The sequence below is a fragment of the Dryobates pubescens genome, chromosome 4 (assembly GCF_014839835.1).
Source record: "Dryobates pubescens isolate bDryPub1 chromosome 4, bDryPub1.pri, whole genome shotgun sequence".
Classification (NCBI taxonomy): Eukaryota; Metazoa; Chordata; class Aves; order Piciformes; family Picidae; genus Dryobates; species Dryobates pubescens.
The window spans coordinates 22,097,134-22,241,312 of NC_071615.1; the positions used below are offsets into that span (position 1 = coordinate 22,097,134).

The 144,179-nt window shown below is 42.0% G+C and overlaps 2 protein-coding genes across 2 annotated transcripts; one reads left to right on the forward strand and one right to left on the reverse strand.

Moving 5' to 3' along the window:
* The first annotated feature begins 18,262 nt into the window (after positions 1 to 18,262).
* Positions 18,263 to 54,628, forward strand: CMC1 (C-X9-C motif containing 1). Its single transcript, XM_009898331.2, has 4 exons — positions 18,263 to 18,387; positions 24,404 to 24,496; positions 52,223 to 52,313; positions 54,425 to 54,628. The coding sequence occupies exons 1-4, from the start codon at positions 18,303 to 18,305 to the stop codon at positions 54,537 to 54,539; spliced, it is 384 nt and encodes a 127-aa protein (XP_009896633.2). The 5' UTR covers positions 18,263 to 18,302; the 3' UTR covers positions 54,540 to 54,628.
* A 6,604-nt stretch (positions 54,629 to 61,232) lies between these two features.
* AZI2 (5-azacytidine induced 2) lies at positions 61,233 to 84,721 on the reverse strand. Its single transcript, XM_054160932.1, has 8 exons — positions 84,535 to 84,721; positions 78,326 to 78,555; positions 75,819 to 75,944; positions 75,396 to 75,495; positions 73,376 to 73,524; positions 69,944 to 70,005; positions 65,900 to 66,015; positions 61,233 to 62,671 (listed from the first exon to the last, which is right to left on the reverse strand). Exons 2-8 carry the CDS (start codon positions 78,548 to 78,550, stop codon positions 62,286 to 62,288), a joined length of 1,164 nt encoding a protein of 387 aa, XP_054016907.1. The 5' UTR covers positions 78,551 to 78,555; positions 84,535 to 84,721; the 3' UTR covers positions 61,233 to 62,285.
* Positions 84,722 to 144,179: the final 59,458 nt, after the last annotated feature.

The window sequence follows — 144,179 nt, forward strand, 5'->3', positions numbered from 1 at the left end:
GGATTCACAGACATGAATAATACTCCTTAATTTTCAAGTATTTCTTTTTCAAATTAATATTTCAAAGAGAAAACCCCTTACCTTGTTAAGAAGAAGAGTTTTTAGGGTTGTAGCTCTTGCATAGGATGATAGTTTGGTGGCCTCTCTTGTTAAAAATGTTCTAGTACCCACCTAATGCCCACTTATTTATGGATTTTAGACTAAAAGCCCTTTTTTGCCAGTTTTCTTCACAAGCACTTATCTCAACATCCTCATTAGATGGTTTTTCTCTTTTCTTTATTCTCAAGGTCTATCCATGCCCTTGGTACTTTCTTTTGTTCCATTCTGCAAAAGGAATGGCTTTAAAGGATCTCTCTCCACCAGTTTCAACTTTTTTTCCTTTGTAATTAGCCTTATTTGAGGCACAGAAAAGTAGAAGACCAGAGAGAAATAATAATAATAAAAAACCCTAGTGAACAAAGGAGATGATGTTCTTTACTTCAATCACATGCTGTATAGCCTGAGTCAAAGAACTTACTTCTTTTTTTTTTTTTTTTTTTTAAATCTGACTCATGTGGTACATGTAAGCCAGCTAAGAGAAAATTTTGAAGCTAAAGAAGAGGAAAGTTTTATTCAGGTAGTTACTGTTATTACCAAGAGCTTACCTAAAGCTTATAATTAGAGAAATCATTTGCAGACAACAATTTGGAAAGGTGTGTTTGCCACCATATGCTGAGAAGGAATATATTGGTGGTATAAATACCCAAGTGTGTTAATAAGAAAGAATAGATGTATGATGGTAGTGGGTATGCATTTGAATATGTGAATAATAAGCAGTGAAATAATACATCTGAATTAAAGTGGAACTCAAATAGGAACTACTGTAGAATAAAGTCTAGAATTACTCTTAGGCCACACCTTGAATACTGTGTCCAGTTCTGGGCCCCTCAGGTTAAGAAGGACATTGAGACTCTTGAATGTGTCCAGAGAAGAGCAACGAGGCTGGGGAGAGGTCTTGAGCACAAGCCCTATGAGGAGAGGCTGAAGGAGCTGGGGTTGCTTAGCCTGGAGAAGAGGAGGCTCGGGGGAGACCTTATCGCTCTCTACAACTACCTGAAGGGATGCTGTAGCCAGGTGGGGATTGGTCTTTTCTCCCAGGCAACCAGAACCAGAGGACACAGTCTCAAGCTGCACCAAGGGAGGTTTGGGCTCGAGGTGAGGAGAAAGTTCTTCACAGAGAGAGTTGTTAGCCAATGGAATGGGCTGCCCAGGGAGGTGATGGAGTCACCATCCCTGGAGATGTTCAAAAAGGGATTAGACGTGGCACTTGGTGCCATGGTTCAGTAGTCATGAGGTGCTGGGTGACAGGTTGGACTTGATGATCTTTGAGGTCTCTTCCTACTTTATTGATCGTATGATTCTATGATACTCGTACCAGATAAGTGTGGCCTCAGTATGTAGTAACTTTCTTAGGCATTTTAAGGGCAAGAGATCTTTTGCCACATACTTCCTCATAGAGACCTTCTACCTGTTACTAAAGGCTGGACATTGATCTGAAGATTTGCTTCCTGATACAAAATGCAAGCAAGATTATGTTTGTCTGCAAATAAGAAGTGCTTTGCCACAACTTCTGTCTGTCCCAGGGAGGTGGTGGAGTTGCCATCCCTGGAGGTCTTTAAGGAAAGATTGGATGTGGCATATGGTGGCATGGTTTAGCTGATGTCATGGTGTTAGGTCATAGGCTGGCCTGCAAGATCTCAGAGGCTTTTTCCAGCTTCAATAATTCTGTGATTCTGTCCTATCGTATATGAAAAAGACCAAACTTTATTCATGGCACCTTTTCAAATCAGTAGCTCCACAGTAAAGCTTTGTCCAGCACCTCTTTTTTTGGACTTAGTATGTAGAATAAGATTGTTGGAAACACAGAATGGCAGTAAAGGAAGAAACCTACTTCTGAGTTTTGGTTGGATCAGCACTTACAGAAGTCATCCTCATGCACACTAGCTCCCATGTCATCAACACTAATGTTACAGTGGCACTCTTAATGCCCATAATATCTCCAGTAGCCTGAAACCATACACAGTAAGCCTTACGCAGTGAAGTCAGAGACAAAGGCAGCCACTGCCAATTTGTTCTCACCATAATTTACAAATCTCGCAGACACCTAAAAGAGTTATCTCAAGTCCTCCCCATAGTAAATAAAATATTTTTTAAAAGGCTTTTGGGGGTCCTCAGGGCATTCCAGTATTGCCAGGAAGATGCTTTACCCTACCTAGTAGAAAAATACATAACAATGTGCTTTAAAAATTAAAAATTTAGAAGAATCTGAATAATTGCTTCCTGTCAATTTTCTAGGCTGGCATCATGTATCTCAAGAGTGCACCATCTCAATAAATTCATTTGGAAATGTCTGCTTAGCCTGTGGAAAAGCTATGTAAAACAGTGTACAGAGCACAACACATAATGAAGGCTACACTTGCTTTGGGTTTGTACTGACGAGCATACAGCAATTCTGACATGGTATCTGTCAGTGTTACCAGTTACAATATGCAGCCTAGTAGCAGAGGAGCCTCTTCCCTGTTCAAAGGTGAAAACAAAAACTTAAATACACGTTTATAAGTCAATTGTCTCAACTATTAGCATTTGGTTCCCTTTAAAAATCATAGAATCATAGTACCATTTTGGTTGGAGGAAACCTTTAAGATCATTAAGTCCAACCATTAACCTAGCACTGCCAAGTCACCACTAAACCATGTCTTTCAAATATCCAACCAAGTCTTTCAAATATCTCTGGGGATGGTGACTCCACCACTTCCATTGCAAGCTTGTTCCAGTGCCTTGCAACCCTTTCAGTGTTTGTTCAACCAGACTGGCCTTCTTCTCTTCTGGCTTATCTTATGACATACTGGGATGGCCAGCTCCTATGCCTTAAAGATCTTCTTCTTTCAGAACGTCCAGCTTTCATGGATTCATTTGCCCTTCAGGACTGACTGCCAAGAGACTTTCTTAATCAGGCTCCTAAACAGGTCAAAGCCTGCCCTCCAAAGTGTCAGTTCTCCTAATACCTCTCCTTACTTCCCCAAGAATTGAAAACTCTATCGTTTCATGATCACTGTGTCAAAGAAAGCCTCCAACTTTCACATCACCCACAATCTGCTTTTTCAGGTGTGCATAGACAACAGTCTCAGATCACTCCTTTTTGACCCGGCAAAACTAATGAAAGTCCTTCCATCCTAGATCCCTGATAATATGTTTATGTATAAAATCTCTTTATTTCAAACCTTTATGATATTCAGTTTCTGCCTGGTAGGAGGAGACATTCCAGAAGTCCCCTCAAGGATGACTATAAGTCAAGATTTCTCCACAGATATTTGTGCACAATCTGGCTGTACAATGTGTGCCTCATTCAGAACCAAATCTTTTTGGAAGGTAGTCTGCCTTTTAATAGGTTTGACCTAAAAATTCAGAAACAAGACTGGTGAATCACTGTGACGATTATGAAGAGTTTAAAAATGGGCTATATAAATTCTTACAACTTTAAGGGTAAAAGCTTTTGAATAAGCCATATTTTTTTTTTAAGCAGTATTCAACTCCTAACTTTGGTGTTTTGGATACCATGAGTTCCATGGTGCAGACTGGTTTTGGGAAAATTGAAAAGAAGAAAACAAAAAGGAAGAGACCAAACCACTTTCTCTTCGTCTGCAGGAAGAGAGTAATGAAAGGTTGAGAGTGCTGCCTGTAGGGGACCAGAGAGGAAAAACATTGATTTAATCTCTTCCCACTGCTCTGGCAGGGCACAGCACTCCTGGCTCCTTCAACAGCAGGAGCATTCAATCACAAGCTTAGCAAGAGTGCCCCTTAGCTAAACTCAAGGCAGTACTATTGAGCCCTGTCTCTAAGTTCTATGCACTACCTCAAAGTTGTAGTTCTGATTATTGATCAAATACTTTCTGCTCCAGCAGGCCTGCCAGAAAGCCCACAGATTTCCTGCACAGAAGCACAATCCTTCTGTATAGGTAGCCCATTCAGTTTTGTATCCTGACAATTATGCCCCTGGGGTGCCTTGAGATATGCCTAAAGTGCTTTACCATCGTTATTGTCTCTTCACTCCAACCCTAGACAACAGCCTTACTGTGATCCTTTTTAGCTTGCCCCAGAGCTTTCTCCAGCTGCAAGGTACCACAAACATATCTTGGAATAATGGTACACTTGTAGAAATTCTTCAGAAAAATCATGAACCCTAAATGTATAATTTCCCCCTGATGTACCTGCATTCCAATTGCAGCCAAATTTAATGACAAAAAGTCTCCAAAGACTTACTAAGCAAGTGTGAAATTTAGACTTTTAGTTCAAAAATGGAAACCCTGAACTCTCACTTACATCCCACACCTGGGTGCTCAGCCAATAAGACCCAAACCTTTATATCTGTAACCTCTACCTTTTATACTTTGCTGATAGTTTTGGGACACAAAACCAAATATCCTAAGTGCTCCAGCACAGTATGGATACTTGATCAGTGAGAACTATGGTCATAATTACATAGTGAAGATCATCTCTTATAGGGAATGCTTTTTAAACACCACCCACAGTACCAGAAAATTATGAACAGAAAGAAATCAACAAGTAAATTGATACAAAATTTGCTTTTATGGAATACAATATAAAATATAGCCTTAAGCATCCTCTTTGTATAACCTGAGATCTGTGCTTTTTAATTTATTAGACATCTGGAATTCCACACAGGAAAAAAAGAACCCTGAGGTGATGCATCTTCCTGAGCCAACACGAAGTAAAGTTGTTGATTTTGAACTCTCTTTGCTTTAGCAGATCTGAAGACAGAGCTTGACAAACCAGAGTATTTATCCAGACAAAAATAGCCACTCAGCTGTGCTTTAGTGCCATTTTCTGTCACACCAGCATGACAGCACTAAGTGTTTAGTTCAAATAAGTGGTTCCATGTCCTCTGATAATACAACATGGTTCCAGCATTCTGTTCACTACCATTTCAGCTCCATCAGGGGTGGCACAAGACAGCTCAGTATTCCCAGAGATTTTCAAACTGTAGTGCATGTGTTCTATTATGCACTCAACCCGTCTGGCCCATTTGGACTGGATTCACCAGGGAATACAATTAGCTGGCCATTTTATTTACACAACCTAGCCTGCCAATTTGTCTGGAGCTTCAGTTATTTTTATTTTACTCTTTCTTAGCAGTTCTGAATTATTTCTGGTGTGGTATCTATTGGCAGCATGCATTCTTCTTCCAGTGAGCATTAGTAGTGTGTAAGGCAACTAACTGTTGGGAACTCGGCTTGAGACAGTTAGGACCTTCAAATTAGAAGTAGCAGTTATTTCCTCAACAAACTCATGTACATTGTTCTTTTAAATGAAACACTAAGTAAGACTTCTCCTTAATGCACCACCAATGAAATCATGGAGAATATGATGGAACAGCAATACAAGAGCAAACACACAGCAACAAATTCTGCTCCTTACTGCATGACCAATTGGTGGTCCCAAAACAGGGTGCTGTTGTTGCACTGTAGACCAGAGTTTGGCAGTTATTTGGCATTTCAGGGAATGAGGCAAATCCTAATAATAAAACCAAGAAGAAATTACCTTATTCTGAGAATACAAAATGTTTCAAACAATTAAAAGGAAACTTAGAAGGAAGAAAAAATGTGCTATCTTTCATTAGACACTATCTTTTCCTGTGCTGCTACTCAACATAAATAGCCTGCCTTACAATATTTCTAATTACTCTAATTAACTTCCCCCCTCCCCCCGAAACATGCTACCTCTGGACAAGCCCATAAAATAAGCTACTCTACTAACAAAATAAGCCCATAAAATAAGCTACTCTCCTACCCATCCTAAGCTACTCTCTTAACAAAAGCTTTTTCTGTATGCTCTGCTAATCATCTTCTTGTAACTTAGTAATTTTTCAAATGATTTGTAATTACACTTTGATAGGAAGCCCAGCTGCTTCAGCCTTTTATCTATAAAATATTCAAATAACTGAAGTTGCAGTATACATTGCAAACACACAGTGGCTGATGAGATTACATAACAACTCTCACAACTTCATCACTGTAAGTCTTTCAATGAGTAATAATGAGTCAAACTGAAACTACCACCAAAATAAGGTTAAACTAGAAAAAAAATCATCTACGCACTTGGGCTGGCAGACACATCAAGATTTGTTAGTTGAAAACAGGAAAGAGGAGAGCATTTCTGGCTCTCTGGCAATTTTAATGACAAAATTACCAAGGTGTGCCCCATACAACTCAAATACCAACACAAGAGGAGACCTAAACCTTGACATTGACACACACAATATCTGGTAGTCCAGAAATCAATAAGAGCAGTGACCTGCTTTCAAATGAAAAGCACGAAGAATCTCTCCCAAAGGCCCAAATGTCTATGTGGCCTTCTGACTAACCACCAAAATACAAGAAATATGTAGAAGCTTCGTACGTGACTATGGAATGGACAGAAGTGAAAAACTCATTTGTTTTAAGCAAGTATCATTCATGGTTTTGTTCACTACAAGTTGGTGGTGGGTGGTGGTCTTTTTTTTCTTCTTCCCCTCCCCACCCCCCCGAAGTAAGAACTGGCCTGAAGTAAATGACAGAGAAAGAAAATTAATTAAAAAGTGCTAAGAAGAGTTTATGGCTAAAAAAAAAAATATCACCTTGCCAGAACAGTGCAGCACTTACAGAATTACAGTAGTCTTCTCACTGAGGGTGTGAAAAGCTAGGAGAGTATTTCTGATGCACATCTCAGTAAAAGCTGAAGTGAGGCTACAAAGCTCTTTCTCTTTTCTGAAACAGGATATGACTTTAAGTCTGCAAAAATGGAACTGGTGAGTGTATGTCATCTTCTTCTTCTGGGGATGATCTTGCAGATGCTTCCTTAAAAAATTAATGTTGTTTTACAGTAGTATAGCTTCTAACTCCAATGCGTTTGTGCTTGCTACTTTCTCTTCACTTCAGACTCCAGCTCCTCCCTGAGTCTGACTGAACACACCCCATTTAACAAACACCTATCCTGACAACATCTTCATCCTGTTTCATGGTTTAAATGCCAATGTAAGACACCTAATTGCTGTTGTGAACTGTGAGGAATTTACTATATCCAAACTTTGCCTGGAATTAAACCCCCCCTTTTTATCCACTCTATTCTCTCCCTATTTCTGCAGGAGGTCTTCCATCTGGTTAATGCAAGTATCTGTTGTGGAGGATTACTCTTTTGCAATAAACCCAAAAGCACCTCTTGCTTTCCAGTGTGATTGATAAAAAGCATTAACATTGCTCTTTAAAGCAATCTTGATAGTTTCTCAGCAGTAGCATCACATTAACACTTACTGACAGATAGGTCAGTAGCCAGTGACTTTTTTTGTTTGTTTTTTTTTAAATGACTGTATCATTTTGTTCTCTTTGCAGTACCCACAAGGACTTGACTGACAGAAACTTCATTTTTCTCTGAATGAACATCTGATTAGAGTAGCCCATACTTTACCCCCCACCCCCTTTTGGGAAACATGCTGTCAGCCAGCAAAGCCATGGTGGTTGTGGTAACTGTCACTACATATCCAACAGCTGCTCTGTTACACATTCCCTAACCTGGCAAGAGCTGTGCTGCTGAGATTCTGCTGCTTTCTCCCACTCTGGCTCAGTGCTGCCATATCCCTGTATCTCCAGTGGGCAGGCTGTCGACCAGCTCTTACTACAGCTGGTTCTCACCCTCCTAGTGTTGGTTCACCACCAGCTGCAGGTCTCCCCAAGCTGCCTCCTATGGCCTCAACCCTGGAGACTGTCACCTCTGTCAAGAAACCAGAGTTCCTCAGCTGGAAGCCTGGAGGGGCCTAGCCTGGTTGTTGCTCAGAATTTTTGAGATGGTAGTACACTGTAGACTTTTTGCTGTACTGATGATGAATGAAATAATAAGGGAAAACAATGCTGAAGTGAGCATTTTAAATTTCTTAGATTCAAAGTAGAGCATAGCTTGATGAATGGAAAGTCAATAAACCGGCCAACATACGTTTCCCTGATATCAACGGAATTACATCAGTGCAGTTGCCATGTTCTAGCTGAGGGTTAGCTCAGGCAGGTAGGTGAAACAGAATTCAATGCAAATTTCTTTGGATAGATGTCCTAATCATCATTCAGACATTTTAGTTGAATGCTAAGTTGTTCAAAACAATCTTTCAATTATACAAAGTTAGGTACCATAATTTCTTTGTAGCAATCTTTTACATTTCTATCTTTGTTTAAGATATGGTAAGAACACTAATGGAGTTTAAACTGCCACCAAAACTTGGTGCAAGAGGTACTTGCACCTGGACTTACACTGGTTAGGAGCATATTGTAGGTACCTGACATATGAGTAGCTCTGTCTGAAATAAAATAGGAGACATTCTTAAACATCATACTATTCTAGAAGCTTAAAGATACAGCAAGGTCTCTCCTCTCCTCTCCTCTCCTCTCCTCTCCTCTCCTCTCCTCTCCTCTCCTCTCCTCTCCTCTCCTCTCCTCTCCTCTCCTCTCCTCTCCTCTCCTCTCCTCTCCTCTCCTCTCCTCTCCTCTCCTCTCCTCTCCTCTCCTCTCCTCTCCTCTCCGAACCTCTCCTCTCCTCTCCTCTCCTCTCCTCTCCTCTCCTCTCCTCTCCTCTCCTCTCCTCTCCTCTCCTCTCCTCTCCTCTCCGAACCTCTCCTCTCCGAACCTCTCCTCTCCTCTCCTCTCCGAACCTCTCCTCTCCTCTCCTCTCCTCTCCTCTCCTCTCCTCTCCTCTCCGAACCTCTCCTCTCCTCTCCGAACCTCTCCTCTCCTCTCCTCTCCTCTCCTCTCCTCTCCTCTCCTCTCCTCTCCTCTCCTCTCCTCTCCTCTCCTCTCCGAACCTCTCCTCTCCGAACCTCTCCTCTCCGAACCTCTCCTCTCCGAACCTCTCCTCTCCTCTCCGAACCTCTCCTCTCCGAACCTCTCCGAACCTCTCCTCTCCGAACCTCTCCGAACCTCTCCTCTCCTCTCCGAACCTCTCCTCTCCGAACCTCTCCTCTCCTCTCCAAACCTCTCTGAACCTCTCCTCTCCGAATCTCTCCTCTCCGAACCTCTCCGAACCTCTCCTCTCCGAACCTCTCCGAACCTCTCCTCTCCGAACCTCTCCTCTCCGAACCTCTCCTCTCCTCTCCGAACCTCTCCTCTCCAAACCTCCCCTCCCCTCCCCTCTCCTCTCCCCTCTCCTCTCCTCCCCTCCCCTCTCCCCTCCCCTACCCTCTCCCCTTCCCTCCCCTCCCCTCCCCTCCCCTCCCCTCAGATCATCAAGTCCAACTTGTCACCCAACACCTCATGACTACTAAACCATGGCTTCAAGTGCCACATCCAATCCCTTTTTGAACACCTCCAGGGATGGTGACTCCTGCTTGTGTAAGCCATACATGAGATTAAAAAGAAAAACATCCTAATTTTTTTTCACTAAGAAGACTTAATTTCAAGTCAATTAAAAAAACCATGAGAGCTGAATTAAAACCACATTCATTTACTTTCAGTTACAGTATCAATGGCTACCACCAGTGCTGTAAAAGTGCAAATGCATTTTAATACTTTGAAGTGGCTGTGTCCAAGCATATGCAGGATTTTTAATGACTTAACATTTCAGGTTATGGATTACTTTTTATGGGGAAAAACAAGTTAGCATGTAAATGGCTAAGAAAGAAGCAAAAGAATATGAAGGAACTGTAAAACTGCATCTGCCAAAACGCCAGCTCAGCCATACACCTGATTTGATTAGTACATCTGTCAATACTGGTACAGACCAGGTGCCACTCACTAACCAACCTTTCATATTGAAAAAAGTAAACTTTCATGGAAATCAAAAGATGGCAAGACGGACAATTAATATGAAAAATTTGGAGATGAACTGTGGTAAAAACTGAATTATAGTAGTGAACTGGAGGATACTGGAAGACTGCATGACAGACATACTGATGAGTTTGAAACAGGAACCATAACAAGAATACCATTTGCAGAGATGGCAGATGAAGTTTTGCAACTAAAATTTGCTGCTAGGATTGACAAGAAGTGATGTCCATGCATTAAAAAGGGCCAAGCTATGACATTTGCAATAGAGAGCAAAGAATAACAAATTGTTTTTCTATGCTTGAAATAGCAGTGGAAGAAAAGACATAACATTAAGATAATATACTTACAATATGTATTTCTGGAATGAAAAATCAAGAAGCATAACAAGGTGTAAGAAGCATTTGTTAAGAAGCCAATAAAAACACACTAAAAACATAAAATTGTGCTTCTCTGCTGATTTCTTCAGCTAACTTGGCTGTCTCCATCTTACTAAGATTTCCTAGCTTCAGAAATATTTACTGAGCTATGCTAATTTCCACATCTTAAAACGTTATTTTCTAAACAGGGAGAAAGGACCATTGAAAGGAATAGAACTTTTATTTCAATAGTATATAGCATAGCCAAGTGACAAAAGGAGTTGTTCTGACATTCAAATACAACATTTTTTAGAACACAGGGTTAAAATCCTGCTGTTACTCATAATCAGGCAATGATGAAATTCAAACTTCATCTTCCCGTTTCTGCAGCTTATCCCAGCATGGGAATTGATTCATCATGCTCTGCAATCAACTTTTTGGTACTTAGTTGAATACAAATTATGATATTAAGGGAGATTTGTGTCATTGAACACAATGGCCAGGGACAAAGTGAAAAGTTTTATCCCATGGAAGAGGATTCAGTTAAATTTCCAAATTTCCATTCCAAGTAAAACACAGAAAGATTGGAAGGGTGAGCATTTAAATTGTTTTCTATCTTTTCTCTCTTTCTACTGCCCTACACTATCTAATTTTAAAATAATTTCAATTTTAAATTACTAATTTAATTAAATGTTAATTTTAAAAATAAGAATTTTCTGATTTTTTTTTTAAAGCTTTTGACTTACAAGAAATATCAGATTTGCTCTCCTGTAATTTTGTTGTAGAAGTTCTGGGAACTCTCAGAAACGTCACAAAACTTACTGAAAACTCAGAACACTGACTAGTCTTTTCTTTAAAATGTGAATTAGTCACAGAATTTAAATAAAAGGTGTTATAACAAGTGGGGTAAAAACACTCTGAGAAACAATGAATTCAAGAGCCTGACCAAAAATCCCTGCTTTTTTTTTGACTTAACACTTATCCTTAGTTATGTAAAAACACAACAGAAAGCTAAAACTTAGTTACACTTTCTTTTACACCTCACTGTTCAATTGCGCCTTCTTCATGCCATGCTCCTTTCTAATGCTATAGGATAAGTAGGAAAGAGAATTAAATACTTATTTATGTAACACATATATTCCACACATATTACATATATATAATGATAACGGATATGCTGTATATGTGTTCATACTATTTGTAAAGTCTTCTGGCTCTCTTTGCCCTCACTAAATTCTGCCTGTTATGTGGTTTCAGTTGTTTATACGAAGAGATTTTTGCAACACATAGGCAAATAATGCCTGAAGAAACAGACCCCAATCCCTGGTACTGATGTCAACAATGCACAGTGATCAGAGTAATGCTGGAGACAGGTAAACGATGTAAATATTTACACAAAATCCAGTTTGTTAGGAAAACTTGAGAAATAGAGGACACACCTTTAACTGGAGAGCAAAAAGATTAACTATGAAATCCTGAACCATAGTATCTGCATTCAACTCCCAGTTTCAGTGTGCCCCAACTTTAAATTGTTACTATTGCCACTGAAATTTCGGAACTGTGTGGCACTTGCAAGATAAGATTTGTGACACCAACTTTGCCAAGAGTTTCCATTGACTACCCATTTTTGTGTCCAGCTTCATTACTTTCTACATCCTCATACGTTTTTCAGTTGTGAATGCAGGTTGAACATTGGTTGTAAAGCAAAGGGGATGGTTAAGTAAATGCTTTGCAGCAAAGAATTTGAATGTAGAAACACCAAACCTTGTTTTATAGATTTGTATGACTGCCAGTGCTACCTCTTGATAACATCCATGTGTCAGTTAAGTAAAACCACAGAATCAGGGATGGTCAGCAAAGGTTCCTTAGCAGAGTAGTGTTACATTTAAAGTCAGACTGAATATTCCAGGCTGATGAGTATGGAAAAAATAAGTGTTTAGCATTGTTATTTTTGCATCAGTAACACTCTTACACATTTAAAAACTAAAGGGAGGGGAAAAGCTCATAAAAAAAACCAACCATGTTTTGAGCATATCTGTCATGGTAGGAAAAACATCTTCCTGTACTCACATCCTGTTTATTAGTCTTTAAGTGTCAAGTTTGAATTTGAAACGAGTGGAAATGTAGAGAATATACTTGATTATTGCAAATGTTAAAGGATACAAAATCCAAATATCTCAGATTGTGTTTTGTATTTTATGGAGAAGGAGATAAAAAACCTACAGGTGTCTCAACCATGTAAACTAAGGAGGAATACAAATATAACATGGTAGGTAATTATGTAACATTATGCTACTATGAATTTGGGTACAGACAGGTATGTAGATTTACTGTAAGCTGAATATTGAGAGCTTGATGCATGCAAAAAGAAGTCATATGCCTAGAGAAAGATTATTATAGACAGTATCAAGATCACATTCTCATTGATTTCTGCATCCTTCTCTACATACCTTAATAAGTAGCTGCTATTTCGTCACCTTTGTCTGCTGCTCCAATAACTCAGTTCTTACCATTTCCAACTGCACCAATCCAGATGCAGAAGTATGGATTGTACTCACACCTGATTCCCTGAACTGAGTAGTGTTACAATCTCATGTCATCTCAATGGACAATAAATTGAGGAGTTTGATCTTCAGATCTTTCTGTTCTACCACTGTCATTCCTTCAGAACGTCAAGTAAACTGCTTAAGTTCTTTGTACTCTTGTTTCCCTACCTATAAGGTTTTCTGAGATTTAGAGATGAAACAAGCAACTTCTGCAGCTGAGCTTCAAGGTATAATGGTGGTCTTACATTATAGAGTGCCATGTCCTATAAAACCCAAACATTTCCAGAACTGAACTCTTCTGGAAGACATGTCTTCAGTCAGTGAAAATCTCAGACAGCAATTGCAAATAAGGCCAACTTCACAGTGCCTTCACTAAAAATATGTTCCCTTAAAGAAGAGAAGGAAATGTTTCTTTGATTCTCATTGCTGATTCTCATTTAAAAGTCCGCACATCTCTCACCTATGAGTGAATGTGTTTCACATGTTTGTTGATCAAAAATGTCAACAGTGAACATGATGAAGAGGTGCCACTTCAAAATATTCCTTGGAGCTCATTTGACCAAGGCTATTGTTTGGAGTTAAAAAAAAAATAACAAAAATCCCACCTGTGCACAAGACAGATAGGCAATCTTTATCTGATAAGAACAAGGTGTGGAGACTTGTGGGATACATAACTAATCTCTATTGCTATCTATAGTTTCATTGTTAACACTGTCTTGGTTGAAGTGTGAAAGTATGTTCACACGTTTGCAAACGGGCGATTAACTAATCAAAGAACAAGATGAATCTTAAAAACACCAAAATGACTGCACTGCAACACTACTTATGACTGTATTTTTTATTTCAATTTTATAAGAAACACATCTCAAGCATCCTTCAAGACTATAAGGGAAGTTACCAGAACTTCCCTGACATAATAATCATTGTAGAAATCGTGACCACCGTCACCAGTCTGTTTTCAGTCCTGTACCCAGTATCTTATGCTCAGGGAATTAGTTGCAGAGAAATTTTTCCTTAAATAGGTCAGTTCCAAGAGCCTGTAACAGACAGATGACATAAGCAGCACTGAATATCCAGGGGCAGAAACTAGTAAGTAGTAGCCACTGTCCCATTAAGGCCCTCCTAAGTAACAGTTGTGTGTATTAAGTACGACCAGTTTTACATCAGTGCCCCAGGAGGTGTCCCCAGTTAAGCAAGTTTTCCAGGTAAGTATGTTGGTCAAATGAAATATATGGTAATAATTTGTATCGAAGTGCTACACAGCAAAACCCCCACATATTTCAGCACAGCTTCACAGGGCTGCAGAACTTGTAAATGATTTGTATTAAAAAAAACCAAAACAACAAAACAAAACAAGCAAAGAAAGAAAGAGATTTGACTAAACATAAACTGTGTTCTGCAGAGAGCATTTCAAAACTTTCTCCTGGGATAAGATACAAGTTAGACCTCCTGTTTAAGGAAGACTCACTTTGCACTTGGGTTTTCGGTTGGTTTTGGGGGGGGGCTGGGGTTGGAATGGCTGGAGAGCTCCCAAACAGAAAGGGACCTGGGAGTACTGATTGACAGCCAGCTGAACATGAGCCAGCAGTGTGCCCAGGTGGCCAAGAAGGCCAATGGCATCCTGGCCTGCATCAAGAATAGTGTAGCCAGCAGGAGCAGGGAAGTCTTTGTGCCCCTCAGCACTGGTTAGGCCACACCTTGAGTACTGTGTCCAGTTCTGGGCCCCCCAATTTAAGAAGGACATTGTGACTCTTGAACATGCCCAGGGAAGGGCAATGAGGCTGGGGAGAGGAAAGGCCTTGAACACAAGCCCTATGAGGAGAGGCTGAGGGAGCTGGGATTGTTTAGCCTGGAGAAGAGGAGGATCAGGGGAGACCTTATTGCTGTCTACAACTACCTGAAGGGAGGTTGTAGCCAGGTGGGGGTTGATCTCTTCTCCCAGGCAACCAGCACCAGAACAAGAGGACACAGCATCAAGCTGTGCCAGCAGAAGTTTAGGCTCAAGGTGAGGAAAAAATTCTTCACAGAGAGAGTTAGCCATTGGAATGGGCTGCCCAGGGAGGTGGTGGAGTCACCATCCCTGGAGGTGTTCAAGAGAGGATTGGACGTGGCACTTGGTGCCATGGTTTAGTAGTCATGAGGTGTTGGGTGACAGGTTGGACTTGATGATCTTTGAGGTCTTTTTCAACCTTATTGATTCTATGATTTGTTTGTTTGTTTGTTTAATGAAACCATTCCTTTCTACTCTTGGATACTCCTACGGGTTGGAGTTCAGATAATAATAAATGAATAGGTCAGTGGCTCTATCTACACAGCAAATCAAAGCATGCAGAACACGTATTTACAAAGTGTTTAGCTTTGTGTCTTTGCTACTGAAATTCTTGAGGCAGCTTTTAACGCTTTAACACGGTAATCTCTTTTGTTCGGCTTACATTCTTCAAACTGCTATGAGAAAATGTATTTTCTTGTGTCACTGTGCCACCTCCTAGGATCACTCCACTGACTCCTAAGTCAGACACAAGCTAATCAATTTAATTTAAAGTCTTTTTAATTGGATAGTATTTGTGTTACTGTCCTACTTATGCCATTCCTGCTCCATGTAAAGTCAGACAGGAGAATAAGACTTGCAGAAAAATCATGTTTCAGCTTTCCAGGCCTGTTACTGGAAGAAGCAGCAGGAGATGACAACTTCCCTGAGTAACAAAGTTGTTGGGTATTTCTTTTTGTATTTATTGTTTTCATCAAAGATCAGAAACACTACTTCAAAGCAAAAGTCTGTCTAGTCCAGTACTGTTTCCCTGAAATTAATCAAACCGACACAACAATACACAGAACTGACAGGGAAGTTCAAAGACCTCAGTCTTAAATACATCTTCATATTTCTGATTCTGCAAGGCATACCAGTAGCCAAGAGTTTAAAGATACAAAAATTACTAATTGTAATTATGACCTTTTTTTTTGATTCCACTTACTTTTGGAAGTGTACATTCTCCTTTTTTGTTCTTGTGCTGAAAACTCCTTCTATGGTGTGTTTTCTTGTATTTTCTCAATGCTTACATATATTAACTCTTTGCAGATTGGCCGGTGCTTGTGTGTTTGTTTGTTTGAGTTTAATTTCTTACATTCAGTGCAGAACTGGCATAATTTGAAACTCCTTAATAAAACAAATGCAAATGTGTTGCATTTTAAGAGCCCTTGTCAGTTTCAGTTCTCAACTCGGGGCATAAACCTTAACTGAAGTGGTATAATTTAAAGTTACAGAAACAATGGTAATAGCCCCATTTTACTCTGAGGTATGAGATCATGGATTGAAAAACCAACATAAAAATACTTAATGCTCTGTAACAGAAATGCTCTGGATCAGGAAGGCCAAAAGCGTTCGTGTGGAAGATTTTGCCTACATCACGCTCTACTAATTTCTGTGAATGTATCAGGAAGAAGAACTTGGCTCTTAGCATGGCCTCAAGTTGAAACAACACATTTTCAAATAAAGGGACTGTATTTCCATGTGGGGAAAACAATATAAATCTGGGGGAAAGCTATGGACTTGAAACTCATACCTTCACTTGAATGAACATCCATTTTAAGAATAAATGACATGCTAATTGTGATCAGAATTCCTTCTACTGATTTTTTTTCTAGACTGCTTAGTGTTATCTTCAAGCGTCGTACAAGGTCTGTATGGTGTTTGGAGGAGGCTCCTGGATTTCCCACTCCCCTGAGAATGTAATGTTTAAAGTTCACCTTTCTAGTGAGCAGGAAGCAACAAGAGGAAGTTCTATATTTAGAAGAATTTTTGCAGCTACTGCACAAAATGACATTTTTTTCCATACCACCTGTCAGTCTAGAATGTGGAATATAGGAAAATAGGGTAGGCTTCTTGAAAACTCTGGATTGTGTTTGTTAAAATAAGTCCTGGGTTTCAACTTGGTTTTAATTTCTCTTAATTTCTGGATAGTTAAGTTCTTAGGTTTTTAAATGCATGGTGATTTTTCACAGGTTTTCTTTTTCTGTGTTTTGTTTCTGAAAGTGATCAGCCTTGCCTCATGTCACTAGTAACTAAAGAAATATACTTAGTTAAACATAATGCAGATCCATAAATATAAGACATCATCAGAATTACCTAAACTTTTAGTGACACTATCCAAAAAAGTATTGTGTATTCTTTTTATAGACCTCTTAATTGGTATTAAAGTTTTTTCCTGAGCAAGCACATTGTTGTTAAAATTTTGCCTTAAAACCCACATATTTTTGATAACCATGCAGCTAGTAGTCTGTTTTCATTCCTGTATATTAAAGGCATGTGTTTGGCCTTTGATTGCTAGCACATACTATCCAATGTTTTACATGGTGAGTGCCTTAGCTATACAATGCTTAAAAAAAAAAAAGATGAGATGTTGATACAGTATCAGCTGGAGATACTTGAAAACCTTGATGCTGAACTGCACAAAGAGAGGTTAAAATAGTAAGCTGCGAGTGGAGTAACCCAGCTGCTGCATTTTGCTAGACTGACTATGCCAATCAAGGTCTCTGTACTAATATTGTACTCAAGTTTCTGGTGGAACATTAGAATTTATGATTCCTCCACCACCTGAATACTTGTCACAGGAGCACAGTCTCAGAGACCATCTTTCACCTGGACACCGGGAAGCCTTATTTAAAGCGCACAAACAATTCATTGATAAAAATGACAACCGTTGTAATTCTCATCTTCTACTTCAAGCCCTTGCTGTGGAAGCCTCAGGCACTTCGGGAGCTCCCTAGGCTTGTGGGTTCGGTATCCAAACTTGCAGTCCTACCAGGGGCTGCACCCAGACAGAATCACTGAATGGTAGGGGTTGGAAGGGATCTCCGGGGATCATTTACTTCACATTCCCTCCCACCGCCCCCTAAAGCAGGGTCACCTAGATCAGTTTCAAATTGCACAAGAATGCATGCGGCAGGTTTTGAAAGTCTCCAGAATAGGAGACACCACAGCCTCGCCGCTGCATCACTCTGTAATCACTAAGGAAGTGATGGAATCACCATCCCTGGAGGTGTTTGTAAGACGCGTAGATAAGGTGCTTAGAGACATGGTTTAGCGATAATGGTAGGATTGCGAGCTCAAGGCGAGCAGTTGGACGTGATGATCTCAAAGGTCTCCTCCAACCTCAACAGTTCTGTTGTTCCGATTCAAAGTAACGAAGTTTTTCCTTATGTTCAGGTGGAACCTCCAGAGTTCTGTAAGTTTGCCTTGCGGCCCCCGCGGAAGCTGCTATTCTCCGCACCCGGACCTGTGGAAAGCCCTCACTGACTTCCCGAGTCTGAGCCTTCTCATTACTTCAGCCCATCGCCCCATGAGCGGGGCTAGGAAGCGCAACAGCTGAAACGCAGCGGCTACCACCTGTACCGCGGCGCCCAAAGCACCACCGCGCTGCGCATACACCCAGTCCCCGCGCCCCTCCGCCGGCGCAGCAGACGCACACGCCCTGCCCCCGCCTACTTCAAACGCCCTTCGCTTCTCAGGCGCTCGTCTTGTTTCCTTGCGCTGGGCGGGCAGAGGGTTTGGGGCTCGGGCGCGCATGCGCGGCAGGAGCTGGCCGCGCGCTGTGCGCAGCTGCCGGCCCAGTGTGAAGCCGCAGATGGAGCCTCCCCCTGGCGCCGCAGGTAGGGGTGAGCGCCGCGCGGGCGGGCGGCGCGTGGCGTTTCGCACGCGCAGCAAGGGGAGGGGGCCGGTGGCGGAGCGCCCCGTCTTCTCCCCACCCCTCTCCTGCCAGGGCTTCCCCGTAGCTTCCCACCGCTCCGTCACGCACGGCGGTGAGGAGAGTAGGCTGGACTCCATTCCCGGCGGGTGCTAGGAAGGGCCATCCTGAGTGGCTCGGCCGGCCCGCCCTCTGCGAGCACTTTCTTGGTGGGCCGGGACTGCCCCGACGCCTGCAGCGAGTCCTCGGCTCCCTCCGGGCAGCGCTTGTTCCGCCGCGTCCTTCCGCCCTGCCTTTAGCCGTGCCCGTGACTTCTAACGGGAAGATGCGGGTCGGTGGGGCGTCGAGTTGCCTGCGGAACTTATTCACCGCCAGCTGTAGCCTCCAAGGCTGTGTAACAGATCTAAAGGCAAAGTACCAAGGCTAGGTGAATCTTGCCTTTACGTTTCCAAGCTCTTGGCCCAGCATTTGCAGCCACGTATCCCTAGAAGTGAATTTAAGTCTTGTGTCCTTACACCCACGTAATAATCACCCACACTGTTCTTGAGGCAGGTGCCTTTGGCTGGGTGCGTTGGTTCTGAAAGGCCACTCTCCCGGCAGAATGAAATCAGTGAGACATCAGTATACCTGAACTAATACAGGGTGTTTAGACACCTGCAGATGGTGGTGAACTACAGGGGTTCTGACTACGCACTTCAGTCCATGTGGGATGTGGCTGCTGCTTCCAAAGTGAAAGGATGCTGGCCAAGATCAGGAGCTTAACTTCTGCTGCAAATCTACCCTAGGCCTGGAACTCCAGGCCCTGGAAACGAGGCACTTGCAGAGTAAGCAGGTTCTGGCTTTGTTGGTTCTATCATCTAAGCATTGACATCGTATTAATTTAAGAAAATATTATGAAACTTACTGCAGAGTTTAAAGGAGTGATTGTTCATCCATGGTGTAGTTTTGCATCACAGTTGTTCTTTGGAAAAGATCTGTTTATTGCACTAGCTTAATTCAGGCTACTGGGTGTGCAGTGTAGAGCAAAAGGAATGGCTTCTAATGGGAGGTCATCAGTGTTGTGCTTCCCTGTTTATATCTATAATGACATGTCCCTCCTAATCCATCTTGTAGCTGTATGTTCGTAGTGGTAGGACTACTGAAGATGTATTTGGGTACTTGCTATGTGACAGCAATACTGAGATTGATCTGCTGAGCAATGGCATTGCTCACTGACACATCTCTAAATTTGCTACCATGTTACCCAGTGTCTTTTGCTTACATCTCCTCAACCATCAGTCTCTGGCTGTTACAGCTGTGTTGAAAACCTCAGGTTGTGAACTGAAAGGAAAGATGTCTAAGTATGGTTGCAGAGAAACTGAAAGAATAGCTGAAAGGGGTGCGAGCTGCCTTGCTCCTATCAGAATGTGTTAACTCGGATACCCTGGTGCGGTAGTTTTTATGTCATCATTGTGAACTGTTTCTTGGCTCACATATAAGAAGAAAAGGGGAAGAATCAGAGTTTAGTGAACTACTGCCGTGACTGCTTCAGCCACAAATGTTTTGTTATGATTTTGTCAAGCAGTAGGGAGTGAGTATCAAGGAGTCTTCTGAAGCTCAAAATACAGAACCTGTGAATTATGTCATGATTTGCATGGGAGGAGTTTTGTGACAATCATTTTGGAAAGGAATTGTTGACTATGTCACTAAGTGATTATGCCCAGTAAATAAATTGTTAGATAAAGCTGTTGGCAGATGTTTATGTTGCACTGTTTTGGTTTACCTTTCTTCAGAGTGTGTGCTGCAGTCTGGCATTGAAATGATTTGTACCCAGTGCTTCCAAAACTGTGTAGAGTGCTGTTTCCAGTAGTAGATGTCATGGGTTATTAATTATCTCTTTCCTTTTTTTTGTTTTTACTGTGCAATTGGTTATAGCTGTCATGCTTAGGTGGTAATGCCTGTGCCCCTTGCCAGGGATTGACAAATAGGGTTACTGACAGTAGCTTAGATATACAGTACAGGTTTTGGTACCTATCTTAAACATTTTTTGGAGAGCTTAAAAACAGGCATGTTGAAAACTGGTTAAATAATTTTCATAAGCTACTTCAAAAGTCTGTTTCTTACTGTAATGAGGAAATACAGGTTGTTAAGTACAGCAGCAGTGTATCAGTGGAAGGAGAGAACTGGACTTGCAGAATGGTTGTGACTTGGTTCTAAGTGGCGTGGACAGTAGGACAGAGCTAGAAGAATATACTTCTTAATTTGTGTGTGATATTTGGAAAAGAAAGGTGTATGTTTTATTTGGAATGGAGTGGTTAAAAAGTGAGATATTCAAGCTCTTGAGGAGTTTGGGCAGAATTTTTTAAATTAACTTTTTATTTGTGATATACATTGTGTTTCTTTATCCTTTACCATGGAATTCTGAAAATTAGTAAACAGGTGTATGTAGTGCTGTAGCCATTGATTAGTGCTATTTGGCATGAGGGGAAATCTTTTGTGGTTAGCATCACCTCTCTTAATTACTGGGGGGCTTAATTAGTTGTTACGTTTTTTTCCTGTATCCCTTCTTCATCCACATGCTGTTTACTTTGTTCTTTCTATGTAGGTTTAGCACGTTACTCATCTCCTGTTTCTGATGCAAATTATTACATAGTTCTTGAGTTCCGTACTTATCTCTGTTTTATGGGGGTTTTGGGTTATATACTTCAAATAGTTTGTGATTTTTGCAGAATCTGTCTCTGTTTCTTAGTCTAGGTGGAAGGAAGGAGTAAATTCTTGGACAGAATCCACTGTTAATTAGAGATTGTACACTTGGGACTGGTTTCAGACAAGAGATGCTCAAGAGTTTAGATGTTGCACGAGAAGTATGGAACTCTCTATGTAGAAATCCAGTTGTATATATGGTGTTATTACAATTTTGTTGTGGCAGGAAAAAAGCAAACCAACAAAAGCCTAAATGTGTGTTTGGTTGCTGAAATACTGCTGCATGGTACCTTTAAGTAACAGAAAGTTATTTTGAGGATTTTTACCTCAGTGACCAAGTGAAGTGTTCAGAAGCTTTACAATGGCAAAACTAAGGTTCTCTGTCCTTGACCAGTCCACAGCCCTAGTTGTTACTGACTTCATTTTGTGTACTTTGCTGAAGTGTTCATCTGCAGTTGCCAGAAGGGGTTTGAAGTAGGATGGGGTGTTCCCCTTATAGGTAGTTTACACCCTAAGTTTTCCTAACTGTTAAGTCTGTTATACCTGAACAATAGCTCAGGCTAGACGTTAATGATCCTGTGTTACTTTCAGTAGCCAATATTAAGCCCTGGTCTGTAGTTAATTTTCAGGCCTTATAACTGGCTTTGCTGTGTGATCAAGAGTCTAAAACCATGCCATGTCAAAAATTTTCACTGGCAGCTTCAGGCTTGGCTTTCCTTACTACTCACTAGATGTATGAGCATTTGCAATTTGCATGTAACTAACAAAGAGGTGTTCCTTGTCAGGGCTGCTTTCCCTTTTCTTTCTCGATATTACAGACTGGACTTGCTGTAACACAGCCATTGTTCATTTCTAGCAAACAGGCTTGTCAGTTTTCTCATAATCCAGTACTGCCATATTGCAAGATCATGAGCCCCAAAGCAAAATGTAAGATAACAAATTCAGCCAGTGAAGAAGGTGAAAATTGACTTTGAGGTGATGATAGAATGGTGCGAAGTTAAAGCTTTGGAAATTTTCCCTGGTGTTGTCATCCTTGTACTCCATCTTAATTTAAAATTATGTCAGTATCAGATAGAAAGATCTCAAAATCTGTGACTTCTTAAATGCAAAGAAATGTATTTGTGTACATTTAAAGAAGAGAAAATGTTTGCAGTGTAGGGAAGCTGCACTGATCAGCCTCTCTTGCTTTTAAATGAGGGTTTCACTATATCATGAATATTGTTTCACTTGGATTATAGTAATTCTGTCACTTCGTGTTGCCCCTCTATACTTTAAAGCCTTAGTAGAGAGCAGAGTACTTAAGACTAGTTTGTATGCAAACACCTATGTGCAAATGAAATTACCAATCTCAGTAGCATTTCACATATGCATAAAGGTGTTTGCTTCTTATTCATCATCAGTCAGTTCACACTGGATGGTTTTGAGTGATAAAATACATAACCTTAAAAGGATTCTGAATGTTGGTTTTTGGTTGGTTGGTTTTTTTTTTTGTGGGACCAAGTTACAAAGCAGTATGCTGAAACTATTTGCCACTTTGGCTCCTTGAACCTCTTGGCAGTAAAGGCACAGGAGCCCCCTAACAGGACTGGGTACTCACAGTATTAATTACATTGATGCATAAAACTACAATTGTAAGGAAAAACCCCCTTAGATTTTAGAAACTGGAGTTCCTTTCTTCCCATGACTTTAGTGGATCTATCTCTAAATTAATTTGGTGTTAGAATAAGAAACATCTTTCATAGTGCAAATTAACAAACATTCAAAAGGAGGGGGGAAGTCTTTAATCTAGAGATTTTAATGTAGTTGAAAAAAAGGCAAAGGGAATTCATGGTTTCACATCATGGCTGTCTTGTGTTTTGGTGAAGACTTCCTTCTGAGGTATTGTTTCTTTGAAAGTTTTTGCCATGTATGAAATAGTGGACCTGATTAGGTTGGATTGATGTTCTCCTTGGAAGAACCTCTTGCTCTCCTGCTCTGTCCACGAACATCTTTTTCTAGCTGGTATCTGATATTGTTTGTATTTGTGCCTTGATTTTCTTTACTATTTTGTGTAAATGCTAGGGCTGTCAAATTCAGTGAAGTGTTTTGAGATCCTTAAAGCTAAGTCACTGTAATTGCAATGCAACCCACCACACTTGCTTGGAATCAAGGAACAACATTAAAATACTGAAGATGTCACAGTTGGCACTCATGAGTAGATACAGTACTGCCCAAACAGAATATCTGCATTTGAGTTATTGGGACAGATGGTTGCACCCAGCTCCCTAAAACTATGTCCTAGACCTTATACAATGATTTGAATTGCTTGTGCTTTTTCTTGTTTAAAAGCAGTGCATACCAACAAACACTTTGAAAAACTGTAGATGGGATTATCAGTGGTCTTTATTCCTGTTTCCTGTATGGCAGGAACCACTGTTGTAGTTCTCTTGTGATTCTTCATACTGGATAGTGCTGTATGTCCTTATGTGCTGCCTTCAGCATTTTCAGCCTCTGCAGATTTGACAACGTAGGACTGAAAAAGAGGGAGCTTGTATGGAGCACAGCTCTGTTGTGGTTCTGGTTGAGCTGATGTTAACACCAGTAGAGCTGCTTCTTGCTGTCAGCCTTAGGCCTCTTTCCTTTTGAATAATGACACCAAATTGGTTGCTTAAGCTAGGGTAAAACAAAACTGTTCAGTGCTAACAGGAGGGGGTACCTTTTTTGTTTGTTTATTTGTGCTGGTTTTGTTTGTTTTGTTAGAGGATGCCCTGGTCCTGTTTCCTGTCTAGCCTTGAGTCACATTCCTATCCACTTCTTCGTTTGTCAGTAGTGAGTGGCAGATCCTTGTGTAGGAGCCCTGTGCTTTGGTTATTGTAGGAACTATGGTTGTTTCTAGCCTTCTTGCCTGGTGGAAGAGCCCAGCTGACTTACTCAGCCCCTGAAGGCTTCTGTAATATTTGCTGTATTTCTATGTATTCTGGGGTAGGTATTGGTGTGTAGAAGTTTAGTAATTACCAGAACATTTGATAATTAGATCTAGTTACTCTGAAGTGTAAACCACCTGAAAAACACTTCTTTCACGTGTGAGTCAGGGGTTTTTTGTATGGTCATTAGGGGACTGTCAAAACTTCCCTTTTGGTTGCAGCTAGCAGCCCACCTACGTACCTGTATTCACACGTGTAGACCAGCTTAGTTTCTGCCTGATACTTAGTAATGGTTTTAGTATCTGGAACAATGCTGTGTTATTTCTGTTGCTTGACTTTCTCCAATGTATAGATTAAAATTGCTTTCCTGTTTTCTGTTTTTTTTAACTCTTGCAGAAAATTCTAAGCTGAGGCATGTAGAAAAAGATGTTTTGATTCCACAAATAATGAGGGACCGAGCCAAGGAGCGGTGTTCAGATAAAGTGCAAGGTAAGAATCAAATAGTCATTGGGAGATAGGTGCATTTGCTTTTGTGCCCTGAAAACAATAATTCTTTTTGAAGTCAAGTAATCTGCATTTTGTTCTTATTTCAGCTGGGATAGAGTTAATATTCTCCCTAGTACCTGGTATAGTGCTGTGTTTTGGATTGAGGACAAGAAAAATGTTGATGACACGCCGATGCTTTAGTCACTGCTGAGCAGTGTTTACATCAAGTCAAAGATTTTTCAGCTTCTTGTGTCCTGCTAGTGAGAAGGCTGGAGAGGCACAAGAAGCTGGGAGGGAGGGGACACAGCCAGGACAGCTGACCCCAACTGTCCAAAGGAATATTCCATACCATATGACATTATGCCCAGTATATAAAGTAGACAAAGTTGGCTGAGGACTGGGTAAGCATTGGTCATTGGGTGGTGAGCACAGTGCATCACGCATCACTTGTTTCTTCTTGGGTTTTATTTCTCTTTCTTTTTGCTATCTTCCTTTTCATTACAATGACAGTAATAATTATTAATTACTAAACTATTATTAAACTATTCTTATCCCATCCTGTGAGTTTTTGATTCTTCTACCCTTCTCACTGGGTTGGAAGCAAGGGGGAAAGAAGTGAGTGACTGCATGGTGCTTAGTTGCTGGCTGGGGTTAAATCATGGTGCTGTTCACTGTGAAACCAGTAGTAACACATATGTATCTGCCATGCTGGCTGCTTGGTGGTACAATAGAATAGAATTAACCAGGTTGGAAAAGACCTTTGAGATCGAGTCCAGCATATCATCCAACACTATCTAAACCATGGCTGTGGTCTGTTTTCCAGAATGACTTACTCGTGAGTACTGTGGCATTTAGTACAATAAATACAAAACTTTCTATATATCATTATAGGTTATGTGATGACAGAACAAGACAGTAGTTACTATATTCCTGTGTTATTTGATACTTAAATAAATGCAATTGTCTTATGTGAGCCCTCAGAGCCTCCTCATGTGATAAATTTAAGTACTCCGAACTAATTGCATCCTTTCTGTGCCCTAATGTTTTAATGATCCTTGCACACAAGCACACTTGTTATTAGGCAGGTGTTGAAACAGGATGATGCATTTCATTTTTAGCATGTTTTCATTATCTTTTGAAGTGTACTGGACAGTATCTCTTTAAAGTTGGGTATTGTCACATGTGACACCCAGCGGTTCATCTATTCCTGAAAGAAACCTGGAACTTTTTGAAGTACTAGAAAGATAGAGCTGCTTAAGCACAGGTTGGCCAAGAATGTTCCTGTAAGAGGGATGTAAGAATGCAGGGGAAAAAAAAAAAAGGGCCACAGAACTATTGCATACCAGTGGCATGCTTTTAGTAGATGCCACTTACTTCTTGTTGTCTAGATTGGTGGTCTCTAAACATTTTTGATCATGTATCCCATCAGTAAAAAATGCTGAGTGTGCAATCCAAGTACATTTATATTTATTTATAAATTATCTGCCTGTATGACTGTACTTGTATATTATGTATGTTCTAATACATAAAAAGAAAAATTTTAAAAGGGTGAAATATACATGAAAGAAACACTGCTTTGAAATAATAGTTGTTATTTTTGAAAGGTACAAAGATTTTCATGGTCCCTCTCCATATTATCATGAGTAAATACAATAGAACAGAATAGAATTAACCAGCTTGAAAAAGACCTTCGAGATCATCAAGTCCAACCCATCACCCAACACCATCTAATCAACTAAATCATGGCACCAAGCGCCTCATCCAGTCTCTTCCTAAACACCTCCAGGGTTGGTGACTCCACCACCTCCCTGGGCAGCCCATTCCAATGGCCAATCAGCCTTTCTGTGAAGAACTTCTTCCTAACATCCAGCCTAAACCTCCCCTGGCACAGCTTGAGACTGTGTCCTCTTGTTCTGGTGTTGGTTGCCTGGGAGAAGAGACCAATCCCCACCTGGCTACAACCTCCCTTTAGGTAGTTGTAGATGGCAATAAGGTCTGCCCTGAGCCTCCTCTTCTCCAGGCTAAGCAACCTCAAATCCCTCAGGCTCTCCTCATAGGGCTTGTGCTCCAAACCCCTCCCCAGCTTTGTTGCCCTTCTCTGGACACGTTCCAGCAACTCAACATCTTTCCTAAACTGAGGGGCCCCAAAGCAGGTGTGTGTTTTTCTGCTCTGGACTTTCTGTGTAATAGGAGGACTTGGGTTTCTTCATCAACATTTTCTGTGGCAGCAACCAGCACTGAAGAGTCTTGAGCTGTGAGTAGTGGACCATTTGCCATCAGCTTCGCCATGGTTTTTTCCTTCATAAATTTTAATGCAAAATGTTATCTTTCTTTTCTTTCTGTGATGTTAGACAAAACTAGACTTAGTTTTTTATTTTCTCCTGAGCAGATTTCTGTTGTCTATCTTTAGGAAAATGAGGCTTGTGGATGTATCCATCTCTCTCTCTTAGTTCTCTCACCTGTATGCCAGCTCTGATCAAATTGTGTGGAAGTAAGAGATTTAAAGTGAATAAATGCAATGCAGTTTTTTATGTCAAATAGTCAAGCAAAATGCACATGGATATTCTTAGTTAAAAAAAGGTGGGAGCATAATTTCAGCTATTTTGTTGTGCATTTTGTAATGTGGATGACGGGGAATGTGGAAGAGAGGCGAAACCATGAGAAATGAAGCTTAAGCAGCTTCCTGAACAGAGGAATTTATCATCTCTTAAATCCATTGTGAAATTACTCCTGGAATAAATTTGTCTTGTTAGTTAGTACACAGGGAAAGGTGTTAATCAGAGTAAATAAATTGTGGTTTGTTTTAGTACTTTAAACAAGCAATGAAAATGTCTGTGATTGGTTTTGCATGCTGCAGAGTGTACATGTGCATGAAATTGTGCTGTTTACACTGTGACATAGCTACTCAATTTGACTTGTACCTAAGGTAAGATTTTTATGTTCTTTGCATAGCTCTTTTGAATACACCTTTGTTTGATTTTTTTTTCCTTTTCTTTAGGAAGTTGTGGTGAAGGCATTGGTAATACAGGAAATAAAGCTGTTCTCAAAGTATGGGCCTTTACAATTTACTTGACGGTGCTAGGTTCATATGTGTCCCTATGGGGAGCCCCTATGCATTCAGCAGTGCTCTGCATGAGCATGGAGGTCCATCTGTATACAGTCCGTTACCTTAGCCTGCAGCTATACCACTTAGAGCTATGTGCTTATCAGAGCTAATAAGGCAAGTAGTGACAGCCTGTCCAGCATGTTTTGAAGAGCCATACAAGGAAACAAAAACCCCAGGGGTTAAAAACTAAAAAAACATAAGGGTTTTGTTAACTCAGGAGGTGACCCTGCTACCCCTAGCATGGTTAAGTGGTAGCCCAATGCTGCGCTTAGGTTGTTAGCCTACTCCAACAGCTTGGAGATGAAATAACCATGAAAATGTGGCCATCTGATAATTTTTAAGAACAAAGGACTCTTGTGTCTTGTAATATTTAATTTTGCATAAGATTATTTCAATTTACTTTTCCAGGTTGTTCCAGTATAGTTCTTGTGTGTTGCATGTTTCTCAAGAATTTAGTATATTTCATTTGCAGAATAATTTCTTTGTATTTAAGATTTTTTTGAAGCACCTTTCCAGTGAAAATGTATCTATTAGTAATTTTCTTAAGATAATAAACATGCTTTTTGTAAAACACTAGTTCATTTTCTATGACTGTTGTGTGTGTGTGCATATATATATATGCTTAATTTTGTTAATATTCATGCACCCTAGGTATGTGAAATTGTGAGCTTTCACAGGAGTGCCAAGTGTTACAGAAACCATGCAAACAAAAAACCCAACAGTGTTGTCAGGCAGCAACTTTTCACTGTATTTGCACAAACTATAACATGAGTTAATCTGAAATAATACCAAATCCATGTTTTTCTGTATCACTGTGTCCTTGACATATTAAAAGACATGCTTTCATACCAAAGTAGCTAAAAGCAACATCTATTTGCCATTCTTCATTCATTACTTTTCTGAAGTAATTTAAGCAAGCTGTTTTCCTTCAAAAATGTCAAGTTTTTTGCTTTCCTTTCCAGTTATAAAATTTAAATTTGAGTAAACCTCTTTAAAGCAAAATCATTGCAACTTTCAGGATCCTGGAGTTTAGTCTTTTTCTTCATAAAGTTTAGTTTATCAAAACTAGCTGTGCTGAGTTTTCTCACTGCTATGAAACTAGGGACACTCAGTTAAAAAACCAAACAAGTGCAAGAGCTTTTGCTTATCTTGATTGTATCTACAGAAATGTTTGTTGATTCTTAAAGATCACTTATTTTGCTGTTGAGAGTTACTGATTCTGAAACCTGGTGAGTTTAGAGGAAAAACTATGGAGCACAGAAATTCACAAACTTTACAGATTGTACCTGCAGCTCAGTGTGCTTTTTGAGTTACTTGACTTGGAAAATTAAAGCAAGAAGAGCTGACTTCGACCAGTTGTAGATCCTGAGAACTCAAAAAGGAATACTAGATCACTGAGTCAATCATGAAATCATAATTTTGTAGTAGTAGTAGTATCTATTTTTTGTATTTGTTGTGGTATAAAGCATTTCTGCCCACTTTCTGAAACCTTACAGCATTTTTTTCTGGGAGAAAAAGAGTCTTGCTCCAGAGACAAGTTTTAGTTCTAAACATTTTTCTTCTAAATTATGTTGTCTACTACTGTCTGATATGTGATCTAGGTTTGGGCCTTTTAAGGTTACATTTCAATAAGTGACTTGCACATGTCTTAGAATAGAATTAACTAGATTGGAAAAGACCTTCAAGATCAAGTTCAACCTATCACCCACCACCATCTAATCGACTAAACTATGGCACCAAGTGGCTCATCCAGTCTCCTCCTAAACACCTCCAATGACAGTGACTCCACCATGTCCCTGGGCAGCCCACTCCAATGGCAAATCACTCTTTCACCTCTTCCTAACATCCAGCCTAAACCTCCCCTGGTGCATCTTGAGACTGTCCTCTTGTTCTGTAGTGATGACTCCCTAGTAAGGGTCAAGGAAGGATTCAAGCAGGAAACTAAGCTAGGAACTATCCAGGGTGAATAGGTTAGTTCAGATCAGCTTGATTCTGCCATTAGGAGGACAATGAAGTAAGAGACACAATTTGGATGATTGAAGACTTGATCCTGCCTCTGATTCTGGATCTAAGAATGTGGCCATTGGTACTCACTTGCCCAGATGACAAGTTGTTTTTTGTGTTTTCTTTTTTTTAATGAGAGGGAGACAAAAGGGAGATGTTTCCACCTGTGCTGAGTTGAAGACCTTTGGAGAAAACTGTTACCTTGTTTCTCTTGGCAGTAGGAACTGTGTAATTAGTGCAGCTGGATTCACACTGCTGAAAAAACCCCTCCTGATACTTGTCAAGGCTTTAAAAAAATCCTTGGGAAAATGTGGCTGGAAAAGGACATTTCCAAGCAGCCACCATTCTTCCATTATCCTGTTTCCCCATTAGCCCTTTCCTCCTCAGGGCTCGTGTTGATACTTAGTGAAAATGATGGGATGCAACACTACTGCAGGCTTCTCTACAGTTGAGCATGACCAGTGTCAACCAGAGTTTTGATAATGTGCAGTTACTCAACAGTCCTGTCATTGACATTATCTCTGTCCCCCTAGGTGCCACCTGCTCTAGACCATGACCCTTACACCTGACATACCAAGGCCCGTGAAGCCAAAGAAATTTCTGATTGAGCTACCCGTGATGCTGTACATTTTAATGCTCAAGTGCACCTTTAGATATTCCTTCTACAAAAAAAAAAAAAAAAGGCTTGCTATATATACACTTGCTTGTCAGAAATGCAGATAATGAAATGCATGAAATACGTAGCAGCTTTCAGCTTGATGTTAGTCAGTGGTGTTGCTCGCTCAACTTTGTATTGCAAGCCACACTCTGTTAATTGATGCAAACCCTTGCTGAATGCTGGGGAGGATTCACCTGCTGTTACCTGCAGTCATGATTCTGAGGCTGACACTGGAAGATGCTAAGCCTGATAGCAGGAAATGGCAGCTCATAATTAAAATTGAGTTAGTTTTCTTGAAGGAAATAAAAGTTCATATTGCCATTTATAGCTTTGTTCATCTGTTTGGCCTCATTGTGAAAGTGTAGTTGTAACAAACTGGAGTTTAAAAATGCACATATTTTTAGGAGTGTCTGGTAATACAGTGATCTACTAATTGACCAGAGCAAAAAGGTCAAGTAGATGGCAAAAATCAATGAGTTCATATGACAGCTGGTCATTCTTTTCTTTTCAGTTGAACTGCTGGGACCATAAATTGCTTACGTGTGCTTCTGTGCATATTGTTCAGAGTTTGATGTAAAGATTGAGAGGATATATGGGACAAGTGATGGATTTTATGATTGGAATAACCTTCTCTTATGAGAATGAAGAAAGAAAACTTCCTTATTGCCTCAGTTTAGGAAGGATGTTGACTTTCTGGAATGTGTCCCCAGAAGGGCAACAAAGTTGGTGACGGGTTTGGAGCACAGTCCCTCAGTTTAGGAAAGATGTTGAGTTGCTGGAACGTGTCCAGAGAAGGGCAACAAAGCTGGGGAGGGCAAGCCCTATGAGGAGAGGCTGAGGGAGCTGGGGTTGCTTAGCCTGGAGAAGAGGAGGCTCAGGGCAGACCTTATTGCTCTCTACAATTACCTGAAGGGAGGTTGTAGCCAGGTGGGGGTTGGTCTCTTCTACCAGGCAACCAGTGCCAGAACAAGAGGACACACTCTCAAGCTGCACCAGGTGAGGTTTAGGCTGGGTGTTAGGAAGAAGTTCTTCATGGAAAGAGTGATTGGCCATTGGAATGTGCTGCCTGGGGAGGTGGTGGAGTCACCATCATTGGAGGTGTGTAGGAGGAGACTTGATAAGGTGGTTGGTTGCATGGTTTAGTTGATTAGGTGGCATTGGATGATGGGTTGGATGTGATGATCTTGAAGGTCTCTTCCAGCCTTGTCTATTCTATTCTATTCATGTTTGTGAGAGGAAGGTTAGTATAATACCTATCGTCCAACACTCTTAATCAACTAAACCATGGCACCAAGTGCCTCATCCAATCTCTTCCTAAACACCTCCAGGGATGGTGACTCCACCACCTCCCTGGGAAGCCCATTCCAATGTCAAATCACTCTTTCTGTGAAGAACTTCTTCCTAATATCCAGCCTAAACCTCCCCTGGCACAGCGTGAGACTGTGTCCTCTTGTTCTGGTGCTGGTTGCCTGGGAGAAGAGGCCAATCCCCACCTGGCTACAACCTCCCTTCAGGTAGTTGTAGATGGCAGTAAGGTCTGCCCTGAGCCTCCTGTACTCGAGGTTAAGCAACCCCAGCTCCCTCAGGCTCTCCTCCTAGGGCTTGCCCTCCCCAGCTTTGTTGCCCTTCTCTGGACACGTTCCAGCAACTCAGCATCTTTCCTAAACTGAGGGGCTCAGAAGTGTTACTGTCATGCAGTTGCCAGTCATTTAAATTATTTTAGATGTTTTGATAGTGTACAACTATACTTAGTAGCAGTAATAAATCACTGCATGCTTGCCCTGGCTTGCATTTCTCAAGTAAGATGTGAAATTTTTATATGATGTTCTAGCTTCTGCACAATACCTTTTATTTTGGAAAAAAAAAATTGATTCAGCTCCATATATTTCCAATGAACATTTACTCTCATCACATTTAACTATGTGAATTAACACAGTCTCCAGAGGGATTATGGTATATTGAGCTTTCCTCCAGCAAACTCGGCAGAGAGAGCAGCTATATGTAAATTACAGTTTGAAGAAATGAGATCCTAGATCTCATGGAGTTGTTTGGTTGGGTTTGTTTGTTTGTTTTTTTCAGTGATACTTACAGCATTAAGTACCCTAAGCTAATTTAGGGGATTTTATGGATTATAAATATGAGAGCATATAGTGTTGCTTGGTCATTGAAATTTAAATACTCTTACCAGTGTTAGGACTTTGAAGAAAGTGTTCAGAGAGGGAACTTACCTTGTTTGAGTGTATGTGTGTATATATACACATTATACACACATATATGTGCACACACATGTGCATATAAAAAATTTCTCCTTCTCTCCATGTAATTGCAACCCAGCTGATGGCAAGAAATGGGTCAGACTGCTAGCTTTACCACTGCAACATAGTTGTGTGAGTAGTGGTGTTTTGTTTTTTTTATGAGGGACTGGAACAGCTTTTACAGGGACAAAGAGAAATGAAATCACTTTCAATGAAAGAAAGAGGCCTCATTATAGCCACCAACAGCAGTTATTGACAGCTACACTTCCTATTAACAAGGAGCATTTAAGAGTTTGGCTGTTGGATCTTTGGACTTGATCTAATTTGCTAGCATTAATTAGTTTCTTTTGAGCACAAACACTTGGTGCTTACAGCTATAGATTTGGAGGACTAATTAGGACAGAAAATTGAACAGAATGGGGTAAGGCATTAACCTTCAACCATTACCAGCTGGGGCTCTGATAAAGACCACAGAGTCCAAATGCTCCTATTCATGCAAAGACTACTCTAATGAATATCAATTTCAGCTAGGTTGCCATATACTACAAGCACTGTCTTAATTTTGGTTCTCTTACCTGGTAGAAATTTTTATGTATAGACAAACGTTCAGAGCTCGTGGATGACATCCTCAGGAGGTTACCTGTGTTTTGTACAGTCTTTCAATCTGTTTTGTCCAAGTTAATTTTACTGGTTTCTGTTGAAGATCCTGAATTTCAAATTGTTTTCCCTGTCCAGGATAAATATATTATCATAGCATAGATTAATTACATTTTCATAGAGTTATAGAATGATCTGGGTTGGAAGGGACCTCCAAAGGTCATCTAGTCCAACCCCTTCTGCAGTAAGCAGAGGCATCCTCAACTAGATCAGGTTGCCCAGAGCCCTGTCCAGCCTCACTTGGAGTATCTCCACGGATGTCGCCCCAACCACCTCCCCACGCAACCTGTTAGTGTTCCACTACCCTGATGGTAAAGAACCTGTTCTTAACATGCAATCTAAATCTACTCTTCTCTAGTTTGAAGCCACTGCCTCTTATCCTATCACTGCAGGCCTTTGTAAACAGTCTCTCTTCATCCTTCATATAGGCCCCCTTCAGGTACTGGAAGGTTGCTATTAGGTCTCCCTGGAGCTTCCTCATTTCCAGGCTGAACAACCCCGGCTCCCACAGCCTGTCTTTGTAGCAGAAGGGGTCCAACCCCCTGATCATTTTTGTGGCACTTCTCTGGACCAGCTCCCTGGTCTCCATCTTCTGGGCTATCAACATGAGAGCCATGAGGAGAGGGGTTGCCGCTGAAGACTGAGGCAAAAATGTTGTTGAGAATCTTGGCCTTCTCCTCATCCGTTGTTACTAGTTCCCTGCTGTTGCTCATCAGGGGGGCAAGCTTTCTTTAACATTCCTTTTCTGGTTCACATACCTGTAGAAGCCTTTCTTGGTTTTCTTTTTATCTCTTGCCAAGTTCAGTTCCAGCTGCACCTCAGCCTTTCTCACCCTCTTCCTACATAATTGGGTAACATCCCTGTACTCTTCCCAGAATGTCTTGTGTTCTCTTCCATTTTCTGTGTAGTCCCAACTTGCCCTTTAGTTTGACCACCACATCATGGCTCAGCCATGGTGGTCTCTTGCCTTCCTTGCCCAGTTTCTTACACCTGGGGATAGAGATCTCTTGTGCTCTATTGAAAACATTCTTAAAGATCTGGCAGCTCTGTTCCACTCCCTTGTCCTGAGGGCCGTTTCCCACAGGGTCCTATTTACTAACTCCTTGAAGAGCTGGAAGTTTGCTTTCCTAAAATTTAGTCCTGACTATGATTCTCATTGGCTTCCTACCCCTTAGTGAACTGCACTAGTGCAGGATCACTGCACCCCAGGCTGCTTTTGACTTTCCTGATGACTTCACTTGCATTTGTGACCAACTGGTCCAATAATGTATCACCTCAAGTAGGACTGTTAATTTCTTGTCATCTAGACACTCCAGGAACCTCCTGGATTGTTTACAGCTATGTCCCCCAGAAGGATGAGAGCCTTTGATTGTGATGTCTCCTCGAGCTGGAGTAAGAAGGCTTCATTAATAGGCTCTGCTTCATCGGGTGGCCTGGAGTAGGCTCCTGCCACAAGGCTCCCTTTGTTGTCCTGATCCTTAATTCCTACCCATTAGCTTTCAATCTGCTCATGGTTGTTCTTCAGTGGCAGCTCTTCATACTCTATGCACCTCTTTACATAGAGGGCAACATCTCCATCCCTTTTTCCTCTCCTGTCGCTTCTGAGCAGCTTGTCATCTCCAATAGCCACACTGCAATCGAAGGATTCATCCCACCAAGTTTCTGTAATTGCCACTATGTCATAGTTTTCCTGTAGCAGGGTAGCTTCCAGCTCCTCCTGTTTGTTGCCCATGCTGCGTGCATTGGTGTGGAGGCACTGCAGCTGGGCTGCTGCCCATGTCACCTTCTTAGAGGGGCACCTCCTTGTTCCTCCAAGGTGTTTCATGGGAGCTACCCTATTACCTCAGAGGCCCCTGGCTTGCCTGTGTAAGACCTTGCCTTTGCTGTAGTGTTCACAGCATGCTTCAGGGCAACAGGTGGAAGATGCTTACTATCACCCTATCCTTCCAACCCTGGTGTGTCTTCCTGCCACTTGTCACAGACAATTTTGATATTATTGTCACTGTTTTCCACCTCAAGTGAAATGGCAGACTGTAGTCTGTCCTTAGGCTCATCTCTAGTGTGCCTGGTTTTAACTCTCTCCCCATTCGTTAGCAAATGCTGGTTTAAATATGCTGTATATTTTTGGGTTATTGTGATACATGGGTGGTATCCATGACAGTAGCTCTGACCAAGCTGACTGCTGAACAATAAGATGATTGCTGTTGAAGCTTTTTTGATGAGCTACAATTACTGTGGTGTTAAGTTGCTGATTCAGTTTTAGGAGGAGAACTGTCCTTTCAGACTGCAGAAAGGAAGTACTTCAACTGTATAGAAAGAAGGGAGGAAAAAAATTACCTTTTCCTTTTGTACCATTTCTTAGATTATTGGTAATGTTGGACTTGAACTGAAGATCCAAGATCAGCAGTTGATTCTATACCTTAGTCATTTCACTATGCCCTGACAAACTCCTCATTAAATTTGGATCACTCTTGTCTCTTCATGTAACTTCTCTACCTGAAAATTGCTTGCCCAGTGATGAGAAAAGTGTAAGAATTTCTTTTTTGATACCTTTTCTGCAAACTTGTTTTCTCCAGGAAGGACAATACTGTTAGTGACTTCTGTTAAAAAAAAAAGTCCCATTAATGACTTTTGCAAATTTTAGTGTTTGGATTATGTCCAGTGATGAGCTTTTTTGAGGCTAAGGTTGCCTTTTATGTGCTCTAATTATTTCCAGTTCGCCACTGGTAAACTCTGTACTGCTAGATTCCATGTACTGCTGGTTCCATGTGAGGTGAGATGAGGTCAGTTTGGCACAAGCTGTGAAAACAAATCAAACTTGCCTGTAGCTACTGATCTTGATGCATTTTATTGTATTTCAATTAGTCTTCAGAGAAGCACTTTTGCTGACTGTGAGGTGAGTGTCTGTAGGACAGCAGCTAGTGGATAAGGGTGATGTGGTCAGGTTGTTCTCCCAGTGAAAGGGAGAGGCTGCAGTGGTGGTTGTTGCAGACTTTTACTAATATCAGGTTTGTATCTTTTCCTGGGGTTTACAGTATTTGCCAATTCTCATAGTTTTCTCTCCCAATTGATAGGTTTTGATTCTTCTGTGTTACTTTTTACTGTCAGCAAGTGAGGGCATACTTGGCATTCTATAGGATGTTTTGTATCCATTTGTTGATGGTAGTGATAACCTACAGATCCCATAGCTTCTATCTTAGAATATTCCAGTATTGTATTGCTGTGGCATAGATGTACTTAATAATGCATTGCTAATGGCAGTACTTGTAACTTACTTAAACTGCATGTCCTTAGTGATGTATTTGAGTAGTTGCTTTGCAGTTTTGGATTGTAAACCCCTCTTAGGTACTGCATTCAGCAGGCTGGATGTTAGGAAGAAATTCTCCACAGAAAGAGGGATTGGAATGTGCTGCCCAGGGAGGTGGTGGAGTCACAGTCACTGGAGGTGTTTAAGAAGATACTGGATGGGGCACTTGTTGCCATGGTTTAGTTGATTAGATGGTGTTGGGTAATAGGTTGGACTTGATGATCTCAAAGGTCTTTTCCAACCTGGTCTGGTCTAGTCTAGTCTAGTCTGTCAGTCATCACTGTGTAAATAAATGGAAAACAATTCCAGAATTGTTTTCAGCAGCATGCTTTGAGATTGAAGAAAATGATATCTAATAAACCAGAGTGATCACATCCTGCAGCTTCAAATACTATACTTTTGTTGCTCATTTTTTTTTTCTCTCCTGCCTTTGGGGTTGTAATTTTCTACAGTGAGTCTGACAGCCCAGCCAGAATAATTCATAAGGACAATGATAGAAAGTACTTTATTTTTTCTGATGTAAATAAATCTTGCCTGTCATAATTTCCTCCTCTTGTTTATTTGCTTTTTGTTGGCTTTTGTTTTGAGTTTTTTGTTTGTTTGGGGTTTTTCTGTTTGGTTGGTGTGGGGGTTTTGTATGCTCCTTCTTACTGTAAATAAACTTTTTAACTTAGTGTGCCTTCTGTTCATTATTTAATAAACAAGTATAGTGTAAACATAGCTGGAGGGATCGAGCTGCTAAATATGGATGGTTTTGCACAAGCCATTGCTTTGTCCATGGTGCCTATCTTGGGCATGACTATAGTATGGCTATCTGGAGGGGAGGAGATGGTGCCTGTCTAGTGTGCTATTCCATTTCCTACCCCAACAATGCAGCTTGTACAAAGTTTGAGTGTACAGGGAGCATCCCTTCTATTTCTTCCCAGATTGTGAAATACCTCAATGAGGGAGATGTGTGAAAGCAAAAGTCAACATGATTGAAGAAATATGGCATGCTGAGTAAGACCTACTGTAGCAAGGCCAGCACATAGACTGTCAAGGATTCAGGTGGGCATATTCCTTCTGCTGTCAGGATGAAAATCTGCCAGGCTGTAATGGTTACATTCTTACAGTATTTTAAGACACTGCATTATTACCTTAATGTAGGCTTTGGCATGTATCTAGTTAAGGAACATAGACTTCTACTTGCTGCTTTCTGAAGAATATGGAAAAGAACATTATAAAAGAGTATGTATTGTTTGGAGTATTACAATCAGGTATTTATTCCATTCATTACTAAATAGTAATTAATATTTAATAGCATACTGATGGAGCTCAGAGCTTCTGTGTGCCTTCAATAACTTATATCCAATGTTCTGTATTTAAAATATTTTTTTATCTACATGTAATGGTGCTTCACTGCTGTTGAGTAATATTTCAGCTTTCTCTTTGTAATAAAAGTGCCCTCATGCTTTTGAAAACTATTTCTGATGTAACTGCTTGGGAAATAGAAAGCATATACATATATATGTGATGGATTGTATTATATGGATATATTTAAAACAGCTTGACAGTTTTAAGTCCTTTGTGGAGAGTGAGAATGGTGTGGAAAAGTCCTCTTGCTTCAGCTAGGCTGTTGTGTAAGTTGATTTTGATGTGCTTCACCTCTGGAGTAGCAATGAGTCTTCAGTTTTAAAACATCATATTGTTTGGGGAATCTGGCCTCTTCACTCTGCCATCAAATTCATCTAAGTATTATTTAGTGACTGGGCATAAACTTTTGAGAAACAATTGATGTTTGGCAGAAAATGCTTATTTTGGGGGGTTATAATTTACTAATGTTTGCAATTCTGTAGAAGGAAGATATTTAATAAGGAGATACTAACTTGTGCTTTAGCTGTATTCTTCCAACAGACTGGTAATCTAGATTAATAGTTCTGGTTTCATCTTTTTGTCTTCTTCTCTTGCTATTTAGATATCAATTCAGGAAAATATGATATGTGATTTTTTTTCCCCTTTCTTTTTTTTTGCCCAAGTTAAATACCGTAGTTCCATTCTCCTCTGGATAACCACTTATGTATTCAAATGTGCATTTATCTACCTGAATTTAATTAGAGTCTTAAAAATACTGCTGTCTCTGGAAAACAGCTGGATTGGCAAAGCTACAGAACAAAGTTCTTCTCTAAGGAAGTACTTGAGCTTAGAAAACCAGTGCAACATTTCACAAGCAGTTCTGTTAGTACATCCTAGCTCTGATCTCATGGTCTTACCCAGGGCTTGTAGTTCACAAAAGTAGAATAGCATAGAAAGGAGTAGAATTAACCAGGTTGGAGAAGACCTTCAAGATCATCAAGTCCAACCTGTCACTCAACACCATCTAAGCAACTAAACCATGGCACCAAGCGCCCCATCCAGTCTCTTCCTAAACATCTCCAGTGATGGTGACTCCACCTCCTCCCTGGGCAACATATTCCAATGTGAAGAACTTCTTCCTAACATCCAGCCTAAACCTCCCCTGGTGCAGCTTGAGAATGTGTCCTCTTGTTCTGGTGCTGGTTGCCTGGGAGAAGAGACCAACCCCCACCTGGCTACAACCTCCCTTCAGGTTCAGGAATAAGGTCTCCTCTGAGCCTCCTCTTCTCCAGGCTAAGCAATCCCAGCTCCCTCAGCCTCTCCTCATAGGGCTTGTGCTCCAAATCCCTCCCCAGCTTTGTTGCCCTTCTCGGGACGTGTTCCAGCAACTCAATATCTTTCCTAAACTGAGGGGCCTAGAACTGGACACAGGACTCAAGGTGTGGCCTAAACAGTGCTGAGTCCGGGGGCAGAATGACTTCCCTGCTCCTGCTGGCCACACTCTTCCTGATACAGGCCAGGATGCCATTGGCTTTCTTGGCTACCTGGGCACACTTCTGGCTCATGTTCAGCTTGCTATCAACCAGTACCCCCAGGTCCCCTTCTGCCTGGCTGCTCTCCAGCCACCTTGACCCCAGCCTGTAGCAGTGCATGGGGTTGTTGTGGCCAATGTGTAGAACCTGGCACCTGGATGTGTTAAATCTCATGTGGTTGGACTCTGCCCATCTGTCCAGCCTGTCAGGGTTCCACTGCAGAGCTCTCCTACCTTCTAACAGATCAACACCTGTCCCCAACTTGGTGATGTCAGCAAACTTACTGATGATGGACTCAATCCCTTTGTCCAGATCATCAATAAAGATATTGAACAGGATGGGGCCCAGTGCTGATCCCTGGGGGGACATCACTAGTGACTGGCTGCCAGCTGCATGTGGCACCATTCACCACCACTCTCTGGGCTTGGTTCTCCAGCTAGTTCCTAACCCAGTGTAGAGTTCTTGGAGGTGCTGTTTGTTCCACAGCTGATGTTACTTACCTCCTTTGTCCTACTGGTTGAGCTGCATGCATTTCACGTAAGATGCAAATTTTAACAGTGACTGCAACCACTTCATGTGAAGTGAGTAGAATTCCCTGGCTTCTAACATAATATAGTCAATGCCTTTGATTACAAGGTTTGTATACTAAAGTTGAGGTTGTGCCACGGGCTGTGGGCATCCATGTAAAGAGGTAGTATGATAGTAACCAGTGTTTTGTGTGACCAAACCCCAACTGATTGTGCAATAACCTTTTATTTGTGTGTGTTATGTACTAATGGTTCTCCAGTGCTCAAGTCTCTAAGCTGTGTCTGAGCTTGCAGCAAAAATTCAGAATGATCACTTGAACCAATGAGAGGGGATGAATCTGAATAAGAAACAGTATCTAGCCTTCCTTTTCTCCCTCCTGCAGTCTTTCAAAGCTCCAGTGACGCAGCAGTTACGTCCTACTCTTCTGCAGTGTTCAGAGAGGCCATTGTGAGCTGGGCACTGGCTTTGGAGACTTTTTTGTCAGCTCCTTGAATTTCTCCTTAATGATTTTTTTGTTGAGTCATGTTGGATGGGAGATACTTAATCCCAGTTCTAATCATTTGAAAATTGTTTAGTCTAAACCAGTCATTAAGTCTCTCAGGTGGGACCTAACTGTGTTCTGGAAGGGCAGTCTGTTTTGTGACAAGGCAATAAGAAGGACATCAAAGTACTTCCAGCTTTAGGCCAGACATACAAATTTTAGGTGGCTAAAATGAGGTAAAGTGAATAGAATTGAATTAACCAGGTTGGAAAAGACCTTTGAGATCATAGAGTCCAACCTATCACCCAACACCATCTAATCAACTAAACCATGGCACCAAGCACCCCATCCAATCTCTTCCTAAATACCTCCAGTGGTGGTGACTCCACCATCTCCCTGGGCAGCACATTCCAATGGCCAATCACTCTTTCTACGAAGAGCTTCTTCCTAACATCCAGCCTAAACCTCCCCTGGCACAGCTTGAGACTGTGTCATCTAAATTCCACTGGAAGTCATTTTTAGTCTCTCTTCACACAGGTAAATGAGGGTAAGACCATATATGAAGGAGAACCATGATCAATGCATATGTGGTGTAGCATTGGCATGCATAAAGCAAGGATGGTAATGCTATGAATTTCTGTTAGGTTATTTGATCTCTTACAAAAGCCATGTAGAAATCCTTGGGCTTTGTGAGATTTGATAAAGAGCTGTTTGTTTCTTTCCTATCTCAGGTTGCTTCCACACTGCCTGGGAGTCCCATTGATTAATACTAGAGGAGACACTACCCAAACACCAGTGTGCTTGTGGTTCTGTGCAGCTGTGGACTGGCAGGATAGCAAGTGCCTTTCAGCTCCCACCAGGATTCAGTGAGAAGGAGGGGAAGGGCAGTTAATGCCTGCCTACTTTCTTACCAACAAGGTTCAACTGCACGCTGGAGTTAGCAGTTGCACAATTTGGGGTGAACAACTGGAGTCAAATGAAGGTTTTTTACTTTTATAGCTGCTTTATTTCTCTCTTTTATTTACCTTTTCTTTTTTTTTTCTTCTTTAATCACTGGACATTAGTTGAGTGAGGAAGAAATGAAGCTATTCTATTCTATTTTCCTTAACCAATTTGTCATATTACTTCCTGTTTCATAACTTCATTTTTTTTTGTCCCCAAATATACAGTACATAAGGCTGAAGTCAAAATATGTAGGGGGAAAACAGGCAAAAAATCCTAACAGTATAAACCTAAATTCATAAATCTGAGACTTTTAACCAGCCTGCTGTGCAAGAAAACAGATGCCATGCAATAAATTAATACTAAGCTGAATAATAAACAAGATGTATTGTTAAAGTTCTTGAATGCAAAGAAAGTGATTTGAGACTTTCATATGCTTGTTTTCTTTGTTCAAATGAGGCCCTTGCATGTGTTTTCTTTATTGTTCTCTCTTGCACACATTTGAGCTTTGAGTTGAGAACTCAGTCTCTGGTTGGGCAGTGGTGATTAACTTACACTAAATAGGCAGCAGTAGTGTGATTTGAGAATGAAAAGGATTCATTTCTTTTAAATGAGGGGAAAACCCCCAAGATTGAAGGAAGTAGTTTACATAATCTGTAAACTAGTTAAGGAGCTGAATATTTATGCAGGCTGAAATTGAAGCTTAGTTGCCCTCTAGGGGTTTTACATTAATACAGCATATGCTAGCTTTTGGGTGTTTGTTGGGTTTTGTTGTTGGGTGGGTTTTTTTGGTGGGTTTTTCTTTCTTTTTTTCCCCTCCCCCCCCCCTTCAGAATAGTGGTGGAAAATCTTTGGAAAAACTTACATCCTGACAAATCTGTGGTGGTGGAAGCATGTGTACATCTGCATTCAGTGAGTAAAGCTCATTTGGTGAGGACCCAGAATACAGAGGAAAGATTTTTATCTGGATTCTATTCTTGTAGTTTCTGTGTGCCAATGAAGAAGGTACTTGCTGCAATCCAGGAATAGCACTGAGAGGTCCCAACCAGGAAAAATTGTGACATAGAAATTGGAATACACCCCAAAGAGCTTTCAGTCCTACATAGACAGGGAAGATAAAAAGTTATGAGAGGATGTAGTGGTGCTGCTTGAGAAGCCATGGGAATGGCGGCAGCAAGACCCTCAGTCAGCTTGTGCTCGTGTTCTGGGCACTGCATGCTGGTTTTAATTCTTGGTATCCTCAGCAGCCACTGGTTAATGCACAGGGGTCCTCTGTCACGTTTTGCCTTACAGCAGGTTGAACTTTGTGGATCCTGTGATTGAACTTGTTAGAAGTGAACTTTGTCTCCTTTAGAGAGCTGTTGACAAAACCAGAGTAGTTCTGTTTGGGTAGCATATGATATTTCATAGTAAGTATCCTCATGCCATGGGAAGAGAGGTTTAGGCTGGATATTAGGAAGAAATTCTTCCCAGAAAGAGTGATTGGCCATTGGAATGGGCTGCCCAGGGAGGTAGTGGAGTCACCATCACTGGAGGTGTTTAAGAAGAGCCTGGATGAGGCACTTGGTGCCATGGTTTAGCTGATTAGATGGTGTTGGGTGATAGGTTGGACTTGATGATCTCCAAGGTCTTTTCCAACCTGGTAATTCTCTTCTATTCTAAAGTAGCTTGCCATGGGAAGAAGTGTGACTAAAGTAGCTTCTCAACTCAAGCCCCAGTGCCCTTGACTAAATTTTTAGTGTCTCCTTTGCCAGTGGTTCTGTGGCAGTTCTATTGCTAGTATTTGTTTGAAGAACTGCTACATAAATTCTTAAAGTGCAGTTCTTATAAATGTGGAAACCACACTTGTGATTATCGTTGCTGTTTCTTTCATAATAGTGTTGAGACTGTAGTTCTCTAAAATCCTTCTGCATCAGAAACAAGATACTTGGAGCAGGCAGAACAGATGCATTTAAACAAGCAGTTCCTGCCACTCTTGACTACATGTGTGCATACAGTTCAAAGAGCACAGTGCAGTCAACTGTCAGAAGTCAGAGCACTGTCTGTTACACCAAACTAGATTTGTGCCAGTAAAGTCTATGTTGTTACACAGATTTTAGTGCTGTTTGTCCATTAAACTTTACACTGAAGATCTTTTTCTTGAGGGACTTCCATATCTGAGAAATGGCATTCTGTTTTACTTTGTTGACTTGTCAAAGGCTTGTTTTCATGCGGTTAGGGATGGTCTCCAGAATGAGCTGCTCCATCACCTTACCAGAGATGGAGGTGAGGCTGATTGGTCTGTAGTTGCCTGGGTCTTCCTTCTTGCCTTTTTTGAAGGCTGGAGTGACATCTGCTTTCTTGCAAGTCTTCAAGCACCTCTCCTGTTCTCCGTGATTGTTCAAAAATGATGGAGAGAGGCTCAGCAACAACATGAGCCAGCTCCCTCAGCACACACGGATGCACCCCATCTGGATCCATGGATTTGTGCAGTTTCAGTTTGTCCAAGTGATCTCTAACCCAGTCTTCGCTGACCAGTGGAGTATCTTCCACCCTCCAGTTCTGCTCTCTTATTTACAGTGACTGAGATTCCTGCAGGCTGGTCTTAGGAGTGAAGACTGGTGCATAGAAGGCACTCAGCAATTCTGCCACCATGGCATCTTCTGTTATCATCTCTCCTACCTCATTTGTTAATGGGCCCACTTCTTCCCTGTTCTTCCTTTTCTCATTGATACATTTGAAGAACCCCTTCTTGTTGTCTTTTACCTCCCTAGCCAGACTAAGTGCCGAGAGAGCCTCATCCTTTCCTGTGTCTCTACATACTCTGGCAGCATTTCTATAATCCTCCCACCCTTTTTCCACATGTTGTAAATTTCCCTCTTCCATTTGAGTTGGTTTTTTTTAGGAGCTCCTTGCTTAGCCATGCAGATTTCCTGCCTCCTCTACTTGAATTTTACTTTATTTTTTGGTTTGATTTAAGGGAATACACCTGTCCTGAGTTTGAAGGAGGCAGTGTTTGACTATTAACCCAAAACTTTGGTACTGGAACTTTGAGTTTAAAAACTTGCTTTTCCAAATACAGTAAAGTGAACTGAGGGGGGAAAAATCCCCATGTGATTCCCAAAACAGCATGCTGTAGCTTAGAGCTGGTGGCATGGTGGAATAGGTGTGAAATTGCCCCTTGGAGAATTATGTAAAGGACTGCTCTATCTCCACCGTGTGGTAGAAGGACACCACTGCTGTTCCTGCCTGTTGGAGAACTGCTGTCAGAAATAGATTTTTTTAAAAAAAAACAACTTGGAAGTTCAGCTAAGGAACTTCCTGTCACTGTGGGACAGAGGGAGGGGGATGTTGCTTCTTTTAATCATCTGTTACGCTAACTTCTAAGCTGTCCCTGAGTGGCTCTGCAGCTCTCGAAGGAGGTGGGAGGATAAGCATCAGCAAGGCTACTCTGTGCAGCTCAAGTTGGATGCACTTGTTTATATAGAAGCAGGCAGTGACAGACAGTAGCCATGGGGGAACTTGCATTTGTTCCAGTTCTGCCTCTTCCAGTGCCTGGTGTGGTAATGCTTGATGTCAGGGATACTTACAGCAGGGTGGGAGGAAGATTAGATCAAGTCAGTCTTAAAGGAAACAGCTGTTTAATACGAGTGCAGTTCAACTGTGCTCATCAGGAGGGCTCTACCTGAAGGCTCATGTAGAAGCCAATGCTTGTACTTGACAAGAACATTGCTGAACCAAGTATCTTTAGTAGACACATAATGATTTAAACTGTTTTACAATAATGTGTTTGCTTTGCTATAAAGGATTTTTGGTTTGGGTAATTTCAATGAGAAGAAAAGGAGGTCTGCTTTTCTTGAGCAGCCCAGCACATCTTTGAGCACTTAGATCTGGCCTGCCTGGCAAAGTACAGTAAAGCCTTATATGTACAGTCTCAAGCTGTGCCAGGGGAGGTTTAGGCTCAAGGTGAGGAGAAAGCTCTTCACAGAGAGAGTTGTTAGCTGTTGGAATGTGCTGCCCAGGGAGGTGGTGAAGTCACCATCCCTGGAGGTGTTCATGAGGGGATTGGACGTGGCACTTGGTGCCATGGTTTAGTAGTCATGAGGTGTTGGGTGACAGGTTGGACTTGATGATCTTTGAGGTCTCTTCCAACCTTATTGGTTCTATGATAACAGTTATGCCCTTGCTATTTGTCCCCTGTCTTCTGGGGTTATCACCCTCTTCTTTGTACTGCTGTGCTCTGGGTGTCTTTCTTAGAGACAGGAGAACTTGTCTCTTGGCTGTTAAAGAGCTGGCTTGCTGGAACTTCATAAAGGTGCTGTGTACACGTGCATACAAAGAACGCTGACAAATCTAGGAGTCTCATCAGTTTAGACCCACTCTGCAAGTGATCATAAGGGGTTTGAAAGGCACCTGAGAGCTTCAAGGTGTGAGCCAAGCTTATGGGTGGTAAGGGTTAGGAAGAAACGTAGTTTTCTACAGTGTTGACTTTCTGGCACCTTTTTCTGAAGCAGCTACTGGCTTTTGCAAAAGATGAATGCAGGCCCTTTGTCTGATTCGGTATATCATTTTCTCATGTCTAATTGTAAATGCCCCCCAAAGCAACGTCTTCTTTCTAGGAAATCAGTAACAAGTATACTTCACCCCAAGGCAATCATAGAATCAATAAGGTTGGAAAAGACCTCAGAGATCAAGTCCAACTTATCACCCAATACCTCATGACTAACTAAGCCATGGCTTCAAGTGCCATGTCCAATCCCTTTTTGAACACCTACAGGGACAGTGACTCCACCAGCTCCCTGGACAGCACATTCCAATGGCAAATTACTTTCTGTGAAGAACTTTCTCTTCTCCTCAAGCCTAAACTTCCCCTGTGTTTATAGAAACAGTTTATAGGTTTTGGGGAAATATTCTTCCTTTGCAGATCACAGTTATGCTGTCTTCTTGGCAATTTAGTCTCTCCTTATGTTCACTTCTCAGTCACAGGAGTGACTTTTCAGCATCCTGGTAAATGGTAAGTTATTTGTGGGACAGCAGTGTACCTTTGTGGACAAGAAGGCCAATGGTATCCTGGGGTGCATTAAGCAGAGCGTGTCCAGCAGTTTAAGGAGGGTTCTCTTTCCCCTCTTCTCTGCAACATATGGAGCACTATGTTCAGTTCTGGAGAGACAGGAAAATGCTCTAGAGCCCAATGGAGGTCTACAATGATGATTAGGGGGATGGAACATCTGTATTACAAGGAGAGGCTGAGAGACCTGGGGCTGTTCAGTGTGAAGAAGACTGAGAGGGGATCTTATTGATGTTTATAAATATCTAAAGGGTGGGTGTCAGGAAGATGGAGCCAGTCTCTTTTCAGTGGTGCCCTGCAATAGGATGGGGGGGTACCAGTACAAACTGGGATGCAGGAAGTTCCACCTCAACATGAGGGAAAACTTCTTTACTGTGAGGGTGATGGAGTTCCAGAACAGGCTGCCCAGAGAGGTTGTGGAGAAGTCTCCTTCTCTGGAGACTTTCAAGACCTTCCTGGATGTGTTCCTGTGTGGCCTGGCCTAGGTGATCCTGCTTTGGCAGGAGGGGTTGGACTACAAGATCTCGAGTGGACCCTTTCAACCCCTACCCTCCGGTGATCCTATGATTTTGTATTGGAGTGCAAGAGTTGCTGTAGTCAGCACTAAGATCTCTGTTTTCACTGAATAAGACAAAGCTGGTTTTCTGTGGTTAGAGTGCCCTAGAAAAGATTGGGCAGGGGACATCTTACATAGTGAATGTGTTTTCCCTGAAATTTCTGGAGTCCTGGGATTATCTGTCCCCCCCCAGTCCTCTCTTGTATGCTACCGCACATTCATTATCTGCTCCAGGACAGGTGCCCTCAGCAATATATTGGGGCTACAAAAGATGAAATGGTGGAGGTGTTTTTGGGGGTGGGTGTGGTGATGGGCAGGGAAAGGGAAAGTGTATGATTATGTTATAGCAAATGAATATTTGTGGAGACAAAGCATTTGAGCTGATAACAGAGGTTCACTTGAAAGAATCAAGGTTATTTTATGTCAATTTTCTCTTTACCCTATATAAGATGCATTTAATTATTTCATGCTATCTCCCTCTATTCAAATTAACCTGTCTTATATATATTGTTGTTCAAATTAGAATAATTCTTTACTCAGCTGTGTTATGCATGCTATAGTAGACTATAATAGGAAAGCTCCTGGCATACTGACGATGCATGTATTTTATTTGCTATTGTAATTTAAAAGTAAAATCAGAAATATTGATTTCTACTTGACTGGAGAGATGATTTAGTTTGAATATCAGACTGATCTTAATCAGGTGAGAATTAATTGAGTTGGAGGTATTAGATATTCAGTGATGTTAACTGAACCATGATCAATCTAGAGAGAAGCTTTCTTTTGTACTGTGTTGGAAATATCAAGTAGCTCCTACTCTACAACGTAAACCAATCTCTTCATGTTCATCCTACTACTTCCTTTGGCTCATTAAATGCACCAGTAAGCTGCTCTGTGCATACTGAGGAGTAATCTTCAAAATAACAAGCTAATAAATCACAATTTAATACAAAAGGAAAAGTAAAATAACTTCCCACAAAATGTTACTGATAATATTTAGTATGATTTTAATGTCTTTGTACATATTTTACAAGCATAAATCTCGCTCTCTCGCGCCTGCGCGCTCTCTCTCGCTCTAAACAAATCTTGCCCCTGTTTACATTTTAAAGGTAACTGTGTCATCCTCCTTCCACCATTTCCCCCCAAAGTCCCCCCATGGTTGGGCATCTTTTTTTCTGCCCAGTGGTAGAGCTCAAGGTATGACCCAAACATTGGGCAGAACTATTTACTTTTTTTTGTGTGTGTAAAGGGACAAACCCACCCCAGGAACTGAACATAAGCCTGGTCTTGGATAATGATACAAGCACTTTTTTTTTAGTATTTTATTTTAAGAGTGTGATAGCAGTATCATAAGTGTTGAGAAAATATAAATGGTGAGATAACACCTCTGTAGGACTTTTCTCTTAAGTAGTAAAATTGTAAAGTCTTTAAATAAACCAGAGCCAGATCTGAGAGGATCAATTTATCCCGATAATGGGAAATACTTAATTTATTTTGTGTACATCCACATAGGTGCATAATTGTTCTTGATAAAGCTACAGTTCTCATATATGAATTGCACACCACGTTGCAATCTGAGTCAGTAGAGAAATACCAAGTGCTGCTACAGTTTGAATCTGCCAAAAATGAACTTTCTGAAATAGCCTTCATGCTACACACAGTTCAGAGACTGGAAATAATAATGAGTCCTTGGTATTTTTATATCAACACAGTTTAAGTGCTGTCTACAACTACCTGATGGGAGGTTGTAGCCAGTTGGGGGTTGGTCTACTCTCCCAGGCAACCTGCAACAGAATGAGGGGACACAGTCTCAAGCTGTGCCAGGGGAGGTTCAAGCTGGATATTAGGAAGATGTTTTTCACAGAGAGAGTTATTGGCCATTGGAATGGACTGCCCAGGGAGGTGGTGGAGTTGCTGTCCCTGGAGATCTTCAAGAAAAGCCTGGATGAGGCACTTAGTGCCATGGTCTAGTTGATTGGATAGGGCTGGGTAGTAGGTTGGACTGGATGATCTTGAAGGTCTTTTCCAACCTGGTTGATTCTATGATTCCGTGCTGCTGGTTGTCTGGAGGTAATTCCCAAACACTTTTTGTTCTTCTCTTGCCTTGCACATGGAAAGATTTCATGCTTGCTAAAACACTAAGTACATCATGTTTTAAAAAAGTTACAAAAATTACTGCCCTACAGATACAATCTGTTTGCTACTTGTTCCCCTTTATTGAATTTGGAGCACAAACCCTATGAGGAGAGGCTGAGGGAGCTGGGCTTGCTTAGCCTGGAGAAGAGGAGGCTCAGGGGAGACCTTATTGCTGTCTACAACTACCTGAAGGGAGGTTGTAGCTGGGAGGGGTCTCTTCTCCCAGGCAACCAGCACGAGAACAAGAGGACACAGTCTTAAGCTGTGCCAGGGGAGGTTTAGGCTGGATGTTAGGAAGAAGTTCTTCATAGAAAGAGTAATTGGCCATTGGAATAGGCTGCCCAGGGAGGTGGTAGAGTCACCATCACTGGAGGTGTTTAGGAAGAGACTTGATGGGGTGCATGGTGCCATGGTTTAGCTGATTAGATAGTGATGAATGATAGGTTGGACTTGATCTCAAAGGTCTCTTCCAACCTGGTTAATTCTATTCTATTCTATTCTATTCTGTTCTGTTCTATACACACACACACACAATTTAATTTTATTTTTTGTTTGTTTTTAATGCTTGGGAGGCAGGGTGTTACATTTTTTTTCTTCATACAGTTTTCCCTTTACATACATGCAACTGAAACTTTTTCAGTCCTACAAGCTAATTCCACCATTTCATTTTGAAGACAACACAGTGAGGGGAGCACCCTGCTTCAGATTGAAGGTTAGAGGGGTGTTGGATGCTACATAAAGAACACTTGCATTTTAAACATGGTGCTTTGGTTTTGTTGTCCACTGTGAGTCTGTAAACGCTGAGAGAGAAGTCTGGCTTTGAATCAGCGATAAGCTGTTCAGTGAACTATTTCTGAACTATAGCCTTGGGAAAAGTTCTTTGCTCAGTGTGCATCCCCTTAGACACAGCCTGTGGCACAGACAAGACCCTGTGGGGCTAACCCATGTCAGATATGATGTCATGAACCATATCTGCTCCAGGTGAAAGAGGGGTCCATAGCCAGTTTCCGTGGTAACTAGCAGGCACCTGCAGCTTGTTGACGCAGTACTGGGTCTGTCCTTATCTGTGTATAGAGCATTCAGTGACTGACATTTGTAGCTGTCCTGGCAGCACCTCATCAGAGTTCATTTGCTGGAGAACAAGGGTTTTTTTTACCCTTCCTAACAACTCATTTTCACTCGTGTTGTGCTGAGCTCCACCCCTCATTTTATTCAGCTTGTATGTCTAAATGTTGGGAATAACTTTCATTGTTTCCTTGAAACATTTATTTCTGTTTGTGTTACAGTGAAGTTGCAGACTGGCCCAAATTTACATCTGGTTTCCCTGATGCTTGTTTTGGTAGCTTGCTGCTTGCAAGGCAAAAGAAAATACAGTTCAAGAACTTGTATAAAGTCATTTAGTAAAGTTGTAAAGATTGGATGCACAAGGCTTTTAAAAGATCAGTTCCACTCTGAAAGTGCAGTTGTTCTTTGTATCACTTGTAGAGTATCAGGAAGGGAGGTTCATTTTGAGTTTGACTAGCATTTTGATTACTGCTGGTAGCTGCTGAAGTGTTAAACTGCAATGGATTTGTAGTCAGAGCTGTGTACATGCTCCTTCTGTGGCATCTGGCTATGCACTCTGAAGCTTTGGTCTACACTGCAGGCAGGGCTTGAGTGGGAAGTGAGTCGTGATGGACATTAACTCTTGGTTTGAGATGATATCTGAACTGTTGTGTGCTGTTTGCAAGATTATTCTCCAAACCAATAATTTTAGCAGGTTTTGGTTTGTGAAAAAATTGTGAGAAAGACACAGAAGGGAGGTTGTAGCCAGGTGGGAGTTGGTCTCTTCTCCCAGGCAACCAGCACCAGAGGACACAGTCTCAAGCTGTGCCTGGGGAGGTTTAGGCTGGATGTTAGGAAGAAGTTCTTCATAGAAAGAGTGATTGACCATTGGAATGTGCTGCCCAGGGAGGTGGTGGAGTCACCATCATTGGAGGTGTTTAAGAAGAGACTGGATGGGGTGCTTGGTGCCATGATTTAGTTGATTAGGTGGTGTTGGGTGATAGGTTGGACTCAATGATCTCGAAGGTCTTTTCCAACTTGGTTTGGTCTATTCTTATTCTTTCTTATTCTGTCTTTCTTATTCTTTTCTATTGTATTCCTGTAATCAGGTAACCATTTGTAACCAAACTTATTTTGCACCACACTCTTTATGTGACTGCCAAAGGGATTTTAAGCTGCTGGCAGTAAGAGATGGATAATAAAGTTTGTGTGCTCACACTAGGATACCCAACCTCATGCAGGTTATGCTTTAACTTGCACTTTCTTTCCATTCCCTTGTTAAGTGTGAGCAGCTAGATAACTGGAAGCAGTTTTACCATTTTGCAGCAGTGCCTGGCCATATACCTCAAGTGGGGCCTTCTGAAGCCAGGGAGTGTTTGCAATTGCAGTTCAGGTTTTGTTCACTGGGACATCACACCTTTAGCCAATCAAGACTGGGGAGCTAACAAGTGAGAGAGACCTCCTGTTGTCTTCAGTGTTTTTTTAACTTCACAGCTTCCAGAAGAACTGATTACTACAAAAAACCAAAAACCCAACCAACAAACCAGCACAGCACTTAAGGAAGTGCCTGTAGAGAGCAAAAATCAAGCTGGTCACTAGGCAAACCATAAGATTTCAAAGGCTTCTGATGTTTTTTCCCAGGAAAAAACAAAGCATCTTTTTTTAGAAGTGTGAGAATAGGTATGATTTTTCTGAGATGCTGATGTAGGGACATTTCAGGTAGACAGCCCAGGAAAGAACAGCAGAAATGTGTCCAGTTCTGGGCCCCTCAGTTGAGGAAAGATGTTGAGTTGCACGGAAGCACGTGTATGGATGGGTTACATCATGCTGGGGGAGAATCTGAATTAAAATCTTGTTGCTAAAGAAGTGACAAAGACCTTACAAATATTTTTTAGAATAGAACAGAATTAACCAGGTTGGAAAAGACCTCTGAGATCATCAAGTCCAACCTATCACCCAACATCATCTAACCAACTAAACCATGGCACTGAGTGCCACATCCAGTCTCCTCCTAAACACCTCCAGTGACGTTATGATACTCTTTGCCAATGTGGTTATATTTTAAATAGTACACACATAGGAAGATGGTTTTTACCAATTGTCATTTTTCTAACCTTTTGTTTTTCTCTTTCCTTTTTCCTCAGCATTTACTAGATGCTGCCAAGAAACTGGACTTCTAATGGTAGTGAAGTGTCGGAAAGAGAACTCGGCACTGAAAGACTGCCTGGTTGGCTAGTAAGTTCTTCATGAGTTTTTAGGGTCTTTTGGTTGCATCACCTATACTAAAGTAGAACTGAGTAGAAATCTTTCATCTTCTCAGAAGAGTTATGCAGGGTTAGTGACTTGGATGTATTTGCTGAAACTTTATTTTACCTTGCTGGGCAGGGCCCTACCTGCCAAGATTTTCTTTATTGACTCAAGCTGTCCCATGATTATAAAGATTCTTCCTGTTTCAAATGGTGACAGATCTAGGTTTTCAGCCCAGATAAGATGTAGCCCTGTTTGCATTATGCTGAATTACATATATGTGGGGATAGAGGTGAGCAGCAGCAGCACTACATACCCTATTAGTGAGTCAGGTTAAGTTTGATTTTGCTTCTTGAATTGTTTTCTATGATTTAGTCTTTGTCCTGAAAATGTTCTGCTGTTGTGAACAGCAGCAGCAGCAACAGAAAGTTGTTAGATATTAGAGATATTGATTTGAAGCATCTCTTTTGGAAGTCCTAATTTATCCCCAGTGCCATCAGACTGGTGCCATGGTTTAGTTGATTAGATAGTGTTGGATGATAGGTTGGACTTGATGATCTCAGAGGTCTTTTCCAACCTAGTCTGGCCTATCCTATTCCATCTTATCCTATATTTCTTTAATATCCCAGGGTGAGTTGTGGATGTGTTGAGTATAGCTAGTGGAGAGAGAAGGGGGTTGTTTGGTTTGGGTTTGGTTTGGGGTTTTTTGGTAGAACGTATGCCCTGCCCTGTTAAACCAGAGGTGAAAATTTAATGCCTTTAAATTACTGACAATTATTCCCATGTATTTGGGAAGTGATGAAAAAATGTGCAGCCAGGCAAGACTTGGAGTAACTCAAGTTTTATCTGGACTCCTGTTTTAAAAGAAACAAAATAGCAACACCCAAAGAAATTACTACTGAAAAAAAATGCTTAGTAAATTGCATTGTTAAAAGTATGAGAATATTGAATTTAATGATTGAGGTCCTCAATCCTACATGTCTACTGTTCAAGACATACACTTGAACCTGTTTCCCACTACTTACTTTCATAAAAAACTATGAGTGTACTCCAGTAGATTCCCATGCTGAAGAAGCTAATTGCAAATAATGACTTAGCTGAGCAGAAATAACAAATGTCTTTCCCCTTTTCTACCTTTCCTCTGCCTGGGTTCACTGTAGTGGTTTGAAAAGGATTATGCCTCAAGAGAAAGCAGTATGAGGCACTTCGTGCCATGGTTTAGTTGATTAGATGGTGTTGGGTGATAGAAACATAGAATCAGTAAGGTCAGAAAAGACCTCAAAGATCATCAAGTCCAACCTGTCACCCAACACCTCATGACTACTAAACCATGGTACCAAGTGCCACGTCCAGTCCCCTCTTGAACACCTCCAGGGATGGTGACTCCACCACCTCCCTGGGCAGCACATTCCCAGAAAGAGTTGTTAGCCATTGGAAGAACTTTCTCCTCACCTTCAGCCTAAACTTCTCCTGGTGCAGCTTGAGACTGTGTCCTCTTGTTGGGGTGCTGATTGCCTGGGAGAAGAGATCAACCCCCTCCTGGCTACAATCTCCCTTCAGGTAGTTGTAGACAGCAATGAGGTCTACCCTGAGGCTCCTCTTCTTCAAGCTTAACAACCCCAGCTCCCTCAGCCTCTCCTCATAGGGCTTGTGCTCAAGGCCTCTCCCCAGCCTCGTTGCCCTTCTCTGGACACATTGAAGTGTCTCAATGTCCTTAAATTGAGAGGCCCAGAATGGGACACAGTACTCAAACTGTGGCCTAACCAGTTCTGAGTACAGGGCAGTGCTGAGTACTTAGTACCACGGTTTAGTTGATTAGATGGTGTTGGGTGATGGGTTGGACTCGATGATCTCAAAGGTCTTTTCCAACCTGGTTAATTCTGTGTTCTGTATCATGAGAATGCAAACCCACCTTGGTGTTTAGAATTCCTGAAGGTAATGTAACCATTTATGTACTTTATAAACAAAGGTATTTTGGTCTTGCAGGCAGGCAAATCTTCTGTGGGTGTGAAAGGAATAGCAGTTGTTAGTGTTTGTTCATACAATATCTGTTTAATTTTCCAAGATGAAAACCAAAAAGTTATGTATTTGTCTTGTAGCTATTCTGATCCATTATTCTATGAAGAATGCAAAACAGAGTACTTGAAGCAGCGAGAAGAATACAGAGCAACCGGAATTAAGAAAAAAAAACAGAAGTTTGCTTCGAATGTGTAGTTGGAATGGAAAATTATCATATCTGATTTTATATCCAACTTGGATTTAAATCATCTGCACCCCCCTGTGTGGAATTTAACACAAAATGAGATGAGAATAAAATAATGTCTGAACTGAAGGCAGGTTTGGGTTTTTTTACTAAATCTTTCTGCGAATAAAGATGCCATGCATGCTGTTGCAATGAAGTTGCAAAGTTCTCTCTCTGTTCTTCTGTTTGGACTATGAGATTTTGTTACCAACTTATAAATGGCCTTTCAGAATTTAAAGCTTGTGTCTGGTTATGTTTGGCAGGCTGCATGAAAACTGAAGTGTGAATATTTTTAGTTCAGAGAATCATAGAATCAACCAGGTTGGAAAAGACTTTAGAGATCATCAAGTCCAAGCTATTGCATAACATCTCATGACAACACAACCATGACACCAAGTGCCACATCCAGTCCTTTTTTGAACACCTCCAGAGATGGTGGCTCCACCACCTCCCTGGGCAGCACATTCCAATGGCCAATTACTCTTTCTGGGAAGAATTTCTCCTCACCTTGAGCCTAAACTTCCCCGGCACAGCTTGAGACTGTGTCCTCTTGTTCTGGTGCTGGTTGCCTGGGAGAATAGACCAACCCCCACCTGGCTACAACTTCCCTTCAGGTAGTTCTAGACAGTAATAAGGTCTCCTCTGAGCTTCTTCTCCTCTTCTCAGTTGTATTAACTGATCACAAATTGAGTATACATTAAATTAAAATTGGTCTGTTTGTTATGTGAAGCTGAGGGCTTATGGAGATTTCTTTGATGCTTTTACTAGAAGAGAAAGGTGACAAATACAGAAGAGAAGAATCTGGGAACAATTTGAGTTAGCTTTTTGATGAAAATGCTGAGGCATGCCAGAGCCTGATAGTATTTTTGCCTGCACTGTGACTCATTTTTAAGTTTACATTGTTAGAAGAGATGGATGCCCCATGCCTATGTGTGGCCAGACTGACCATTTTGTCTGTAGAGAAAAGTCATCTGATCAAGACCTTTCCTGGGAATGGGAGAAAGCATGCTGAAAGCAAAACTGAGAGCAGCACCCTCCCATGCTTTCCTTTTTCAGAATGAGGATGATTGCATGAGAATCTACACTTCAGGAGTGAGTGATCACACTTGAAAAACCTTGGGTAGAGGTGACTAGACAACTAGACTAGATACATAAGATGCGGGTCATTGCATGTAGAAACTAAGTGTAATCAAGTCCTTCTTTGAAAAGGGGCATACAAAGAATCTTTTGTGTACCTGAAACTGCTTAATTGTAGAACTCTTAAATCACAAAATTAATTTGGATGTAAAAGACAAAAGATCATTGACCTAACATCACCATGACCATTAAACCATGTCCGCACACGTTTTGAATATCTGCAGGGATGGTGACTCCACCACATCCCTGTGCAGCCTGCTCCAGTACCTCCACTTCTTCACAGCTCTGGCAGCCTGGCTGTGTGCTCCTCAGCCCCTCCACCTCCCAGCGAAACCAGGCATGTTAACTGCCTGCACTTACTGGGAAGTGGCCAGCTGCAGGTGATTAGGAAGGGAACTGATATGGGACAGTACATCATTTAGCCATCTCTGTCTACAGGGACTGCAACTCTAATGGTTCCCAGATGGACCATTATGGTCACTGGAAGGGATTGCCTAGGAAGGTGGCTGAGGCCCCATACCTAGAGATATTCAAGGTGAGGCTTAATAGGGCTCTGAGCAACCTGATCTAGTTGAGGATGTCCCTGCTTAGGCAGAGGGGGTTGGACTAGATGCCCTTTAGAGGTCCCTTCCAACCCAAACCATTCTATGATTCCATGTTTCTTTATATGGTTTTTTTTTTCAGTTTGAAGTCAGGATTCTGCAGGATTTTTACACAGTATTACTCTGCATAGGAGTAGACAATTGCTGGAATTAATCTAGGCATGTCTCCAGTGTTTGCAAGTTAGCCTGTACAGGGCAAGGTTTACCCAGTTACAGAGACAGGGACTAACTCCAGCAGGTCATCCAGTCTGAAAGTGTGGTGATGCCACTAGCCCATCATAGTCACTATTTGTGTAAGTGCATGATGTTTTCTAACATGTGACCTTAAAAAATAAGGTGGCTTTACCAAGTCTTACTGCTTCTTACAACTAGAAGCTTTCACAGAGTTGTGTGGCTTTCACTGTAGCTGTACAGGTAGCCTGCATGCTCTGCTGTGGCTGGCAGGAGCAGGGAAGTAACTGTGCCCCTGTACTCAGCACTGGTTAGGCCACACCTTGAGTACTGTGTCCAGTTCTGGGCCCCTCAATTTAAGAAGGACATTGGGACTCTTGAATGGGTCCAGAGAAGGGCAACAAGGCTGGGGAGAGGCCTCGAGCACAAGCCCTATGAGGAGAAGCTGAGGGAGCTGGGGTTGCTTAGCCTGGAGAAGAGGAGGCTCAGGGGAGAACTTACTGCTGTCTACAACTACCTGAAGGGAGGTTATAGCCAGGAGGGGGTTGGTCTCTTCTCCCAGGCAACCAGCACCAGAACAAGAGGACACAGTCTCAAACTGTGCAAGGGGAAGTTTAGGCTCAAGGTGAGGATAAAGTTCTTCATAGAAAGAGTGATTGGCCATTGGAATGTGCTGCCCAGGGAGGTGGTGGAGTCACTGTCCCTGGAGGTGTTCAAGAGGGAACTGGATGTGGCACTTGGTGCCATGGTTTAGTAGTAATGAGGTCTTGGGTGACAGGTTGGACTTGATGGCCTTTGAGGTCTTTTCCAACCTTATTGATTCTATGATGACCACTTGTTCAGCCAGCTCAAAACCATCCACTCTGTGGTGGTATTGGTTGACATCCATGGAATAAGGTCTTAAAATGGAGAAGACTGATTTGTCACCTAGTACCCTCTCATAGTGCAGCATGTGTCAGTTTCTGTAGCAAAGTTGCTATCATTGCCTCTTTGTAGCACTTGGGAGAACTTTGCAACTCATCTTTCACTTGAGACTACAGTCTTTCAGTGTATTAAAGCTCTGTTCAAACTCCTGAGACAGGCCCCCTAATAGTGTGATATCTAAAAGGAAAGAGGAAAAAGGCATCACACACTTATTACAAAAAGTTTGCCTTCATAGAGTCAAATGAAAACTGAAGGAAAAGATGAGTAGCTGTTTGTTATGCACAGGATTTTCAAAGGGAAATGAGGCTAACTACCAGTGCAGTTTGAGACATGACCTGGCAATTCATCTGTAATCCAGAAACCAATTCTGTCTCATATTTAGAACAACCATACTTCTCCTGTGTTGTCTGTTTACTTTGCTGGCCCCAAAAGGGTCAGATGAGTAGAAATGTAACTGTTCCATCTAGTTAAAAAAACAGGTCAGTAACAGTGAGCACCTGGTTCATTCATGGCACTCCCCTAGATCAAACATCCATACTCAAACTCATCCTACCAATACAATAGAATAAAATTAACCAGGTTGGAAAAGACCTTCGAGATCATCAAGTCCAACCCATCACCCAACACCATCTAATCAACTAAACGATGGCACTAGGTGCCTCATCCAGGATCTTCCTAAAACCTTCCAGTGATGGTGACTCCACCACCTCCCTGGGCAGTACATTCCAATGGCCAATCACTCTATGAAGAACTTCTTCCTAACATCCAGCCTAAACCTCCCCTGGTGCAGTTTGAGACTTCTGGTGCTGATTGCCTGGGAAAAGAGACCAACCCCTACCTGGTTACAACCTCCCTTCAGGTAGTTGTAGAGAGCAATAAGGTCACCCCTGAGCCTCCTCTTCTCCAGGCTAAGCAACCCCAGCTCCCTCAGCCGCTCCTCACAGGGCTTGTGCTCGAGGCCTCTCCCCAGCCTTGTTGCCCTTCTCTGGACACATTCCAGCAACTCAACATGTTTCTTAAACTGAGGGACACTTCATTATTGTATGTTTAGAACCACTTTCTCTTCCATTGTAAAATATAGCGAAATGAATTCTGTTGGACACTGAGCTCAGTTCACATTTAGTTCAGATTTTTCTTTTAAGAAAAAGTTCTGACTGCAATTTAGTTAAAACTAGCACTTACCTTTAGTGCTCTTAACAAAAGTACTCTTGTCTGCTGTCCTGTGTTAATAGAAGTACCACACCACTCCCCCTACAGAAAGGTGCAAAAGCCTGACCCTGAAAAAGCCCCAAACCACCACCAAAACTACTCAACCCCACATGCCTTTCTGTATTCAAACACCACAGAAACCTTGCTGCTCTGCAACCACTATTCTCCTTGGGGCCTGCCTGGAGATCAGAAGGAAATAACATGCGAGTCAATCACGTATCAGAGCTTTTCACTCTTCCTTACCAGGCCACAGCATCATTAAAAAGGCTGGTTTCTTAGAGCAGGAGCCTCAAAGTCTGCTGCTAGTTGGTTTTGAAACAAAATTAAATCTGCTTCACATCACCAGTATAGTTCATATTGTACTTACATGGGCCTCTGCTAAATTGCTTGGAGTGGGTATTGTCTTTACTGTAGCTCCACCATATGTCTACTACTGCTCTTGCCTGCTTCCAGCTGTAAAAATGTGACTGCATCACAGCCAGTTTGGGAGTTTGTGTTCATCAGCAGGGCTCGTTCAATGTAAGAGGAAAACTAACTCAGTTGTAAAGCCACAAAACTGTCGAGGAGACTTTTAACTAATTCTAAAATCTGAACATCTGGAGTGAACCAAACAGTGGAAGTTTACATAGAGCTATCAGAAGGTCAACACAACTCTCTAAATATGTATTTCTTAGCTTGCCATATGCTCACTTACTTAAATGTACAAAACAACCACCTCCTCCTGCTCCAAAAGCTGTGTTCCAGTTGTGGTAAATAGAATTTGTGCTTGTTGAAGTTAAAACTGTAAATTGTCAGACCCATGGTTCACATAAAGTTTTGAAATGCTCAGCTGGCATTCAAGTTAATTTTTGGGGTGTCATTTAACAGTTACTTGGGGACTTTGGTCCTTGCTCTGTAACAAATGCACTTGTGCACACAACCCCCCAGAACCTCTTTACTACAGCCACTTCTGCATATAATCTGCTGTCACTGTGATGGAAAGACTTCACTACTGAGAATGGAAGAAGCACTGTAAGCCTCTAGTGGCACTGCTTTAAACGACTTTTCCATCTGAGTCAAAATTTGATTGTGTGCTTCAGACCAACAGATGCTTCACAAGCCAGCTAGCTCCCAAGTGACTTCAAATCTGGGGCCTTCATTTTCAGAATGTTACAGCTTGGCCACAGCAATGAGTGTTTGGGTTGGAGATGCTGCCTACAGCGTGCTCATTGTCATCCTGCCTGCCCCTCTCTGCTACCAGCAGTACTTCTGAAGCCCCTCTCACAAACATTGCTGCTCCCTTTGGCTGTGTGGGAAGCAACACAGAAGGTAAACCAAGAGTCAAAGGCCAAGCCTGGAAATTCTTAGGCACTGCTCAGAGAAGCTTAATTTTAAGTTTCCTTGTCACATGGGAGAGGATGGGCTGACCAGGAACCTTTTGACAGAAGTAATCAAAGCACAGGAACATAGAACTAAGTCCTTCAGGTTTCAATGTCCAAGAGAATACTTTCCCCAGGGCACACAGAAGCTGTCTACAGGCAGTGGTCCTTTTTTCCTGACAGGAGGGTGAACCTCAAAGTTAACTGTTAGTCTTTGAAATGGCATTTTGTTACAAAATTGGTCACAAAATGAAGTGTGGGTGAGGTGGAGAGTTAATATATAAATTACTTATTAATTCAAGCCCCACACAATTAAGAAACTAAAACTGAGTAAAAAGAAAATTTGTGCCAAATACAGAAAGGAGATTTGTCAGTGAAAGCAATTTCAAACAAAAATAGATTTATTTAAAATCTTACACAGCACAAATCAAAGTGTTAATCAAGTTGGCAGCTGCTGGGTAATACATTACTTAAAACTTCCTTCCCTAATGCTGGGGTGGGGAACCCCAGAAAGCTACATTGGAACTAGACACCACCTATCTTACACAGCCACGAGAGGAAGGTTTTCTGCTGCTTTGTTATTAACACAGGTAGTTGGTTCTATCAGCTAAAGCCTAGTGACGTGGATTTGTTTTATGCGTATTGGGTTTTGTTCTATTACTTTCCAAGAGACTGGACTCCCCTGAGTCAGCTGTGTTCATTGGTCAAAATAAATTCCAGCTTCTGACACCATTTCCATTAATCACAGACAAGCCAGTATCCGTGAGCCAGATAATAGAAAGATAAAACCAATATCTGGTGAGTAGGAAACATTATTTATGTATGCTGCTCACTAATACAGTAGGAGCTATCTGGAAGGCATTTTTTCAACTTTGCTAAACTGAAAGAAGAGCAGAAGATGGGCACTGTATGAAGCACTCCACAGGGAGGGAAGTGTCTGGAACAACATGGATCTTGTAGCACCTTGGTAACATTTCTACAGCCCGTCATTACTACAGCTATGCTACAGTCAGATTATTTGCTACTAAACAGCTGTGAAATTAATTCTTATTACACTGCTATTAAACCTGGACCTGTGAAGTTGAATACTCCACCTGCACATCTGTAAATAACACAGTATTGTGTCTTCCTGCCCATTACAAGGTAGATATCATGGATCTGAAATGTAAAACATTTCTTCAATGCATTGAGCAGTCAAGACATTTCACTTCACCCTGTTGTATTAAGGAGATACAAAGCAGATCAGTTTAAAACCAACCAACCAAACACCAAAAATAACAAAAAAGGGGCATAACTGGTCTAAATTATTTGGCCTTAAAAGGAAAAGTAGTACTACTCAGACACCCATGAAGTAGGCAGTTGCAGTAACTCTAGTGCTCAGTGGCATGGTATAGATACCACAAAAGTGCTACCCAAGTACGTCAACACTGCTACACTACCTAGTCAGATTAAATTAAGGCTTTGTTTCTTTAGTAAAAGAAAAGTTAGTAGCCTCCACCACACAAATAAATAGCAAGGTTCTGGTGCTGTGCAAATGAGGCAAGGTAAGAATAACTGCACTGTGACCAGGGAGATTCTGTAGTAGCCACACTGTGCGCAGAACTGTTTGCTGCGGCATGAACTGAGGGTATCGAGCTGAACATCCAGGGTTCATGGTGGTCAGCAGCATTACCTAGGATCGTTTTGTCATTCACAATGAGGCCCAAAATGGCACATCTAAACAGGAGAGCCTAGCAGTGATTCTTCTCTTGCCACTGCCTAATATATAAGTCAAGATTTTGGCAAAATAATCTCACTTTTCTTTGTTAAAAAGGACATAAAATCCATTTCTAAACCAGTAGGAAACAGAAAGTTACTGGAAAGGAGGAAAGGAGAGGGAATCCATTTCTTCATTTGATGCCTTCTGAAAAAAAACCCAAAAAATAAATAAAATCCTGCTGTCAAAAATAACTTTAGAGCTGGTCCAAATTCTTGATAACATACAAATAGCAAACAAATACAGAACTGGATCATTTTGTTTTATTCCAAGAACTCACTTTTCAGTGTTCCCTTGCAAATGGAGGTCATTTGCAGTACAAGACTATCTAGGCCACAAGCCAGATTTCTTTACAGTGACATTACACCAGCACTACTTTAACTTCGAGGAACTTGCTCATGGATTTACAGCAGAGGAAGACTAGACTTTCTGTTTCAGAACTGGAATTAAAAATAAAGAAAGCACATTTCAGGAAATTTGTTTTCTATCTGCCAAAGTTCAAGCGTTAAGGTGCCTATTCAGTACCACTCTAGAAGTGCCTCGGTCCACTCTAAACATGGTTTAACTCTTGTGTAGACAGTTTTGATTACACTGATCCAGGTAATCTGCTGGACAGTTTAACAAAGTTTTGTTTCTCATCTCCCAGAACACATTCTCATTAGGCTTTGGAGGACTTGGGAATACCCAGGAATTATCTTCCAGCGAGCTCTTTCCATACGAATGGTGTTCCTGAAACACTCTGCCATCAAGTGGAATGGGTTTCTCATCTGTCCATGGTTGTAGAGTCACCCTTTCAGATGGGAATTTTGCATCTCTTGACAGAGGGGGAGACACAGGATTGCAGGGCACTTTGTCATTTTGTGAGAGGTTTTTATACGCCACCCCAGATGTCAAATTCAACTGTGAAATGTTCAAGTCAACACATTGTACTGGTGCAGTAGAGGCAGCTGAAGAAAGATGAGAGAAACATTAAAATTACACAATGTAGGCCATTTTTCATATACTCTACATGTGCTGCAGTAGAACAGGGATGTTAAACCCAGTGTTTCCAAGCTACAACTTTCCAGATCGTGTTTTACTCCAGTAACTCCTTGAAAATTACAAACTAAATGTTCTAATGACCTCAAACTGATTCTGGCAGATGAACCAGAGATCCTGAAATCACAATGTCTAAACTACACCCACCATAAAGGAAACCACCCCCAGATCCCAATCCACTTGCAAATAAACTGATGAATGTTTTTGATAAGACAGAATGAATGCTGAAATTGAAAAGACTTTCATGCACTTTGAGAAATCAACCAGGATTCAGAACACTGCTTACACAGATCAGGCTTCTTTAACAAGTTGTGTGCTCAGGCTGCCAAGAACCTTGCAGTTCTCACTGTCCATGAAGCAGTAAGAAGCAAACACACGGTGGTCACAGGTACCCTGTGCTTCACTATTGGTCTGAATTCACTAAGTGACAGACTGCAGTGTTCAGCCATTTGAAATCCCAGGGGAGTTTTAAACCACACTAGGAAGGGGAGGATTTTGGAAGAACATCTACCTGAAAGGAAAAGGCTGCAACTTCAGTGCAGGTCTGAACAGATGGCCAAACACAACCAGGTCATTCTTTTGTAGTGGTGATTTACAGATGTTTAGTGGGACTAGAGGGATTATTCCTGCAGCTAAGGAAACACACATCTTACAGGTAGCTTTCTAGAATAGCTATGAATCTTGAGTATGAACTGTGATTTGCAACTTCACTTCTTTATCACTATAAATTAGAAGGGTGAACTCAATCTGTAAATGTCAGGCAAAAGCACTTTCCAATAGCACAGGTAGTATATCTGAATGATATGCTGCGGCACTGGATTTCAATTCTCTGCTGACAGCTGTAAAAAGCAATTCAAGGTCTACAGACCTTTCAAAGTTCAAGAATAGAATCCACTGAAAACAGATGGAAAATGTGAAGAAAAAAAGCAAGTAGATACATGTTTGTTGAAAATGCCTCCATAGATCAATGGCAGGTAAGCAGAATCCACACATGAACTGATGCTGTTAATGTCACACACAGAGCAATGCATACAACGTGTTTGCAGATTTCACACACCTATTAGGGTGGCAACGAGCTGGCATGTGGTAAATAGCTAGTACTATGGGTATAGGAAGTGGATGTTTTCAGTGAACTCTGCCTGTATTTTGCATAAGCCACGGTTTTTTCTATGAATACAACCACAGATGCATCTGCATTGCATTCATAACTGGCTGATGAACAAGGTCAAAACAAAACCCAAACAAAAAAACAGTTTTAATTTTTGCTTATGGTCTACTCTTGCATACTTCTGAAAATTTACTGAAAAAAGCCCACAGAGCTGTCTTAGTTTAGGTTGTAGAGCAGACAGAAGGGTATTTTACCTCTCCTTAAAGGAGTAAAATAAAAACGCTCCACACAGAATTGGAAATGTTGATGGAAATACTATTTACAAATACTTACACAAATGCAGAACACCCAAATTCACATTTCAGCTTACAACAACCTCATTAAGCCAAAAACCTTCCAACAAACCAGGTTTCAATGCCACCACCCCCTCCCCCATTCCTCCCTACCCCCATAAGCTAAGCCTAATGGCACCGCTACCAAACCAGCTTTGCCAAGGCCAAGCCAGGCCACAAACCTCCCCCACACCACAAGAGATAAGAGATCCAAGCTGGGAAGGGAGAGAGAGGCAGAAAAGGGACAAATTGACTCTGCAACGCATTTATATAGCAGATGCAGGGCTTATGGGATAAAGTAGCAAATGACTACAATTTCCTGGGCCTATCCAGCCCCTTGGAGGACTTTTCAACTCTACAGTTAAGATATCCAGGCTTAAACCCGCAAGAGCAAAAGGCAAAATCAAGTTTTCCAATCAATCAGTGATGCCTGTGGATGTACAACTGTATCAGCGACTGCAGAAAGGCAGACTGTTCAAGTAGAAGGGCAGAATCAGTACTTGTGCAGTGGCAAATTAATATGGAAACACAGACACTAAAGGATCACATCAACCCATGCCAGGCTTCAGAATCAAAAGCTTATTCAGTTCTTGGTTTCTTTGTAATTTGGCAAATGTCTCTTAGAACTGTAGGAACACAGACTCACCTGGTAACAATATGGTCAAGTCTACAAAATGTGTTGATAGTTCATCAGCCAAGAACCAGAGTGATCATTAATCACTGCTGGCCACAGACAGGTTGACCTGGTTCCAGGTTGACCTGGAAGTGAATCCTCCCATTACCTCACTGAGCCTATCAAAGCTGTTTAGGAACAAAGTGTCTTGAATTTGTAAGGGATGGGGACATGAGAGACTGTCACCAATAGAATGTTAATCGAGTTCCAGTCCTTCACCTGCATCTTCTGTATACCAAACACAGGAAATACCACAACTGAAGTGAGCAGAAAACAAAGGAAATAAACACTGTGATAAAAAGACTGATGGTCTGGCCCCACCAGAGACAGAATGATCTCTCCTAAAGTATTTGGCTTCATACATACATATGAAATAGAAGAACCAGTTGATGAGATGCTCATAGAAATTACACATACTTTATGTGTGATTTTCCCCTTAATTATTTGCAGTGCAGCAGCAGCGATAAGGTGGTTCTGCGGCCTTAGTATTTGACATTCAGAAAATGTCAACTTGCAGAGCATTTTTCTAGGAAAGACAACTTTTCTGAAGACCAACATAAAGAACTATGTAAGAGCATTTCAGACTATTAAAGTCTGATTTTGAAAGGTGGCCAATTTAATACTTTGCATATTCTGTACTGGGAAAGGCGGCCTGCACTTGCAAAAAGATTTTTTTCCCCCCCTAATACGAAGCAGCTGTGCTAAAAGGTCAAATACGAGTAAACTTAACACCTCAGCCTTGTGCACATAAGCAACACTTGACTGAGAAAAAAGCCACAAGGGGAACAGAATACAGTACTGAAGAAAAAACACATCAGCAACACCTTTATGTGTGAAGTTGACCAGTATGAGACAGAAGCAAAAGCAGAAAATAGGTAGGCTGGAACCATAATAGTCTAGCTTATCAACTTCAACTGATGAGATTCTGATAAGATATGATAGCTAGTTTCTCTCTAAAACGGTACAGCTTGAATCAATGGCTTGTGTTTGTTTGCAAGGTCTGATACTGCAAACACTGACTTGCCTTTCTTGGTTGCTGTTGGGTTCAGTTTCAGTTTTCGCAGAACCTCAGCTTGCAGGTCAGCCACCAGACGCAAATTTGCCATCTCTCTCTTCAGTTCCCAATACGCTTGTTGCACACTTTCAAAACAAAAGGTTGGGAAAGTTAAATATCCAATTACTACTTCTAAAGCCTCTTAACATGCCTAACAAATACTGTTGAAGAACTGGTTTTGCCTGACATACTAATAGAGTAGAATAGAATAGAATTAACCAGGTTGGAAAAGACCTTAGAGATCATTGAGTCCAACCTGTCATCCAACACCAGCTAATCAACTAAACCATGGCTCCAAGTGCCACGTCCAATCCTTTTTGAACACCTCCAGAGATGGTGACTCCACCACCACATTCCAATAGTCAACTACTCTTTCTGTGAAGAATTTTCTCCTCACCTCGAGCCTAAACTTCCCCTGGCGCATTTGGAGACTGTGTCCTCTTGTTCTGGGGCTGGTTGCCCAGGAGAAAAGATAAATCCCCAGCTGTCTACAACCTCCTTTCAGGTATTTGTACTACACTGCAAACACAGTGGAGCATTAACTTTGAATGACTTCTGATAAATGACCACACATCACATATTATGATCATAGTAATGTTAGTTGCTCATAGTTTTAAATGTTCAATCAAAATTGGTATTTGGGTCTCTACACCATTCATTTTTCTACAGTGACTTCAGACTAGATACCAGAGATTCATACTGAGCACCCACACAGGCCAAAATAAAATATTAACCATGCTGTTTCATATTCAAGTAATCTGATTTATGTTAATACACTGCAGAAGGAAATAGAATAGAATAGAATAGAAGAGAATAGAATAGAACAAAACAGAACGGAACAGAATAGAATAGAATAGAGTAGAATAGAATAGAATAGACCAGACCAGGTTGGAAGAAACCTTCAAGATCATCGAGTCCAACCTATCATCCAACACCACCTAATCAACTAAACCATGCAACCAAGCACCCTATCAAGTCTCGTCCTGAACACCTCCAGTGATGGCGACTACCACCTCCTCGGGCAGCCCATTCCAATGGGCAATCACTCTCTCTATGTAAAACTTCCTCTTAACCTCCAGCCTAAACCTTCCCTGGTGCAGCCTGAGACTGGACACTTGAACGTGTCCAGAGAAGGGCAACAAAGCTGGTGAGGGGTTTGGAGCACAAGCTCTATGAGGACAGGCTGAGGGAGCTGGGCTTACTTAGCCTGCAGAAGAGGAGGCTCAGGGGAGACTTTATTGCTGTCTACAACTACCTGAAGGGAGGTTGTAGCCAGGTGGGGATTGGTCTCTTCTCCCAGGCAACCAGCACCAGAACAAGAGGACACAGTCTCAAGCTGCACCAGGGGAAGTTCAGACTTGAGGTGAGGAGAAAGTTCTTCACAGAGAGAGTTGTTAGCCGTTGGAATGTGCTGCCCAGGGAGCTGGTGGAGTCACCATCCCTGGAGGTGCTTAAGAAGGGATTGGACATGGCACTTGAAGCCATGGCTTAGTTAGTCATGAGGTGCTGGGTGACAGGTTGGACTTGATGACCTCTGAGGTCTTTTCCAACCTTATTGGTTCTATGATTCTATCAAACAGGTTAAAAAACTGACCCAATTCATTCTCAGACAGCACATGAGAAACATATTTAACACTGAAGTTCCAAGTTATTAGCTACTAAGGGTGGGGAAAACATTAAATCAGAACAGTCAGCACCACCATATATAACATAGCCTTCAAAGACATAAAGAGGCAGTTACATCAACTTAAACATGAAATTAATGATTTAATGATTTTTAAATGCTTAACATTCTACCAAAATGCATTTATTGAGGACAGGTATCATGGATGAGAGTTTTGGGAATATTTGTTTCTTCCTCACTATGTTCACCTAACAGAGGTTTATTTGAAAACTGCAAACTCTTGCCACGATGACTACAAAACTATTAAGTGCAGATGTACAGCTTTCTAGTCCTCTATAATAGCAATGTAGGATCACTCCTGCATGAAGATGATCAGATGTGAATGTATGCAAAAGCACAGAAATATTTCCCCAGAATATAAAAATCCAGATTAAAACAGCTCTGCCGAAGAACAGAGAAAGCTGTCAGCTTAACAGGGACCAGCAATAATGATGGATAGAAAGTTCACGTTTTCAGAACTGGTACCTCAAGCGGTCGAGCTGCACCTGTGGGCCTCTTTTTAATCCCAAATCCATTTGGCTCTTTGGACTGTTCAGAGATGACAATTTATAAATTAAGTTGATGTGGCAACCAGACTTTATTGGTGTGTTTCGGTCTCAAAACTTACAAACTTTGTTTATATCACAACCGAACATTCCGATCTTTAAATATATTTATATAGAGAAGTGGTAAAAATACGAAGAGCTTGGTGTTTGCCACCTACCAGAAGGAAAGTGCTTAGATAAATTTTGTAGCATGCATTTAGCACATTTGAAAGCATCTTGCAAAGGGATGCAGGTACCAGAATTCCACTTAAATCTCATGTAATATTTTAACTGTTTTTTGTCAATATGAAACAGAAATCCCAAATTGCAACGCCTCATTTTCAAGGAATTGGCAACTGAAAACTAAGGATTCCATGTGCTTGGAAGTTTATCCTACTCTGCCTTCTAACATGTAATATAAACCTTGAATATGATAAGCCTCTCCAAATCTACAGCTAAATAGATTTGCAAACCAAGAATCTGCAGTAAGTTTGCAGGCTGCTGACAAACGTGAAATAATTCCCTTCCAAAAACTTAAGTGACTGTAAATGCCTCTGTTTGCCATGAAGAGCAGGACTGCTTGCTGCAGCTGATGTTTCACATAGATGTGTTTTTCCACATATTTTTGGACAGGCTTACACATCCCATGTTCATTCTTTATGTCATATTGCAATGAACACAATACTGTACATAAGCTAATTCAAATGGCTGCCACCTGAACGTCACGTTGTGGAATAAATCTGCTCCGGAAGGGCAAAGAGAGAACCTCTTTACCTTAAGATAACACCTTTTTTGCTCCAGCAGAACCACAAGAGAAAGTGTTAGCCAGATAGCTATCTACTCAAGGTGAAAGGTGAGTGTCATTTGTGTATAGTGTGCATAATACTACCATCATTACACCAGAGAACATACTGAAAGAAATATCTGTGCTGTTCTCTTTCAGTGACTGATTTCCTATCTCTACCACGGCCAGAAATCAACCAGGTATTATGCTAAACAATCTGTCATTATGAAGGACCACTCTTCCCTCTTGTGGAAAATCATGTAAGTACACAAACAGGCACAACTAGGTCTAAGACAAGCAGTCAGTATTTCCTTGCTGCAAGACAGAACATTTGGGGCATTCGTGAATTGTTCTTTCGGATAATAAATTAAAGGAGATATATAAATACACACACACACAGTGTTACAGCACACATACTCAAAATAGGTTAACAAAGGAGTTTAGATCCTTAGATTTAGTACAATTATTATCTGAATGGCTGCAACATGAGAACAAATACTACCTGATATGATAGGATTCTTTTGGAAAACTGCATTTTCTTTTTGAATACCAGAACTCCTCATAAGTAAAACAAACACCTTCTTCAACAAACACTTCTAGTAGAAGTGTTATTGCACTGCACTAAGTAAGAATGTATGGTCCAATACTAAGCTAGAGATTTGAAGCCATCACCTATGCAAATACGTATGCAGAATGAAGATACCAAACAGCTGGGATAAGAAACTTGGAAAATTATCTACCACCTCATCAAGTCAACTAAGTGTTAAGAAATTGATTTTTAAATACAAGTTAACTTTCATATTCTGCACAACAATTTGAAGATACAAATGTTTTCTTATCATCATCATCCTAGACTACCAAAATTACAATTAAAAAAGTTGTTCTAATCATCTTGCTGAATCAGTATACCTAGAAATGAGATCATTTCAAATAACAGATTTGAACAGGCTGCACGAATATTTACTTGTTCAGGTAACTGTACCCCAGGAAACTAAAACGTGAAGCCCACTTGATTTTCATACCTCTGGATGTCTTGCCTTTGAAGGTCATCTCCATTGGATGGATTTTCATTTTGAGCTTGGTCCTGCATAAGAGAGTGAGGGCAAGATAAAGAAGGAATGAACATAGGATTTCAGATCTGTTTGAAAATAGTGCAGTCAAACTACAAGTTTGCTAATACTAAAATTCAGAAGTAGCCTTCATCTGTGGTGGCTGCAGTGGTTTTCAAAAAGGACATAAACATTTCTACTAAGAATTTCCACTTAAAAATGCTTACATTGCCTACTTATGTGAAAGCACTGCTTCAGCCACCACCACACTCAAAGTGTTGGAGTTTGTGATTCTTTGAAAAGCAAAAGTGAGAAAGGCTCCTGACTTCTGTTTAAAAAGGTCTTCCCTTGTTCTTTCCCTGCCCCAGTCTATAAAGACCTATTTCACCCAAGATTTACTTCCATAAGTCACTTTTATGATAGAACATAGTTTATCCCTTAAGCCTGCAAGACTGCTTTCAATTGTGCATACAACACATTCACTGGAGTTAAGAGGTCTGCTTAACGTATCAGACATTGGGCTTGCTTTGTTTGACATGTTTCTACAAGACTGAGTCCCCATTCTTATCCCTTCTCTTCATGTTCCCCTCCTATTACTATTCCCCCCTCTAGACAAAGCTGTTATGAATTTAATACCTGATCCTGTGACTTCATGATGGCCATCACTGGAGGTGTTTAGCAAGAGACTTGATGGGGTGCTTAGTGCCATGGTTTAGTTGATTAGATAGTGTTGGATGATAGGTTGGACTCGATAATCTCAAAGGTCTCTTCCAACCTGGTCTATTCTATTCCATTCCATTCTATTCCATTCCATTCTATTCATGTCAAGCTACTTGCAATATAACGTATGAACTGTATCAACTGTAATGCAAAACCCAAAGAATATCTAAAAATAGAAAGTATACTTGCCTAAGGGAGGAGACATCTAAAAAAAGCTAACTAATGCATAACAAAAAAGTCAGCTGGATTTAAAACAATGCTGACTTGTCATTACCCACTCATCACAATTCCTTCTTTTTCACCTGACAGTTTTTCCTTCTCCTGATGACTTTTCCACTGCCACTAAATACTAAAAAAAACCAAACAACAAAAACACCCCCCCAAAGACAGCTGTGCTGCATTGCCCCACATTGGAAAACTTGTACCTTTTAATGCCCTGTATTAAGTGGCCATCAAGGTCAAGAAATGTTTTTTAAAAGAGGCAAATAAGAAAAAAAACCTGTTCTTGTATTTTTTCTTTGCAACAAAAGCTGCTGGCATAAGCATTATTTAAACACTGTCATGTCTAGTCTTCCTTGCAACTGCTATTTTAGTTTGTTCTTTCTAGCAGCATTCACTCTCCCAATACAATCTGCAGTCTTCAATTACTGACGTAGCTCTTCCTCTATTCTACAGAGCTTCAGTATGCCTTCAGAATTTACAAGTTATTGAAAATACCTTAAACAATTCCAGATACAATTGAAAACAACTGTAAGACACATCACATGTGCCTTCCAGGTAACATGCTTTATCACCACCTAGTGGAAAAAGCACAGACTCAACCTGAGACAAGACAACTGATGCACTTAAGTCTGTGTAAACTACCAGTGTGACAGCGGCAGAGGTGTAGAGACACACTCAGTGCTCAGACCTCAACGCCCCAACTCTATGTGCTCTGAAGCCTGAAGTACAGTCCTGCCCTGCTGCCTAACTCTAGCCTGGTCCCTGAAAGCCCAGGAGGGGCTGAGTCTTACCTACCCTGCATTATCAGCTCACTAATATTGTGGGTATGCTACCTTGTGACTCAAGATTATGTAATCATAATTATTAATGACCATAAAGAATCTAAAATAATCTGGTGCATAAAAAAAAAGAATTAAAAAAGTCATATTTGAATCTTTTAAATGTGTAACTTTTCAACTTCAATGTGATTGCAGAGTCCTGGAGACTGCCACTTTTATAAAGCAAAGCAATAAGCAGGAGACTTTTGTTTTTAAAAAAGCATTTTATTACTGTTAAGATACCTTAATTTATCTTTTGATATCCTAAGCACATCTACATTACACAATGAAGCCTTCACAACAGACCCTAGCCTCAGAAAGAACAGGTAAGGGCACTAAAACATTCTGAAAAGCTCCACTTTCCTGACAGGATTCATGCGACTCCCCTCCTGTGCTAGAGATTCTTCAAAGCTCAAAGTATCTTTTAATATAAGCATTCTATTGTTGTAAAAGAAAACAAACAAACCAGGTCTTGTAAAACTTATCAAAATGTTCAGCCCATGACACAGAGCAGCAGGGAAAACTTCAATCTGATCAGGTACTTAAAAGAAAATGTAAAGCTTAGAATAGAATAGAATAGAATAGAATAGAATAGAATAGAATAGAATAGAATAGAATAGAATAGAATAGACCAGACCAGACCGGAAAAGACCGGAAAAGACCGGAAAAGACCTTCGAGATCATCAAGTCCAACCTATCATCCAACACCATCTAATCAACTAAACCATGGCACCAAGTGCCTCATCCAGGCTCTTCCTAAACACCTCCAGTGATGGTGACTCCACCACCTCCTTGGGCAGCACATTCTAATACCCAATCACTCTTTCTATGAAGAACATGTTCCTCACATCCAGACTAAACCTCCCCTGGTGCAGCTTGAGACTGTGTCCCCTTGTTCTGTCACAGGTTGCCTGGCAACCTGGCATCAACCTCCCTTCAGGTAGTTGTAGACAGCAATAAGGTCTCCTCTGAGCCTCCTTTTCTCCAGACTAAGCAACCCCAGCTCACTCAGTCTCTCCTCATAAGGCTGTGCTCCAAACCCCTCCCCAGCTTTGTTGCCCTTCTCTGGACACATTCCAGCAAGTCAACATCTTTCCTAAAGTGAGGAGCCCAGAACTGGACACAGGACTCAAGGTGTGGCCTAACCAATGCTGAGTACAGGGGCAGAATGATTTTGCTGCTCCTGCTGGCCACATTATTCCTAATACAGGCCAGGAGGCCATTGGCCTTCTTGGCCACTTGGGCACACTGCTGGCTGATGTTCAGTCTACTGTCAACCAGTACCCCCAAGTCCCTTTCTGCCTGGCCACTCTCCAGCCACTCTGACCCCAGCCTGTAGCACTGCATGGGGTTGTTGTGGCCAATGTGTAGAACGTGGCAGTTGGATGTGTTGAAGTGCCAGGTTCTACACATTTCTGTTGTTTCTTGGGCAACAGCTGGGAAAGCTCACCTGTGTTAAGTGTACTGTTTCAAGAAGGAAACTAGTCTAAGAGAATGTTTAAGATTAATTTTTGTAGGATGTTATTCTTTCACTTGCTTATATTCTTTCCATTTCTTTGTGTAATCCTTTATTTGCTTGGCCAAGGGATTTAAAGTAGTGCTGTAACACAGATAAATACAAAAATTCCTTAAAAATAAAAGGTACCTTCTGCTTGGATTTTTGCAACTCCTTTTTGAGACTGCTGCACTCTTCCTTGAGCTTTTCAAGACTCTGCTCCAGACTATGCACTTTCAGGTCACTGTTCAGCTTTTCTATTTCCCAGCTGGACTGAGTACAACTCAGATTTTTCATCACTGTAAAAAAAATTCAAAGACAATTCAATTTCAGCCTCAGTTCAAGAAACGTAACTCAGTATATATGGTTTCCTTTTAACCACCTCATGTTCTACCAAAAAAAATAAAGAATGAAAAATTCTGTACATTCTGCTGCCTATGACAACAGAGAAACACTAAAACCAGTCAAGTTGCTGACAGAGTAGTCTCTATTTCACAGAATCACCACAGAATGTTAGGGGTTGGAAAGGACCTCAATAGATCACCTAGGCCAAACCATCCTGCCAGAACAGAATCACCTAGAGTAGGTGTCTGGATGTATATCACCTTGTAATGGTGATTACATCAGAATAGAATAGAATAGAATAGAATAGAATAGAATAGAATAGAATAGATGAGTTTGGAAGAGACCTTCAAGATCATCGAGTCCAACCTATCATCCAATACCACCCAACCAACTAGACCATGCAACCCAGCACCCTATCAAGTCTCCTGAAAACCTCCAGTGATGGTGACTCCACCACCTCCCCTGGCAAAAGGAACCTCAGGAACTGAGGTGTGTCTCAACAATGATAAGATCATCTCTGCTCACTGAGAGCACAGCTGCTGTGGGGCGGGGGTGGAAGACCCCCTGGAATATGCAACCTAACATGATCCTAGCATCAAATTAGTAGCAAGAGGCTACTTATCTACTGCAAGAAAAGGAAAAATATGACAGAAAGACAACCCCCAAGACTTCAATTGCATGATACACTCTTTCCCAGATACAACAATTGAAATGAGTTTAAGCTACACTGATTCTTAAGTGGGCTTGGAGTGCCTTGTTTGAGTAAAATTGATTACTAAATATGGCTTGAAATCACCACATTTATAAAACCTTATAAACTGTACTTTTTACCTCTGTAAACCATGATATCCTCAACAATGACACTATTACTAGATGACATTTTCTTATCTCTCCTTGGAACAACACCTTAATAAGGATTTTTTTTTTTAACTCCATCATGTTTTATTTTACATACCTATCATCTACCCAGCATTCTTTACAGTGTGTTGTTCTTCTAGGTTTAAAGGTTTGTGCACTTGATGTAGTGCATTAGAAGCTTGAGGTCGTCTTGGACAGTGATCCAATTCAAGCATCCTTCAAAAGACTGCATTCATAGGGAATCTGAAGCCCAGTCCATATCTAACTTTACTTAGATGACATTTTCTTATCTTTACTTGGAACAATGCATTAATAAAGATTTTTTTTCCCTTCCATCATGGTTTATTTTACACAGCTATCATCTACCCACCACTCTTTACAATGGCAGTAATAGCTGCTGGATTTGGACTTTTGGAATTGCCAGGCTACTGTTTGTTTCTCTTTCCACCAGCTGCATTCTACCTTTCCTCACACGTGAGCCCTTTTAAAACAGCTGCTGTCAAACGCAGCTATACCTCTACAACATACTCTTGTACCTGTCACATCCCAAAAGTGACACAAAGCAGTACAGCAGAACAGCTGCAGGTATGAGAGAGAGCGGTAGCCACTGGATAGTGTTTGATAGTGTGCCCCCACACTTTGAGGAAAGGGTGGTGGGGTCTGGAAGTGTGCATGGCTGGCCTATAAACTGTCAGGTTGTGCACATTTCTCACATTATTAAATAACCTACAGTGGAAGAACATGGCAGCCTCAGATCTTTACCATGGAGCACCTTGCCTATTATTAAGAAAACATGCCTGTTACCATTTACAAGAATGAACACAAATGTAAGCTCAAGGTACCTCACTGCAGTATTCTCCTGTTTTACAGACCACTACATACAGTTAAGCCTCTTCATCCCCTGAGATCATAATATAACCACTACGACTAGTCAACATACTTTAAGATGAAGTAATCAAATGGATACCTTGTTGAGTTTCCACTTCAGTTCTTAGTTGTAACAGCTCTACTTCTTTAGACTGCAACTGTTCATTCAAGGTTTTCAAGGATTCTGCACTTTCTTTCATCTGTTTTCAGGGGAGAAAAAGCCATATGTGAAGCTTTTTTCCCTACCATTCCTGGCAATTCAACTGGGTTTTTTTTGTTGTCTTTTTAAAAACCAACAAAACTAAACAAGAAAACTATTGCTTTGGGTTTGGGTTTTTTAGCATTAGCCTAGCCCAGTAATAACACTGAGATACTTAAAATTTGTTATTCTTACATAAAATATCATAATGTACTGCAAAACACCACAGAACATCAGCAAATAAGATCCATTCTACAACAAGCATTTACTAACTATGCAGTCCTTTTATAACATGCATTCAAGTCATGGCTTCAAGAGGCATACCACTTTATCCAGCCTGCTTTTCAGATGATCTCGGTCTATGCAGGCATCTCGATAGGCCTGGTAGGCTTTGTTTACTTGCTCACGTCCAACTGAACTGCATTCCTCTTCCAGCCGGGAGCCAAGCAGCTAAAAGTGTAATAGGTATGAGAAATAAGAAGTTTTGGCATGTTATATTACAGAATCACAGAATTATTTTGGTTGGAAGAGACCTTTAAGATCATCCAGTCCAACCAGCAACCCAGCACCACCATGACCACTAAACCATGTCCCTAAGTGCCATGGCGACGCCTTTCTTGAACACGTCCAGGCATGGGGACTCCACCACCTCCCTGGGCAGCCTCTGCCAATCCCTGACAACTCTTGCAGCAAGGAAATTTTTCCTAATCTCCAACCTAACCCTGCCCTGGAACAATTTCAGTTCATTTCCTCTTGTCCTATCACCTGACAGGGAGAAGTGACCAACCCCCACCTCACTGCAACCTCCTTTCAGGGAGCTGCAGAGAGCAATGAGGTCTCCCCTTCAGCTTCCTCTTCTCCAAGCTAAACAACCCCAGTTCCCTCAGCTGCTCCTCACTAGCCCTGTTCTCTAGACCCTTCTTGAGCTTTGTTGCCATTCCCTTCTGATGCAGCAAGAGGATCCATTACATAGAGTTCATAACAGGCCAGAGCAAATAGCTTCTCTAACCCCATCATCTCCCATCTATCAACAGAACAGGCAAGAAACCATTCCTGCATCTCATTCAGACCCATCTGGGGACAGCCTGGAGGGACAAAAATACTTGCAAAATGGTTTCAGAAATGACACAAGCTCCAAGGCAACCAGAACCATTCAGGCCCCCACCAAAAGCAGAGGGGCAAATAAGGTACAGATTTCCCCAAGGGCCAGGCTGTGGTCCCCAGCTCCAGTCTGCAACATTAAACAGCTTTGTTTGTTTGTTTAGTAAATAACTACATTGATACAGACCAAAACTTTTTACAGAAGTGCAACAAAGGCTATCTACAAAGTCTGCAATCTTTAACCACACTTAATGCTTGCTAGTTTACTGCTATGAGTATTTAAAAAGCTATCTACAACTCAGGATTACTCACAACCCCTTCATCATAGCGCTTCCAGGCTCTGATGATGTACTTGTTTTGGAAAACAAGTTTTAAGCCCTATGAAGGCACAACATTGAGAAAATTTAGAGGAAAATTATCACCTTTTTTTTTTTAATGCTTCATTATTTAATCAAAGATTTGTTTTTCCAGTTTATGTGACACAAGCCAAAACAGAGTTATTTTACAAACTACTGCTACCACTACCTTCCAGGTCATCACTCCTTTGCTGTCTGCCAGAGCAAGAGACAAGCAAGGAGGAATAAGCACTACCAGCTAGATTGCCAGAAAACTCAAAAGCAGTAAGTCCCCATGTATTTATTATCATACAGGTATACTATCCATTAACAAAGACTCTTAAGGCAGTCTAGGCCTTCTCAATGCCCCTTCAAAGTAATTATGCTGAGGCAGGCCAAACCGAAAGACAAAACAGGCAGCCAAGGTCAAGTACTGTTTACTGTGACTTTGAGTAACCATGTAAAAGGTGTTACACTTGGCATACTTCACAGAATCTTGAGTCTAGAGCTCTACTCCTATCCCCCCCATACTTTATATAAAGGAAGTGCTGGAAAGTTTTGCCTTTTGACAGAAAGCCAGTCCTGTCAAACTAGTCACCAAGAATTCCTGAGTAAGTGTTTCAGAATTGTACCAAACATGACTGAAGCTCTTCCTTCCAATACCCCAAGGTAATACCTACTTTTTAAGAGTTAGTAGCACTTACTTTTAACTGTCTTAGCTCTAATTCTAGATGGTGCCATGGTTTAGTTGATTAGATAGTGTTGGGTGATAGGTTGGACTCAATGATCTCAAAGGTCTTTTCCAACCTGGTTAATTCTATTCTATTCTATCTTTCCAACTTGTATTAGTAAGAAAGCAATCAAAGGTAAGACCTTTTGCAGTACAAAGACACTCACTACTGAACAATGGATCTACACTTAAGAGCATTCTTTATCTGAGGAGAAAAGCAAGTACCAAGGTCATTTTTTAGCTTCACTAGGCTCAGGTGGAGACAGGGATCCTGGATTCCAACAATTTATAGATTTGGCACCTGACTACTCAACAATACTAAGTCAGATGTGCACAATTTAATAAACACCATGAAGAGGCAGATGAAATACAGTAACGATCCCATGCAACTACATGCCTTCCTAAATCAAAGCTTAGGGTCTTTGCAGGCCTCTCCTGCATTGCATCACATAAATGCCCAGTAAGAATAAAAAGGTCCTGCCATAAGGTAACTAAACTACCAGAGGAACAAACTGTTTCACTTAAATTAATCCATTGACCAAAACTTTTAAACTTGGAAATTATTTTAAGTGCACATTTTAAATACTTCATCACCTGCTCTGCTCTCCAGCCAAAGTGCAAAAAAGTAGTGCTACCAGAACCTGGTAAATCAACTCTTTTCTTACCTTCTCTTCTAGAATTCTTATTCTTTTTTTTAAGAGGGAGTTCTCCTTCTCTGTCTCCTTTAATCGTTTCTTGATGTCTTCATACGCAGTGACAAGCGCAAAGTGCGAGGCAACAGACTCATCTCCACTGTAGGATGACACAGGAATCTCCCCATCTCTCTTATGACCATTGTCTGCTTTTTCATGGTTCAAAATACAGATGTCATCCTCTACCACCTCCTCCATGACAGCTGTTGAAAAGACAGATGTGAGGGGAAATTTTCACAAAGACAAATTCATCAAGAGTCTCAATTCTGCAAACCTTCCATAATAATACTGCAGAGTGTCGCTAAGTATGACAAGACTGAACAATTAGGAAATACCTTAATCCTGCAGAAAATCCTGAAGTCTTTTCCACTGGTTAGAAAAGAAGCATCTTTCACTGTTACTTGGTAAAAATATTTGGAGTATGCATCAGATCTATTAATACCCAAATTAATTTTTAGTAAAGTTTAGCACCATCCTAGAATTTGGCTGGTACTGAATATTTGAACTCCAAAGAAATACTGCTTCAGAGGTTTTGCAAGCCTGCACTGAGCACTAAAAGATATTTTTAGCTGCAAGAAATCTACTAACTACTGTGGTTCCTGAGCACAAATGCCATTGAGCACAATGGCCTAAGGTACACTTACACTAGTCCTTAAAGAGGGTGCATGAGTAGCTATGGTGAGAATGAAGACATACTCAGTGCCATGATGTGCCTTAACTTGTATGGAGAAAACTGACAATAGCCTCATGGTAAGAAATATATTACCCTAAAGTACCAAGAAAACCCACTTGAATCACAAATGCAAAGTAACTATTGAGGTTTTGTTACAATACACATCATGTAGGCACAGTAAAGCATTCAGTAAGAAAACATCACTTTTCAAACTCTGCATACTTCATTGAACTCCAGTGTTAGGGCAAAGCCCCAGCAGCATTTTCCTTAATGCCATCAGTTATCAGAAACAAGTTCAGAGAATCACAGAATCACCAAGGTTGGAAGAGACCTCAAAGATCATCAAGTCCAACCTGTCACCACAGACCTCATGCCTAAACCACGGCACCAAGTGCCACATCCAATCCTCTCTTGAACACCTTCAGGGATGGTGACTCCACCTCCCTGGGCAGCCCAGTCCAATGGCCAACGACACTCAGTTCACAACAGTTTGATTAAAAAAAGCCCCAAAACCTCATTCAGTCAAAAAACCTCCAATCCAATCAACCAAACCCAAACCACAGCTCATTCTTATTTAATTATGAAGATCACGAGAAATGCTATACAGTACCTGGTAATGTTTCTCCCCCAGCTTTAAACAAACTGCTGACACTACTGTCAAAAGCAGAGTTTTATTTTTCCCCTTTTAGAAATCCTTAGGATGCTGATGATAAGCTAAACAACAGAAATACTGGAATGAAAGAAAGGAGCATAATGAAGACAGCTTGTACTGCAGGAAAAACAGTTCCAAAGAAAACTGACTTAGCAGAATTTCTCAGGAAAGGCAGCATCAGCAGGGAGAAACCCACCACAGTCACTGCCTCGGCTGGGTATTTGCTATTTAAATTCAAACGAGACTTCTGTTTGTTTACAGTGCTAAGAGGTAAAGGGATCGACTGCCCTGGAGCTTATCTATGTGCTCAAATTTCTCTTTGCTATGCTAGCAATGGAAAAGCCATGAGGGCTGCAGCACCATGAAGAGCTGAAGTACAGCTATAGCTGAACAATGTCTCAGTTTGCTGCAAGCCAGTCAGACTAGAATAGAATAGAATTAACCAGGTTGGAAGAGACCTTTGAGATCATTGAGTCCAACTTATCATCCAACACCATGTAATCAACTAGGCCATGGTATCAAGTGCCTCAGCCAGGCTCTTCCTAAACACCTCCAGTGATGGTGACTCCACCACCTCCCTGGGCAGCCCATTCCAATGGCAAATCACTCTTTCTATGAAGAACTTCTTCCTAACATCCAGCCTAAACCTCCCCTGGTGCAGCTTGAGACTGCATCCTCTTGTTCTGGTACTGGCCACCCAGGAAAAGAGACCAACCCCCACCTAGCTACAGCCTCCCTTCAGATAGTTGTAGACAGCAATAAGGTCTCCTCTGAGCCTTCTCTTCTCCAGGCTAAGAAACCCCAGCTCCCTCAGCCTCTCCTCACAGGGCTGTGCTCCAAACCCCTCCCCAGCTTTGTTGCCCTTCTCTGGACACATTCCAGCAACTCAACATCTTTCCTAAACTGGGGGGCCCAGAACTGGACACAGGACTCAAGGTGTGGCCTAACCAGTGGTGAGTACAGGGGCAGAATGAACTCCCTGCTCCTGCTGGCCACACTATTCCTGATACAGCAATACATGTTCTACATAGATACATCACTTTTTACAGACACTTCATTTTTAGAGAAAAAATACAATCTGCATAGATGCATCTCAGCAGCTCCTATCTTTGGCCACTGCTTATCCTTACATATGGACAAAGTCCACACCCTCAAAACACTTTATAATAGAGTTCATGTGTACAAAAGGCACATCCTGCAGCCTCAGCCTTGGTGCTCTTTCAGAAACACGTCAGCCCATCTGCTGAATCAGACCTCCAAACTGCTTTCACTTTGCTGCTTCCAGGAAAGAGGAAGTCACCATCTCGAAGTGCACCAAGCAGCAAAACATCCTTAGGCACAAGAGTCAATTTTTTCAATCTCAAGTTGTTTTACAATAAATACTCTACTCTCACAAGAACTAGAAAAGTACTAAAAAGCCCATTTTATGACAGTAGTGCTTGCTACATTTTACTTGCTCTGAATAGTGTCACTAGTATTTTTATTGCTCATTTACAAACCCAATGCATCCTCAAAACGGTGTATTTAATTTGCCTTTCTGTGCAGGCTGTCCCAACAGCCACTTTCCCTGACAACTACCAGAAAAGTCAGGGGAAAACCCCCTCAAAAAGTTGAAGTCAGCTAAATACTGTCCTCTCTGAATCATATAACCTGTTATACCATAACTATTCAATTTGGAAACTAATTAGAAGTAATACTGCCAAAGAAACACAAGTAAGAGCAACAAAGCTCCTCGCTGTTAAACCTTCCTAGCACCAAACAGAAGTGTATTAAGAGGTTACTGAAAGCCCCACATATTATCATGCTAACACTGAGTATTATTTGAGATTTAACACATCTAAATGCTGGGTTCTACACATTGGCCACAACAACCCCATGCAGTGCTACAGGCTTGGGTCAAGGTGGCTGGAGAGCAGCCAGGCAGAAAGGGAAGTGGGGGTACAGGTTTATAGTAGGCTGAACATGGGCCAGATGTGTGCCCAGGTGGCCAAGAAGGCCAAAGGCCTCCTGACCTGTATCAGGAACAGTATGGCCAGCAGGAGCAGGGAAGTCATTCTGCCCCTGTACTCACCACTGATTAGGCCACACCTTGAGTCCTGTGTCCAGTTCTGGGCCCCTCAGTTTAGGAAAGATGTTGACTTGCTGGAACGTGTCCAGAGAAGGGCAACAAAGCTGGGGAGGGGTTTGGAGCACAAGCCCTGTGAGGAGAGGCTGAGGGAGCTGGGGTTGCTTAGCCTGGAGAAGAGGAGGCTCAGGGGTGACCTTATTGCTGTCTACAACTACCTGAAGGGAGGCTGTAGCCAGGTGGGGGCTGGTCTCTTTTCCCAGGCAACCAGCACCAGAACAAGAGGACACAGTCTCAAGCTGTGTCAGGGGAGGCTTTGGCTGAATGTTAGGAAGAAGTTCTTAATAGAAAGAGTGATTGGGTATTGGAAAGGGATGCCCAGGGAGGTGGTGAAGTCACCATCACTGGAGGTGTTTAGGAAGAGCGGCCAGGCAGAAAGGGACCTGGGGATACTGTTTGACAGCTGGCTGAACATGAGCCAGCAGTGTGCCGAGGTGGCCAAGGAGGCCAATGGCATCCTGGCCTGCATCAGAAATAGTGTGGCCAGCAGGAGCAGGGAGGTCATTGTGCCCCTGTGCTCAACGAGGCAACGAGGCTGGTGAGAGGCCTCGAGCACAAGCCCTAGGAGGAGAGGCTGAGGGAGCTGGGGTTGTTTAGCCTGGAGAAGAGGAGGCTCAGGGGAGACCTTATTGCTGTCTACAACTACCTGAAGGGAGGTTGTAGCCAGGTGGGGGTTGGTCTCTTCTCCCAGGCAACCAGCACCAGAACAAGGGGACACAGTCTCAAGCTGCACTAGGGGAAGTTTAGACTCAAGGTGAGGAGAAAGTTCTTCACAGAAAGAGTGATTTGCCATTGGAATGGGCTGCCCAGGGAGGTGGTGGAGTCACCATCCCTGGAGGTGTTCAAGAGGGGACTGGATGTGGCACTTGGTGCCATGGTTTAGTAGTCATGAGGTGTTGGGTGACAGGTTGGACTTGATGATCTCTGAGGTCTCTTCCAACCTTGTTGATTCTATGATTCTATGATTTATGCTATTTAATTTTCATGATAAAACATAACCTGGCTAGTATTCTGGCAATGGTCACTTTATATTTGTCTATACTGTAAACAGTAGCATACAAGGATTGAAAAATAGTAGGCAGTATTGGAAAAAGATGTGGGGGTTTTGAAGAGAAGGTGGATAAAATCCTCATAGAATCTGATTTAGATTTCACTCAGCCAGTGTTTTCTGGCTTCATTCAGCATTGTTAGCTCAAAAAATTGTGCTTAGAATTTGGGGTAATAGTCTCCTACTTAAGTTATGGTGCAAACATCTGACATATACTTCTGTGACAAGTTCCTTTACAAAAGACCAATTATTCAATGGACAGAATGTAGTTGTAATCTAGATTTTGGGTTCTACAAAAAAATAAATAATCCAGGAAAAGTGTGCTAACAGGCATCTGGTATTATTAGCAGTAGTAGCATCTGATCACACACCAATATCTAGAAAATTAAGTGCATCCCAGAGCCCATAACTTCAGACAAGTTTTCTTTTCAGAAAACTTTGTTTCATTAGAGAATGCTGACATTTGGAACCCAGAGCAGACTTGGCTATTATGACAATAATCCTCCCTTCACTGTGCTTTTTCCTGAGCTGGCTTCCAGTATGCTGATTCTACTGCATGCATAGAGTGTAAGACAAGAAGGAAATTAAGGGATTCCTCAGGAAATGCAAAAGCTCCTAAAGCCAGTCACTAGATTACAGCCCAATCCACTCTCACTTTTAAGTTGCTGGGGGACAACTTTATTTAAGAAGATCAGAGTAATTGCCTTAGCAGGTGAAACACTAGGATTTAAACCTGTCAAAAGTCTTACATGCTAGTGATGCTCTCTCAAGCTTTATCTGCACTCCTTTCTTCCAAAGCAACACGGCCTGCACCACCTGTACTCCAGTCTCCTCCAGTATTTCATCATGGCTTTCTTTTCACATCTTGTGCCAAGAATAGAATAGAATAGAATAGAATAGGAGTAAACCAGGTTGGAAAAGACCTTCAAGATCATCAAGTCCAACCTATCACCCAACACCATCTAATCAACTAAACCATGGCACCAAGCACCCCATCCAGTCTCTTCTTTAACACCTCCAGTGACGGTGACTCCACCACTTCCCTGGGCAGCACATTCCAATGGCCAATCACTCCTTCTGTGAAGAGCTTCTTCCTAACATCCAGTCTAAACCTCCCCTGGCACAGCTTGAGACTGTTGTTCTGGTGCTGGTTGCCTGGGAGAAGAGACCAACTCCTACTGACTTTATTTCTTTTGCTAGAGTCCCCTAACACACAAATCGCTGACCTAAGAACTCACCCAGTCTTTTGGCTTAAACGCAGCTTTTCACCTATTTTCATTGCCTACCTGAGACTCCCTCCCAACTCATCAGCAGTCCATTTAAACTGTGCTTAGCAGTGCCTTTAAACTATGCTCACCGTTCCGGAACGGGGATGTCCCTCTTCACCCTTTAACATTTCATCTATAAAGCAAAAGTGGGTAGCGACATGATGCAGGACTCTACCAACCGGTTCCTTCTAAAAGCCTCTATTTTAAGAAGCGAAAGTAAGGGATCGCCCCGAATCGCCTCTGCCCCCAGGGGAAACTGCTCCTGTTGCACCGGGCAATAAGGCACGAAGCTTCCCAGCCTCCCCTAGGGCACGTAACGAGCGCAGGCCGCGGGGCCGGGGCCACCCACCGGCGACATGCCGCCGGTAGCCCCGCCGACTCCCGGCGTCCGCCCGGGGCCCCTCGCCAAGACCAACCTCTCCGGGCCTTGCTCGAGCCTGGCGGGTCAGCAACGGGCGATCACCCCAGCGGAGAGGCAGCGCCGGCCGTCGCGGTCTCCGTTCGGCTCCTCTCGGGTTCCCATGGCCGGCCGCGGTATCCCTCGGCCTCCGCCACCACGGCAAACTCCCCGGGCGCCGGCGCCTCCCCCTCGCCTCTCGAGGAAGTCAACAGACGCCTCACGTGACGCGGGCCTCGATCCCTCCGGTCCTTCTCCCCCTCCAACGGGCGCCCGCCGATCCCGGAAGGAGAGAGACGTCTTCGCCGCCTCACCGGGGGCGGGACAGCGGACCACAAGCCCCGGCAGCCACCGCGGGTTGCGGGCTGGCTCCGCCCGGCGGGGTGCTGCTGCTGTCACCGCCCCGAGCGGCCTCCGCCCGTTAGCCACTCCTCCGACTCCTGTTTTTTTTACCCCCTCTTCCTCCTGCTGAGCCGAGAGGTTTCCGGCTCGGGGAACAAAGTAGCGACCGTCAGCAGGAGGCGTGAGCGGGTGGGTGTAGTGCTCAGGATCAGCGGTTCAGCCTCTTAAGGGGAACCTCTGGGCTAGGGTACGGATTCTAAACGCTTTCTTTTCAGCTGCACCTTGCAGTGCAGGGTATCGTCGATAGAAACCAGGGGTATAGAAAGAAAACCGGTTTTCCCCTTTCAGAGGTGCACGGAATTTCCCACCCCACTGCAAAGCAGGACTGCAATTAAACAATAAAGATCAGTGGGTTTTGCTGAGAAGCAGCCCCTGGTCAGCGCACACATAGGGTGGGAAAGGCCATTTACATTCTTTGAACTATTCACAGTTGTAAGGAACATTGGTCTGTCGCTAGAGGTAATGTTCATAATGGAGATGGAGGAGTCCTGTAAAACTTTTTTCGAATAAATAAAGAATCCATGGGACAAAAATGCTTGTGGGCTCTCTGATTGCTGGAAGGCTCAGCTTCCCTTTTATCCTAAATTGTTGGATGTGAATTTTCTTTTCCCCATTGGCTTAGGTACTCGGAATTTACAGTCTTCCCAATCCACTGCATGTGCTTCCTTTATATGTACACACATGCACACGGCATCATACACTGTATGTTCATTTAAATTAGGTTCTTCACTTACCTGGGTGGAGAAGTCAATATCCAGTTGCCTATTAAGCCTGAGCTCTGTCCTAGAAGTTCAGGCTGTGCTCAGTTTCAGCTATCTCTGGAGGACACCCTGCTGATTTACAGCAAGACCCTTGGTGAGGCACCAGGAGAGGCTCTTTGCGATTTACATACAACAGAGAGAAGGCTGGACTGTTGAGATTCCAAGTCTGGTCCTTTTTTGTTATCTCAAATCCCTCTAGCCACCTCTTCATTTGTAAAGATAGCATCTACCTCAGTCCTGTCACAGCTTCTTGAGAATTTTACACCTCTGCACAGCTGAAGGGCTAGTGAGCTGCAGGCTAACATGTTCTGCATTCATGCTCCTTTTATTTATTCGCCTTTTCTCAGGAAGCATTGGTAAGCACAAAGGGGTGAAAGGCAGTAGATAGTCTATTGCTGCATATGGGGTGAGAAGATAACCCTTTTAAAGTCCAAAATACACTTTTCTTAACAAGTTAGCATCTCTTTGTGATTGTTAGTATGACATGGATACAAATATGTTTGTATGTCATTAAGTTACAGAGCAGTGAGTTTATTACTGACAGGGTGGAGTGGGTGAAATGGCTGGACTTGATGACCCTGGACATCCTTTCCAGCCTGGCTGATTCTGTGATTCTATGAGTCTACAACTAATTTGGTGGTTAACACTGCTTCAGAATGGATAGTCATTATATGAAGGAATCATTCTGAAACTGTGTGTGGTCAATGAATTGCATAAATTTAAAGGCACTACAGTATCACAGTTCCAGATATGCCAATTTACAAACTTTTATTACAGTTTTTTAGCAAAAAAGGTTTGGGATTAAATAGGAATCAGGGATGAGGGGAGAAAGCTTAAGAATATCACCTGAGTTTTGCTACTGGTTTAGTAAATATGGAATCAAGCTAATTAAACTTATTTTTTTTTTCCTTTGAAATTGACATGTGACCTGAAGGTGTGCAAGTCCAAGGGGCCCAATGAGATCTACCCCATGGGTCCTGAGGGAACTGGCAGATGAAGTTGCCAAACTGCTGTCCATCATATTCAAAAAGTCATGGCAATCTGGTGAAACCCCCGCTGACTGGAAAAGGGGAAATGTAACCCCCATCTTCAACAAGGGAAAAAAGGAAGACCCCAGAAACTATAGACCAGTCAGTCTCCCCTCTGTGCCTGGCAAGATCATGGAGCAGATCCTCCTAAAGGCTTTGCTTTAAGGCATACGGAAAACAAAGAAGAGGTCATTAGGATTAGGCAACATGTCTTTGCTAAGGGCAAATCATGCCTGGTGAACTTGGTGGCTTTCGATGATGTAGTTACAGCATCAGTGGGTAAGGAAAGAGCAACTGATGTCAGCTACCTGAACTTGCGTAAAGCATTTAATAGCATTCTGCATGACATCCTGGTCACCAAATTGGAAAAGTCTGGACTTGAAGAGTGGACCACTCACTGGATAAGGAGCTGGCTGGATGGCTGCACTCAAGAGAGTTGTGATCAACAGCTCAATATCCAAATGGAGATCAGTGACAAGTGGTGTCCTTCAGGGGTCAGTACTGGGACCAATGCTGTTTAACATCTTTGTCAGTGATACGGACAGTGGGATTGAATGGACCCTCAGCATGTTTGTGGATTACAGCAAGCTGTGTGGTCCAGCTGACATGACAGAGGGAAGGGCTGGCATCCAGAGGGACTTTGACAGGCTGTAGAGTTGGGTCCAAGCCAACCTCATGAAGTTCAACAAGGCCAAGTTCAAGGTCCTACACCTATGTCAGGGCAATCCCCAAACACAAATATAGGCTTGGCAAGGAGTGGCTCTAGAGCAGTATCAAGGAGAAGGACCTGGGGGTGTTAGTTGATGAAAAACTCAACATGAGCCAGCAATACGTGCTTGTAGCCCTGAAGGCCAACCGTATCCTGGGCTGTATCAGAAGTGTGACCAGAAGGTGAATCTGCCCCTCTAATTCTGCTCCCTGAGACCCCACCTGGAGTACTGCTTCCAGTTCTGGTGCCCCTAGTATGAGGGACATGGAGCTGCTGTTCTAATCCTATTAACAGACAGTGCATGATACATTATTTACATGGCTTCGTTTAAAGCTATCATGTTGAACTCCTTGTTACTCATTGTTCCAGAGCTTGGATCACAGCAAAACTTATTAACAGGCATTCCACACTCCTTTAATGTTGGGAAAATAATTACATTATATGCAAATGACTGCTAGAATATTTTTCAGGTAAAAGTTACTGTATGTATTAATACTTAAAAGTAGATGGAAATTGATTTGCATATTAGTTATTAACAGACATAGCAATGTGCTACTTATGAGAATTGGGGGGATTTTTTTTTTGGTTTTTAGTCAACATTTGAAAAGTTAAACCATGTTTTTAGAAGTGGATTAAAAGATTCTATTCAAAAGTAGAATTTAAATATAAAGCGAAGTTAAAAATGAAGCTGGTGTATACTTTCAGATAGACCCTGTGTGTATGTACAGCAGTTGTATGAAAAACAAGTATCTGCAGCTTTACTTTGGGAAAAAAATAAAGAAGGTGCAAAAATGTGGTTGAAGTTTCTGTGATCACAGAGGCAGTGAATAAAAGAATGTGGAACTCTTACTTGCTCAGTCCCATAATACTAAAAATAGATGGCACTCAATTAAGGTAGTAGGTGGTAAATCTAAAACAGATAAAGCCAAGTGCTGCTTTAAGCTCTGGGCAGTGAACCTTGGGAATTTAGAGTTGGGTAGCATAAGGAAGTTAAAAAAGGAATTATTGTCATAAACAAAATGACAGCTTGGTAGGAAAAGGAGCAGGCAAGCGTCTTGTAGCATACCTAACCCAAGGGTTCTAGGTGTGTGTGCTGGAACAAAATTGCTGGACATAGGTGTTCTCCCTAAATAGCATTTTCTTTTGCTACTGCACTGGGTCTGCTGTAGGAGGACAAAGGTTTTGCATATAAAACTTTCCATTTTCCTCCCCAAAATCTTTTTTTCCTACTAGTACTTGCTGACAATCTCATAGGAGCTTACAACTGAAGAGCACTTCCTTTCTAAATTGCTTGTAATTTCTCTGTGTGTGTGTTTTCATTCTTGCTTTATGCAGGCATTCAGAACATCAGCATGCATTTCTTGCCAGTGCATACGAGTGAAAATGTCAGATATTTACCATAAACTAAAACTGTCTCCTGACTGTTGCTCTGACTGCTTTCGAGTTCTTACTGGAGATTAGACTGTCTGTGTAATTTTCTTTTCCTAAGTTCACATTGGGTAGCCCTGAACTCTATTTTACCCAGATTTGTGCCAGAACAAATCAAATATTAAACGTGTGTCCTATTTATTTTGGAATTCTAAATGTAAAATAGCTTCTGTGTGCTGTCATCAGCTATAATCCTCTTTTCCTCTAGCTATTCCGTGCATTAGCATTTGTTCCTCATGGAGTTTGTTTTTTTTTGGAAGATGCTACTACTCACGTCCTACTTATAGAACTGCAAAACAGCTAGCTCCAAAATGCCATCTTTATTTGTCTAATAATACCTGAATAGTTTTTCAGATGTCATTCAATTCCAATAAATCAATAAGGTATTGCATGCTGCTTGCTATATTATCCAACTAAGTCCTGGGTTCTACACATTGGCCTCAACGACCCTATGCAGCGCTACAGGCTGGGGACAGAGTGGATGCAGAGTAGTCAGACAGAAAGGGACCTGGGTGTACTGATTGGCCCAGGGGCCCAAGAAGGCCAATGGCATCCTGGCCTATATCAGGAATAGTGTGGCCAGCAGGAGCAGCAAAATCATTCTGCCCCTGTACTCGGCACTGGTTAGGCCACACCTTGAGTCCTGTGTCCAGTTTTGGGCTCCTCAGTTTAGGAAAGATGTTGAGTTGCTGGAATGTGTCCAGAGAAGGGCAACAAAGCTGGGGAGGGGCTTGGGGCACAAGCCCTGTGAGGAGCAGCTGAGGGAGCTGGGGTTGTTTAGCCTAGAGAAGAGGAGGCTCAGAGGAGACCTTATTGCTGTCTACAACTACCTGAAGGGAGGTTGTAGCCAGGTGGGGGCTGGTCTCTTCTCCCAGGCAACCAGCACCAGAACAAGAAGACACAGTCTCAAACTGCACCAGGTGAGGTTTAGGCTGAATGTTAGGAAGAAATTCTTCATAGAAAGAGTGATTGGGTATTGGAAAGGGATGCCCAGGGAGGTGGTGGAGTCACCATCACTGGAAATGTTTAAAATAAGACTGGATGAGGCACTTGGTGCCATGGTTTAGTTGCTTAGATGGTGTTCAGTATAGGTTAGACTTTACGATCTCGAAGGTCTTTTCTAACCTGGTTAATTCTGTATTCTGTATTCCATAGCTAGTGCTTATTTTATACTGATAGAAATAGCAGAATGCTCATAGTTTTACACAGGCATCTGCAAATCTTAATATACAGATATTTGGGGCAGAAACTGTTGGTTTACTGTGTTGAGGGATGGCACAGCTTTGTGTGTAAATACAGACCCATGTTTGCTGGTATGCATTTGCATACCAGTAAGCTGGCATTTTGAACATTGAAATAGAAAAGTGCTTTTAAGTAAATTAAAGTAGTCCTTAAAGAAGTAATATTTTATGCAGAAAAGAGTCTTGGATCATTTGGTAAAGCACCCTGTAACGTTACCATGAACTTTTCTTATTTATGTGTAGCTTTACCAATCCAAGTATGAAAGATTTTTTGTATTGTTTTGGTTCAGTGTGGTTTGGTTTGTGTTTTTGTTGTTGTGTTGGTTTGGTTTAGTTTCATTTGGTTTGTGATTTTGTTGTTGGTTTGGTTTGTGGTTTTGTTGTGTTGGTTTGGTCTAATTTGGTTCGTGTTTTTGTTGTGTTAGTTTGGTTTGGTTTGTGTTTTTGTTGTTTTGGTTTGGTTTGCTTTGTGGTTTTGTTGTGCTGGTTTGGTTTGGTTTAGTCTGGCAGTTTGGTTTGTGTTTTTGTTACTGTGGTGGTTTGGTTTTGATTACCATTTTAAGAGGAAAATTCTGAGAGGGCCACCTGCCTTGTTACTACTGTGAGGCATGTTTGAGTGGTTTCTTCAGGAAAGATAGCTTCTTGTTCTTTAGAACCTCCAACAGGCTATTGAAAAGTTGAGGTGTAGAGTATGGACAGATATGCCTTCAAGCAGAGTTGACATGTTTTCCAGTTTGTCTTGGATTGTCTGAAAGAATTTTTTGTGTGTGTATTTGGAGAGACATGCTGAACATCTGGACCAAAAGTATTTGCCAGGTGCCTAATTCAGCTTCTACTTGATTCACACAACTCACTCAGTTATTTTCACTTTAGTTCTTTGTCTCCATAAACCCCATGTCCATTCTTGTAAAGAAAAACAACTTTCTTAAAGGAATTTCTGTGTTCTTGTCTTTAGCTGAAGCATATCTCACAGTTAAGACTGCAAGGAAGCTTGCTATGCTATTGCACTTGAGAGTAACAGTCCTGTTAACTTCCTTCAGAGACTTTGTCCTAATACCTGTTTGAGAATGTGATTACCTACGGCACTGACTGGCAGCAAAATCAGATCCAAATGGGTGCTGTACATGAGATCTGTGGAGTATTCCCTCCAAAAGTCCTCAGAACCATCTGCTAGTGAGAATTCCAAGATAATATGCTTCAGGATGTTTTATTTCAATTTTCACATCCATCTGTTGTGATCATTAGATACATCTGATCTCCCTGTTGGAGAGTGCCTCTGACCAAGAAGGGCAGGGTGGGCGATGCAGCTTTATGTAAGTGTTGCAGAACTCGGATCCCCCTCCTTCTGTCTTCCCATGAAAACTGTGCAAGAGGCTTGTGCTAACCAAAGTAAGAAACCTGGAATTTAATGAGCATAAGGGAGGATACTAATTTTTGCAGAGCTCTTTGAGATTGATATCTAGCTTTTGAAAGAGAAGAGAAGAGAAGAGAAGAGAAGAGAAGAGAAGAGAAGAGAAGAGAAGAGAAGAGAAGAGAAGAGAAGAGAAGAGAAGAGGAGAGGAGAGAAGAGAAGAGGAGAGGAGAGGAGAGGAGAAGAGAAGAGACATCATATATGAATATACATTATGCCCATGTATGTGCTTTATTTTTTTTATAGCCTAAAGAATAAATTAGGCTCTGTCATTAGTTCCATTAAATTACATTTTAATTACGTGTTTTGGATTAATTTTATTAACCTATTAAAAGACAAACAGTTTAGCTAGAAGTCATGGAAATGCAGAGAATCAATTGGAGCTGAGGAAGAGAAGCAGCTTATTTTACTACCAAACTATATTGTTCTGCTACTCTCCCTACAGAAGATACCATGCAAGTTAAAAAATGGCTGTTAATATTTCTACATGGAAGCAGATTTATCTAAATTGTTGTAGGTAGATAAAATGGATTTTAAAAAGATCTCCTGTCACTTTATTTATATTTCAGTCAAGGAAGATTGTTGGTCTGATTCAATATTTCTGTCAAGTGGAGTTATTTTAGATTCATTCAAAAGTTGAATAGATACCTCAGTGAATATGTTATCTGAGGTAGTTAGAATCTGAAATTCAGCATTTAACTATATGATATCTAATTTTAAAATATTCAATCACTTCACAAACCTGAAAGTAGGTAAATTAAAGTATCTGTAATAGTTAAAAGCTCATACTATAGTTGTCATATTCTATATACTCCTTCCTTTCAAGGATCTCAAAATTCAGTTACTAGTATTTCTTTTGCAGAGATGAGATGAATGACTCTTAAAAGGAGCACAGAGCCAAAACAAGGGCTCAGAGGAAGCTGTGTTCCAGGAGAGTTTCCAAATGAACAGACAGATTTCGTTTTCCCACACAAGATTCCATGGGGCTTTGTATCTGCTAGAATGTGTTTTAACTTAAATCCATGTCTGTACACAGCTCAGTAGGCATTGGTCAAGTGGTCTATGATTTTGGGGTTCAGATTAGGCTCAAAATTTAGTCTTTTTTTACTCAGTAATTGAAACTATGTAGCAGTGTTAATGAAAGCATGGCTTTTAATTGTGGAACAGCATTTCGGGCGACTGGGGTTTTGCTTTCATGTATCGCTCTAGAACTTGACACTTTTACAACTTGAGCTCTAGCAGGTGCACCTCTTAAGTTTTAGAAAAAATAACCATATATAAAAAAACAACATCAGCAGTGCGTACTCCTGATTGTACTCCGTCCCGCTCCCTGTCACTGACCCTAGCTTCAGACGCATTGCTTTAAGGTGCCCGACAGCGCTTTTACTGCATAAACGCCAGCTGACCACTAGGTGGCAGACACGTATCTGGGAATGCGTACCACGCCAGCAGAGGCTGCTTGCTTGCTTGCTTCCAAACCTACTGCTGAAGATTTACTTCTTTTTCTCCCAGAGGTCTGACGTTGTCTTTGGAAAAATGTTTGTTTCTTAACGGTAAATCTTCAGCTGCCTTTATAATTTGCTCTCGGTTTGCTAAGTGGTAGTAAAAATGCTTCTGTTTTGTCACAAACTTTCATTTGGACTTTCTTGTGAGTGAGAGGTTTAAGGTTTAAAGTCCCTTCCAACCCAAACCATTCCATGAACCTACAAATAGTTTTTTCCTTTTGTTGTTGTTGCAGGGGTTTATTTTTTTGAGCACGTAGTAAAATAGGAAATCTGAATTCAAACAAAACAAACAAACAGGAATTCTGGAAGTTTCTGGATTTGTTTTTGGTTGTGGCAAATTCACCAAAGCGCTGTCACCACAGTAATATTCCTACTAGTAACTTGGTTCTTCAGAGGGCTTTCACAGGCTCACAGGATGTTAGGGGTTGGAAGGGAGCTTCAAATTCATCAAGCCCAACCCTTCTTCCATAGCAGAACCATAGAATCCAGCACAGGTCACACAGGAACACATCCAAGTGGGTCTTGAATGTCTCTAGAGAAGGAGACTCCACAACCTCTCTGGGCAGCCTGCTCCAGTGCTTCCAGTGCTTCACTCTCACAGTGAAGAAATTCCCCCTCATGTTGAGGTGGAACCTCCTGTGCACCTATCACAGGGTGCAATGGAGAAGAGCCTCTCCTCTCCCTCTTGACACTCAGCATCCTGCTGGAGAGAGTCCAACTGAAAGCTACCAAGATGATTAAGGGACTGGAGCATGTGCCCTATGAGGAGAGGCTGAGAGCCCTGGGGCTTTTTAGTCTGGAGAAGAGAAGACTAAGAGGACATTTAATAAATGTCTTTCAATAGTCTTCAGTCTAAGATTCTCTTTCCAGACACAAAATTCTGTTTCTAAACTGTTACTGTTGGTGGTTTTGGTTATGTGTTTTTCTTTCTCATTCCTTTTTTTTCTACTTTTTTTTTTTTTCCTTTTTCTTTTTAATTAAAAAACCCCAACCTTTCTTGTCCCTTTTGTGCCTTTCATCTTTCTGGTATAATTAGTATCATCATCAGAGGAAACTTGGATTCATCTCAGTATTCACTCTCTTTTCCAGATGACTTACGAATATGTTGCTCATCAAAGGCCATTTTGGGATTCCATTAGTGAAATGTCATTACTGAGTAAACAGGCCAAATATCCTTTTACCCATTTTTCTTTCCCCCCCTGCCCGGTTATTGGTTTAGTCATTTGAGGACCCATGTTCCATGACATTTTTACTTCTTAAGAGCTTATGGTAAGTAACTAAGTGCCTTTCAGAAATCCAAGAAGATTGCATTAACCTGATTGTCCAGATACTTGCAGACTTCTTCAGGGAGTTTGAGTGGAAGTAATAATCTTTCCATGTATATTCATTAGCTACAGTGAGATGTGATTTGGTATTCCTGACAGCTGAGCAATCTCTGAAGAACAGTGATTCTTTAAAGGAGTGAGTCAGCAGCACTGCATAGATCCATTTTGTCCATGCTAGGACCATAGATTCCAGCACTATCCTAAAACTCCTCTGGTACAGCCTTTACACTGTCATGGAGATTTCCTCAGCCATGACATTATCTGTCCCGGTTACACAACTTCAGTCTTAAAAATCCCCAAGAGAATAGGAAGATTATTTGTCAGCCCAAATTATGCTGCGAATAGAATAGAATAGAATAGAATAGAATAGAATAGAATAGAATAGAATAGACCAGACCAGGTTGGAAGAGACCTTCGAGATCATCCACCACACCCACTGAACGATACCCTGAAGTGCCACATCTATAGGCTTTCCTAACACCTACATTTCCCTAGGCAGCCTGTTCCAATGCTTGATGACTCAAACTGTAAAGAACATCTTGTTTCCTAATATCCAGTCAAAATCTCCCCTGGTGCAACTTGAAGGAATTTTCTCTTGTTCTCACTAATTACCTGGGAGAAGAGACCAATATCCACCTTGCTATGATCTCCTTTCAGGTAGTTGTAGAGAGCAATAAGGTCTCCCCTCAGCCTCCTCTCCTCCAGACTAAACAACCCCAGTTCCCTCAGCCCCTCTCATAAGACTTATTTGGACCTTTCACCATCTTCCTTGTCCTTGAAGAAGAATAGAATTAAAAAGGTTGGAAAAGACCTTTGAGATCATAGAGTCCAACCTATCACCCAACACCATGTAATCAGCTAAACGATGGCACCAAGCACCCCATCAAGTCTCTTCCTAAACACCTCCAGTGATGGTGACTCCACCACCTCCCTTGGCAGCCCATTCCAATGGCAAATCACTCCCTCTATGAAGAATTTTGTTCCTAACATCCAGCCCAAACCTCCCCTGGTGCAGGTTGAGACTGCCCTCTTGTTCTGTCACAGGTTGCCTGGGAGAAGAGACCAACCCCCACCTGGCTACAACCTCCCATCAGGTAGCTGTAGAGAGCAATAAGCTCTCCCCTGAGCCTCCTCTTCTCCAGGCTAAGCTCTGATGTTGTGCTCTGATGTTCTGCTGTGTGCTACCACCCTGGGGTCTCAACATCTCACTCTTCCTCACAGCAGAAAAATGGCAATTGGAAAACAATCTGAGTAAGAAAGGAAGTCCTCTGTCTTCTACATGATGTCAGCTGGGTTTTTGTTGTTGCTTTGGAGGGTGGTTTGGTGTTTGGGTTTTGTCTGGGGTTCTGTTTGGTTGGGTTTTTTTCTTTTGTTGTGGTGTGTTTTGAGTGTTTGGGTTGGGTTTGTTTATTTCTTTAATTGTTGGGGGTTTCTGTTGTTGTTGTTAGGATCTTTTTGTGTTTGTTTTTCTGTCTGTGTGATTTTGTTATGGCGTTGCTTTTTGTTTGGTTGGTTTGTTTTGGTTTGGGTTTTTTTCAGCCAAATCCAAAAGCACAATGAATGTGTTGAAAACAAGATCTGTTTTCAGCTGTGAAAAGTTTGCTTAAGTATAGAAGCCAAAAACTTAAAGGCATTCACTTTCTTTTCTGGTCAAAAGGTGGAAAGCATGATGCCCAAACCAGTCTGCTCTGATCTTGCATGGAAGATTTTTTGATCAAATGACTAAAATTCAGCTCAGTTATGCCTAACAGTGTAATTAGAATGGTCCAGGCCAGAAGGGACCTCCAAAGGTCATCTATTCTGATCTCCCCAAGGTCAGCAGGGACATCCCCAACTAGACCAGTCTGCCCAGGGACTTGTTGAGCCTCACCTTGAATATCTCCAGGGATGGGTCCTCAACCACCTCCCTGGGCAACCTGTTCCAGCGTCCCACCACCCTCATAGTGAAGAATTTCTTCCCCATACCCTTCTCTAGTTTGAAGCCATTGCCCCTTGTCCTGTCACCACAAGCCCTTGTGAACAGCCTCTCCCCATCCTTCCCGCAGCCCCTTTCAGGTCCTGGTAGGCTGCTATCAGGTTTCCCTGGAGCCTCTTCTTTTCCAGGCTGAATTCAGCTAACCCTAACTATATATCAGCTAACTGCATATCTCAGTTTAATTCAGTTTGTTAGAATTTCTTCCCCATACCCTTCTCTAGTTTGAAGCCATTGCCCCTTGTCCTGTCACCACAAGCCCTTGTGAACAGCCTCTCCCCATCCTTCCCGCAGCCCCTTTCAGGTCCTGGTAGGCTGCTATCAGGTTTCCCTGGAGCCTCTTCTTTTCCAGGCTGAATTCAGCTAACCCTAACTATATATCAGCTAACTGCATATCTCAGTTTAATTCAGTTTGTTAGAATTTCTTCCCCATACCCTTCTCTAGTTTGAAGCCATTGCCCCTTGTCCTGTCACCACAAGCCCTTGTGAACAGCCTCTCCCCATCCTTCCCGCAGCCCCTTTCAGGTCCTGGTAGGCTGCTATCAGGTTTCCCTGGAGCCTCTTCTTTTCCAGGCTGAATTCAGCTAACCCTAACTATATATCAGCTAACTGCATATCTCAGTTTAATTCAGTTTGTTAGAATTTCTTCCCCATACCCTTCTCTAGTTTGAAGCCATTGCCCCTTGTCCTGTCACCACAAGCCCTTGTGAACAGCCTCTCCCCATCCTTCCCGCAGCCCCTTTCAGGTCCTGGTAGGCTGCTATCAGGTTTCCCTGGAGCCTCTTCTTTTCCAGGCTGAATTCAGCTAACCCTAACTATATATCAGCTAACTGCATATCTCAGTTTAATTCAGTTTGTTAGAATTTCTTTAAAGTGGTAGCAAAATATTTTTTCTAGCATCTAACAGTTAGTCTCCTCCAAGTTGTTAGCAAAAGAAATCCCTGTCACTATTGCACCGGAAAAGATGTGTAAACAAGCAGCTGAAGCAGCGCACATTTATTGCTCCCAGCATGGACCTCCAAAGGAGCTCCTACAGTACAGCTCATTGGTGTGAAAAGTAAGATCTTACCATGTGTGGTTAAATATAAACCATTTGCTGTGGGCTGCTTTGCTTTGTGGCTGCATAGTTTGTCAATTTTCTTATGCAGATTAGCAAGCTCCAGCCATGTTCAAGACCTGCATGAAAGATTTTGGAGAGTGCCTCCCCCCTCCCCCCGCCTTTTATTTATTTAACATTAAACTCTCATTTAACAAACCTTGAAAAAGACTGTCTGCATTTTGGCTTTTTGGAAAGCATTGTAAAGGGTCTCAGACTGTACAAGGCATGTCTGAAAGTCTCATAGAGGATTAATTCTTTGGGGGGTGGGGGGGGGAGGGAAATAGTGGTTCTAGGAGTCTAGAGAACTTTTACTCAGTCTAAAGTTCTTTTTAACTCTGTTAGTAAATACTACTATTAAGGGTATTTACAGATGTTGGTTTGTACAAGAGACACCATTTCCCCCCTAATTTTTAATTTACTAATCTGGATTTCCAGCAAATTGGGTTTTTTTTAACTATATTACAAAATGTTATATTATAAAATGTATCTCTCATCAAAAGTATGGGACAACTATTAAACATGGAACTGAAAAAGATCTTCTAAAGTACTAGTACATAGCCAGTTGGCCTTCTGTAAGAGCCGGTTATGCTTTTGTTCCCTTAACTAGAACTGTAATTCCACTTTTGTCATAGTTAAAGCCCTTCTGATTTCCAGCCTGATGTGCTTTCCAATAGATGTAAACTAATTTTCCTGGAGCTGCTGTTGTACTTATGTTTAAACAGTGATGTTCCCTCTTGATACAGAATACCAACCCGAGTCCAACCCATCATCCAACACTATCTAATCAACTAAACCATGGCACCAAGCACCCCATCCTGTATCTTCCTAAACACCAGGGATGGTGACTCCACCCCTCCCTGGGCAGCCCAGTCCAATGGCCAATCACTCTTTCTGTGAAGAATTTCTTCCTAACATCCAGCTTAAACTTCCCCTGGTGCAGCTTGAGACTGTGTCCTCTTGTTCTGGTGCTGGTTGCCTGGGAGAAGAGACCAACCCCCACCTGGCTACAACATCCCTTCAGGTAGCTGTAGACATCAAAAAGTCTCCTCTAAGCCTCCTCTTCTCCAGGATAAATAACCTCAGCTCCCTCAGCCTCAGTAGTGTGACATCATTATGCAGGCTATGTTCTTTTACCTGGTTCTTATAAAACAGGATTTTCCATTCTCTGATCATTCCTCTGCAGGTCTCCTAGTTTAAATCCATTTTTCTTTAATATATTACCAGAATTGTGCATAGTCATATGCAGATGGACTCATTAGTGCAACATAAAATAGCATAAAGAATTCTCCTATCCTACTGAAATGATCTTTTCTGATGTAAAGTCATGTTTGCCTTGTAGGGTTGGATCACATTGGTGTCTCAGTTGTCTTGAGATTGACTAATATGTTTTGATCTTCATTTTCCTAATAGGTTTTCAGTGTATTAGTTTCTGAGAAACTGTCACAGAACTAGATTTAGGCATAAATAGTTGTATATGGTGACAGACTGATGTGTCTGCAAAATCATCATGGTACAGAATTGCTCCCATAGCTCATCCTGTCTTCACAGCTTAGGGTGCCAAGATCACACAAGCATTAATTTTACGTGGCTGCTGCCATGCTGGCTATGTGCTCAGCCCATTCTGCCCACACCTCTTCCCCAGCACTCTCAACTCAGCTACTAGAGAGGATACCACAATAGCAAGCAACTATCTTTTATCATGGGGGAGTAAAAGAGAGAATTCAGGGTTTAAAGCTGGCCCCTACTTCTAGCACAGCTGAGTGATTGAAGTTTCATAGCTATGTTACTCAGACTGAGAAGTTTTACTCTGTTGTGGTTTTTCTCCCTTCCTTTAAGTCTCCCCAGATTAGAGACGGTGTTAGGAGCATTTGGCCACTGATGGAAGTAAGCATGGAGGAAAATACCTGATGGGGGAATTGGAAGTTCTTCTGACCTGGGATGTGCCTGTTTCACCTCACTGCTTCTGCCAGCAGAAGTCTCTTGCCTTTCTCAGACAGCGTGCACAGGCTCAGCCCTGTGTCAAAGAGGGGTTTGTGCAGAAGGTGGTGGACCTGTGGCTGTCTGTTATTAGTGGCGGGGACATTGCTTAGCTCAGCAAGACACAAACTTCTCAGGGAAGATGTTTCTGTCCTGGTTCCTCTGTCATCACCATGAAATATCAGTTTGGTGGCTGTTCATGCTGAGAAAATAAGTAATTTTATCCTCTCCTTGAGGGCATCAAAATCCAATTTGATAGAACACTGCTAAGAAGCCTTGAGCGCTGAGCCTGTGTCCCAACCTCATACTTTGTATTATTAAATGTCATGACACTTCTATTACTCCAGTCCCCAAGTCACCCAGTTTTTCTTTTATCATAGTTCAGTTCTCTGTATTGACACATGGTTAGGAGGCCCTGACATCACTCCTACTTTTTATGCCAGACAGTTTAAGATGATCTTTGAGGAACTCCACTGCTAGAATAGAATAGAATAGAATAGAATAGAGTAGAATAGAATAGACTAGAATTAACCAGGTTGTAAAAGACCTTTGAGATCATCAAGTCCAATCAAACCAACCAACCAAAAAAAACCCACCACACTTGTTTAGTTGTTATATAGAATAGAATAGAATTAACCAGCTTGGAAAAGAGTCCAACTTATCACCCAACACCATCTAATCAACTAAACCATGGCACCAAGTGCCTCATCCAATCTCTTCTTAAACACCTCCACTAGCTTCACTCTGGGTCAGAGGTCTGACACACTGGAGCTGACATCTCCTTCAAAACCACTTCTGTGCTTCTTAGAGCTGTACCCCCATTTTAAGTAAAACTTCTTTGTAGTGTACTACAGAGGTCTGAATAAATCCCATCCTGCTTAATCTTTGTCCATGAAGTTTGCTTTTTTTGTGAAAGATATCCAGTAACAGTAATTCTATTACTTTCTTCTGCTTTTCCATGTCATATCACTTGTTTGTGTGCTGAGCAATTTAAAAGTTATCACTTGAGGAAGAAGAAGCAGCAACAGAGATAAACACAGGGTTGGGGAGTATTTGGTTGGGATTTTTGTGGTTGGTTGGTTTTGGTTGTTGGTTTTGGTTGGGTTTGGGGGTTTCTTTGTTACTGATAAAATTCCTTGACATTGCACAAAATGTGGAATTCAGAAAACTGATTTCGTTGTGACCTTTTAAGAGAAATCTTAACCTAGATGAGCAGATTAAAAATGGATGAGCAGTCTTTGACAGATTAATTAATAGATTGTCACCTAGTACACTTTTAATATCAAAATTAGTGCTCTCCTTTAAAAAAAAATGTATTGACAGTGCCACTAAAGGTGAAACAGATGCAGTGTTAGGAGTTGGATTAAAAAATCTTAATCTGAGGACAGGAAATCAGCTGTTCCTTATAGAACTGTATGAAGACAATAGTCTTCTTACATGTTCTATGGCAATTATGATTATGTTTCTTTCTTGACACCTGATACAACAACATAAAAACATATGTTACAGAATCTTACTGGAAATGCCTACTTTTGCATTCTGGGTAATGAAAGTCTAAGTGGTAATTAATCTTTGTCTAGAATTCTGTAATTTATCTGGAGTTTTTTGTTTGGGTTTTTTTCTGGGGGGGGAGGGCTGTGGGTTTTTTTGGCCTAGAATACTTATTTGAACCTAAAAGGGGTTTAGAAAACACATCTTTTAGAAATCACAGAATCACAGAATAATCGAGGCTGGAAAAGATGTCTGAGATCAAGTGCAGCCATGACATCAGCTAAACCATGCCACCAAGTGCCACATCCATTCTTTTCTTACAGACCTCTAGTGATGGAGACTCCACCATCTCCCTGGGCAGTCCATCCCAGTGCCTAATCAGCCTTTCTGTGAGGAAGTGCTTCCTAACATCTAACCTAAACCTCCCCTGGTGCAGCTTCACACCATGCCCTCTTATCCTGTCACTAGCTGCCTGGGAGAAGAGGCTGACTCTGACCTGACTGCAACTTCTTTTTAGGTAGTTGTTGAGAATGATAAGATCCCCTATAAGTCTCCTCTTCTCCGAACTGAACACCCCCAGCTCCCTCAGCCTTTCCTCAATGTGATGGGTCTAATCATCTCAAGCTGCACCAGGGGAGGTTTAGGCTGGATGTCAGGAAGAAATTCTTCACAGAAAGAGTGATTGGCCATTGGAATGGGCTGCCCAGGGAGGTGGTGGAGTCACCATCACTGGAGGTGTTTAAGAAGAGACTGGATGAGATGCTTGGTGCCATGGTTTAGTTGATTAGATGGTGTTGGGTGATAGGTTGGACTTGATGATCTCCAAGGTCTTTTCCAACCTGGTTAATTCTGCATTCTGTACCATATTATACCATTACATAATTTCACTCTGCAGGGGCAAAATTTGAAACAGAAAGTACAAAGTTCATCTGGATTTGTCAGTCTGAGCAGATGTCCAAAATGTCTTTAAACAGATTTAGAAAGCTTCATGTTTTGACTTGCACTGGAAAGAATAGTAAGAAAGAAATTGATTTTAATGCTGAAGATATGCAAGTGAGCTGTTATAACACTGTTACTGTTCCATTCACAGCAGTTTTTGTGTCATGTTAAATCATGCCAAATCGTGGTTATGTTTTTACAGTGATCCACCAGAGGATATAGGAATACTATCTGTTCAGTTTTGAAGCATTAAACTTGCTGAACAGTAGTCTATCTTTTCATCAAGTTTTCAGTGCTCTGTTTTACCCCATAGAAAAGCAGTTGGTGGAAATCTCAATCAGCTAGGACTAAAACATCATGCTAATTGATCTGAAATATATTCTCAGTTGAATGTTTTAAAAATAGCTGGCACATTGGTATCATACTTCTTACATAAGATTTCTTGTTAAAAAACCCACACAATTTATTGAACAAACCTCAACCCAAACATGGAATTTACTGTAGCAATTTCTGCTCCTCTTCATTACAAATGTCTGCTCTTCATGCAGCATTATTCACAAAAATCACTTATTAAACACAAGTGTAGGACTTTACATACTAATGTTTAGGCAGTCAGTTCTTGTTTGCTTGAACTTATGAAGAGTTCAAATCTACTGTGGAAAAAAAAAAGAATACTAAAAAGGCATAAAATTAGTATCACCTTAACAGTAAGTTAAATGTATATGTTGAAAACCTTTAAGTTCCTATTTCTTCATAGTACAAATGAATACAGAAGCTGAGGTTATTGAATATGTTATTACTGGTAACTAAGAGGTTTGCAGATAGGCTATGCTCCCAGCAGAACCTAACAGAAGAGTATTGTATGACTGAGAGTACAGAGAATCAGATAAATGATAATGAGATGTAATTCACACTCTTCTAGCTATGTAATTGTTAGTGTTGTATGGAGGGCAAGCAATAATCATGCTTACAACCAGTAGCATTGGTGTGACTGAAGACTTGCAGTAAACAGACCTGGAGAACAGTAATGCATTTTCATGGGATTACATTTCTAGGTAACAGCCTCAGGAATTCTTGTCCTTCTAGGCATCTGAAAAACAAATATGAGCAACTAACATGCCTAAAGACATTTCTGAAGAGGTGGGTAGCATCTGCAAATCATGGGATTTGGGGAATGTGAGAGAAAGGCTTGAGGAAGGATAAAGAACATTATTGGCTTATGCAGGAAAAAAAAAAGAATGAGACACAATTAGAAGATAAGTTTTCTTAAAACAGAGAATTTCTGAGTACTACATATGATATTTATATAAATGGAGGAAAAAGTCAAGAGACCAGAAGATTTTATCTGTTTTCACAGCAGTATTCTGAGGGCTTATGTTACAGTCCCCACAAAGACAAGTTGCTGGAGCATCTATGAGGAGAGGCTGAGAGAGTTGGGGTTGCTTAGCCTGGAGAGGAGGAGGCTCAGGGGAGACCTTATTGCTGTCTACAACTAACTGAAGGGAGGCTGTAGCCAGGTGGGGGTTGGTCTCTTCTCCCGGGCGGCCAGCACCAGAACAAGAGGACACAGTCTCAACCTCAGGGGAGGTTTAGGCTGGATGTTAGGAAGAAGTTCTTCACAGAAAGTGTGATTGGCCATTGGACTGGGCTGCCCAGGGAGGTGGTGGAGTCACTATCACTGGAGGTATTTAGGAAGAGACTGGATGGGGTGCTTGGTGCCATGGTTTAGCTGATTACATGGTGTTGGGTGATAGGTTGGACTCGATCTCAAAGGTCTTTTCAAACCTGGTTAATTCTATTCTTCTTCAAGGACAAGGAAGCTGGTGAAAGGGCTAAATAAGTCTTATGAGAGGGGCTGAGGGAACTGGGATTGTTTAGTCTGGAGAAGAGGAGGCTGAGGGGAGACCTTACTGCTCTCTACAACTACCTGAAAGGAGATCATAGCAAGGTGGATATTGGTCTCTTCTCCCAGGTAATTAGTGAGAACAAGAGAAAATTCCTTCAAGTTGCACCAGGGGAGGTTTTGACTTGATAGTAGGAAAAAAAGTGTTCTTTACAGTTTGAGTCATCAAGCATTGGAACAGGCTGCCCAGGGAAATGTAGGTGTTAGGAAAGCCTATAGATGTGGCACTTCAGGGTATCATTTAGTGGGCGTGGTAGTGGTGGGTTTACAGTTGGACTTGATAATCTTAGTGGTCTTTTCAGTTATGGTTCTATGATAAGAGTGAAAAAAGTTACGGATCCCTAAAGAATTTCTTTTCCCAGACTCACATCTGTTTATCTTGCTAAATAACTTCTTGCTACTTCTAATGAGTTAGGTTTTCATTGTGATTTTATCAGGCTTTAATTTTTGGTCCAGACTGTATCAGTGAAAACAACAACAGATGCAATTCATACTGGGTAACGGCGTCAACCAATTATACCTTGAAATGTTGCATTTATCAGTGAAATTAAGTACTGAAAGAGCTGTGTAACTAAGATTAATTTGTGAGATATTTAAGCAACAGAGTTCTGCTTCATTGCTTGTAGAAAGAAAAGCTGACTTCAGAATATGGACCCGTGGAGTCGTTGCTCTGTTAATAAATTGCAGCAGAATAAGCTACATAATACAACTATTGCCAGGTGGTGAAAAGAAAGGGTCCTTTTTCACAGTTGATGTCCAGTCACTCACTCTTTTATCAAATTATATGACTAGAGATCATATTTCAGCTTTTTACAATTGTGAGTCTTATGGGTATTTAATGATGTTTCACAAGATGATACCATCATTTTAAAGGAAAAGATCTGCTTAAATGCTCTGTTGAAATGGTTGTTTTGGGTATTTAAGATACATAGGAGACTTCATGAGGATTATCTTATCAGAATTACTTGTAGCATACAACACATGTGAAACATCTCATCCTTTCTCTAGGAGGAGAAAAGTTTATCTCTAATAGAGCTACTTTTTAGCAGATGAGTCAGACGTGTACTTCAGTCCTGAGAAAAAGATTTCTATGGTAGAGCTTTTTGATTAGAATAGAATAGAATAGAATAACATTAACCAGGTTGGAAAAGACCTTTAGAATAGAATAGAATAGAATAGAATAGAATAGAATAGAATAGAATAGAATAGAATAGACCAGGTTGGAAGAGACCTTCTTTGAGATGATTGAGTCCAACCTATCACCCAACACCATCCAATCAACTAAACCATGGCACCAAGCACCCCATCCAGTCTCTTCTTAAACACCTCCAGTGATGGCGACTCCACTACCTCCCTGGGCAGCCCACTCCAATGGCCAATCTCTCTTTCTGGGAAGAACTTCTTCCTAACCTCCTGCCTAAACCTCCTCTGGCGCAGCTTGAGATTGTGTCCTCTTGTTGGTCTAGCTTCAGCTTAAAATCAGTTTAACCAACTTGACATGTAACTAATGGGTGTGACTTCAGTGTTCTGTGGTAGAGATCTAGGCTTTGTGGTAGAGAGCTAGGTTCTGCAGCATTCCTCTGCCACAGACTGTTGTGTGCAACATATTAGATGTTTAGTTATATAAGTTACATAGTTTTTAATCCAAGTCAGTTGAAAAATGAAGATTAAATTGACCATGTTGTAGTTCCCAGTCAAACTGCTCTTCATGTAAGCTGAAGAGTGTTTGGTAAGGATGGGAGTGGAAAAGAGGGAGGGTTAAGGGAAGAGAAACTGAGCTGGGTTAGCTTTTATTTTAGCTAGAGATATGGTTCTGTGTGTTCCATATGTAGAAGTGAAACTTAGGAAGCCTGAACCTCATCTATGCTGGTAATTATAAAAGCATTTAAAAAAGAATAATCATAGATGTAATTCCAATACCAGCAAGAGGTTTTCTTTCTCCCTGTTTTGGTAAGAGGAAGTATTCACAAGTTGTTTTGTCACAGTGATTCAAAGGGGCATCCCAGCTGCTTATGTGATATGTTTATGACATAGACTTTTGTTTCATTTTCTTTGGCCAATTTTGGTTTTGTTTTTGTTTGTGCTTTCCAGGGAAATAGCTGATGGGCAGAAACACGAAATTGTAATAGCTGCTTGACCAAACTCCATTCTCAAATACTCTAAAAATCACTTGAAGTTGCTAGACTTCATGATCAGTTTTTGAACATGTATTTTTGAGGTAAAAAACCTCTTTAGATAAACCAGAGAAGTGGCTGTGAATTACAGGATGTAATAGTGTAAGAAAATTAAACTAAGAGAAATAACCAGTATTACCAGTATATTTGGGACTAAATGGCAACTATTTGCTTGGTTTCAATTCCTGTCATAGAATCATAGAATTGTTAGGCATGGAAGGGACCTCAAGGATCATCTAGTTCCAACCCCCTTGCCACGGGCAGGGACTCCTCACACTAGATCAAGTTGCCCAGAGCCACATCCAGCCTGGCCTTAAAAAACCTCCAGAGATGATGCTTCTACCACCTCTCTGGGCAATCTGTTCCAGTATTTCACCACCCTCATGAGGGAGAACTTCTTCCTAACAGCCAATTTGAATCTACCCATTTATCTTTTTGTTCCATTTCCCCTTGTCCTATCACTCCCTGACACCCTTAAAAGTCCCTTCCCAGCTTTCTTGTAAGCCCCCTTCAGATACTGGGAGGCCACAATTAGGTCTTCTCAGAGCCTTCTTTTCTCCACACTGAATAGCCCCAACTCCCTCAGTCTGTCCCCATAGAAGAGGAGCTCCAGCCCTCTAATCATCCTTGTGGCCCTTCTCTGGACACATTCCAGCACCTCCAGATCCTTCCTGTAATAGGGGCTCCAGAACTGGATGCAGTATTCCAGGTGGGGTCTCATCAGAGCGGAGCAGAGGAGGAGAATCACCTCCTTCAACCTGCTAGCTATGTTGTCATTCCAAACAGGCAAGCTGTGGTCCAGCTTGAAAAGTCCTTGAAAATACTGAATAGAATTTTGTGCCAGCAGAACCGCAGTTGGTATTTATGAATGTATGAGCTGCAGTCAGGCAGACAAAGAGAAAATGAAACCGGGTCCCCTAAAATAAAACAAGACAAAACATCCTAAAATAACAAAAGCACGATTTAAAAAAGAATAATAAAAGTCCTTCCCCTTTTGCTTTTCAAATTTCTTGCTGAGCTGTCTCAGCAATGACATTGAATGTGATGAATAGTGTTAGGTTTTAGAATACACAGTTGTTGTGTACAACTGTGTTTGCTTAGCTACAGCTTTGAGGGACACGGTTGCACAAATATTTTTCATACTCTGAAATGGTGTGAGTATAGAATCATAGAATCATAGAGTCAATAAGGTTTAAAAAAGACCTCAGGGATCATCAAATCCAACCTATCACCCAACACCTCATGACTAACTAAACCATGGCTTCAAGTGCCATGTCCAATCCCTTTTTGAACACTTCCAGGGATGGTGACTCCACCACCTCCCTGGGCAGCCCATTCCAATGGACAATCTTTCTTTCTGGGATGAACTTCTTCCTCACCTCGAGCCTAAACTTCCCCTGGCACAGCTTGAGACTGTGTCCTCTTGTTCTGGTGCTGGTTGCCTGGCAGAAGAGACCAAGCCCCTCCTGGCTACAACCTCCCTTCAGGTAGCTGTAGACAGCAATAAGGTCTCCTCTGAGCCTCCTCCAGGCTAAACAACCCCAGCTCCCTCAGCCTCTCCTCCTAGGGCTTGTGCTCGAGACCGCTCTCCAGCCTCACTGCCCTTCTATGGACACGTTCAAGTGTCTCAACATCCTTCTCAAAATTGAGGGGCCCAGAACTGGACACAATAAATACCAAAAAAGTGAGCTTTTGACATTTCATTTATTTAAAAAATATTTCTCCTTGTTACATGGTATGTAAGTTTTCTTCTAAAAGGAATTTTTATCAATAAGGAAGAAATAAATCATACATAAAATAACCATTTGCTATTCTGATAGCTGATTTTCACATAAACAGCAAGAAGCTGTTGTAAATTAAACGTTTCCTGCTGTTCTACTTCCTTTAAAACACAGTAGGAGGGGTATTAGTTAACAGTAAGGCAAACCCAATTATCTGCTGATTACATGGTAGTAAAAATAGCTAACAGCAATAATTCTTTGGCTTCTTCCATCACTGCAGGTATGTTATAAAATTAGTTCATGTAAACATGGTGGTCAGCAGTAAAATAATGATTTCCTGTATGTGATCCTTGGCCACAGACATAAATTTTAGTTACAAAGAAACATTAACCATAAACTGTGGCATTTTCAGTAGGCAAAATGAAAACACTTTTCCAGCAAACTTGAAATAAATCTATTTAAAAAAAAACCAAATTCATGTATAGCTTTATATAAAGAATGCATTTTCCCCATGCTTGTCTTATACCCATCTATGGAAATATGGAAAATGGGCTTTGTGGTCCTTTGTCCACAGAATCCTATTGTCTCTAGGTAGAACTTCTGCAGCTGCAGCTACCCTAATACTGTACCTGAGAGAAAGGTAAGTAACAACATTCAAGCAGCAACAACAGCAATTCATAGCCCTTTCCAGAGGGTTCATCCTCCAGAACTTTACTTTCTCTCTTCCAGAGTGTTCTGCCATAAAAGGTGAAGGTGTCTACTTTGATTTGTGTGTATAAATAAAATCTTTGTCTCAAGTATTTGCTTTTAATGATGCTTCTACTAACATCAGCTATTCTATTTACCCAATAATTTCATCATCAGATACAATTCAGCAGCAGATTCAACTCAACCTATGACAAGCACATAGAGTGAGAACTTGGAAGAGAAAATCCAGAAGCAATCATCTTCTAGGCTTTACCAACTCATAGGTACTGAGTTTAGGTTAGGATTCAGAATCTGTGACAGAGGAAGACTGTAACAGTGACTGAGCTGTAATAAACCAAAGTGGTAATAGTGGTATATCCTGTGTTACTGAGGAAGAAAATCCTACATTATTTTTCATTATAAATAAACTGTCTTCAAACATTAGAATAGAATAGAATAGAATAGAATAGAATAGAATAGAATAGAATAGAATAGAATAGAATAGAATAGAATTAACCAGGTTGGAAAAGACCTTTGAGATCATCAAGTCCAACCTATAAGGTCTCCCCTGAGCCTTCTCTTCTCCAGGCTAAGCAACCCCAGCTCCCTCAGCCTCTCCTCACAGGGCTGTGCTCCAGACCTCTCCCCAGCTTTGTTGCCCTTCCCTGGACATGCTCCAGCAACTCCACATCTTTCCTGAACTGAGGGGCCTAGAACTGCAAAGTGGGATAAAATGCTTTGCTATTTGCTACCTCTCCCATGAAAAAGTTCTGGGTTTTCCATTTTTTTTGAAAGGCCTTCTAACAATTGGAAACATTTCATCAAATTGTCTTTTGGATGATTTTGCTGTGGTGTTACATTCTTTCTAAGGTTATCTCCCAATTATTTTCACTCTTGCTTTTAAAAACAATCCTAGCAGGGATAATTGTACTGTAATTTGTAACTCAGAGGTTCATATGTCAGACTTTGATCATATTTCTTGAAAGTAAGTATGCACATGCAAAAAAATTAGGGATAAATTATCTAAAATTTGTTTAGAAAATTGGCCTCTTGCCACAAACCCTTTTAAAGAAAATAGAAGGAGCAGCAATACCAGAAGGGACTGTACTCTTATACTTGATACCCACTTGACCACAGTCCTAATATAATCTTCAGAAGAAAAAAAATTATCTGTGCAGTTATCATTATATTTTAGTGACCCCCATACAGAATAGAATAGAATAGAATAGAATAGAATAGAATAGAATAGAATAGAATAGAATAGAATAGAATAGAATAGAATAGAATAGAATAGAATTAACCAGGTTGGAAAAGATCTTAGAAATCATCGAGTCCAACCTATCACCCAACACCATGTAATCAACTAAACCACAGCACCAAGCACCCCATCCAGTCTCTTCCTAAACACCTCCAGTGATGGTGACTCCACCACTTCCCTGGGCAGCACATTCCAATGGCCAATCACTCTCTCTATGAAGAACTTCTTCCTAACATGCAGCCTAAACCTCCCCTGGCACAGCTTGAGACTGTGTCCTCTTGTTCTGGTGCTGATTGCCTGGGAGAAGAGACCAACCCTCACCTGGCTACAACCTCCCTTCAGGTAGTTGTAGACAGAATGCTGTATAGTGTCATGAGTGTGTCACCTCTTTATTTTTACATGGTTTACAGCCTCTTCCCTTTCATTCACAGCAATCCTCCTTCACTGATTTCTCCCCAGTATGTTCATGTCTCTCTTGTCCTGGGGAGCCCAGATGTGTCTAAGGATTTTTTGGGCTCAAAACTAGTATGTTTTTGAAAACAGCAGTGTTAGCTGCTACACAGCTTTTAGATATGTTAGAGAACATCCAAAGTATGCTCATTTCACTGCCCTACAATTGAAGTTAGACTTAAACAAGAAAAACCTACAAAATATGGTAAAGATCAAAGCACATATCTTTTCTCCCACCCCCAGGAGTAAGGAACAAAAAGAGGAAGACAGAATAAAGTCGATAAAAATGAAATGAAGAAAGAGGCAGAAAGACACAGATAAAATATTAATGGCAGTGTTAAATTTGAAGGCTTCCCCTACTCTACAGAATAAATGGTCATCACCCCCACATGAATTTTTCAGTGAAAAGCCTTTAAAAATTATTTTAAGCCATTTTTTGGGCAATCATTAATTTACTAAAATGATTTCTAACAACTGTTGTTAACTAAGTTTTTTAAGAGTCTCAGATAATTACATATTAATGTTAAGAAATACTTAACACATCACCTTATTTAGGCCATTCTTCTTATAGTAATTTTTATGGCCCTAAGCAAGCATGTTATCCTTGAAAATACTTCATCTTTGCTGCATAGTGCTTGTGACTAAAAGACAAAAGGACTCTTAAGAGCAAGACAGTAACATAAAATGTGGAAGCATAAAATCTGTACATTAATTGTGGTACAGCAATTCTGTGTTTGAGACATGTCTAGCACAGTCTCCATCTTTGAAAAGGATTTGAGTACAGGTATCACAGTATGGCAAACTTCTCTTGAGTATTAGAAAAACTGGTAGAGTATAATTAAGGAGAAAGGAACAGAACGGAAAGGAACGGAATAGAATAGAATAGAATAGAATAGAATAGAATAGAATAGAATAGAATAGAATAGAATAGAATAGAATAGAATTAACCAGGTTGGAAAAGACCTTTGAGATCATCGAGTCCTACCTATCACCCAACACCGTCTAATCAACTAAACCATGGCATCAAGTGCCCCATCCAGTCTCTTCCTAAACACCTCCAGTGATGGTGACTCCACCACCTCCCTGGGCAGCCCATTCCAATGGCCAATCACTCTTTCTGTGAAGAACTTCTTCCTAACATCCAGCCTAAACTTCCCCTTGTGCAGCTTGAGACTGTGTCCTCTTGTTCTGGTGCTGGTTGCCTGGGAGAAGAGACCAGCCCCTGCCTGTCTACAACCTCCCTTCAGGTAGTTGTAGACAGCAATAAGGTCTTCCCTGACACCCCAGAGGGTGTCCTCTAACCTGTTCCCATGAGGCAGATGTAGCAATACCAACTACCTGAAGTTTAGAAAGTTCTGCAGGGAAGGCTAACACAAAAAAACAGAAGTTGACAGCAGGTGAAGAGTTTTGTCGGAGTAGAGAAGGGCAAGAAGCACAAATTCTACAAAGCAAGATGTCATCATACTCCTGGTTACACAACTACTGCAAGTCACATCTTCCTTGCACTGCACATTAGATGTTCTTATTTGTCAAAGACTTTATTAAGAACACTAATGAGAGTAGCAAAAGTGAGTAAGCCAAAATAAGCAAGGTTTTAATGTATAGCTTGTTCACAGACTAGGAAGGAATTCTTAGCAGGCAATATGAAGCACTTAAGGAAACAAAATAAGGTTTAATGACTTTACTCAATAGTTTACCCTGTTTATTATGCTACCTAGATTATTATTTCCATGAAATCTCCCATGATTGCTTTCTCATCACAGTTTGCTGAGGTAGGAACCCCTTTTTTTGTTTTCTGGTATCATAGCCTCAAAGCATCAAATAGACATTGATGCAGTCTTTCTGACCTTGGTGCTTTGGTTTTGTTAGTGTTACTTGATACAGCTCAAGTGTTTGTGTGTGTGCTTAGTAAATTAGACCAGAAACCAAATCTGGATAAAAATTAATATCCCCCCCAGCAAAGAGTTAGTGTTTTGCCAGATTACTTTGCTGATCCAGATCACTGTGTAGCCATATAAATACACCTGATGACAGGAGAGGGAATAGAGCAAGGGCAGGAGTAGTGACTGCAGGAGATTCCTCCTTTTGATGACAGTTCTGGTTTACGCTTGCTTCATGCTATTTTTGAAGCTGTGGCTAATGCTGAATAGAACAGGTAGTGAAATCAATTATATCCAGTTAAAACTGGACTCATAATTGCTAGCAGAGATGTAAATGCAAATGGTGAGATTTGTGATAAATGTAGTGATAAGAGATACCTTTAAAAGGCCATAATAAAGTACAATACATCTTTGAGCTACACTTTGATTTTCACTAGGCAGATAAACTGGGATCCATTTCACTTTACCTAAGAACTGACTAACAGACAATTCTCAACAGAGCCTTAAAAAAAAGAAAATGCTAAAAAAGAGTTTTATCTACATTATTATGAGAAATACTTAAAAATGTAACTGAACTTTGTAGAGTGCGTGAATGTTTAGAAAACCAAATATATGCACACATAATGTACTGTATTAAATGTGCATATTAATATAACATTTCACATATGTATATATAAAAAAATCAGCCTTTATTTCAACTGGTTAGTTATAATAGAGATAGGAAAAGCTGATTAGTTAGGCTAAGTGGTAGTCTGAGACCTCTATCACACAGAGGTCTTAATAAAGCAGTAAGTCTTCCACCATCTAAATAATTAAGTGAATAAATATCTCAATTAACTTAGTTAAACTTTTGCCAGAAGGAATGTAGGGGTGAGAAACACATAACAGAGAACTCCCTGGCTTGGTGTATTCATCTTTGGTCCAAAAATAATTAGCAATGGATATTGCTGAGAAGTCATCTCTTAAGTTTTTCAGTATTTGGGTAATTGTAAGCAGGGAACTGACCACAAAAGTACTACGAGCAGTATCAGTGTAGTACTCTTTCTGACTACCTGGTGAGGGGTTTGGAGCACAAACCCTAGGAGGAGAGGTTGGGGGAGCTGGGGCTCCTTAGCGTCAAGAAGAGGAGGCTCAGTGGAGACCTTATTGCTGTCTACAACTACCTGAAGGGAGGTTGTAGCCAGGTGGGGGTTGGTCTCTTCTCCCAGGCAACCAGCACCAGAACAAGAAGACACAGTCTCAAGCTGCACCAGGAGAGGTTTAGGCTGGATGTTAGGATGAAGTTCTTCATAGAAAGAGTGATTGGGTGAAAAGAAAGTTCTTCACAGAGAGGGTTGTTATCTATTGGAATGTGCCGCCCAGGGAGGTGCTGCAGTCACCATCACTGGAGGTGTTTAGGAAGAGACTGGTTGAGGCGCTTGGTGCCATGGTTTAGTTGCTTAGATGGTGTTGGTTGATAGGTTGGACTTGATGATCTCAAAGGTCTTTTCCAACCTGGTTAATTCTATTCTATTCTATTCTATTCTATTCTATTCTATTCTATTCTATTCTATTCTATTCTATTCTATTCTATTCTATTCTATTCTATTCTACCTTGCTAGAAGATACACAGCACTTCACCTTGTTTCAGCTGGCCCTTGGAGCTGGACAAAAGGAACATGAATACAAGTGTTCTAGGTTAGAGCTGATTGTGGCTGGGTAGGGCACAGTTTCTTCAGAGCAGCGGGTATATAAAAAGGCTCGAGCTACATCTACAATCTGTGAACCTTCTACCTAAATTTAGTAAAACCTGAATTTGTGAACTTTCTGAGAATAAAGATGGAGTGTTTTCAGTCGATGGAAGATCAGAGAGGTGCGAGTTTCTCAGAACACAGTACGCTCCTTATGCAGTCTGTGCTCCCATTTACTCAGATCTTTGGGGGAACCTCGCAAACAGTCATTAAGAAGGCAAGGAAAGAAGCGGCACAATCCCTTGAACATATCTTATTTAACAGTGTTATTAATAATCTGAAAGAGAGGAGTGTTAAAAAGGTAGCAAGTTTCACAGGTGATGCTAAATTAGGTGTTGCAAATGTTAGTGAAAATGGAGCTAATACAGAAGAGTGGCAGCAGGTTACAAATACAGAAAGGAAATAGATAAAAGGGGAAGTTTTGCTCAGAAAATTCAAAGTTAATTATATAGAGAAAAATAATATGAAAAAGGTGCAGTTTTAGAAATGTGGAAAGTAGTAACACTAAAGAAGTTATAAGGACAATAATCGAACTGCAAGTTGTATATGAATGTGAACTGGAACATGGGATGAAACAAGCAATTTGATTTGGGTGGCAAACTGTCATCTCCAGCTTTCTGCTCAGCAGAGCACATAGATAAACTGCATCATCTTTCAGGATAGTGCATCTTGTTCACTCAGGTTTACCCTGCCAATTTTGTGAGCTGGTTGCAAGAGTGAATGTGTCACCACAATGCAGCATTTTTATCACTCACAAAGTTAATGCACAGTGCGAGCTACATTACTACAAGCAGAGAAATGATGATCCCTCACTGTATCTTTGAGGCCAGAGGTATAGAATCATAGAATCAATAAGGTTGGAAGAGGCCTCAAAGATCATCAAGTCCAACCTGTCACCCAAGACCTTATGACTACTAAACCATGGCACCAAGTGCCATGTCCAATCCCTTTTTGAACATCTCCAGGGACGGTGACTCCACCACCTCCCTGGGCAGGACATTCCAATGGCCAATCTCTCATTCTGGGACAAACTTTCTCCTCACCTCGAGCCTAAACCTTCCCTGGCACAGCTGGAGACTGTGTCCTCTTGTTCTGGTGCTGGTTGCCTGGGAAAAGAGACCAACTCCCTCCTGGCTACAACCACCCTTTAGGTAGTTTTAGACAACAATGAGGTCTCCCTTGAGCCTCCTCTTCTCCAGGCTAATCAACCCCAACTCCCCCCAGCCTCTACTCATAGGGCTTGTGCTCGAGACCTCTCACCAGCCTCATTGCCCTTCTCTGGACACATTCAAGTGTCTCAATGTCCTTCTTCAATTGAGGAGCCCAGAACAATGTGCGGTGTGCTAATGATAAACTTGGCAGACAGACAGCAATCCTATCGCTAAAAAGGAGTTCTAAAAGAGTAGGAAAAAAAGTTAACAGTTGGCCAGATGTTAGGGTAAAACCATACCCAATTTCTAAACACTAAGCTGCAAAGAAGCAAGGATCTTAATGTATCTGCAGCTGGGAAGCTAAGCATGAACGCGAGAACAGTGCCAGTCGAACATCTTCTTAGGGCAGGGCTGCGTTTTACTCTCAACTTACTAAGCTGAAGCAGTGTTAGTTACAAACGTGGCAAGCGAATGTATCTATTTTTATCAGACTTTCTGCAGCTAGGCAAACCTTAGACTAATTCAGTTAGTGTGAGATATTTCTCTCAGAAGTGGAAAGTGCTGCGCTACTGGTCTCTAACTGTTTCCACTGTCACTTTGACATTTCTTTTTGTCCTACCTAGATTAAAAATCTTAACTTATACAGCATGGTCTCTAAAGTAAAATTTTTTTCTTCCTTGAAAGAGCTGGTGCTTACTAATGCTTATACTAATGCCTAATGGCCTACTAAAAGCTGTTAGCATTATTACATCCCTCCCCTATCCCAGTCTTCTTTTTTATATTTGTTCTTTAGAGTAGTACTCATCTTTGTTCTCTTTTTTTTTTTTTTTCTTGGTACAGCTCCTGGCACAATGGGGCCCTGATCTGAAATGGAATTTCTTAAGTAAAAAAAGTTCTAGAGGAGATGTATTGGGAATAAAACTTTCAAAACAGATCTATGCCATCTGTGCTTCTGTGCTTCACTGCATGACTCCCATTCTAAAGACAGGGTCAGATTCAGGAGTAAAATAGTCAGAAAGATAAAGAGGGGGCTACGTGAGACTTCTGCCAAATATGAGATCCTCCTCCATCCATAGTCCTGCAGCCTCTTCAGGCTAACCTGTCACATTGTGAAATCATGCACTTTGTGCCAGTCTTTGTTTGCATGATGAGAAAACACAAGGGCAGAAAGTTACAACTGCTTCCACCAAAAAAAGAGGTAGTTTAATACTGAAAGTATGACAGTCTCATGCAAATCTTTGTTAATTGCTGAAATGATCTGATTGACTGAGATACTGTATCATGCACTCAACAGTATTTCAGTCAAAAAAAGTAAATTCCAACATACATGAGTCTTGTACTGTTTGATCAAATAGGACAAGGGGCAATGGCTATAAACTACAGCACAGGAGGTTCCATCTCAACATGAGGGGAAACTTCTTCACTCTGAGGGTCATGGACCTCTGGAAAAGGCTCTCCAGAGAGGTTGTGGAGTCTAATTCTCTGGAGACTTTCAAGAGCTATTTAAATGCATTCCTGTGTGACCTGCACTGGATTCTCTGGTCCTGCTCTGGCAGGGGGGTTGGACTCAATGATTGCCAGAGATCCCTTCCAACCCCTAACACCCGGTGATCCTGTGAACACAAACTTAGAAAATCAGTGAGACTAAGAAACTAGAGACTAGAGACTAAGAGACTAGAAAATGTGAGACTAAGTAATAACAAGAAATAGAGCTTACCATTATTAACATAATTCTAAAATTTCATTTTTTTCCCCCTTGATTTTGAAAGGAATTTTCAAAGGTCATCTGTTAAAGAACAGGGAAGAATTATGGAGTCACGTAAAGAATGGAATGGAATGGAATGGAATGGAATGGAATAGAATAGAATAGAATAGAATAGAATAGGATAGGATAGGATAGGATAGGATAGGATAGGATAGGATAGGATAGGATAGGATAGGATAGACCAGGTTAGAGGAGACCTTCAAGATCATTGCGTCCAACCCATCATCAACACCATCTAATCAACTAAACCATGCAACCAAGCACCCCATCAAGTCTCCTCCTAAACACCTCTAGTGATGGCAACTCTACCACCTCCCTAGGCAGCCCATTCCAATGGCCAATCACTCCCTCTATGAAGAATTTCTTCCTAACATCCAGCCTAAACCTCCCCTGGCACAGCTTGAGACTCTGTCCTCTTGTTCTGTCACAGGTTGCCTGGGAGAAGAAACCAGCCCCTGCCTGTCTACAACCTCCCTTCAGGTAGTTGTAGAGAGCAAGAAGGTCTCCCCTGAGCCTTCTCTTCTCCAGGCTAAGCAACCCCAGCTCCCTCAGCCTCTCCTCACAGGGCTTGTGTTCCAAACCCCTCCCCAGCTTTGTTGTCCTTCTCTGGACATGTTCCAGCAACTCAACATCTTTCCTAAACTGAGGGGCCCAGAACTGGACACAGGACTCAAGGTGTGGCCTAACCAGTGCTGAGTGCAGAGGCAGAATGACCTCCCTGCTCCTGCTGGCTATGCAGTTCCTGATACAAGCCAGGATGCCATTGGCCATCTTGCTGGTAAGCAATCCTTTGAATCTTTGAAAAATCACTTTTCTGTAATTATTACACCTAGTGACTTAGGAAATGCAGCATGTGTAAATGCACATACTTTCATACATTTAAGCAAAAAAACCTCAGCAGATGATACTGTTGATGATTTAAGATTCCATAATCCCCTTCATAGCCCCCTAATACATACAGCAGCAAAAATGATAGAGTAAGTTTTCCATTTTAACCAAGGCTCTTAATCCTGAGAAGTATTTAATCTTTTGGAATTGCCTCAGTGGCATGTTGCAGATAGCATGCAATAAAGGTAGTTGACCTGTCCCCTGTGGAGCAAACCCAAGGCAATCTGCTTAATCTCATCCTGGGGGAAAAAAAAGAAAACTGGACACATTCAGTGCCACAGCAACACAGAAATCATATGCATTTTTTTTTTTTTAGATGCTTTGCAGATGCATGGACAAAAATTATTACAACAAGCTTCTTCAACTCAGGTTAGTGCTTCTGAAGTCTCTGCCATGCCCCTGAAGAACAGAGAAACCAACACTAGTTAAATTCTGTGAGAAATGCCTGCTCACAAATCGTAGAAAAGAGGACAAAGTCTTCAAAGCAAAACTATAAAAATATTTTAAAACAAAAATAAAAAAATGAAGGGGTCATCCAAGAAGGCCAATGGCATCCTGGCCTGCATCAGGAATAGCATGGCCAGCAGGAGCAGGGAAGTCATTGTGCCCCTGTACTCAGCACTGGTTAGGCCACACCTTGGGTCCTGTGTCCAGTTCTGGGCCCCTCAGTTTAGGAAAGATGTTGAGCTGCTGGAATGTGTCCAGAGAAGGGCAACAAAGCTGGGGAGGGGCTTGGAGCACAAGCCCTGTGAGGAGAGGCTGAGGGAGCTAGGGTTGCTTAGTCTGGAGAAGAGAAGGCTCAGGGCAGACCTTCTTGCTGTCTACAACTACCTGAAGGGAGGCTGTAGCCAGGTGGGGGCTCACCTCTTCTCCCAGGCAACCAGCCCCAGAACAAGAGGAACAGTCTCAAGCTGCAGCAGGGGAGGTTTAGGCTGGATGTTAGGAAGAAGTTCTTTGCAGGAAGAACGATTGGCTATTGGAATGTGCTGCCCAGGAAAGTGGTGGAGTCACCATCACTGGAGGTGTTTAGGAAGAGACTGAATGTGTCACTTGGTGCCATGGTTTAGTTGATTAGATGATGCTGGTTGATAGGTTGGAGTCGATGATCACAAAGGTCTCTTCCAACCTGGTTAATTCTACTCTATTCTATAAGTAATTGAGATGTGTTCCCTAGAGAGGCACACCTGCCCCTGGTGTTTCCTATATTTACACCCTCTACCTGATTGCCTGCTGCCATGTCTCCTTTCCCTGTTGGCTGGCCACTTGGAGCATTACACTCTTTCTGATTGCCTATCGATCTTGTGCCCAGCAGGCTAATTTTTATTTTCCTTCCTTTTAAGGCTTTTTTACTTCTTCTAAAGTTTTTACTTTAGTCTTTCCTTCTTCTAAAGGTCCAAAGGTCACTTGCATATCTCTGGAGTGTTTACTCGGAGCCATCTCCCCACCTGCACAATTCCACTATGGCTAAAGCAAAACCCTTATCTTATCTATCACAAATCCTGTGTTTAAGATTGTCTGCAAAATCTGTGTTTAAGATTGTCTGCAAAATTACTTTCATCCCCTTGAGAAGAAATAACTTGATCCCTGCAATGCTGGATTTCAGAGAAAATACTGCCAGAGTCAAAATATAAAAGAAACACATGTAATGGGCAGAGGAAGGAATCTTTATGTTTAAGACATTGTGTTTTTCTATTATTGTCTTAGGTTTTAATATAATGTTGCTACATTTCAAGTACTCACATTGAATCATAGAATCAGCCAGGTTGGAAATGACCTCAGAGATCATCAAGTCTAACCTATTACTTAATACCTAGCACCTTGTGACTGACTATCTAAACCATGGCTTCACGGGCCATGTCCAATCCCTTTCTGAACACCTCCAGGGACAGGGACTCCACCACTTCCCTGGGGAGCACATTCCATTGGCCAATCTCTCTTTCTGTGAAGAACTTTCTCCTCACCTTGAGCCTAAACTTCCTGGGACACAGATTGAGACTGTGTCCTCTTGTTCTGGTGCTGGTTGCCTGGGAGAAGAGACTGAAAGTTTTCCATGGCAGGTGTCTGCCTCAGGCTGAGAAGCACGTACCTCTTTACTTATTTTGGAAGGCTTAAGCAAGCAGAGCACATCTATGGCTCACAGAAGGTTTGACAAGGAAAGATTTTTACCCCTATGAAAAATGCTTGCAGTTGCCTAGGAAATGGCATTGTTTTCATGCTCTGGAGCAGTGACCTAAAATTTGGCATGGCTTGTCCTCTGAAATCTACCTACATTTGGTATGCATTTATCACAGAATACACAGAATAAACCAGGTTGGAAGAGACCTTCAAGATCATCGCGTCCAACCCATCAACCAATCCAACACCACCCAAACAACTAACCCATGGCACCAAGCACCCCATCAAGTCTTCTCCTGAAAACCTCCAGTGATGGCGACTCCACCACCTCCCCAGGCAGCCCATTCCAATGGGCAATCACTCTTTCTGTATAGAACTTTTTCCTAACATCCAACCTGAACCTCCCCTGGCACAGCCTGAGACTGAGACTGTATCCTCACCTGCTGGGGAAAAAGAATACAAACCCCTAAACAGTTTCCATGTTATTAGCCATTAGAGTTTGGCAGCTATCTTCTCCAAAGCTTCTTCTGCACTGGGGCCTGAACTGAAAGTGCTGAGCAGGACTTTGTGCAATTGCTCCTCTCTTTGGTAAGTATCGTGGTCTGGAGAACAGAGTTTGTAGCAGGAGATTATCTCTCTTTTAGTGCCAAAGAACCCCTGCTGATGCCACAGCAATAAAAGCAAAACTGCCTAAGTGGAGCATTAGCAACTGGATCTGAGTGTTGGGAGGATGGGGAAAAGCACAGAAGAAGAGTAACTGGAATTATTAGCAAAAGATGTGAAGACAGAGAAAAGAGGAGATAAAAAGTTGAAATAATAGAGAGGAGTGGGAAGAGTCTGGATCTTAGGAATTACTTGACTGGGAAGGTAAAAGGTGAATCTATGACTATAATATGGATGTACTTGAAAGGGCACCATTGAAGGATTTATGTTTGGAAAACCACAGGTATGTTTTTGCTTGCCACTTAGAAATCGTTCCTTTCTCCTGCCAAGTAATAATTCTGTAGGCCAGACAAAGTGCAGGTCTCTTGTGGCTGATTCCCAGAAGTGACAGCTTTTCACTACTCAAATATTTTTCTAGGATGTGTGTCAGGTCTGTGTTGCACCTAGGAATTTAAACCAGTTGAAAGGACATGCATGTGATATAACTTCTGCTTTTTAAAAGCCAGAAAGTTGCACTGTTTTTTGCAAACACAGTCTTATTGTTCTTTAGGCTTTTCTGTATAACGCCCTTCATTAAAAATTCATCATGACAAGTTTTTAACTGAAACCCAATATATAGCATCATAGTATCGTAGTATCAGTCAGGGTTGGAAAGGACCACATGGATCATCTAGTTCCAACTCCCCTGCAATGGACAGGGACACGGACACCCCTCACTAGATCAGGGTGGCCAGAGCCTCATCCAGCCTGGGCTTAAACACCTCCAGGGACAAGGCCTCAACCACCTCCCTGGACAACCCATTCCAGGGCTTCACCACTCTCATGGTGAAGAACTTCCTCCTCACACCCAGTCTGAATCTCCCCACCTCCAGCTTCATTCCATTCCCCCTAGTCCTATCACTACCTGATATCCTGAGAAGTCCCTCCCCAGCCTTCTTGTAGCCCCCTTCAGATACTGGAAGGCCACAATTAGGTAACCTCGGAGCCTTCTCTTCTCCAGACTGAACAGCCCCAACTCCTTCAGTCTGTCCTCATAGGAGAGGTGCTCCAGCCCTCTGATCATCCTCGTGACCCTTCTCTGGACACCTTCCAGCACCTCCAGATCCCTCTTGTGGAGTCTCACCAGAGCTGAGTAGAGGGTGAGAATCACCTCCCTTGACCTGCTGGCCTCACTTCTCTTGATACAGCCCAGGATCTGGTTGGCTTTCTGGGCTGCTAGTGCACACCGAGAGCTCATGTTGAGCTTCTCGTCCACCAGCACCCCCAAGTCTCTCTCCTCAGGGCTGCTTTCCAGCCAGTCACTGCCCAGCCTGTATTTGTGCCTGGGGTTCCCTCGACCCAGATGCAGGACCCTGCCCTTGGTCTTGTTGAACCTCATGAGGTTGGCTTGTGCCCACCTCTCCAGCCTGTCCAGGTCCCTCTGGATGGATCCCTTCCCTCCAGCATGTCTGCTGCACCACACAGCTTGGTGTCATCAGCAAACTTGCTGAGGGTGCACTCAATGCCACTGTCCATGGCACTGACAAAGATGCTGAACAAGACTGGTCCCAGGACTGATCCCTGCGGGACTCTGCTTGTCACTGGCCTCCACTGGGACATGGACCCATTGACAGCCACTTTTTGGGTGTGGCCATCAAGCCAGTTCTTTACCCATCTAGTGGTCCAGCTATCAAACACATGTGCCACCAGTTTGGAGACCAGGATGTGGTGCAGGACAGTGTCAAAGGCTTTGCTCAGGTCCAGGTAAATATGAATTGGTCGTTCTTAGAATACTGTATCAGCTACAGCTTCCCTCAGGCTGTGTCACTGGGAGGCTTTTTTAAAGATGGTTTAATTGTCAGGCAGTTTAAGTGATGTAATGTAGCTGCATTTCCTTTAGCTTTTGCCTACTTATTTTCCTTTGAAGGGCACTGTCAGGATATTGGAGCAGAAGGCTTGTTGTCTTATCTGGGACATCAATTCCTCATTATCTTCTAATTTGCTTTTGAAAAGACAAAAAGCCTACTATAGTAAATACACAAATAATTATTCCACAGCAGTTATTGTAGGGTTAACAAAACAGATAACTTGACATGCTGCTAAAATCTGTACAAATACAGCCAACTATACAAACGCTGATGTTTCTCATTAGAAAGTAATGCAAATGCAAATTGATTTCACGGAAGGCACACAAATAGCACAAATAGGTGTTTGGGGTTTTTTTCTTCAACATTGTTTTGTTATTGTGACACATCAGTATAATAAAGCCATGAGAAACAGTAGGCATCTTGGTGTTGCTTAGTTCTACAAAGATAGGAGTTTTCCCAGTACCAGACCTGCTCAGGTTAAAGTACAACTCTATTATTTCTAACAATAGCTGTTTAGATCTTTGACAATCTTACAGACAAAGCTCTTGCATTAAACCTCAAAACATCCACTAGATCTACTTCACATAGGCTCTGTCTTCACAGACATACTCTCTAGAGCTCAAATTTTAATTCCATTTTTAAGACTACTGAATTCTACTTTGATGGAATAGTCTTTATCTTATGTTCAGCTGTGAAATGACTTTCATGATAACACAAGGCATTTTAAGAGCTTGAATCCCAACTGTTTTTACATGTACACAGAACGATGTGAGAATGACTCTGTTTTCGAATTCTGGCACAGTGGTCCCAGATGGTCAGAGCTTAAAACTCTGGAAACCAAATTTCAGTAAAGGTAGGTACAGGTAGTTCAAAGGAAAGCATCTTTCAGAGGTCGAGAATAGATTAAGTGGCTGATGAAGAAGTTGAATCTCTCAGATTTCTGTTGGACTCTGACTTCAGCTATTTTCTGCAGCTGAGAGTTCTCCTGATGCTCATATGAAATGAGGTGAATAGCTGAACAGATAAGCTCACAGACTATGAGTGAATGTGATTTGTTGTATGAGGGTTGACATTGTCTCTTAGACGCAAGTGCAAGAGTTAAAATGGACTGTGAACAGTTTAGCAGTTCAATTCTTTTCTGTGGCAGCTGAGTCTTGTGTTTCAGAATCTAAGCATTCACTTCAAATAAGTTTTCTGTAGCTACAATGTACTGTCAAGCACAAATAAATAATGAGATAAGATATTTTACAGGCAAATAGGCAGAGCCCAATGGGTCCCAGTACAATAGGACCCACTAGGCTGGGATGGCTGGAACTGTGCTGATGCAGGATTCAGTGAAGGGTGTAGCTCAGTGCTGAAGAGTGAGATGTTGGCTAACTCAGCCTCACACTTGTCCTGATCCAGGAATTTTACGTCTGGTTACATGACTGGCACCACCATAAAGCACAGATCACAGCAGAATCAAGTGTACTAGGAGTTATGACTCGTGTCTTCTTAGCACTTCCTCTCTTGTATTCCCAAACTGTCCCTCTCACTGCCGTTTTCCTGTGACTTTCTGAAAGCGCTGCCCAAGCCCAGAGACAATTGCAGCTGAAGCCTCACGGCACTGACTAAGTAGGAGTCACCACCACTGGAGGTGTTTAAAAAGAGACTGGATGAGGCACTTGGTGCCATGGTTTAGCTGATTAGATGGTGTTGGGTGATAAGTTGGACTCCATGATCTCAAAGGTCTTTTCCAGCCTGGTTAATTCTGTATTCTGTATTCTATTCTGCAGCAAAAGAGTAGTAACTTCTTGGAAGTTAACTGACCTTTATTAACTGTCAAAATTATGAACTGTTTCACTGTTGATCAAAGGGCACAATAAAGGAAACGGAAAAGAACTCTCTAACACATCTACATGATGCCTGGCATCATGTTTGTTTGATCTCACATTGTATTATCTCATTTTGGTGTCATTGATGGAAATAGATTAGATTGTATCTACAGCATTGTATTGGGGATGTTTTCTTTTGCTGAATAATATTCAGAACCAGGTTCTTGAAATACGACATCTGTTTTTCAGGTACAATTTTGAGCACAGCTTTTCCTGAAAGCAAGTGATAAAATATACAGATATGCATACAAACCTCAGCTGTATGTGCTAACTGAATACAAACTAAGCACAAATGGGCTTTTACAGATGTAAATTCTGTCATTTGCTTGTACAAGTGACAGTGATAAACAACCATATGTACCAGTGATTTGCATGCCTAGAGTTGAAGCTTAGCCCTGAGTGCTTTTTGAGACCTTAAGTGTCATACCCTGTTGACAGCATATTTGACCTGAGAACATCAGCTTTTTAACCAAAACATTTCTTTGCAATTTCACTTTGTTTTGTTTATATGCATTACCCTGTGTATTTGTTTTGGTTTGGTTTGTGTTTTTTTTTTCACTCTGTCATCAAAACATCTGTCTTTGAGTGGTTAGGCTGGTGGTTGTCTTTTGCTGAACTATTGCTAATGTGCTGGCAGGCATTGCTAGTCAAGTATGCTTGCCTCATTTTGAGTCTAATCCTGCTCCTTTTGACATTAATGGACATATTTCCACTGGCTTTTTGATTGTACTCTCCTTGGGGCAGGGATGCCTCTTCCATTGTTTTTTGTTGAGTACAGTACCAGTGATAGTGTCCAAGAAATGCAAACAGACAATGTCCTATTCTTCCAAGGAACAAAGGATGTTCTTTTTGATGCATTCATCTTTCATCTCTCTTGAGTTTGCCATTCAAAGTCAGAAAACAGTTTGCAGGGTTTTTCACTTTCATCAGTTTGCTAGGGTTTTGCATCTTACTGTCTTCTCTGTATCCTCATTAGCTAGCTTCAAGCTCAGCTGTTCGAATGTCTGGTTTTAAGTCTACAGTTGTTGGTAGAAAATTTAAATAACAAAAAAAAATTCTTATCACAGAAACATTCGTGTAGGAAAAACCCCTCAGGATCACCAAGTCCAACCAATAACCCTACTCTACAAGGTTCACCCCTAAACCATATCCCCAAGTGGCACATCCAAACAACCTATAAGCACATCCAGGGTTGGTGACTCAACCACCTCCCTGGGCAGCCCCTTCCAATACCTGACCACTCTTTCTGTGAATTTTCCCCCCCTAATGTCCAGTCTAATCCTACACAGCTGTAGCTTGAGGCTGTTCCCTCTTGTTCTATCACTGATCACCTGTGAAAAGAGGTTGCATTTGGAAAATGTATGTTATCCCACTCCGTAAAGGTTTCTTTAAAATTTTGACAATTTACACACACAAAGCATCCTGAAAAAGCTGAAATCATAGAATCGTAGAATCATAGAATCAATAAGGTTGGAAAAGACCTCAAAGATCATCAAGTCCAACCTGTCACCCAAAACCACGTGACTACTAAACCATGGCACAAAGTGCCACATCCAATCCCCTCTTGAACACCTCCAGGGATGGTGACTCCACCACCTCCCTGGGCAGCACATTCCAATGTCTAACAACTTTTCCTGTGAAGAACTTTCTCCTCACCTCAAACCTAAACTGTGTCCTCTTGTTCTGGTGCTGGGAGAAGAGACCCCACCTGGCTACAACCTCCCTTCAGGTAGTTGTAGACAGCAATAAGGTCTCCCCTGAGCCTCCTCTTCTCCACACTGAACAATCTCAGCTCCCTCAGCCTCTCCTCACACAGCTGTGCTCCAAACCCCTCCCCAGCTTTGTTGCCCTTCTCTGGACATGCTCCAGCAACTCAACATCTTTCCTAAACTGAGGGGCCTAGAACTGGACACAGGACTCAAGGTGTGGCCTAACCAGTGCTGAGTACAGGGGGAGAATGACTTCCCTGCTCCTGCTGGCCACACTATTCTTGATGCAGGCCAGGATGCCATTGGCCTTCTTGGCCACCTGGGCACACTGCTGGCTCATGTTCAGCTGGCTGTCAATCAGTCCCCCCAGGGTACTGAAATAGTGAAAACGTAGCCTTTAAAACAAAGGAGGCATTACTAGCTCCAGAGCACACATATATTGACATTATTTCTGGAATCTAAAATTATTTCGGAAAGGGAAAGTTCAGGATTTTGTGTTTCTTCTTCAAAGCCCAGTTGCTCATTCCACATTGAAGTATTGATTTCAGGACAGGTTATCCTAGGCAAAAATAGCAAATTCAGATGCTTTCCTAAAGATAAATCTAAGTGGTAAAGACTATACTGTTTAAATGTATACTCTGTGACTCACCGGATTCAGCCAGTTGCAGATTAAGACCTGAACATACCCAAGCTCCTAAACTCAAAGTCTCAAAAATTGAAAAGTGATAGATAATGTCTGCACTTGCTATCAGTTTTTAGTTTTAACTTAATTCATTGCAATGAATTCTGTTTGGTCTTGTTTATTCTTGAGCATAATTTTTTTCTCCCTCTTTAATTTATGCTTACCAATTTATTTTGTTTTGTTTTGTTTACTGCATGAAACTTGGTAAATTTAAATGTATTTCCAATCTGCAGAAGGCACAAGGAGAGAATTGGGCATATCACAGCAGAGCCAGACAGTTAGAAGCAGAGGTTGGACAAAGTGGTCAAATTTAGCAGTATGCATTAACTTGAAAATTAAAAGCAGAAACATTTTAAGGAAGTGATTTTGTGAACTACCAAATGGATTACTCATCTATTTTCATCATCAAGAAAATTCTATAGACTTAAGTTTTGACAGTTTTAAACAGAACCCATCACCCTAGCACCAAACTATATTTGCACATGTATATATGAGAGAGGTTGTGGAGTCTCCTTCTCTGGAGACTTTCCAGACCCATCTGGATGCATTCCTGTGTGACCTGTGCTAGATTCTATGGTTCTGCTCTGGCAGGGGGTTGGACATGATGATCTCCAGAGGTCCCTTCCAACTCTCTAACATCCTGTGATCCTGTGATTCTGTGATATGCAGTCTGCAGTGATAAGAGATAGGAAGAGGAAAAAAACCAGAAGTGTGAGGACTAAAGAGGTCAGTGAGAGGTGAGTGGAGCTAAACGCCTAACTGTTCTGGTCATTCCCCTAACCCCATGGAATGTTCCAGCTGTGAGGATGTTTCTCTAGTATCCTACTGGGCATATCAGAAGTAGAGGCACATAGGAACATTCCATAGCACAGAAAAACAGACAAGAGTTAGTACTCCTTCTCAGACCTATACTAGTTGTGGTCGTTTAAGGCTGTGCCTTTAAGAACAAACACTGCTGGAACACACTGGCTAATGTTTTTGGTACTAGAACCAAAACATTCTGATATTCTAAACGAATTTCATTGGTTGATAAACAAAAATTCAGCTTTAGATTGTGAAGCGGTTGGAAAATTTTTTTTCCTCAGTTCAGTTCGGTTTGGGAGTTGGGGGAGTTTGGTGTTTCAGCCTGTTCTCCCTGCCTGCTTCTTCTGCGAACTGCTGGACTTGGCCTTCAGATAAGCAAACACTAATCCTGCATGGGCTTTTGAAGCTTGCTAACAACTCTTTTCCTTAGTAACTTGCCTTTCTCTCTCTCTAACCCCTTTTTGGGGAAAAAGGGAGGTAAGGGGGGGAGAGAGGGGGTTCCAAAGAGGGGATCCCTCCCTGAGGGAGGGATTTTTGTTGTGTTATTTGTCTTTGCTGTGTATTTCTGTGTATATATTGTAAATACCTGTATATATTGTGTTATATATAACCTGCTTTCCATATATGCTTGTAAATATATTGCTTTTGCTCTTCGACTGAGTTAGCTGTGGTTTCTTACTCTGTGGAGGAGGGAGAGCTAAGCCCTCTCTCAACCTACCACATTTATTGGCGCCCAACGTGGGGCTTGCTGACAAATTAGTTTGATTTATTGCTTGCTTAAGTCGAACGAGCAAACATGAAGGTGTTTTGGCTTTTTGAGCGTCTGTTCTTCTCGGTCTTTGGTGTATTGATCTACAAGTATTGCCTGGGTATGATTATCGATAAGATAGGTAAATATATAATGCAAAAATTATATTTGTGGTTTAAGTACAAGATTCGGCTTCTGTATGATCAGTGCCTGGAATTCTTTTATGTTAAAAAGTACAGGAATGTTACATCTAGCACACTCCCTATTGAGATAAAAGAGTTTAAGATTCCGCTCGGTGAAAGGGTAATTTTAAGTGATGGCTGGGATCCAAAGCTGATTTTCTTGATGTGTGTAGTCCTGCTGATGATGATAATTAATGTGTATTTGTTGGTAGCACTGTACCGGGAGAAAAAAGTGTCCAAGGCATGTTTTGTTATAAAACGGAGGGTTAAGAGACGAAAACGCCACCCTAGCTCTGTTTCAGGAACATCCAGTGAGGATGATAATGGAGAATCTGTGTCAGTTAAAGATAAAGCTAAAAAGTCAATCGGCAAGGCAGCTCTGAATAGCAATGGTGATGATTCTGGCAAGCAGCCAGGGGCTACAGTAGCCCCAAACATGGCGGCTCCTGTGTCCCAGGCAGCCACCATTAACGAGGCAAAGTCATTTCCTCCTTCTTCCATGGCAGGAGCGGAAGCGTCCTCCAAAGCAGCTAATCTGTCTCAAAGCTTATCAGCTTCTGATAATAAGGCAGCTGGAAACCCAAACACAGCTCCAGTAAAGCAAGTAGCAGTTTTAACAACAAGGAAGGGTAAGACTAAAGCTGATTCAGGAGCTGACGGGGATGCACAGCAAGGTTCTTCTGCTGGGGAGGAAGAGAAAATCTGTCTTAAAAATATAGCTGAGTTATTGAGATCATCAGAGGATCGAGATGCATCTCTTGGTAGGACAGCAGCTAGTGGTGGTGCTTCTCAGCTTAAAGGGATCTTTGAGAGGTTGTTGGGACCACAAGTTGAGGAACAGGAGGCAGAGGAGCAAGAACAAGATGACATAACCGACTGCTCTTCACCACGTGAGGAGCTTAGAAATGTGAGAAAAGACTATCTCAGAGCAGATAAGGAGCCAGTTCTCGCTTGGCTTGGTAGATGCTATGATACAGGTGCTCCAGCTCTAATGGTTGGAGACAAGTCAGCAGCCCAGCTAGGAACTCTCTCAAAGGATAATGGAATAGATAGACATCTAGGCAAGGCTCTCGGTAAGGTTAATCTGTGGATACGCCTTCTAATGGCAGTTCTCATGAGATACCCTTCCCGAGATGATCTTCCATGGAATCCTAAGCCCTGGACTACCATAGATGAGGGAATTAAGCGTCTGAGAGAATTTGCTGTTAGAGAGGTACTCTATGGTGAACATGAATCTCTGAATCCTGATGATGTTCCTGTAGGAAATGGTCTTGCTAAAAAGCTCATCAAGCTTGCTCCTTCTAATTATGCAAACATTCTGGCAAGCAGAATTGTAGCAAGAAATTATGGTGGAGCTCCTCTTACGGTTGGCCAATTCACTGATCAATTGAGACAATTGGATGATAGCATGACACGTGTTTCTTTGGTTTCAGCCATTGAAACTCTGTCTGGAAAACTGGAGAATTGCATGAAAGAGCTGAAGGATGAATTTAAAAACACCATCTCCCAATTGGCACAAAGAGATGATTCCAGTTCTTCCTCCAGGTGGGTACAGGTTTCATCTGTGAGGAATAGACATCCTCCAAGGAGGTCATTCCAAAACAGATCAAACCAAAACAGACCACCAAGGCAGTCACGTAGGACTATTTGGATTACCCTGCGTGATCAGTTTGGTGAGAACATGAACAGGTGGGATGGTCAACCAACTTCTAATCTTTTCAGGAGACTGAGAGAACTGCAAAGTGGCAGAACCCGAGGTAGCAATACCAGAAGGGTAGCTGTTACTTCTACGGTTCCCCAGGACAACTCTAGTAGCTCCAACAGTGGCTCCAGTTCTAACACTGCACAGTGTGCTCGTTGCACCTGTGGACATGTTCCCCATAACTAGGGATGCCCTGCCTCCCGCCAGGGGGAGGAGAGGGGTAATACAGATAACAGAATCTATTGGGATGTGTACATCCAGTGGCCTGGCACTTCACACTTTCAGAAGTACAGGGCCTTGGTTGACACAGGAGCTCAGTGCACCATATTGCCATCAAATTATCAGGGATCAGAGTCCATAACTATTCTGGGAGTCACTGGTGGATCTCAAGAGTTAAGTAAAGTGGAGGTTAATATAAGCTTAACTGGTAAACAATGGAAAAAGCATACAGTTGTGACCGGACCTGATGCACCTTGTATTTTGGGAATTGATTTTCTGAGAGAAGGGCGTTTCAAAGACCCTAAAGGTTACAAATGGGCTTTTGGAGTAGCTTCTGTAGAAATTGATGGACAAAAACTGAAGCTGTCTGCTAGACCTGAGCTTTCTGATGAATCTGCAGTTGTGGGACAACACAAGATTCAGGACATTAAGTTGCCGGTTGCTTCTCGGACTGTGCATCACAGACAATACAGAACCAACCGTGACTCTTTGTTGCCCATTCAGAATCTGATTCGTCAGTTGGAGAGTCAGAAAGTCATCAGCAAAACTCATTCACCTTTCAACAGTCCGGTGTGGCCTGTGCGAAAGCCGAATGGAGACTGGCGTCTGACAGTGGACTACCGAGCCCTGAATGAAGTAACTCCGCCTATGAGTGCAGCAGTACCAGACATGATGGAACTCCAGTATGAGCTGGAATCCAAAGAGGCCAAATGGTATGCTACCATAGACATTGCTAATGCCTTCTTCTCTATTCCCATAGCAGAGGAATGCAGGCCTCAGTTTGCTTTCACCTGGAGAGGAATCCAGTACACTTTCAACAGACTGCCAATGGGCTGGATCCACAGCTCCAGCATCTGTCATGCAGTAATCCATGATGCTCTGGAGGAAGGTGGTGCTCCAGAACACATCCAGTTCATCGATGATATCATCGTCTGGGGTAAAACTGCTGAGGAAGTCTTCGAGAAAGGTAACAAAATCATGGACATTCTCCTGAATGCAGGTTTTGCCATCAAGAGAGACAAAGTGAAAGGTCCTACCACAGAGATCCAGTTTCTGGGAGTGCAGTGGCAGGATGGACGCCGACACATTCCAGTGGATGTGGTAAATAGAGTCTCTACCATGGCAAATCCCACGAACAAGCAAGAAACTCTACGTTTCTTGGGGATAGTGGGATTTTGGAGACTACACATTCCTGGATACAGTCAGATTGTGAAACCTCTGTATGATGTGACTCGAAAGAGGAACAGTTTCCACTGGGGACCTGAACAACAAGCAGCCTTTGACCAGATAAAGCAAGAAGTAGTCCAAGCAGTGGGTCTGGGACCTGTGCGAGATGGTCCAGACATTAAGAACATTTTGTACACGGCTGCAGGTGACAATGGTCCAACCTGGTGCTTGTGGCAAAAAGCTCCAGGTGAGACACGTGGACGACCTCTTGGTTTCTGGAGTCGAGGTTACAGAGGTTCAGAGGCTAATTACACTCCAACAGAGAAAGAGATTCTAGCTGCCTATGAAGGAGTGAAAGCAGCTTCTGAAGTAATTGGAACTGAGTCACAACTTCTCTTAGCTCCCAGATTGCCAGTTTTGAATTGGATGTTCAAAGGCAAAGGTTCCACACCACATCATGCCACAGATTCCACCTGGTCTAAGTGGATGGCCCTGATAACACAGAGAGCTCGAATGGGAAATCTTGAAAGACCTGGTCTGGTGGAGGTGATCTCAAGTTGGCCTGAAGATACCAACTGTGCTAAACCTCCAGAGGAGAGAGTAACTCGTGCTGAGGAAGCTCCTCCTTACAATGACCTTTCAGATGATGAGAAGAAGTATGCTTTGTTCACAGATGGTTCCTGTCGTCTCGTCGGGAACAAGCGAAGGTGGAAGTCTGCCGTGTGGAGTCCAACACGCCGAGTTGCAGAGGCGAAGGATGGAGAAGGAGAATCCAGTCAGTTTGCAGAGGTAAAAGCTGTCCAGCTAGCTCTCGACGTGGCTGAACATGAGAGATGGCCAAAGCTTTATCTCTACACCGACTCCTGGATGGTAGCCAATGCTCTATGGGGTTGGCTAAAGAACTGGAAAAAGAATGGCTGGCAGAGGAAAGGAAAACCCATCTGGGCAGCTGAACTGTGGCAAGACATTGCTGATCGAATCGAGAGAATTCCAGTGAAGGTGAGACACATTGATGCTCACATTCCTAAGGGCAAAGCTACTGAGGAACAGCAACACAACCATCAGGCAGATTTAGCTGCAAGAGTTTCTCAAGCAGACAAGGACTCTGAACTTGATCTCGACTGGAAGCACCGAGGTGAGATATTCTTAGCTCAGTGGGCTCACGATTCATCAGGACATCAAGGCAGAGATGCAACATACCAATGGGCTCGTGACAGATCCATAGACATTTCCATGGATGCCATCACACAAGTCATCCATGACTGTGACATTTGTGCTGCTATTAAGCAGGCAAAGAGAATTAAGCCCTTGTGGTATGGTGACAGATGGTCCAAATACAGGTATGGTGAAGCTTGGCAGATTGACTACATCACTCTACCACGTTCTCGTTCTGGTAAGCAGTACGTGCTTACTATGGTAGAGGCAAACACTGGATGGCTGGAAACTTACGCAGTCCCACATGCAACTGCACGCAACACCATTCTCGGTCTGGAGAGACAGATCCTGTGGAGACACGGAACTCCAGAGAGGATTGAGTCAGACAACGGAACTCACTTCAAGAACAACCTTGTAAAGAGCTGGGCAAAAGAGCACGGTATTGAGTGGATTTTCCATATTCCTTACTATGCACCAGCTGCAGGGAAGATTGAACGCTACAACGGTTTGTTGAAGACCACTCTCAAAGCCATGGGAGGTGGATCTTTGAAAAACTGGGAGAAACATTTAGCACAAGCAACCTGGCTGGTGAACAGTAGAGGTTCAGTGAACCGAGCTGGACCTGCACATTCTGATCTGCTACAGAAAGTAGAAGGTGATAGAGTTCCTGTTGTTAGGGAAAAGAATCTGTTAGGTAAAACTGTTTGGGTATTTTCGCCCTCAGGAGAGGCTAAACCTGTCCGAGGGGTGGTTTCAGCAGAAGGTCCAGGTCACACTTATTGGGTAATGCAAGAGAATGGTGAAATTCAGTGTATTCCACAAAGAGATTTAACTTTAGCTGAGAGAGTTTAATTTCAGAATGTTGTACAGCTACAGCGCGTCCAAAGGAAAGAGTCCCTGAGGAATCTACGGTGCACGAACCCTGAGAACCCTGAGAGCCCTGAGTCAACTGAGAGTCCCTGAGTCCCTGTTTCCCTTTTTCTTCGCTTCGTCTGCGGAGAGACAAACTGTTTTCCATTTTCTTGATTTTGGATTTTCTTGGACTTCTGAATCATCTACATCTGAGTATAGCCGGAATGGACGATGAACTTAACTTACGAACTGTAAATATTGTTCTGGATTGGATAGACAGTACGAACAGCCAATGAAATTGTTTAGAAAGGGGTGGACTGTGGTCGTTTAAGGCTGTGCCTTTAAGAACAAACACTGCTGGAACACACTGGCTAATGTTTTTGGTACTAGAACCAAAACATTCTGATATTCTAAACGAATTTCATTGGTTGATAAACAAAAATTCAGCTTTAGATTGTGAAGCGGTTGGAAAATTTTTTTTCCTCAGTTCAGTTCGGTTTGGGAGTTGGGGGAGTTTGGTGTTTCAGCCTGTTCTCCCTGCCTGCTTCTTCTGCGAACTGCTGGACTTGGCCTTCAGATAAGCAAACACTAATCCTGCATGGGCTTTTGAAGCTTGCTAACAACTCTTTTCCTTAGTAACTTGCCTTTCTCTCTCTCTAACCCCTTTTTGGGGAAAAAGGGAGGTAAGGGGGGGAGAGAGGGGGTTCCAAAGAGGGGATCCCTCCCTGAGGGAGGGATTTTTGTTGTGTTATTTGTCTTTGCTGTGTATTTCTGTGTATATATTGTAAATACCTGTATATATTGTGTTATATATAACCTGCTTTCCATATATGCTTGTAAATATATTGCTTTTGCTCTTCGACTGAGTTAGCTGTGGTTTCTTACTCTGTGGAGGAGGGAGAGCTAAGCCCTCTCTCAACCTACCACACTAGTTCCTATCCAAATCTGCACTTCACACAGCTGAGCAAATGCCTAAACCCATGCATATCTCATTTCACCATCCCTGGATGTGAACCTGGCACTCAGGGTCATGGTTTAGTGTTGACCCTTCAGTGCTGAGTCGAGGGTTGGACTGGATGATCTTTGAGGTCTCATCCAACCAGATAAATATTCTGTGATTCTGTGATTCTATTCTGTGTATATCTTCCCACCATTTCCAGCCTTATTAATTAGGACTACAGAGGATTCCTCTGCCATGTAGCGTGCACAATATGTTGACCCATCATCTGATCATAACTAAGAATAAGAATGCAAAAATGACCCTGGATTCTAGAAGAAGCAATCTTTGAGCCTTTCCATCACATTGTAATGATCCTTGGACTGTAATTAAATTCATAGTGTCATAACTGCCTAATTTTAATTTTTGGGGGGCATGAAGAATGTAGTTGGTCTTGCAAAGCTGCTCTTTTAGAACGTTGGTGTCTCTAGAATCTGTTTAGTCACCTATACCTATTTTATACAACCCACAACTGCAAAATGTGCAGGAACCTGGAGCTTGTGTTAATGAGTTGTAGTATTGATTTCAACAGCAATATTTTAATGCTGTTTCCCTTGAAAAATGAACAATAGATCTAGACTCAGAAATTCTTAATGCACGTTGTGCATAGTAATAGCCAGTCTGTATTCAGTAATGTACTTTATTATTCTATATGAAGCTAAATTCTATGTTGTGAAGGATCCATGCTAATTTTTTTTCCAAGCTGTCGGTACAGCTGGAAAGCATTCAACACAATGTTGCTTTCTTGTGAGCACAGCTTTCCTAGTGTGGATTGACTTGCCCTCCAGTGAGACTCCCTGGTTTCTGCTTCTCAATACATTGTCTCCCAAGACAGTTGCCGTGTGATTCTGGCTCCCCACTCTTCCACCTTAACTCCAAATGCTATTCTGTGGATTTTCATTTTGACTTTGATGTATACACCAAGTTAGTTAAAGGCACAGAGAATGTTTCATTACAATATACCAATCATCTCTTCAGCTCTGTGGCTTGCTGCATTATTACAATCTGTAGTTCCATGCTTCGGATAGGATAGGATAGGATAGGATAGGATAGGATAGGATAGGATAGGATAGGATAGGATAGGATAGACCAGGTTGGAGGAGGCCTTCAAGATCATTGCATCCAACCCATCATCCAACACCATCTAATCAACTAAACCATGCAACCAAGCACCCCATCAAGTCTCCTCCTAAACACCTCCAGTGATGGCAACTCTACCACCTCCCTAGGCAGCCCATTCCAATGGCCAATCACTCCCTCTATGAAGAATTTCTTCCTAACATCCAGCCTAAACCTCCCCTGGCACAGCTTGAGACTCTGTCCTCTTGTTCTGTCACAGGTTGCCTGGGAGAAGAGACCAGCCCCTGCCTGTCTACAACCTCCCTTCAGGTAGTTGTAGAGAGCAAGAAGGTCTCCCCTGAGCCTTCTCTTCTCCAGGCTAAGCAACCCCAGCTCCCTCAGCCTCTCCTCATCGGGCTTGTGTTCCAAACCCCTCCCCAGCTTTGTTGCCCTTCTCTGGATGTGTTCCAGCAAGTCAACATCTTTCCTAAACTGAGGAGCCCAGAACTGGACACAGAACTCAAGGTGTGGCCTAATAAGTGCAGTGTACAATGGCAGAATGACTTCCCTGCTCCTGCTGGCCACACTGTTCCTGATACAGGCCAGGATGCCATTGGCCCTCTTGGCTGCCTGGGCACAGTGCTGGCTCATATTCAGCCTACTATCAATCAGTACCCACAGGTCCCTTTCTGCCTGGCTGCTCTCCAGCCACTCTGACCCCAGCCTGTAGCACTGCATGGGGTTGCTGTGGCCAATGTGCAGAACCCAGCACTTGGATGTGTTAAATCTCATGCCATTGAGAATCTAAGCTAAAAGATGATGTGCTTCTGCTTGGACTAGAGGAACCTGGTATTTGTTAGAAGAACCACTTGAAAGAGGTTATATTTGTTATCTCCTAAGCTTGCTGGTTCAGTTTTCATTTTCCTGTCCAATCTCTTAGTGTTCCTAGACTTGTAGGATACTGTTTGTATCTCAAAATATGCTTGTCCAGAAGACCGTTATTTCTCTTACAGAAATTTGTGATGATTATCATAGAATCATAGAATCAAGTCCAACCTGTCACCCAAGACCTCACGACTACTAGACCATGGCACCAAGTACCACGTCCAATCCCCTCTTGAGCACGTCCAGGGACGGTGACTCCACCACCTCCCTGGGCAGCACATTCCAATGGCTAACAACTCTCTTTGTGAAGAACTTTCTCCTCACCTTGAGCCTAAACCTCCCCTGGCACAGCTTGAGACTGTGTCCTCTTGTTCTGGTGCAGTTTGCCTGGAAGAAGAGACCAACCCCCTCCTGGCTACAACCACCCTTCAGGTAGTTGTAGACAGCAGATGTTTACTTTGGCCTGACAAAATACGTTCTGCTTGGGATTCTCTTGAAATCCACTGAATAGTAGCAACTAGGCAGAAACCTAGTTTGTGTAGAGAACAACTGGTAGCACACTGTTGTGAAGAATTGTTTGTAATAATATTATTTTTGCAATGTATTGTAGGTGTTTCACAGCACAAAAATGAAAGATGGCAAAAAGAAGACAAAAGACAGAAAGGGATATCTGAAATTCAGCAGACAAGTACAAATCTTTGATTTTCATGTAGTCTAGGGCCTATTTTTCTTATGCATGATCATGTTCACACAGGCCATCTATCAGGTTTCTATTGGTTTTGGGGGGGTTAAACTCTAGCTTTCAGAGCAGAGATTTCTCAGTCAAGGGCCCCCACCTCTGGAATTAGTTTTCCTTGGTTCTCTGCCAATGTCAATATCCAGTAAGCTCCAGAGCGCATGGTGAAATGTTTGTATTCGGGTTAGCTTTTCTCTCTGCTTCTAGATAGTTTAGTTTTGCTTTGAATTTTGTTTCACAGATTTGGAGATGGTAGACTGGGAATTGTTATTTTGTAACAGGATTACTTAGTGTTATCTACCAGAGCAAGATTTCTGTGCCATTTATCAGTGATTTTGTGAGTGTGCGCTGCAGCACCTGAATGAACAATATTTTTACTCTCACTTTTATCTTGCTATTTTCCAGCCTGTCATACTGGAAGTACTTTGACCCAAACTGAAGAAGCTCTTGAGAAAAGAAAGTTTTTCTGTCAGCGCTTTGTTGTGCGTGGAGGGAGGTGGTGACTGCACAGACAGACGGAAGGGTGGCTTGTCATCTATACAGGCTCATTGTTTTGCTCTGGGTAGTTCTACAGCAAAGTCCACCTTCCTGTGTGTTCTGCAGCAATTGTAGCTATGCAGACAGGTCACTCTGAAAGTGCCTATATGCAGTTAGTACCATTTTTTGCTAATGAGGCTAAAATTATATAAGTATCCAGAATGTTTTAATCTTTCCACCCTGAAATTCAGACTTTATTTAAGTGATTACAAATAAATGATTGTAAGTAAAGTATTTGCTTGTAAACTTTCAGGGCTTGATTGTTTTCTTATTTAACTCAATTTTGAATATCACTGCTGATAGTTTTAATAGAAATGCTCCATATTTGCACCAATCTGAGAAGACAGCAGGGCCTGCAAATGCTTGATATGCTTTCAGAATAATACTAAAGAATCTTTGGAGATGTGTATTTTAAAAATAGAGATTTGATGGTGACAAAGACTTCTTTTTCTCAGTTGCAAGATTAGCCTTTGCCCTTTGTCCAAATATACTGTTGCAATAAAGTCTGTTCTGGTTCCCACAGTAACAGTCCTGTTGAGGAACAGCAGACCCAAACATGAGGAATAAAAGGGCATCATGTAATACACAATAGATGCTTCCCAAAATACCTTGAAACAGGGTCTTTCCTGATGTAAAATAGAGTAGCTCCTGAGGATGTGGTGCAGCACCTCTGTGGAGCAGGTAGTTGCGAGTGGAGAGGTCAGTAGATGTATCAGATCAGGTATAGATCAGATATGTATCATGGCACTGCAGGCTCTCTGTAGATGTTTCCAGTTAACTTTCAGAGCAGCTGCACCTCAGGACAATGTGGTGTTATATTTAGAAGTGCAGACTGGTCACCTGATGGTGTCCTGATTTAAGAACGATTTGGTCTATGCTTGCCATTCTTTGCTTCAGAATGGAAAGGGGAATAGCTCCTGTGCCACAAAGGGAGTTCTTATTTTGGTATAAAGCGTGCTTAGTGAGATTGCATTTTTCCTTACCGTTTAACTTCAGTCTGAGAAGGAAGCTCACACGAGGAATAAGATGTGTGCACACAGCAGCCACGAAGGATTTAGCGGCTTACACGTGATTTTTTAAATTTTAATTTATTTTATTTTTCTTTTCTCTTCTTCCGTTTGTGTTAATAAAATGGGAGAGCCGGTGGCTGGTTCTCATTTCGACTTCCAGCCTGGCTTTGCTCTTGCTTTTCTCCTTACTCCAGTTCTCCTTGTGCAGTGCTGCGTGGCGTTGGCAGCCTGAGAGGGAGCTCCAGTCACACACATACGCTCAGACCGCGGAGAGGAAATTAACATCAAGGAGCCCACATTTGCAATAGCGGGTGGTACTGGGGGGGAGGCGAGGGAAAAATAAAATAAAAGCAACAGTCGAGTAAATGCTCGTCTCTTCTCGCCACCAGCACCTTGCACAGGTCTGAAATCGCTTGTTTTGCTTTGCTGTATTGCGCTTGCCTGGGATGTGGAGAGGGGAGGGGGAGGGGAGGAAGGGGGAGGTTTAACTTTTACTTGACATTACCGGCTTATTGTCAGTTCCCCAGTGTTAAATCCCGCTGGTTTCCTCTCGCCCCCGCCCCCTCCCCGGGCTCGGCTCTCTCCAGTTAACTTTGTTCAAAGGGCTGCAGCGAGAAGGGCTTGTCCGGGCCTGGGACATATGTAGCGTAAAGTAAATTACCACCACAATGAGACCGGGGCCCGGAGTTGATCGCCGTGGCGAAGGATCTGCTTAGTTAGCGATTGCCGTTTCGGGCCGAGTGAAGGCCGGCGTGCCAAGGACACGCACACACGCCCGATGGATACAAAAGTCTGAAGAATTGCAGCCGCCGGATCGGTGCAGCAGCGGCGGCCAGAGCCATGCGTGTCACGGCCTCCTGAGGGGGGTGGGGAGGGAGGGGGGGAAGGAAGGGAGGAGGGAAGGAAGCAAGGAAGGGAAGGAAAAAAAAAAAAAAAAGGAGAATAAGAAGGAAGGAACGAGAAAAAGAAAAGAGGGAGAAAGGAAAGAACGAGAGAGACGCGGGGTGGTGGAAAGTGTTTGCCTGCTTTTGTCTCGCAATACAGTGAACTGGAAGATGGAGATGGATGTTAAGGGAGTTTCTCCGTGCCCGGAGCCCATCCCCCCGGCGGTGGGGTCTGGCGGCTGCCCGCACCAGCGTCCGCACCACCGCGATGGGCAGCCCGCGGAGCCGGCCCCCGCCGCCGACAGCGGCCACCCAGAGCGGAAGCACGGCAGCGAGAAAGAGGACAAAAAGGTAGGTCCGCTCCGCCGCCGGCCGGCTGGCCGGCGCCGTGCCCGCCGGAGGGGCCGGCTGCCCGCGGCCGCGCTCGGCGGGGCGGGCGGGCAGGTGGGGGGTTGCGACGAGTCCGCTCCCGAACGTCCACGGCCGAGCCGCCGCAGGCAGCTCCGCGCCGCCCTTTGTCAGCGCGGCGGCGGGAGGCGGGGGGCCGGCGGCGGAGGTTGTCTGAGGACACAGGGGTGGCCGGGCGGGGAGGCGCGGGGTCCTGGGCGCCGGTGGTTTTGCTGTCCGCCCTGCGGGAGCGGCCCGGCGGACGGCGGCCCAGGTGCCGCCGCTAAAGTTTACCTCACTTCGAGGGGCCAGTGCCGGCAGGGCCGCCCCACCCCTCGCCTCTGTTCTCACCCGGCGGCGAGGGGCGAGTCACCTGGGGGCGAGCATGGGCGCCGTGTCCTCCAGCCCTGCTGTGTCATTGTGGAACGGGGGGACGGCTGCAGGCTGCCGAATGAAAACCTGAGGGTGACGGAGTTCAGAGAGAAATGGGTCAGGTTGCATCCTTTAGTGCGGATATGTCTGCCGCTGAAGAATCGGAAAGTAGGGAGGATGGGATGGAAAAAGGTTGCCATTAAGATAATGTCATCGGAGTGCATTGATCAGTGCTTTTGTCTGTGGTGGGCACCGTCTTCATTTCCATTCATTTTACTCGGCATGTTCAGTTCACCAAACTGAAGCCGATGAATTGTGTGTGTGTAGGTCTGTAATAGTCAGAGACTGCTAAATGTGTAAGTTTCATGTCATACGGTTATTGCTGCAAGAACTGATCCGTATGTGCTGGACCGTAAAACATCCGTTTATATTTTATTGAAATCCGAGTAATTCTTTGAATGGACAGATACCCCAAACCAGATTACAGTCCTAGCGTGAATGAAAAAAAAAGAAATGTTACCAGGTACTGGATTTGAGTCGTGTTTCGTCAACTAGTTGTGCTATAGTTTGGTTTTGTTAGAAATGTGTGAGAACAGTAACACAATGACGGAGTGTAAACCAGCAGTGCAACGGGTTAATGCAACAACAATGTCACACCACGTATTTGCACGACTGGAGTTGCAATTTTTCATGAGAAATAGAAGGTGTTTTGGAAAAAAAAAAAAGGGTACCTGGCTGGAAACACCCCAAGTTTGCAGTATTTACGTCCTACACTTTCAGGTTTGTTACTGTTTGGTACAATCTATCCTATTGTTTTAAATAAAAGAGAGTATCGATGACTGGTCATTGGAACAGGGCATGGACAGCTTAATAAGGTGGATTCAAGGGTTTTGTTTTTAATGATAACTGGTCATTTGCATATTGTGATAGATGAACACAGAATTTCATCTCCCCTGAGCTAATGAATATTTCATTCTGTCATGACTGCATGTTACTGTAGATAGCTAAATGATTTGTGTGTATGTGATTGTTTCTAGAATCCCTTTCCTTGCATCGTGTTCCTGGAGCTTAAAACGCTTTTATTTCAAAATAATTAAAATGTAGAGCCACGGCTGCCATTTACACGAGTTGGTTGTGCCACTGCCTTGAGCATTTAAAAGCCATGCCATCAGCAGAAATCCATGCTCAATAGTCTCCTTTACACGGTTTGTCTGATGTTTTACCAAATCATGGACAAGAAGATGTGGATGAAGGTGAAAGAACACTAGAGAAGGCCTGAGGATCTGTGATGTGACTAATTAATATGTTTAGATAGATCAGCATTGCAGCATTTTATCCTGTATTTGCCAGAAACTAAAGTATTAGGGTTTTTTTTTTTGGTCACTTTTCCAAGTGTGCTATTGCCAAGGCAGTTGCAATGCTTAGCTGGTATTTTTGGGAAGTGTTGTGATATTTCAACCCTCCCTAAATGGATGCATCTTTCCTGAATTCTGTCCCAGGACAACCAGTACTTCTTAGTAGTGCAGAAGCATTTCAGCTATCTGGCACCATAAATGTGATGAGAAGGTGAAAACTCACTAAAGTGATAGTAAAATCCAACACTATTGTTAAAAAAAATAACATTCCAACCACAAAACAAACCCCAAGAATTGTTGGAAACCTCATCTAAGAACTTTCTGAATGGATTGAGATAACAGTACCATTGTTTGTTTGACCCTTAAACAAGTGTCAGAGGCACACTGATACATCCCAGAACTGTAAACATGATACCTGGAAATCATAAAGGACATTAGAATCTGATTTCCTGGCATGTGTATACTTAAGAGTAACTAAATATTAAGATTTTACAATATTCCATGATTCCACTATCAGGACTTGGGTTTTGGGATCATCCTTCAAGTGTAAAAAAGTCTCTATTATATCACTGAGTTCCACTGGAGGTAAAAAGGATTTTGCTTTCGTCTGAATGGAGCTGGGTCAAATTTATGCTCTAATAAAGCTATTTTTTTTTTTTGGTCATTGCTTCCAAGAGGAACATTTCTGAATTAATCAAAGAAAGGAGTTTCCTAATCTGTGGAATTTCAGTAGAAGGTGCTACCATAGTGTCAACTTTATGGATATTGGAGGATTTTTTTTTTCTCTGATGTGTATTGACTTTGAACTTCAATAAAATTGTGAAACACGTGCATGACTTGAAATACAGCCCATTGTCTTCAGCTGGAATGCTGACATGTTGAAGGGTATGTTTAAGTGCTTTGTTGGAGGAGGGCCTAGCTTGCCTCCCATATATCTTTCGATGTAGAAACCATGTCTGACCAATTTTATGAGAAGAGAAATTGTGAAGATTGACTTTATAATTTATTAAGTATACAGTACTCAGTGCTTTAGAGCATAGTTGCCATTTAGGTGGGAGAAAATTAAGCAGAAATAGTAGAGTAGATGACAATTGATTCCATAAGGATACTTTTTTTTTTTTTTTTCCCCTCTTAAAGCAAAACACTTCAGAAGATATTTTTTCTCCTGGAATGTAGGAGAAAACTCCTACAATGTTTTCTGTTATTTTAGCTAAAAGCATGTGAATCTAACCCCCATATATGGAACCATGTTGACATTCACCAGTATGGTGAAGTGAATGACTGAGGGAGAGAACAACAGGCAAAGCTGGCTGTTTGTTCCTGGCAGAAGCTGCAGCTGATGCCCATGACATGTTGTGTGGGTGGGCTGTCATGCTGTCTTGCCACTCTGTGACTCGAGCAAAGGGATGAAGGCCCAGGAATTTTACCAAGGGTTCATTCCAGCTGATACTGGAGTGGTAGCATCCTTGCAAGGGTATGGTGTGAGGAGCACTTTGAAAGCCGAAGGCAGCTCTACCATTCTATTGCAAATTGGTGATTATGGGTGACTTCTGGCACAGCTGATCAGTTTTCTCAGGGGTGGTACCCAGAGTTAGAACTTTAAAGCACTTACCTGCAGGCAGGATGCTACAAGTGTTTCCATTTTCTGAAGTACTGTGTTATACCCCAAGTCCTCCAAAAGTTGGTCCTAGGTATAGATTTGGTAATGTAATCTTGTATACACAAATAAGAGCATTTTGCTTTTTTCACTGAGGAAAACTCTCTCGTGTCTGAGGTCTGCTCAAACTGTTTAGCAAAAACGACTTACAAGCATACCCAGAGCTTTTTCCCTTTATACCTACATTCCAGATACAAACCCCGTGTGAAATAGCTCCAAGGTGAAGAACTTTCTCTGTATTTACATGGAAATGAGCATGCCAAGGTTACAGTAAAAGCGAGCCTATCTGGGCTGAGTACATTGTATTCTGGTTCAAAAACAATTTGCCAGTGTTTGATATAAGAGTTCTGAAGTGTTTTGTGGGCTTATTTGTCATTTCCCAGAATTCTCACCTGTAATAGCACAGTGTGAAAGTGCTTCCCAGGAGTGAGCTTCTAGAGGGGAAAAGCTGAGTGCTTTGGGGAAAGGCACTTGGTATTAACTCAGAAATGCTGTTCTACTGTACACATGACCTAATCATCAGCCTCTGAAAGCCTTCTGCTAGTGTATTTACTGCTGTCAACAATACAGTGGTTCTTCATTCATCCTCCACAAGTGGTAGGTCAGGTGGCACATTTTTTTTTCACAATTTCTCTTATGTATTTAGTTTCATTTGGTTTGGAAACCCATATGTTACTATGTATTTAGATTTAGAGAAGAGAAGCCTTAAGAAATGCAGTTCATGCTTGAAGCAGATGATGGGAAGATGTGGGGCAGATCACTCCAGTGGCAGATCAGATGTGCTTATGTTATCTTTAGAATAGAATAGAACAGAATAGAATAGAATAGAATAGAATAGAATAGAATTAACCAGGTTGGAAAAGACCTTTGAGATCACTGAGTCCAACCTACCATCCAACACCATCTAATTGCCTCATCCAGTCTCTTCCTAAACACCTCCAGTGATGGTGACTCCATCACCTCCCTGGGTAGCCCATTCCAATGGCCAATCTCTCTTTCTGTGAAGAACTTCTTTCTAACATCCACCCTAAACCTCCCCTGGTGCAGCTTGAAACTGTGTCTTCTTGTTCTGGTGCTGGTAGCATGGGAGAAGAGACCAACCTCCATCTGGCTACAACCTCCCTTCTTAGGTAGTTCCATTGTGCACGGGTGAATAGCTGTCACCACAGTC

Coding starts and splice junctions, on each gene's coding strand:
- CMC1 (XM_009898331.2), top strand. CDS start 18,303: ATGCGCGGCAGGAGCTGGCCGCGCGCTGTGCGCAGCTGCCGGCCCAGT. Junction 18,388..24,403: donor GCCTCCCCCTGGCGCCGCAG/GTAGGGGTGAGC, acceptor TAACTCTTGCAG/AAAATTCTAAGCTGAGGCAT. Junction 52,314..54,424: donor AAAGACTGCCTGGTTGGCTA/GTAAGTTCTTCA, acceptor TTTGTCTTGTAG/CTATTCTGATCCATTATTCT.
- AZI2 (XM_054160932.1), bottom strand. CDS start 78,550: ATGGAGGAGGTGGTAGAGGATGACATCTGTATTTTGAACCATGAAAAA. Junction 75,496..75,818: donor AAAGCAGGCTGGATAAAGTG/GTATGCCTCTTG, acceptor CCCTGAAAACAG/ATGAAAGAAAGTGCAGAATC. Junction 62,672..65,899: donor CCCAACAGCAACCAAGAAAG/GCAAGTCAGTGT, acceptor ATCTTTCTTCAG/CTGCCTCTACTGCACCAGTA.